General features: G+C 51.1%; 2 protein-coding genes across 9 annotated transcripts; one reads left to right on the forward strand and one right to left on the reverse strand.

Moving 5' to 3' along the window:
• Positions 1-18,640: 18,640 nt before the first annotated feature.
• Positions 18,641-95,516, forward strand: SCMH1 (Scm polycomb group protein homolog 1). 7 transcript variants are annotated; one of them, XM_054086254.1, is made up of 16 exons: positions 18,641-18,716; positions 38,139-38,245; positions 42,027-42,111; positions 45,087-45,155; positions 49,630-49,700; positions 50,467-50,701; positions 53,090-53,178; positions 53,970-54,213; positions 75,352-75,584; positions 76,141-76,267; positions 77,250-77,450; positions 78,088-78,273; positions 84,408-84,539; positions 90,280-90,483; positions 91,617-91,759; positions 93,608-95,516. In XM_054086254.1, exons 3-16 carry the CDS (start codon positions 42,087-42,089, stop codon positions 93,731-93,733), a joined length of 2,085 nt encoding a protein of 694 aa, XP_053942229.1. In that variant the 5' UTR covers positions 18,641-18,716; positions 38,139-38,245; positions 42,027-42,086; the 3' UTR covers positions 93,734-95,516. The 7 variants fall into 7 exon arrangements, with proteins under 7 accessions (XP_053942229.1, XP_053942234.1, XP_053942233.1 ...); XM_054086255.1 differs by lacking the exon at positions 18,641-18,716 and adding an exon at positions 26,320-26,675; XM_054086256.1 differs by lacking the exon at positions 18,641-18,716 and adding an exon at positions 26,320-26,637.
• A 3,156-nt stretch (positions 95,517-98,672) lies between these two features.
• Positions 98,673-119,545, reverse strand: CTPS1 (CTP synthase 1). 2 transcript variants are annotated; one of them, XM_054086531.1, is made up of 19 exons: positions 119,388-119,545; positions 117,318-117,491; positions 116,762-116,932; positions 116,166-116,266; positions 114,602-114,718; positions 113,201-113,284; positions 112,877-112,957; positions 111,032-111,183; positions 109,372-109,504; positions 107,923-108,011; positions 106,921-107,015; positions 106,296-106,358; positions 105,415-105,458; positions 104,423-104,519; positions 104,104-104,159; positions 103,922-104,018; positions 103,504-103,648; positions 101,431-101,521; positions 98,673-100,322 (listed from the first exon to the last, which is right to left on the reverse strand). In XM_054086531.1, exons 1-18 carry the CDS (start codon positions 119,485-119,487, stop codon positions 101,437-101,439), a joined length of 1,884 nt encoding a protein of 627 aa, XP_053942506.1. In that variant the 5' UTR covers positions 119,488-119,545; the 3' UTR covers positions 98,673-100,322; positions 101,431-101,436. The 2 variants fall into 2 exon arrangements, with proteins under 2 accessions (XP_053942506.1, XP_053942508.1); XM_054086533.1 differs by having other exon boundaries at positions 117,318-117,487; positions 119,388-119,528.
• Between the last annotated feature and the right edge of the window lie 21,255 nt (positions 119,546-140,800).

Genomic DNA, 140,800 nt, shown 5'->3' on the forward strand with positions numbered 1-140,800 from the left:
TGAGCAGAGCTATTTGGCTTCCTAAGGGAGATTGCTGGATGGCCATGGCCCCCTAAAGCTTCTCCTGGCTTCTGAGTGTCCACATGCAGCCTCATGCTTTTACCCAGGCACCATGGAAGTCCATCTGCACAGGGGTCCTGAGACTTGTGGGCGGCTGTGCCAAGCCTCATCCCTGAAGGTCGGATGCACCCACTGGATCCTACCTCTCTGCTTTGCAAAGCTGCTTTCCCTGTGCTGGACTTGCCCCAGGAGACCTGTGGCATGGTGCTACCTTCTTCTGCTCCCCAGCACAGCACCAAGCACAGCTCTTGTTCTTGCACCTACAGCAGATCATAGAATCATAGAATCATCTGGTCAGAAAAGATCTTTGAGTTCTAGCCCAACCATACCTGTCCACTGCTAAACATCCCTGAGCACCTCATCTGTCTGTCTTTTAAGCCCCTACAGGGGTGGGGACTCCACCACCTCCCTGCACAGCCTCTGCCAATGCCTGAGAGCCCTTTCAGTGAAGAAATCTCTCCTGATGCCCAATCTGAATCTGCCCTGGTGCAGCTTGAGGCCATCCCCTCACATCCTATATGAGAACACACTCACAGTGACCACCCAAGACCATGCACAGCCCCAACCTCTCCCACCTGTGGCATCCCCCAGCCCCTGCAAACACCCAGTCCTCCACCAACTCCAGCTCCAACCTTGGCCTGAGCTCCTCTGCAGTCTCCCAGTACCAGAAATCACATCCTGAACCAGAGGGAAGCTCCTAAAAATGGTTTAACCCCAACCAAAACCTTTCTGCAGGATGTCTAGGCTTCAGGAAATCACTGCTCAACTCTTGTCCTGATGTGACTTGGTGTTCCTGACTCGTCTCAAACAGACTCTAGTTCTTTCATCACTTCTGCCCTCATGGTGGAGAATAATATTTTCACTCACGCACTGAAATGAGATCCTGATGTTTCTGCCAGCAAGGCTTTTCAATAACTTCCTTATATTCCTGGATGGAATTGCCTGGCCGGCGTTTGGCCCCTGTGCATTCGGCAGCTATGGCGGTATGGAAGGAGCCCCATTAATCTCTTGCTGCAGACCCAAGCTCATTCTGGCAGCATTGTTGGAGCTCAGAAGAATGAAGGGCAGAGGAGATCAGGGGTGAGCATGGAAATGAGATGTCCTCCCAGTCTGGCCCCACAAGTATGGGTGAGCTCTGGAGGAGCCGTAACCCCCAGGCTGAGGTGAGTGGCGCATTAGTGGGTGGGTGCAGAGCCCGGACCCTCCTGAGAAGCTCACAGAGGACCTGAGATGAGTTCCAGCCTGGAGGGCTCTGACAGTGGCTGAGGGCACCAGCGAGGGGGGACAACAGTGTCCTTGCCTCAGGAGCACTGCTGGATGCAGCAGCAGAGTGAGAGCCCCAAAAGTGCTGCAGAGCTGGAGATGGCATTTAGTTGCTGGGGCTCCCCAGACTCACAGATTTCCTGCTCCACAGCATCTGGCCAGGCAGGCACCTGGAAGTCCTGATGGTCCCAGCTGCTGAGCATCCTTCCAAGTTGCCACAGCGTTGGGCCAACGTGCCACGGGGAGCGGGCCAGCTTGGGGATGCCGACAGCCTGCCAAGTGGGCAGCTGGGAGCAGACGATTCCTGCCAGCCTGGTGGTCCATCTGGCGAGCTGAGGAGCAGTTTGGCAATCCTCACTCCACAGCAACCCATGTGACGAGCTGCTGAGGACTCAGGGAGCTGGAAGCCATGGGTGCCCATCTGCCGGCCTTGGCAGCTCTGGGCAGCAGAGGAGCCCCGGCTCCCACCACCAGCGGGGTGGAGTGAGGAGGCAGGCAGAGCATCCCGCAGGTTGCTGCCAAGAGTTTCAGCAAGCTTGGCAAGGGCTGGAGAGCCCCAAACGCTGCCTGAGCCACTCTTCTCTTTCAGGAAATCAACCCAGGTGGAAGCTCCCTGGCCCATCAGGAAATCACAACTCTCCAGGTTGCAATTGCAAAGTTACCCTTGAAGCACATCTCCAGCCAAGCCATTGCAGCTCTGTACCAAATGGCTGGTGCACCTCTTGGGCTCATGGCCTTATATCATCTCCTGAGGCTCGGCTCCTGGCTTGGATCAGCCACGGGGTGTCTAGCAGCAGCAGGGCAGGGATCGTCCTCCTGGACTGAGGGCTGGTGAGATTTGTGTGCCCTGGGGAAAGTCAGGGCCCTGTCATCCGAATTCCCCCACAGCATCTAGCGAGGCTGTCAGTCTTTCATAGAATCATAGAATCATAGAATCATAGAATCATAGAATCATAGAATATTTAGAGTTGGAAGGGACCTTAAAGATCATCCAGTTCCAACCCCCTGCCATGGGCAGGGACATCCCACTGGATCAGGTGTCCAAGGCCCGTCCAACCTGGTCTTGAACACCTCCAGGGACCTGGTTTGAGTTGGAAGGGACCTTGACGATCACCTAATTCCACGCACCCCCTGCCATGGGCAGGAACACATCCCACTGGATCAGGCTGCTCCAAGCCTCATCCAACCTGGCCTTGAACACCTCCAGGGATGGAGCAGCCACAACTTCCCTGGGCAACCTGTTCCAGTGTCTCACCACTCTCATGGTGAAGAAATTCTTCCTAATGTCCAGTCTAAATCTGCCCCTCTCCCATTTATACCTGTTCCCCCCCATGCTATCCCCACAAGCCTTTATGAACAGCCCCTCTCCAGCTTTCTTGTAGGCCCCCTTCAGGTACTGGAAGGTCGCTATAAGATCTTCTCTGAGCCTTCTCTTTTTCCAGCCCTGTCCCCTCTGCTCGAGAGATGACACCGCTCAGCCTGGACACTGCAGCGGGACCGGGAGGTGAAGCTTCCTCAGACCTTGGGGTTGGATGGCCAAGGATATTCTTGGCCAAAAGAGAAGCTACGCTGTGCAGTGCGCAATAAAGGACAAAGCTGGCACGGCGCTCAGTGCTTCCTTCGTTTGGTTTCAAAAGAGCACACATCGCAAACTATTTTTTTTTTTTTAATCAGCTCTTGGAAACTGTGTCTCTTTCTGCCTCCAACATCCTGAATCCCTGCCCACGTTTCTTGTGGTTTCAGCTGGCTGTAAAAATGCCTGTACTGGGGAGAAGAAAGGCATCACTTCCTCTCGCCTGAACCACACTTTCCAAGAACACTGGCTAATAATTTGTGCCACGCTTTAGGTGTGTGATTTGGAGATGTTTCACTTTTTGGAGGCTCCAGGGCTGGCTGGACAGCAGGAGCTCATTTCTCCCCTTAACTCCGAGCATGAGCTGACTCGTAATAGGCTGCCCAGGGAGGTGGTTGAGTCCCCATCCTTGGAGGGGTTTAAAAGACGAGTAGATGTCGTACCTGGGGACATGGTCTGGTGGCAAACTTAGCAGTGCTGGATCGGTCATTGGACTCAATAATCTTAAAGGTCTTTTCCAACCAAAACCATCCTGCGATTCTGTGATTCCATGAAAAGCTCTGGCAGGATTTATTGCCTCCTATAAAGGGGCAGTACGTGGATGATTGCTATTATTATAGGCTGTATTTCTTTTCTGCCTATATGCAGGTTTACCCCCTCCACCAGGTTGCTGCTGCCATCCCTTTCTCGAGTCTAATGGGCAGGAAGAGCTCAGCTCAGGGTTGCACAGCTCCAGCCTCTGCTGGGGCACAAGAACTTTCACAGCAGAGCTGCGCAAGGGGAGCAGATGTCCACAGGACTGAGTCCTCCCTGGGGCATCAGTGTCTGCCTCCTCCTCCTGCTGCCAGCCTACCCACGCCCCTGGAGGGCAGAAGCACTGCAAAGAGAAAACATAGAAGCACTAAGGTCAGAAAAGACCTCTCAGCTCATCCAGTCCAACTGTCAGCTCAACCCCAACGTGTCTGCTAAGCCACGTCCTGAAGTGCCACGACCACAGAATTTTTGAACTCCTCCAGGGATGGAAACTCCATTCCTGCCCTGAGCAGCCTCTGCAAGGGCTTCACCACTCTGTCAGGGAAGCAATTATTCCTAATATCCTGTCTGAACCTTCCCTGGCATAACTTGAGGCCATTTCCTCTCATCCCATCACTTGTTATTTGGGAGTCCACACTGTTGTCCATGCGCTCAGGCATGGGGAGAGCTGCAGTAGCACAGTCCTGTCCTGGACCCGTTCTTTCACCTCCCAGCAAGGGATTATAATGAATGAACCATCCGTATTAAGAATGACACCATCTATGCCACATCTTTGGCTATTACAGGGTTAAAACCATCAACTCTTAGCCTTTCTGGAGTCAAAAAGTACCAACTGAAGGCTTTGCAATTGGATTTTACACACAGGAGAAGCAGGGGTGTCTGTTCTGGATGTTCCCAGCTGGCCTTTGTACAACTAAATGTACAAATCAAGAAGAAAATTATGGGATTGTGTAGAGGCTGGAGTGGATCCTAGGAATCTGGTTACTCGGTATGACTGATGAGAGGGGAGGACCCCAAATCCTCGAGCTGCCTCAGTTTCCCCCTTATGGGCATTGAAAAATATCAAGTACCAAAGACTCGAAAGCTACTATATTTCCTAAAATGTGTCTCCATCCCCACGTCAGAACGAGTGTTCCAAACCATCACCTTTTCTTTTCCATACAATCATAGAATTATAGACTCACAGAATGATTTGGGTTGGAAGAGACCTTAAAGCTCATCCAGTTCTGACCCCTGTCACAGGCAGGGACATCTCCCAGTGGATCAGGGGCTCCAAGCCCCAACCAACCTGGCCTTGAACCCCTCCAGGGATGGGGCAGCCACCACTGCTCTGGGCAACCTGGGCCAGGGCCTCCCCACCCTCACAGCAAAACATTTCTTGCTGAGATCTCATATCAATCTCCCCTCTTTCAGATGAAAATGATTTCCTCTCATGCTATCCCTGTACTCTTTGATCAAGAGCCCCTCCCCAGCTTTCCTGGAGTCCCTTTTCGTCCTGGAAGCTGCTCTAAGATCTCTCCACAGCCTTCTCTTCTCCAGGCTGAACAACTCCAACTCTCTCAGCCTGTTCTCGTACAGGAGGTGCTCCAGCCCTCGGATCATCTCTGTGACCTCCTCTGGACTCGCTCTAACAGCTCCATGTTCTTCCTAGGCTCCCTCCCCCTTAACCACCATCTCTTATTTTAGGGGTAAAGGAGTGTGGAGCTCAGTTTGTGGCTGCTCATGGCATCATTGAGCACTGCTGGTGGTGATTTCCTCCTGTGGATCTTGAAGAGCATGACATGTCCGAGTGGCAAGGGCAGTGCGAGGTCGTGCCAGGAGAGGCTCTGAGGAGACCAAACATTTTTGGAGAAACCATGTCTGCAAGCAACCACAGGAATTTAAGCATAGGAAGAGATAGAAGAGTGTGGATGAGCACCGAGGAGGAACAAACCTGAGGGTATTTTAGCAAGGGAGAAGCAACAAGTCCATAAAAACTCCTAGAAGAAGGGAGCTGCAGCTGTGTAAGTTCATACCAGGATACTGGTAACAGGAAAAGTGTCTGAAGTGGAACAGCCGAAGTACAGCAATGCATGGGATGACTCCAGTGGGACTTCTGAGTCTGAAAGATGAAAGAAATACACGATACTCTTGAGAAAGAGAGAGAAAACCAGACAGGAACTGAAAGCCTCCCAGATACCATAGTTCTCCATCTGCTTTCATAGGTAGGAGACACGCCAGTAGTCCCGAGCAGCCTGGAAGCACAGCTGCTCCCAGTTCTGTTTCCCTTGCAAAGGTGCCTTTTGTTAAAGAAGAAGAAAAAGCCTGGTGAAGCTTATTTTTCACATTTCCATTTTGAAAAAACTAGAAATGAAGAAAAGAATTTTGGGGTCTTGCTTTCATCCTTCTCAGTGTGCAGCGATTCAGTGGCAAGGCACAGGGGGGAGAAAATGCTTAGAAGAGGAAAGGAAAACAACACAGGGCAGGAAAAGGCAGATGTTTTGAAACCGATGGAATTTGTGATATCAAGGTTTTGTAAGAATTGCTATTTCCCTTCCAGCTAAAATAATCTTGGAAGGCCTGAAGAAGGAATTAAGTAGGTGAAGCTGTGAAAAACAGACTGGAAGAACTGAAGGGGATGCGAGAAAGATGGGGGTAAAGTGAGAAAGCCAGTGCTGCTCCTGCCTGCCCTTCTGGTTGGCCATGACCCAGCTTGTGCCCAGCTCCCCAGGGGCTTGTCAGATGGTCCAAGGCAGCTCTTGATGCTCAAAGCCATTTCATGCCCATCCAGACCCAATGCAGCAGTGTTGGAGTTATGTTGCCTTCTGTGACATGGCACAAGGCAGTTTGGGAAAGGAGAGGATGCTGCAGGATCTGAGCACGTAAAATCTTGGCCTGAAACCTGGTGAGTTGAACAGCTTTTAGCAAGTTCAGTTCTGCACTTCCAGAAAATGAAGTGCACTGCTGGGATATCACTCTCTGCTCCTCAGCAGCACCCAGTCAGGTCCCCAGAGCCCACCCTGATGCCTCTCCCAGGAACTGCACAGAACTGTTTAGGTACCAGCATTAAAACCAGCTGCTTAATTACCACAATGGCTCCCAACTCAGCCCAGGAGCTTTGTGATACTTATTCCATCACAGAGTACCCTAGTGGTGTCCAAGGCCAGGTTGGATGGGCCTTGGGCAGTCTGGTCTGGTGGGATGTCCCTGCCCATGGCAGGGGGCGGAAATGGATGATCTTTAAGGTCCCTTCCAACCCAAACTATTCTATGATTCTGTGATTCTATGATTCTATAATGAGGGAAGGCTGCTATCAAATGTTTGCAGGGCGCAGGGCACCCTGAAGCTCAGGGCTCCTGTCACAGCATAGTGACAGCCTGGCCATGCGTTGAGTGCCTGTGGATGGTCAAACTCCTTAATGCAAGCTCATCGCCAAACACACTCTTGCTCCTTCTTCCAGACTTGCATGAGGCTCCCATCCTCCTGGGCATCACTGCTCATCCCTGGGCATCACTGCTGCACCTCCCTGCGCTCTGCTATACTACCAGCTGCTCCTCTGCAGCTCCTCTGCAGCCAGGGCGCATGGCCCAGACTCCAGATGCTGCAGGTACTGCACTGGAGGAGACAGTGCTTTGTGGCATTGCAAAGTGCGCAGAGCACAGGCTGTCGCTGCAGGCAATGCACGGTGCAAGCAGCACACAATGCAAAGTGCTGCATCCGTGGTGCAGGCAGTGCATCGTGCAGGCAGTGCCTGATACGGGATGCAAAGGGCATCCAGTGTGGGTGGTGCAGGAAATGCATCATGCAGGCAGTGCCTGATAAGGGATGTAGGTGTCCAACATGGAGCATTGCATGTTGTAGACAGTGCACGGTGCAGGCAGTGCTTGATAAGGGCTGCAGAAGGAACCCAAGGCGGAGTGTTGCATGGTGCAGGCAGTGTCCAATAAAGGATACAGAGGGCGTCCAATGCAATGCAGGCAGTGCATGGTGCTGCAGGACGATAGTGAGAAGGGCACAAGGTGCAGTGCAGTACAGCACCGTGGTGCCAGGTGATGCAGGTGCTGCAGAGCGCAAGGCGGGCACAGCGCGACAGGCAGTGCATGGCACAGGCAGCCCTGGCACTGCAGTGCAAGGGGTACATGGTGCTGCCAGCTACATGCAGAGGAGGCCGTACAGAGTGCTGCAGGCAGCACAGAGTGCGTGGGGCGCTGGCACAGTGGCAGTGTGGCAGTGTGAGAGGCTGCAAGCAGCATGGAGTGCAGACGGTGTAGGATCTTGCAGGCAGCGCGTGGCACAGATGCACACGGTGCTGCAGGCCGAGCACAGCACGAGCAGCACAAGGCACAGGCATGGGCTGCAGAGCTCCATGGTGCTGCAGGCAGCGCCTCAGGGCATGCACAGCGCTGCAGGCAGGGCTCAGCACGGTCACTGCAGGGTGCAGGCACCGCTCGGAGCTGCAGGCAGTGCCCAGGGCTGGCAGCGAGTGGCGCTGCAGGCAGGGAAGAGCGCTCAGAGCAGGGAGCTGCCAGCAGCACCGGCAGAGCAAGGGGGCGGGCAGGGCTGCGGGCACCGGGTGGGGCGGGAGGAGCGGGCAGGTGGGGCAGGAGCAGGCAGTGGCCAGGGGTGCAGGCGGTGCTCAGGGGTGCAGGCAGTGGCCAGGGGTGCAGGCAGTGCTCAGGGGTGCAGGCAGTGCCCAGGGGTGCAGGCAGTGCTTAGGGGTGCCGGCAGTGCCCAGGGGTGCAGGCAGTGCTCAGGGCTGCAGGCAGTGCCCAGGGTTGCAGGCAGTGCTCAGGGGTGCCGGCAGTGCTCAGGGGTGCAGGCAGTGCCCAGGGGTGCAGGCAGTGCTCAGGGGTGCAGGCAGTGCCCAGGGGTGCAGGCAGTGCTCAGGGGTGCCGGCAGTGCTCAGGGGTGCAGGCAGTGCCCAGGGGTGCAGGCAGTGCTCAGGGGTGCCGGCAGTGCTCAGGGGTGCAGGCAGTGCCCAGGGGTGCAGGCAGTGCTTAGGGGTGCAGGCAGGGCAGAAGCAGGCATCCTTTGTGCTGCAGGCACTGTCGGTGCTGCAGGCAGGGAAGGTGCAGGCAGCACCCAGGGCTGCAGGCAGGGCAGAAGTAGCAGTGCTGGTGCTGCAGGCAGTGCCCAGGGCTGCAGGCAGGGCAGAAGCAGGCAGTGCTCAGGGCTTCATGCAGTGCCAGTGCTGCAGGCAGCACCCAGTGCAGGCAGTGCCAGCATTGCAGGCAGATGCAGGCAGTGCCCATCCATGCACAGCACTGCAAACACTGCAGCTGGTGGATATAGGGGTGCAGCAAGCAGGACCCACCTGTCAGTTTGAGGCTGGTGGTGCAGAGAAGGCTGCGTCTCCCCTTCCCTGCGGCTCGCTGCCCATCTCAGGCTCGTTCCTCCCTTTCCACTGCCCTCAATTCCCCAAACCACAGGATTTTGCCCCATTTTGAGCACCGGGGACTAAAAAACCTGAAGCCAGAGTGCAGGTGACAGTAAACAGCCCTCTCTTTGACATCCAGGCACAGGGCAACAGTTGGTGGGCAGGCTTGGATCGAGGCAGGTGTTGAGAGCGATGCCCCAAGGAGAGTTAAGACATAACATAGCAAAGATTCTTTTGAATTATAGAATCATGAAATGGTTTGGGTTGGAAGAGACCTCAAAGCCCATCCAGTTCCACCCCCTGCCAAGGGCAGGGACACCTCCCACTGGATCAGGGGCTCTTGGAGGCCCATCCAACCTGGCATGGAACCCCTCCAGGGATGGGGCAGCCACCACTGCTCTGGGCAACCTGGGCCAGGGCCTCCCCTCCTGAACAGCAAAACATTTCTTCCTAAGATCTCATCTCCATCTCCCCTCTTTCAGCTCAAAATCATTCCCCCTCATCCTATCCCTTCAATCCCTGATCAAGAACCTCTCCCCAGCTTTCCTGGAGCCCCTTTCAGTCCTGGAAGCTGCTCTAAGGTCTCCCCAGAGCCTTCTCTTCTCCAGGCTGAACCCTCTCAGCCTGTCCTCATATGGGAGGTTCTCCAGCCCTCATATCATCTCCGTGGCCTCCTCTTGACTCGCTTCAACAGCTTCATGTCCTTCCTGTGCTGAGGACTCCAGAGCTGGACACAGAGCTGCAGGTGGGATCTCAGCAAAGTGGAGCAGTGGGGCAGAATCCCTTCCCTCGTCCTGCTGGTCCCATGGTTTGGATGCTGATCAGGACATGATTGGCTTGAAAGCAAAGGATACATTTGGTTGAAAGCAGAGACAGCTCCATTTCCATGTTGAACAGCCTGATTTCCAGGTCCCTGTCCAGAAATATTCCTATAAGTCATTTACCAGCAGGATTGCTCAGGAACACCTCCCCCTTTCTTTAGCATAATCCCTGCTTTTATACATATAGACAGGCAATAAATAAGCAACATTGCTGTAGGAAAACAAACTGATGCCCTGTGAAATGCCCTTACAAGCCCAGCCCAAGGAGCTCCCCGCACCCCGGCACACATCTCTGCTGGGAGACACTTTCCCGCGGAGCCCGGCCACCCGGCAATAATGTGAACCAACAACTCGCACAAATTAATTCGTCAACATGATTTTTCCAACCGACTTTGAGCAAAGCATACACTCAACAAGCGGTGACAAGAGAAAGGCGAATGCAGGCCAGTAGTGGTTGCCAGCTATTGATCCAGCAAGCAGGAGAGCTCGGCCGGAGCATCGCCTGCGGCAGCGCGGTGGCAGCTCTGTGGCGCCATGGTCAATGCTGCTGGAGCACAAAGCTTGCAGCGAGGGCTTCCCCAAAGCAGGGGAATTCAGAGCACTGTCAGCCCAGCGGGAAGGACGAAGGGCTGCCCTCTGCTTTCATTGATTAACAGAATCACAGAATGGTTTAGGTTGGAAGGGACCTCAAAGCCTGGAGGTGAGATGCCTGCTCAGTCCAGCCCTGCTCAGGCCACCCCAGCCACTGGCAGCTCCTCTCGCTCTGCATGCCCCCAGTTTCCATTCCCATCTCCTCTATCCCGTTGCCCATCCAGCCCTGCCCTGTGAGAGGGGCACACCCTGGCGAGGTTCTTTCATCTTTCTGTGTCACGTGTAAAGAACCCCTTGCCCTCACATCAGAGAATGTTTTCCAGCCCTTCGAAGACTTCTTTAGCTTTTCTTCCAACCCTCTTTTGTGCTCATACAGGCTCCACTGCGGGCTGACAGCAGAGCTGCCACAGTGCTCCTGTAATAGCTTTTCCAATGCCGTGTGAAGGATCTAGGTCACTCGCGACTTCTCGCTATTCCCCTTTTATACACCCAACATCAAGCAGAGGCACGGAATGACTCTGAAGTCACCCTGAATGATGTGTTGTGAGACAGTCTCTCACCCTGGGAACATGTTTTCCTGGCTCTCAGGTGCAGTTTTGGGGATGGCTTTTCAAACCCAGTGCCTGGACTGGGACTATTTAATGATCATGCTGGCTTTGCAACACTAACCTGATCTGCTCAGTCTTTCTGTCATCTGCACACATTATCATAGATTTTGTAATCATCATTTACATCATTAGTAAAATGACCCCACAGCTCCCTGTTTCTAATTTCCAGTCCCAGTAGGAAGACCATCTCTCCTTCATCTCGAGGTGCTGGTGTTGACAGGGAGCTCTGTCATGAAGCCAGAGACAGATGATGCAGCCTATTAATCCTTATTTACATTGCTAATTTAGAGCATTTATTGATTTCCTTGGAGGTGCTGTTTCCACACTGACCATATTCAGCCTTCCCATAACACGATGATGCCATGGTACCTGCTTAAAACCACTCTGGCATTGCCTGGTCCGACGTGGATGTTCTCACCAGTTTGCCCAGCAAGACCAACTTCCCATGCTAAAAAGCCATTAATTACATTATTTAGCCAATAATTAGCTGTAGAAACTCAATTATCCTTCTCACCATTTGATCTGGGTTCATGGCTTCCTTTCTCAAACCATCACGACAATGCAATCTCCCAGTCCCTTGGGATTTTCCAAATTTTTCAAGACTCTATCATCTCCCCAATCCCAACACAAACAGCTTCTCAGCGGATTCCTCTGGGAGTCTCACGTCTCGGCTTTCCAGAGCGTCAACTTTACAATATTCACTGTCATTGAACTTTCACCCTCTTGGGTGCAAAATGATGGATTCTCCAAGGACAACCAACCAAGCTGGAGCAGCACTTGGATGAACTTGAGCACTGCGGGCAGTTCTGGGCGCCACAGGATAAAAAAGATCTAAAGATACTGGAGAGTGTCCAGAGGAGGACACAATGTTGGTGAAGGGTTTAGAGGGGAAGCCATAGGAGGAGCTGCTGAAGCCCCTTGGTCTGTTCAGCCTGGAGAAGAGGAGGCTGAGGGGAGACCTCATCTTGGTCTGCAGCTTCCTCACAAGGGGAGGAGGAGGAGCAGGGCTCCTCCTCTCCATTAAAAAAAACACAGAGATTTCCTGGAGCACCTTTCTTTCTGGTCTTCCAAATGCTCACAACATTGGGAGGAGACTGACAGCTGGAATCCTCTTTCACTGGAAAATCAGGGGAAAAAATAATAGATTTCGGATCTCAAATGGACCTATAGGTATGGAAGTACAACAAGGGTAAACAAACAGTGAAATATATAAATAATAACATTCTATATTGATCGAAGTTCAATGAGTCCAGGATGACCCTGAGCCTAAGCCATCCCAGAAATGCAATGGGCAGTGTAAGAAAAGATGAACCAAACCATATCGATAACTTGAGCTGTTTCCTCATTCTGATGGGTCATTAAGATTGCACAAAAAACAAAAAAACCTTTGCTTGAAAAATTCTACCATAATTTGAAAAGCATAGCAAGCACTGAGGTGGGGGAAACAGCGAAAAGGAAATCACAGAATCATGGAACGGTTTGGGTCAGAAGGGACATCAAAGCCCATCCAGTTCCAATGCCTGCCATGGGCAGGGACACCTCCCCCTGGATCAGGGGCTCCAAGCCCCATCCAACCTGGCCTGGAACCCCTCCAGGGATGGAGCAGCCACCACTGCTCTGGGCAACCTGGGCCAGGGCCTCCCCACCCTCACAGCAAAACATTTCTTCCTAAGATCTCATCTCCATCTCCCCTCTTTCAGCTCAAAATCATTCCCCCTCATCCTATCCCTGCACTCCCTGATCAAGAGCCCCTCCCCAGCTTTCCTGGAGCCCCTTTCAGGACTGGAAGCTGCTCTAAGGTCTCCCTGGAGCCTTCACTTCTCCAGGCTGAACCCCAACTCGCTGAGCCCATTCTTGTATGGGGTAGCCCCCTGATAATCTTGGTGGTCTCTTCTGGACTCACTCTAACAGATCCTTGTCCTTCCTGTGCTGAGGACTCCAAAACTGAATGCAGGGTTCCAGGTAAGAGATGGAACATGAGATCTTTGCCTACTAAATTAAATACCTCAAACAATCAGTTTTAAAGTTCCGATCAGGGAGAAACCCTCTTTTTTTTTCTCCAAGAGAAAACTGGGCTTAGAGATGTGATTTATAATGTCCCGCATCCAGCCACATCAGGCAGCGTCCCTCTGCTCTCATGGCAGGAGTGAAAGCTGCTCACAAGCCAGTGAGCAGCAAGCAGCCGTGCCTCGGCTCTTCCCTGTCCCTGCTGTTCGCTCCCAAGTGGCACAAGGCCACTCATCCCCGACCCAGCCATCGCCTCGTTGCAGGCTGCCTGGCTGGGAGCCCAGGAGCAGCAGCAGCAGTGCTCCTGACCCATCCACGGCAGCTTGTCGTGGCCCGCAGAGAGTTTTCCTTCCCAAGCTGGATCAAAGGGGACTCTTGAGTAGTGAATCCCTCTGGGAGGGCAAGAGGTCAGCTTGGATTAAGACACATGAACAGAAGAAACAAGCTATTAGGGAAAGTATTTGTGCCTGGTGGGATTAAAGAGCAACGGTGGGAAATGTTTAAAACAAGCTCGGAACAAAGGAAATCCAAACCCGTATGAGTCTATTAATAGGCACAGGGAATTCATTAACAGCGGGAACAAATCAGGTGTTCGCTAACTTCCTAAGTTCTGTTTTGCAGAGAAACTGGGTCAGTTATCATAGAATCACAGAATGGTTTGTGTTGGAAGGGACCTTAAAGCCTATCTAGTTCCAACCCCTGCCATGGGCAGGGACACCTTCCACTGGATCAGGGTGATCAAAGCCCCATCCAACCTGTCCTTGAACACGTCCAGGGATGGGGCAGCCACCACTGCTCTGTGAAACCTGAGGCTTGGAGCCTCATCCAGCCTGGGATCCAATAATCCAATTTCTTCTAATGAGGCACCTGCAAGATTGCTGTGAGCCAAGACATTTAAAACATACACACACACAAAAAATAAGCTTATTGTTTTCATCTGGATAACCCAAACAAAATCATCCTTACAAATGCTGATGGAGATACATAGCAGCCTTTTGAAACACCCGCTGAGATGGGAAGGGTGCTGGTATTGAGCTGTCATGAAGGCAGGATGTCAGACAACTATGAGATGGCTTGACTGATATCAGAACAGCGGGATTATGGTATTTATGTAACTTAAAGTCCCTTCCAACACAAACTATTCTATGTTTCTATCCTGATCCAGTGGGAGGTGTCCCTGCCCATGGCAGGGGGTTGGAACTGGATGGGCTTTAAAGCCCCTTCCAACCCAAAACATTCTATCATTGTTCTATGATTCTGTGTAGCCAAACTTTGGGGGGTGTAAGCGGTGAAGATGGAATGATGGGATGGGCAACTGGGCTCAAGAAAGCAGTAACTCCAGGTAGAAGTTAGGGGTGAGCAAAGCACACTTGAACTGCAGGAGTGACTCCATAAGACAAGGGGGTTTTGTTTAAATTTAGGTGCAAGTACTGGAGAGGAGGGCGTAAGAACCGGGGGGACAGCCCTGAATGTGGCATGGTGACACAGATCATGGGACTTCGCATCCAGGCTTGGTGTCCACAGTGAGTGTGTAAAAGATGGAAACAGTTGGAAAGAGCCATCAGAAACAGGAGAATAAGGAATGTCTTAGTATGAGAAAATTTGTTCTTTTGCCTCACTAGGGCGAGGGGGGTAGGGAGGTGGGGTGGTTGCATGGGTTTGCAGTGTGCAGCCTCCTTGGAGAACATCAGTCTGTAACCTGGCAGGGAAAGGCAGAGCTGCTTGCAAACATCTGGGACATGAAGTCAGATCATGTCCCACTACCAAAAAAAGTTCACTTACAGTCACAGAGGGGATTTTCCAGCCCATGAAGTCTTTAGAAGAAAACCAGATACTTTTAGGAAGACAGACCTTGGGTAAATTCAACAGCTGGTCCAAATATGAGACTGCTCCAGGAAAAGGAACGTACGGGAGGCACTGCAAGGTGACCCGCTGCTCATTAGGGCTTTCAATTCTGTAAATAACCTTTCCTCTTGCCTTTCCAAGGCATGAGAAGGAGCTTCCCACCTCCCCTCTCCCAGGGAGATGTCAGGTCAAACAGCGTATTGATGTGAGAGCCAGGGTTACCATGCACACATGTTCCTTCAGATCCTCCTCCTCCACATGCATCCATGTGCCCTATCATTCACCTTTTCATTAGATATCAGATTCAGGACAAGGAGGTCATGGACCATGAGATGTTAGGCTTTTCTTCTAGCAGAATATGGTCATATTCGAACCATCCATGCCAGATTCAGGATCAGTTTCTGGCAGAAAACGTAGTTAAGAATATAATGGAAACATTGCAGACAGCCTAGAGGGAAGTTTGGTCATAGGATCATAGAATCGTTAGGGTTGGAAAAGACCTCAAAGATCATCTAGGTCAACCATCAACACAATAACAACATACCCGCTAAACCATGTCCTGAAGCACCACATCTACATGTTTTTTTAACCCCTCCAGGGATGGAGACTCCACCACTGCCCTGGGCAGCCTCTGCCAGTCCTTCAGCACTCCTTCAGTAAAGAAATGTTTCCTAATGTCCAATTTAAACATTCCCCGGTGAAACTTGAGGCCATTTCGTCTCATCCTGTCACTTGTTACTTGGGAGAACAGACCAGCACCCACTTCACTACAACTTCTTTTTAGGTAGTTGTAGAGACTGATAAGGTTGCTCCTCAGCCTGCTCTTGTCCCAGATGGTTGAGAGGTGCTGACAAGGGAGGAAGAGGGAGGGAAGAAGTGCAGACAGCAGATTTCCTTCCCAGACACATCGCCTTATGTTCATCCACATTCCCTCCTCCAAGGGTCCTGCCCCGGTGTGTCTCACATCTCATGCATCAGGGGATCGGTGCCCTCTCAAAGCCGTTAGCTCCCAGGCGTTTGCTGTGCTGGCACTCGCTGAGTGCTGGCCCAAACCATACTGCGAATGAGCTGGAGCTTTATTGGCAAGGCTTCATAATAAATAACGAACCATTTCTGCGGCTCATTCCCATTGTCATATTAATCAAACTGAATCCCCGCAGGGCTCATATGGATGGCATATGTAAATTCTTCTGAACTCAGCCACTGCTAACTCCAAAACAAAGTCAATAGAGAAATTTCTCTCCTACCCCCTTCCTGCAGCTCTTGCACATTTATTCCATTCATGAATTCCTGATTATTGAGGAAATGAGGAAATACCAGGGGTAACGGAACCTATTGATGATATTCCTGAGTTTCCTGGGAAGATGCTTAGATGCCGTGTTGATAGGCAGCACCAGGAAGCCCTGATGCCACAGCAAGCACACGTCTGTGTCCTACCATCATGACCGAGTACTCCACATCTGAAAACAAAAGCCCTCACCAGTATTTCCAGCCCCTCAATGTGAATATTTTAAGAACGAGAACTGAACCGGGTTCAGTTTAGGGCCCCTCACTATAAGGACATTGAGGGGCTGGAGCGCGTCCAGAGAAGAGGAACAGAGCTGGTGAAGGGGCTGGAGAACCAGGATGAGGAGCATCTGAGGGATCTGGGGCTGTTTAGCGTGGAGAAGGGGAGGCTGAGGGGAGACCTCATTGCTTTCTGCAGCTCCTGAAAGGAGGTTGTGGTGAGGTGTGTGCTGGTCTCTTCACCCAAGCAATAGGTGATGGAATGAAAGGAAATGGCCTCAAGCTGTATTAGAGGAAGTTTAGATTGGATATTAGGAAAAATTCCTTCACAGAAAGCGTTCTCAGGCAGTGGCAGAGGCTGCCCAGGGAGGTGGTTAAGTCGCCATCCCTGGAGGGGTTTAAAAGACGGGCACATGAGGTGCTCAGGGGTCTGGTTTAGTAGCGAGCAGGGATGGTTGGGATTCAATGATCTCAAATGTCTTTTCCTGGCCATGCTGCATGGAGGCCACCCTGGTCCCGTGCATCTCCAGTGGGGCCTGGGGCAGGCATGGGGCTGTCCCCACTGGGGACCCAGAGGTGAATGGACAGCACGCTCCAATACCCAGAGGGACCCTGGTGGGCAATGGAGGGTCCATCTCCTGGCTGAGGATCACAGCGGGGGGCTGCTCTGTGGTCAGTCTGTCCCAAGGTGACTCAGGGAGGCCACGATGAGCAACTGCCCCATGCCCAGAGGGTTTGTGGTGAGCACAGGGGTTCCATCTCCATGCTGGGGTTCACAGTGGGAACCTGTCTCATGCACAGAGGATCCCAGTGGGGACATAGGGTTCCCTCCCCAGGCTGCAGACCATGATGAGGATCTATCCCTTTCCCACTGGGTCCTGGGAGGCACAGGGGATCAAGATGAGGACGTGTACCAACCCCAGAGGGTCCAGGGTGGGCATGGGGGCTCTGTCTCCACTCTGGGGCTCACAGTGGAGACCTGTCCCATGCACAGAGGATCCTGGGTGGGCATGGGCTGGGGGGAAGGGGGTCCATCTCCAGTCAGGGGGTCACGGTGCGGGTCTGCCTTTTCCCCAGAGGGACCTGGGATAGCACAGGGTGGTCTGTCCCCAGGCTGGGGCTCATGATGGGGACCTGTCCCATCCCCAGAGGGTCCTGGGTGGGCATGAGGAGTTCCCCAGTCAGGAGACCATGATGAGGGTCTGCCTTTTCCACAGAGGGTCCTGCATGGGCACAAGCGAACTAGCCTGGAGATCACGATGAGGACCTGTCCCTTTCCCAGAGGGTCTGGGGTGAGCACAGGGGGTCCATCCCCACGCTGGGGCTCACAGTGGGGATCTGTCCTGTCCTCACTGTGGCCTGACTGAGCATGGGTGTGTCTATTCCCACGCTGGAAACCATGATGAGGACCTGTCCCTTTTCCAGGGGGTTTCTGTGGGCACAGGGGGGTCAGTAAGAGGATTTGTCCCTTTCCCAGAGGGTCCTGGTGGGCACAGGGCCTCACAGTGCAGTTCTGTCTTGTGCCCGGTGTGTTCTGGGTGGGCACGGGGCATTCTTGCCCAGTCTGCAGACCACGATGAAGACCTGCCCCATCCCCAGAGGGTCCTGGGTGGGCATGGGGGGGTTCCTCCCCAGACCATGATGAGGCTCTGTCTTTTCCCCAGAGGGTCCTGCGTGGGTGCAAGGGACTCAGGCTGGAGATCATGATGAGGACCTGTCTCACTCACAGAGGGTCGCAGTGGACACGAGGGCCTCACGGTGGGGATCTGCTTTGTGCCCTGTGCGTCCTGTGTGGGCACAGGGGGTCCATCCCCAGTTTGGGGCTTACAGTGAGGGTTTGCCTTTTCACCAGAGGGACCTGGGATGGCACAGGGGGTGTCTGTCCCCTGGCTGGGGCTCCCAGTGGAGACCTGTCCCACTCCCAGAGGGTCTCAGGTGAGAACAGGGGTCCATCACCACACTGGGGCTCACAGTGGGGACCTGTCCCATTCCCAGAGGGTCTCAGGTGAACACAGGGGGTCCATCCCCACACTGGGGCTCACAGTGGAGATCTGTTCCATGTCCAGTATCCCTAGGTGGGCACGGGAAGGTCTGTTCCTAGGCTGGAGACCATGATGACGACTTGTCCCTTTCCCAGGAGGTCCCTGTGTGCACAGGGGTTCACCATGAGAACCTGTCCCATCCTCAGGATGGGCACGGGGGTGTCTGTCCCCAGTCTGGGGATCGCAGCGGGGACCTGTCCCAGACTAAAGACCACGATGAGGTTCTGGTCCTTTCCCCAGGGGGTCCCTGTATCCCCCCTTCCCCCCCCCATCACTCGGGGCGAGCTGGTGCCTCAGCCCCTGCCTTCACACCGATGCTCGGGGGGCACTTGGGGAGGGACGGGACGGGACGAGGCCAGCAGAGACGAGCACAGCATCGGCCTCGTCCCGTCCCGTCCCTCCCCAAGCGCCCCCCATGTGCGCTCGGGCCGCCCCTGCGCTCCCCGCCCCTGCGCAGCGAACATGGCGGCGGCGCGGGGCTGAGCAGCGCGGGGCTGGGCGGCTGCAAAGGTGAGCGGAGCGGCTCGGGGAGGCTCGGGATGAGGATGCCACGGGTGGGGATGGGTTGTTTGGACTCTCTGCATTCTAATTCTCAGCTCTGGGGGCGAGGGGACGCGCCGTGGAAGCGTTTGGGACCGGTAACTACCCCCCCCCCCCCCCCCCCGGCCCCGAGCTGAATCTCGCCGCTGGTGAATCCCCTTTGGAAGGGCTTTGTTGTACTTCCAGGGGGTGGGATGTGGTGCTGGCAGCTCAGGCAGCGACACAAGGCATGGGGACATCGCTTCTCAAGGCCTCAGAGACAGACCTGCGCTCCGCGATGCCATTGCCCGCTGAGCATCCTTAGGGGGAAAGGGAACAACAACACGGACATCCCGGGGGAATTTGTCCCCATCCCTCCCCACCAGGCGCTTGGGAAGGCAGGGATGCTCTCTTGGAACCAAGGTGGGCTCTGGAGGCAGAGGATCTGGCCCCAGCCTGGCAGAGGTTGTCCCCTTCCCTCCCCACCAGCCCCTTGGGATGACAGGGAGGCTCTCCTGGAAGCAGGGTGGGCTCTAGAGAGGGAGGATCTAGCCCCAGCCTGGCAGGGTTTATCCCTTTCTGTCCCCACGACCCTCTTGGAACAGCAGGGATACCCCCCTTCCCTCCCCACCAGCCTCTTGGCATGACAGGGATACCTGGTTGGAAAGCAGCAGGCTCTGGAGACAGAAGATCTGGGCCCAGCCTGGCAGAGATTGTCCCCTTCATTCCCCATGTCCCCCTTGGAAAAGCAGGGATGTCCTGGAACCAGGGTGGGCTCTGGCGACAGAGGATCTGGTCCCAGCCTGGCAAGGGTTGTCCCCTTCCCTCCCCACCAGCCCCTTGGGAAGGCAGGGATGCCCTCTTGTAACCACGGTGGGCTCTCGAAATGGAGGATTTGGCCCCAGCCCAGCAGGGTTTGTTCCCGTCCCACCCCACCAACCCACTGGGAAGGCAGGGATGTGCTCCTGGAATCACGATGGGCTCTGGAGACAGTAAACAGTGCCCCCGCCACTGCAGGAGGTGTCAAGGGTGATGCCAGGGACCAGAGATATCCCGTAACCACCATCCCTGGGGGAATATCTGCACCTCAAAGAATCAAGAATTGTTTGTTTGGAAAAGACCTTTAAGGTCATTGAGTCCAACCGTACCTGTCCGCTACTAATCCACATCCCTGACCACCTCATCTGCTCATCTTCTAAAAACCTCCAGCCTCCTTTTGCCCAGAGCAGTGGTGGAGGGATTCAAACCATCTGGATGTGGCACTCTGGGACATGGTTTAGTAGCCACAGTGAGGTTGAGCTGATGCTTGGACTGGATGGTCTTGGCGGTCTTTTCCAACCTTACTGATTCCATGAGAGCAGGATTGCACAAGCCCTGGTCCGGGCAAAGCTGGAGTGAGCAGGTGAGGAAGGCTATGCCCACAGCACCTGTTTTTTTTTTATGAACAACCCCCTAAATCCCAGACCCCAGCCTCCTCCCCGCACATCCTACCCCTCCCAGCAGCAGCACGGCCCAGTCTTGCTCACAAGACTCCGCACGCTTCTGGCAAGCCCCAGCCCGATGTAGGGTCTGTCCAGGTTCCTGGTCTATCCGGCTAATGACCCTGTTGGATTGGATGAGCATAGAGGTCTTTTCCAACATTGATGATTCTATGAAGCCTTCTCAGCCCCCTGGTTGAGCAGAGAAGGAGACACCGGAGTGTGTTTAAAAATAAACACCGTGTCAGGCTGGCTCTTGCTGCACGTTGTTGAGGTTTCATCCGCAGGCGCTTTGAAGCTTCCGTGTAAAACCATGGGAGCGGTTTGAAGTCGTGATGCCTAAAGGTAGAGACAACGCAAACAGGCAGCCTGAATTTCAGTATCACTGAGCAACTTGGCTCCCTTTGGCTTGGGATGTTTGTGGTTCAGCCACTGAATGCCAAATGAATCCTTCCCGTGGGTAAAGTGAGGACGTGGAAACCCAGCTCCGGGGTACCCAGCTTTGGTGTTTGGCTCTGGTTTTGTTTACTGTTGTTGTTTATTGTCAACAGCGTGCAGTGAGTGGCTGAGAGCAACCATGTGGTCCCTTCTCTTTGGCAGCCAGTAGCGTTGAGGAAAAATATTCTCCCACCGCGTTTCAATCGCCTGAGCGACAGCGGTTGTACCGGGGCTGCGATGGTGGCTTCTCCTCCTCTTCTCTGCCTTCCCCTGCTCTTACCCTACACAGGCTTTGGTGTCCCCATGCTCTTGCTGGAAATATCTGGAGGATGGAATGGTGGTTTTGTACCCTTTGGAGCAAGCACCGGCTTGTGCCTTGGCTCTGCTGCCGGGAATGGGCAGGGGCTCAGCCTGGGACAAACGGCCAGGGATGCAGCCGTGGGGCTGGGTAGTTCAGGATCTGCCCAGCAGATGGTATGAAAATGCAGACAGAAATAAAGGAGTCCCTTGCAGTGGGCAATATGGAAATACAGGTATTTCTGTGCTGTTTATAGTATTTATTTTATTAAAAGTTAAAGTGTGTTTTATTCAAGAGAGATGCACTGACCGTTGGTTTTCCTGTTTCAGTATTTACATCTTAGGAATAGAAAAATCTACATCTTGATTATCTGCTTTTTAGTCAAATACTTGTTATTAAACAAATTAAGTGATTAGCTAATTAAAAATAAGCAAATGCAGAATTGAGCAGAGGAGCACAAGTGGCACCCAAGCAAGCTGTGAGCTTGCACCCCCCGTTTGCCTGGGTCTGAATTTCTAATCATGGTTAACTCTTGAGTCGCTTTTCTGGAAACTGGATGGATTTCGCAGCACAGTTTGGTGTCTTTGAATGAAAGATGCTGTTAGGGTATGAAATGGTGATGATAGGCTGGAAGAGTTGGGGTTGTTCAGCCTGGAGAAGAGAAGGCTCCAGGGAGACCTTAGTGCAGCTTCCAGGAATGAAAGGGGCTCCAGGAAAGCTGGGGAGGGGCTCTTTGATCAGGAAGTGCAGGGACAGGATAAGGGGGAACATTTTTCAACTGAGAGAGGGGAGATTGAGATGAGGTTTTAGGGAGAAATATTTTGCTGTGAGGGTGGGGAGGCGCTGGCAGAGGTTGCCCAGAGCAGTGGTGGCTGCCCACCCTTGAACCTGGAGGGGTTCAAGGCCAGGTTGGATGGGGCTTGGAGCCCCTGATCCAGTGGGAGGTGTCCCTGCCCATGGCAGGGGGTCGGAACTGGATGGGCTTTGAGGTCCCTTGGAGCCCAAACCATTCTATCATTCTGTGGTTTCATGATATTCCTCAAGTAGCTGTGTTTCAGATGAGGGTGTGAGTGGTCAGAGGGTTGTTGACCCTGTCCTACACCCGATTGTAAGGATGCTGTGGAACTTCCGTAGCCTCAGCCACAGTGGGTCTGGAGAGGAACCCCAGAGGTGTCTGCATGGTTTCCCAACCCCAGCGTGAGGTCAGGTACACATAAGAATGGTCCTCGAGTGATGTCTCTTCTTCTAAGGCTCTTCCTGCTGGCAATTTCACGTTCTTTGCAGGTGATCTGTGCTGGCACTCAGGCCTTCTTGCCATTAGAGGCATTCCTGGTGGTTCATCCAAGTCTTTGTCTTGCACTGGTTTCCAGGACACAAGGAGACCACCCTACTCCCTACATCTCTGCGGATGAATTTGAAGTATTTTAAGACTTTTTCTTCTCTTCCTGATCTGAAAAAGGTCTTGTTCCTCTGCTACTTCCACTTGGGCTCATTGTCTGCCCGGCCAATCTCTGCCCTTCTCTGCTGCCAACCCACTGTTGCTGAAAGCACTGGGCTCAGGCTGGGCTGAGTCGGACGCTGTTAGCTGAGCTGCTGTGAGGCGGTTATAAAAGCGGGCACAAATGACCCCATTTGGGGTATGTCTGAATGCTGCTGCGTGAGAAAGAATGTGGATCAGACCTTTGCGTATTTGTATGTTGAACTGTGCACTTGTGGCAAAGGACTGATTGCAAAACCTAGAGCAGGGTGCTGGCAGAGCTGGGGCAAGTTAAAGCTTGGCATGTTACGGCTCTTAAAGCCATCATATTTGCATCTTCCTCCCTGCCTTTTGTCCTTTTCTTTTTCTTGGCTGCAACTGGAATCCAGTTTGTGATGAGACAAGCAGATTTTGAATCGTTTACTTGTGTGTGTATGTTTGAAAAGTTTCCCAATGAGATGGCTGGGGGGGCATCCAGGAGTGATGAAGCATTGAGGACAGAGAAGCTCCAGCTGCCAGCTTCTTTCGCAGAGTGGTTAATCTCCTGCATGTGTGTGTATTTTAGATAATTCAGAAACATGCCAAGGTGAAACCCATCCCCACCATTAAATTCTCAGGGCAGTGGAACTATAACACTGAAGCCTCCTTCACCCTGGTGGGATGTGCACTCCAAGGTCTGTAATGTGGACAAGTTTTCATCCTCCTTTATTTGCAGGGTTGTGGGATCCAGTCCTAAAGGGAAATGCTTTACATAGATATATATTTGTAAGGGACTGCTTTCTTAAAGTGGAGACTTTTATCAAGTGCTTGCTCAGTGTTTAAAGTGATGATCATAGAATCGTAGTACCGTAGAATAGTTAGGTTTGGAAGAGACCTTAAAGATAATTCAATTCCAACCCCCCTGCCGTGGGCAGGGACATCCCACTGGCTCAGGCTGCCCAAGGCCCCATCCAACCTGGCCTTGAACACCTCCAGGGATGGGGCAGCCACAGTCTCCTTGGGCAACCTGGGCCAGTGTCTCACCACTCTCATAGTGAAGAAGTTCTTCCTAATGTCCAGTCTAAATCTGCCCCTCTCCATTTTATACCCGTTGCCCCTTGTACTATCAGTACAAGCCTTGATGAATAGCCCCTTCCCAGCTTACCCCTTCAGGTACTGGAAGTTCACTATAAGATCTCCTCTGAGCCTTCTCTTCTCCAGGCTGAACAACTCCCAACTCTCTCAGCCTGTCCTTGTAGGGAGCACGCTCCAGCCCTCTGATCATCTTTGTAGCCCTCCTGTGGACCCATTCCAACAGCTCCATCTCCTTCTTACGTTGAGGATTCCAGAACTGGACACAGTATTCCAGATGAGGTCTCACAAGAGAGGGACAGAGGGGCAGAATCCCCTCCCTCGCCCTGCTAGCCACACTTCTTTTGATGCAGCCCAGGATATGGTTTGCCTTCTGGACTGTGAGCGCATGTTGCCAGCTCATGTCAAGCTTCTCATCAACCAGCACCCCCAAGTCCTTCTCTATAGGGCTGCTCTCAATCACGTCATCCCCCATCGTGTACTGAAGACAGGGATTGCCCCAACCCAGGTGCAGGACCTTACCTTTGGCCTTGTTGAACCTCATGAGGTTCTCAGAGGCCCACGTCTCCAGTCTGTCAAGGTCCCTCTGGTTGTTGCAAGTCTGAAAGTAGCAGGAAGCACATGAAATCTTCCATCGGAATCACCAGGCCTCGCTGGGCTTGGAGCAAACAAGGTTCATCCCTGTCTGGTGAGCTGGCGATGTCAAACCATTATTGGTGAGGACACACTGGAGGTCACCACTGTCTCTTGTGTGTGGAGCTGTGCCCTTTGCTGGTTGACCTGCACAGCAGTCCCCATCAATAGGAAATGTCAGAGGTAGCTGTAAGTGTGAGCTCTCACCAAGCAGGAGAGTTCAGCACAGTTCGGTGCAGCCTGGCTGGGGCTGAAAACTTTAATTCCCAGAGATCTCCATCTGCATTAAATTTCCTTAAAAAAAAAACCAACAAAACCAAAAGGACAGAATAATACTTAGCTTTTTCAAAGAGGTTTCTGACAGACAGCCTGCAGCAGATTTAGATGCTGTGATAGGCGGTGTTGCAGCCGGCAGGGTTTGCTCAGCCCCCTGCCAAATGTTTCTGCCACAGCAGCGGGGATTTAAGCAGAGTTTGTGTCTGGGGTTCCGCTCTCGCTGTGCGTGGCCTCGTGGTTTTATGCAGACTCATCCTGAGCAGAGGTTGGAGAACTTGGCTGTGAGCTGAAAGAAAAGATAAGCTTATGTCCGTTTTGCTGCCTCCGCAGTTTGCACGGCAGCCTCGTCCAGCAGGGCAGATGGACGGGGTGGTGTCTCGAGCTGCTGGCTACCAGCAGTCGTCTTCCCGAGGTCTGGCTTTACCGGCAGTGATCAGTCACCCATGCAGCTCCGCTGTCTGATAGGTCAGCGGTGATTGGACACGCAGAGAGGAGAGCAGTTATGAGTGCATGTGGCCATTCCCAACACAAGGGAGCTGATGCCAGTGTTCAGTGCAGGACTGTTTGTTTCCCCTGGGACAGCCTTCTGCTTCTGGAATACATCCAAAGGCCCATCACTATGAGACAGATGTTGAGGGACTAGAGTGCATCTGGAGAAGGGCAACAAAGCTAGTGAAGGGTCTGGAGAGCAAGGGTTATGAGGAGCGGTTGAGAGACCCGGGGTTGTTTAGCCTGAAGAAAAGGAGGCTGACAGGAGACCTCATCACTGTCTACAACTGCCCGAAAGGAGGTTGTGGTGAGGTGTGTGCAGGTCTGTTTTCCCAAGTGACAGGTGATGGGACAAGAAGAAGTGGCCTCAAGTTGGGGCAGGTTCAAATTGGACCCCAGGAAAGATTTCTTCCCTGAAAGGGTTCTCAGGCACTGGCAGAGGCTGCCCAGGGAGGTGGTGGACTCCTCAGGTGTTTAAAAGACAGGTAGATGAAGTGCTCAGGGATGATTTAGTAGCAGACAGGTATGGTTGGGCTTGTTGATCTCAAAGGTCTTTTCTAACCTAGCAATTCTATTATTCTATGAAACCTCTGCAGTCCTTGCTCAGAAGGTTTTTTCTGTGTTGTAAAGCAAATGATGTTAGCACCAGTCAGTAGCCTCCCTCCTGTTGGAGGTTCCTCCTCCCAGCCAACATGCTCTGCGTTACCCAGCTTCCATGAGTCCTGTTTTCCAGACTGACACTGCAAACAGCCCCAAAACTTCGCTATGGCTCGGTTTGTTTTTAACAATGGAAACCATGGGGTTAGATGCCAGTGGAAATCTGTGAAGCTCCGTCCTTGCACATTGAGAAACATGCGATTCCTTGCCCCATCTGGCCCTTCCAGCCTTGCATCGGACACTGTGGCAGGACCTCGCTCCTGGATAGTGTGGTGAGGAAGCAAGTTTGGTTCACACATTGCTGGAGTTGCAGCTGCTGCGGTTTGCTTGATGTGTGGTGGACAGACGCACCCTCCCGAGCTCCCCCAGGGTACTGCTGGTGTGTGGCTCCAGAGGAAGGTCCTGCTGGGAAAAGCGGTTGCTTTCCAGCAAGGAATTTATGTCTGTGAGAGAGCTGGAGGACGCTTGTGCAGTTTCTTTCAGCTCGGCGTTGGCAGAGCTGGGTGGAAAGCCCAGCATTGCTTTGGCCTGCGAGCCAGGGTCTCTTCGGATGCACTGTGCGATTGCTGTGCCCGCTTGGAAATGGCAGAGCTGCAATGCCTGCCGTGAGCCAGAGCTGGTTTCTGTCCTCCCTGACCTCCCCTTGCTTGGCGGCCGCACCTCATTCCCTACTCCTGGGCCTCTCTTCTCTTCCCTTTTCCAAGTAAGCCCCTGCCTCCTCCCACTGCGCTAAGCCCTCTCCGCCTACGTTTGAAGCGGTGGGACGCGTGTCCAGCTGCGTCTCCGGCAAGCAGGGGGGTGGCCTCTGTTCCCTCTCCGCTCCCTCCTGGCTGTTGAGCTCCGAGAGCCTCCCTGGGCTGCTTGCCAGAGGCTGCCTGCCCTCCTCTTGTTCCCTGCAGCCACCGGAGAGGCCAGCGGAGCCCTTAGGAAGCCGTGCCGGGCTGCACACGCGTCGTGGGGAGACGGGGACAAGCGGCACTTCTCCGCAGCAAGAACCCAGGCTTGGGTTTGGCTCCCGGTGGCATAAAACGCCGTCCACACCATGCTGCTTTTTGTCCTTTAAACCAGCCGGTCTGCAGAGGTGACAGCAAGAGGGTGAGGTTAGCTCTTCGAACCGGGATCGAACGCACCAGGTGGGCTCTGCAGTGGGTTAGACGTTGCCTGGTTGCTGCTTCCCTCCCGCGCCTCCCTGCTCCCCTCTTTTGCGAGAACGTGGCCTTTTCCTGCAAAGCAGCACATGTAAGGTAGGAGCAATTTCTGCCCGAGGCGCACAGGGTGTTACTTCAATGACGGCAGAAGAGCTGACGGAGTCTGCTCTGGACCGAGGAGGAAGTTGCACCAATTCCACTTTCTAAAAATAAGCCGAGCAAACGTCCCCGCAGCCCAGCGGCTGCCGCGCTCTGTACACTGAGCTCCTTTGCTTTTTATATTTGTCTTTTTCTGGTGATTTTACAAAAAAAAAAGGTGCTACATTCTGTCAAAATCTTGCAGCAGGGGTGCAGTCAGAGAGGAGCGTATGGAGGAAGGCTGGATTGTTTCAGTGTTTCTGAAGTGACCTTGAAGCATTACAGAGACACAGGGTTTCCTAGATGTTTCTCTAAGCTGTTCTTTAAGATTTCCGATGATGGTGACTCAGCCTCCCCTCTGCATTCTGGTGTCTGACTGCTTGGATGATTTCAGGAGCTTTGCTTGATTTTGGGCTGGTGTTGCTGTACTCTAACATCATTTTGCAGTTTCACCCTCTCTCTGTCTGGCTTCCAAAGAGAAGAAATGTTCCATCAATGTCAAAGCTATCATTTGTGTAAGGTTTGATCTTCCTCTCTACCTTCCCTTCGGTGCTCAGAGCGTGTCTGCAGGCTCTTGTGTGCTGCTGTGTATTTAATTACACATGTGTGTGGCCGCCGGGAAGCCCAGTCCTGACTCCTTGTGTTGTCTTGGTTGTAAGGAACAGTCCCTGATCTGTGCTGATGTCAGTGGAAATACAGTGCTTGAGGTGACATGTGTGTTATCAAAATGGTATATCATGAATTCCCCAGTTGTCTCAGACTTGTACAGCAAAATGCGCATCTGAACAGCTCTGGAGTTTGCGGTTAGTGATGGATTCTATAAAAACCAACACGTTGATGTTAAAAGTTACTTTAAAACATGATCTAGAGACACTGCTGACTGAACTGTTGCTCAGTAGGAAGGAGCAGAATTTTGTTCTCTGTCATAGGGTGGGGTTTTTTCTCCTTTGCTTGGAGTTGAACGTTATACGAAACGTGTATTTGCTGTGGAAGTTCACATTTGCTGTGATTTCCCACCCCTGCCCATGGGTCTTCTGAAGAACTTCAAGGCGTTAATCGTAACGTTTCTTCATTTCAGTCATTGATGCGAATGTTGCAATGCATTTCAGGGAGAGATCAACAGTTGCAATAGGCTGTGATAGATTTATTTATTTATCTATATTATTATTATAATTAATAGTGGTGGGGGGAAAAGTGCTGCAGTGCTCTCCAGTTCTTGCCTGCAGTGGGAGCTGCTGCCTCCTAAGCCCGGGTGGGCTGGGGTGGGCTGCTGGCTGTAAAACGGTAACGATGCTGTAGCGCTCTGCGTTGTGTGAAGATCGCTGTAACACAGTTCTCCCACTTCCACACTGTATTTCATAGCCACAGGTATCTGCTAATTGTTATCTCTGGGGTTCATGTTTTCCTGGGTTGGTTTTACACTGGCAGTGTGCAACTGTTCCTGCACCCCAGGGAGAGAAACTGCACCCACAACTGTGCACGCTGCCTTCAGTGCCTGAAAGCCATTGCCACTGCAGTTTTTAGTCTCATCTTGTATTAAACCTCATCATTTTATTTCCAGCTTGCTTCTGCAGATGAGACTTTTCACTATCACGTTTACCTCAAGCACATTCGTGTGTCAGGCAGTTGTTTGAACACTTCTGGTGCCTGGAAGGCTCTGCAGTCTGATCGGAAACGCTCCTGCACACGTGCGTACGCTGGCTCTCCGGATCTGCCAGCTTGGGGAAGGGTATGGTGGAAAGCCACCCTCCCTGCACTCTGCTGGTGGCAGCCCAGCATGGGGCAGCCTCCTAGCTGGTGTTTGGCCGGCAGCAGAGTACTGTCCTAGAGTTTCTGGTGTCTGGCGAGCTTGTGCGTGTGTGCAGAAAGTCCATGAGACATCCTTGTCATCAGCTCCCATCCCAAGTTGTATGTCAGACTCGTAAAGAAACAAACTGTTGAGGTAGTGCAACATCATTAAGAGATAATTTCAGGTGGAGTCTAACGGAGTGTGGGCTGTGGATGGAGGACTGAAAGCTCTGCTGCAAGTGATGTGCTGTCAGCCCCCAGAGGCAAGGGTTTGTGTCAATCTGCAGCCGAGTTAGTAGTTCTTACTAGTTCAGCAAATGGGATACATGGCTCTCATGTTGTTCCCTGGGTGGTAGAAGTTCACATCTTTCAGATTCTGGTGCTGTCCGTATTTCTGTCCCTGTGTGCAGATTGCCCAGTAAAGCACCTTTTGTTTCTGTAGCAGAACATCCACTGTAATTCCTGCCAAGTACAGTTGACAGGAGATATCCAGAAGACATTGGTGACTGATTGCAAGAAGTATCAGCTCAAATCAGTAAGGCCACCACCTCGCTGCATGCCTGGAGCTCTTAACTCTTACCACAGCGCAGTAAACCCTGGCAGACACCAATCTTCCTGGTTTGTCACTTGTCTCCAGAAGTGAGTTCATGGAATCATAGGACGGTTTGGGTCGGAAGGGAGCTTAAAGCCCATCCAGTTCCAGCAGGAACACCTCCCACAGGATCAGGGGCTCCAAGCCCCATCCAACCTAGCCTTGAACCTCTCCAGGGATGGAGCAGCCACCACTGCTCTGGGCAACCTGGGCCAGGGCCTCCCCACCCTCACAGCAAAACATTTCTTCCTAAGATCTCATCTCCATCTCCCCTCTTTCAGCTCCAAATCGTTCTCTCTGCATCCTCTCCCTGCATTCCCTCATGCAGAGTCCCTCCCCAGCTTTCCTGGAGCCCCTTTCAGTCCTGGAAGCTGCTCTAAGGTCTCCCTGGAGCCTTCTCTTCTCCAGGCTGAACAACCCCAACTCTCTCAGCCTGTCCTCATACAGGACATTCTCCAGCCCTCACATCATCTCCGTGCCTCCTCCGAATGGGTTTTGGGTGGCTGTACAGTGCCACACGATCTGCAGGGTGGCAGGAGGTGACTCACTGTGACTCGCCTGTGCCCCAGACAGGGCAGGAAGAGCTGATTCCACTTGGGCATTATCCCTGCACTGTAAATCTGGGCAGTCTTGCTGTTGTTCCAGCCTAATGGGGAGGCTGAGGGATGGTTTAGTTATCTTGGCTTATTTTTCATCACCACAGTCTTTGCTTTTGTCTAGTACATTGCTGGCACAACCTCCAGTTGTGCATGTGGTGGTCACACCACCGTCCCTGAGCAGAGCACTCGGTCTGTCCTGGGCCTGTCCGGTTACTTATTGTCAGCTAGAAACTCAGTAAATACCCTGTGATATTTTCTGGCTTTACAAGCTGTACGGAATGTCCAGCAGGTACTTTACATCAGCTCTGTAAGAGAGGCGGTGGTTTCCTTCCCTCTTGGCAGGCCCTGAGCAGACATTCCCAGCTGCAGGGTGGACTTGTGGTCCCGGAGTTGCTTTTTCCACATTGGCATCTACCGCATGTACGAGTTGTTGCCAAAGTAAGAGATTTCATCGTGTCTTGTACTGACAGCAGTGGGGAGGCTTCACAATATATTTCTTCATTTTCCAAACTCTCGGCCCTTCAGGAATGCAGAGCAGCTCAATGACTGTATCTGCATAACTAACGGCAATCTGTCCAGGGCTTCTTGCAGGAACTGCCTGGCAATTTTTCCTCTCTGAGAGCAATTCTCTTGTGATAATATTTCTGTGTCTGACTGGATTACTCTTTCTTTTCGTATTAAAATTTACGGAAGTTTTGATAGGCACTTGCTAGGATTTCTTTGTATCCAGACTTTGCAGCCTGTAGAGGATATTTCACCTGTTTGAATAGATCCACAGTTTCGGCTCTGGGGATTTTAGCTCCTTAAGTCACAAGCAAGACCAGAGTCTCTTTTATCCAGAGACATGGATAAAAATAGAAAGCAGTAATTAATACCCGTCCTCCCTGAGCCTGGCTCTCCCAGTGTCTCTTGACATGTAGCACTGCTGCAATTTCCTTTCCTTCTCCTAAGAAACAAATGAATTAATATATCTCAACAGGAACAAGAAAATAAACCTAGATGCTTGCTGCCTGCCCCAGCCGTTCCTCTCGGTGTGCCCTGAGTCTCTGTGAGCTCTCTCCTCCCGGGCAGGCGGCTGGGCTGTTGGAGGCTGAGCAGCATCAGGAGTGGCACAGCCTCTTCCTTTGCCCTCGGACATCGCTCCTGCCCTCTTGGAAGGTTTTATTTCATAGTCTCCAAGCAGCAGAGACCGATTCCTCTTAAACTTTAGCAGGGTTGACTCCAGGTTTGTGTGGCTCCCCTCCGTAGCGGAGTGGTTCAAGTGTATATTTTCATTCCTCTTGCAGATGGGGCTGATTTGTAAGAACTTCTTCTATTCTGTCCCCTGTTTGCACAAGAAGAATCAGCTGCTGGGAGTGTGGGGATGGAAGAGCTTGGCTCTGAATCGGCTGTAGTGCTTGGCAGGGGAGAGCGGGAGTTTTGTCACTATTGCGATAAATATACTGAGGGGATCGTCTCACCTTGTCTGCCCTGAGAAAACAGATTCAAGAGGGCGCGGAGAGTTGTGTTTGGGAGATCTAGGAAGGTTTGCTGTGTAGATACTGTTAGGGACAGGGTTTTGTGTACGATATGTGAAGAACTCACCCCTGACTGTGGGTCACAGCCGCTCCAATACTGCTTGCCGGGAGGGATGGGACTGTGCTGGTGCTGGATCCCAGGAGGTGAGGAAATACTGAACTCCAGGGGAGGTGCTGGATGGGGGAGCAGAGCACCTTAAGCACTCTGATTGCTTAGGAATTGCTTTGATACCATGTGGGGTTAGGAATGGAAGTTTATCCTGTGTTTTTTTGCAAGGGCTATTTCTGAGCATTCTATTGAAGTGTTAGGATCGGTTACAGAAGGAAAGCAAAAGGCAGGAAAATGCAATTCTAGATGTGTGGAAGTGTCATTGTCTCCTTAGCTCGTTAGGGAATGGTGGTTTTGTCCCTTGCCTTTCCCTCAGGGATGGGTTGCTCTCTGCTCCCTGAGCAATCATCTACCTGTATGCTGTTCCAGTGAGAACAGCCTTGCCCTATGTGTCCATCCCTGGGGAGCAGCCTCCTCCTTGTGCTGGAGGGCTCACAAGATGCAGGGAAGCGAAAGGGACTGGGTCATCTCCTTCCCCTCTCTTTCCAGGGCTTTCCTCATTTACATTTCTGTTGTGTCTCCTGATTACCATCCCTTTGGTTTTTCATTCGCCCTCAAGCTGCCTTTCCCTGCTCTTGGTCTCCTGAGGATGTTATGCTGAAATGTTATCAAACTTACATTCCTAGAAATAGTTAACGTGGAGTCTTCTTCCAGGAGCTCTCAGATCCAGCTGGCAGCAGCAAAGTACAGTCTGGTGTGACATTTCCAACAGAGACACAACTGGAAGTCAGACCTTTCTTTCTGGATTCCCTTCTGTTTCCCCTCACTAGGGACGTGGGTGTATATGATCTTCCTGGAGTTAATGCTCATTCATTTCGTTAAATAATATTACAAATCATGTATCTATTTACCCATCAGATTCTTCTTTCCTGTATCTCCCGTCCCATAAAAGGCTTAGTTTTTAATGAGAACCAGTCCAGCAGAGAGTAAGCGTGAGGTTGAAGAAACAGGTTTTTTTTGTGGAATATTTGTACTGGGAATATGTGTACTGAAGAGTTTACACGCTGGGGCACATTTTGAGGCCATGGACATCATGTGTGTAATTGTCAGCTGGAAAAGCACACATGAGGGGTGTTGGATTAGCACGTCGAGTGTCTGGATGAGAAGGTTGCTCCTCTGTTACAGCCTGGTGATGATACAGAAACCACGTGCTGATTTTTTTTTTTATCTACTTCTGTTTAAATTCTTATTTAAAGGCTTTGAAGCATCCTATTGTGCGGTTTTGTATGGAGTGACTTTGTAACCATCATGAGCAGAATCCCATTTCAAGATCTTCTGTGAGCCATCTGCTTTCAACAATAGTTTCTGGATCTGGCACGTGGCTCCCTGTGGGTTAGAACAGCCACATCACTGCAAAACTTTATACCGGTGTCCGTTTGGCCTCCTCCGCAGGCTGGGTGCACCCTCGTGGTGTGTTGGACCCTGCTTTCAGCATGTGCCTTCACACTTGGCCCCAGGTGATGGGCAATGTGTGACCCAGCACAGAGTGTGTTGGGGTGCACCGTGTCTCTGCGCCTTTCTGTGCTCCCAGGATTGCTTTGGAAGGAAACCCAGGGATGCGAGGAACTGGCATGTGGCCTGGGTCCCTGCACCAGTGTCAAAGCATGGTCAGGATACACTGAGGTCAGGACTCCAGCGCCATGCATGGGATAAATTTTCTCCTCTACTTCAAGGTGACCCCTTGTGTGCTGAATGTTGAGAGCACTGGCAGGGCACACCAGAAGGCTTCTGCTGCTGTAGCCCAAGCCTTTCCTCTTCTAAAGGCAGAAGACTTTAACTTTTGGCTATGTGAGTCCTGACAGTGAATAGTTCAGGAGCAAATATCACCCTACAGTGCACAGATTCAGTTCCTTGCTTTGGCACGTTCCTCCAGTATGACACTTGGTAAGTCCATATGTCCCTGTTTTTCTCTACGTGCAAGGTGTCTCACCTGTCCAAAAGTTGGTTATCTGTGTTGATTTCTGTTGGAGTGCATCTGGAAGAGCTGCTCTGGAGGTGGAGGGGTGGTGTGGGTCAAAAGTGTCTCTGCTTAACACTAAGAAACAGAGACCTGCTGCTGCTCCCAAAGCTCCAGCAGAACAGTTATAGTGAGCCATGCTCTTGGTGGCCTCATTCCCATTGGGCTGTGGGAGATGGACGTTGCTCACCCAAGGAGAAACAACAGCGACACAGAGTCTGAAATTTGGTTCGGAGCAGGACCAGTCATTATGGGATCTGCTGAAATACTTCTGGAGCATAATGAAGCTGCTGAGCCCCAGCTGCACTGACAGGGGTTTGGTTTGGTATGGCTGATTCACTTCAGCCTGCGTCACATTAGCCAGTCTCCATGATGGGCCATTCCTTGTCTCCCTGGCAGTGGAAGGCAGTCCAGATCTCTCCAAGCGTTGAAGGCAGTGCTGCCTCCGGGAGGAGCAACACAGGATCCTCTGCTTGACTTTTATTCCTGCCCAGCGCAGGGGTTTGGAATCTTTAAGGTCCCTTCCACCCTGAACCATTCCGCGATTCTGTGTTGTCTGGCATAGGGAGGGCTTACGTTTGCAAGGTCTTCTTTCTATTTGTGAGTGTGGGTTTTGGTCTGAAAACAAAAGCAGTCCTGAGGTTCCAGCAGCGTGTGGGTTTCTTACAGCAGTCAACCCCCATCTCTCTAACAAGGATGTCCAGCTCGTCGGTAAAAAAGTCTGTACTGAGGAGATTGAACGTGTTAAGGCACTTCCTTTCAGCAGGCTCAAGCCAGACTATCTCACCTAACTTTCTTTTGAAGCCCCTTCCTCTCTCTTGGTTATCCTGTTCCTGAGCCAAATGTAGTTTTTATTGCAACCCCTCTGTCTTCGTAGAGAGCAAGGTCTGCTTGTGGTGAGACACAGCAAGATGATTCTATTTTGAGCCAAAGCCCATGCTGGGATTTTTTCTGAGAGAGAAGGAAACCTTTATTGGAATCCTGCAAGGTTTTATTTCATTTCCTCTGCAGTATGAGAGGTTGTGACTCCTACAGTTCCCTCGCGGTGGTGAGTGATTCTTTCTAGTGATCCCTGTTTTCACCCTTTTCCTGAGCCCTTGACTTTCTCTTGGGCTCAACTCAGCGGTGTCTGATGATCCGACTGTCATTTGCTGGGAGGTTGGCCCGGCTTCTTTTCCCTTCAGCCCAACGGTGTTTCAAAGGAAGTTATAAAGCTGATATTTTCATTGTAGAGACATGGTCTATCCAAGTGTTTTGCATGTTTTTGTTTCTCTTAAAACTTGTTCTCCCCCAAGATTTGGCTCAGGGGCTAAGGCAGTGAGTGTGTTGCTCATGATCACATCTTGCAGACACCTCAGTGCCTTCACATCTTTAACAAGAATGTGTTTCTGAAGAGCCCGTTGTGATGTCTGGAGTTTATCAGCCCGCTTCATTCATGGTAAGAAGATAAAATTAGTTCCAGAGAGAGAGAGATGTTGGAAAGACGCAAAATCCTTCTGGTAAGAGAGGAGTAATGGTTTGCAGCCATCAGATACTTCAAATCACACAAGGGGATCAGCACTCCAGATGGAAATACCAGTGCTCATTGTTAGTGTTTCTTTGAAAGATTTCCTGGTATGAAGGTATGGACCTTCGAGAGCTGACAGGGAGAGAGGTTTCAGAGGTGCTGTGGCTCTCTGTCAGCCTTTGTCCAGAGCTGCCAAAACACAGCTTTGCACAGAGAAGAAATAAAGGTCAGGTCTTGTCCAGGAGGACGGTAACAGGAAGGGGGAAGGAAATAAGTAAACCGCTCGGTGAGGATCAATTCTGAGTTGGCTCTTCAAAACTTGTGGCTTCTCACTCGTGAAAGAGTTGCCTTCAGGCCCTGAGTAAGCGTTTGTCATTGCATTTTTGTGCTCCGTGTCAGTGTGGCTGGCTCGGAGGAGGCTGGGGTTCAGGCGTTGCTCAGAGCTGTCTGCTGGTCATGGCTCCTGCCCTGTCAGCTGGTCCTCCAGATCCTGCTTTAAGGAGGGGAAACCATTATTTTAGACCAGCAGAAGTGATGGTGTCTGCGGGTCAGATGGGAATCTGAGGAGCCGAGTACAGTGTGAAAACCAGAGGAGATGGGAAGTGTTTCACATCATGGCTCGGTGCCTAGTTTTCTGACCAAGTCAGGATGTAACTGGCTGCTCCTCTGTAACCCATGGTGCACGTGTAGGCTTCCAGAGAAGCATGGAAATAGGACCTGGCACAGCCAGAGCCTCCAGCTGGGAAGCTGGAATGACAGCGTTGCCGTCAACCTTGACGGGCAGGAACTAGTAATACTGCCATCATTTTTATCGTCTGGAGTATTGTGTCCGGTTCTGGTATCAACATAACAAGGATATGAAACTGTTGGAACAGGTCCAGATGAGACCACGGTGATGATCTGAGGGCTGGAGAACCTCTGCTATGAGAACAGGCTGAAAGAGTTCAGCCTGGAGAAGAGAAGGCTTTGGAGAGACCTTAGAGCAGCTTCCAGTACTGAAAAGGGGCTCCAGAAAAGCTGGAGAGGGGGGGTTTACAAGGGCCCAGTGTGATAGGATGAGGGGGAGTGATTTTAAATTGGAAGGGGGAAGATTTAGGTGAGACATTAGGAAGAAATTCTTCACGATGAGGATGGGGAGGCCCTGGCCCAGGTTGCCCAGAGCAGTGGTGGCTGCCCCAGCCCTGGAGGTGCTCAAGGTCAGGTTGGATGGGGCTTTGATCACCCTGATCCAGTGGGAGGTGTCCCTGCCCATGGTAGGAGGGTGGAACTGGATGGGCTTTGAGGTCCCTTCCAACCGAAACCTTTCTATGATTCCCAGGGGAATTTGTCAGGGATAGCTCTATTATTGGAAATGGTGGTAGTGTTTAATGGAAAGATGCCCTTGAAGGAAAGCTCAGTGGAAGCAGAGGTTCTATGGAAGGGATTTTCTTCAGCCGGACTGGTCAGGGTGCTGAAGACCCAAGCTTTTGTGGGCAAAAAATCAATGACTGCAGGCATTCTGTGTTATGGGAAACCATCAGGATTCCCTTGTTGCTGTCCCATGGGATTTCCTAGAAGCGTCATTCTCACACTTCTCTGTCGATGTGCATATGCAGCGTTTTCTTTTTTTCCACCATCCCAATCTGCAGGGAGTGCATCCGACCTAATAAAACTATTTTTCAGCTTCGCTGCTGGTAGTTTTCTTCCTCTTCTTTCTGAAAACATCTTGCCTGCTGGCAACAGCATTGTCCAAAGAGGTTTGACACTTGGGACGCTGCCAACACCGCTTCAGTTCCTCTTTCAATCGGACCTGGCAGTGCTGGGAGCCGACCTGGCCTCCATCCCGAGGCTCCCCATAATCTTCCTTGGATAATAGGAAGTCCAAACAACCCCAGGAAATAATTCAGATGTGAGTGGTGCCTTTCGTGGAATAAAGAAGTGCTTAGAGGAGACATTAAGAACCCCAGCTTTCACTCTTTTCATAATTATGCACACTGAGGGAGTGGAGGCTTTGTAGATAAAGCGATTACACGCATCTTATGGGGTCTGGGTTGCTGTGACGGTGTCTTCCAGCAGCATTTTCCCACTTTTTGTTTTACTGACGTTGCAGTAGCAACATTGAGTGGAAGAGCATTGCAGAACAGGCTGCCCGATAGCCTGGAAGGTCCCTTCCAGTCTGGCACAGGTAAATTGAATCGTTCTCCCCTTAGGGATGCTAAGGATGAACTTTTGGAAGGGCCTGTTGGTAAGAGCAGGGGGCAGAATTTAATTAGATTGAGATGCGGTTCAACAACCTTTGTGGCTGACAGAGAGTGGCAGTCTGAGTTTGGGACACCCTGGGATGCTCTTCCCAGCCGCAGCTGCCTCTGAGCTGCTTTGGTTTTGAACGAGAAAATGGAAAATACATCTGAGGTGTAAATCTTAGTGTAAACCAGTGCAGGAGGCACCAGGGTGCAAACAAAACCACCTGTCAAGCTGGTGTCCTGCCTTTGGCTGTGTCTCAGTGCCAGCAGCCTGGCAGGAGGGCGACAGCTCGGCTTTTCCTTGCCAAACTGCAGCATAACATGTTGTGGAGGGCAGGATTTGGCTGCATATCCTGTCGCCCAATCGGCTTTCCCTTGCGGCGTGAGTACCCCTGTCCTGTGCCTGTCAGACTTCGGCACAGTTAGAAACACGGGGTTGCTGTTGAATATCATTATCTTTTTCTACTGTTACAAGTTTACTTGTCTGGATAATTTCCTCCGTGAGGAAGCTGCGTGGTCTTAGTTTACAATAAACAAAATTTCCTTCCTCCTAGTGTATTATGGGTTTTATTCAGTGTTACAGTTTAGCCCTGCTACACTGTGGACGGGATAATTTGGAGTCTCCAATCTGCTCCCTTGATGCTATTCCGTATCTTAGATGCCTCTCCTGTGGCGCCTCTCCTTTTTATTAATAATCAGGTCTCATCTTTTAAATCCTTTATGCGCTAGTTTCATGTTACAAGAGCTGCACTAGTTTTTATCGACTCAGTTGATGTGATCTTGCTCCAATCAAAGGTGTTTAACGGTTGCCATCCCGCGTACTTAGTGTGAGTTGAACTTCAGTTCTGTCAAGTTCTGCGCTGCTTTGCTATGGCAAGTGGGAATGTTTGTTGCAGCTGCCTTTAAACTTAAATTTGGATGTTTTAAATGAATTAAATATGAACATGAATAATGCAACTGGTAACCCAGCCTTTCTGCAATTAAATGCAAACTTTTTCGTTTTGTCTCTGTGCTCTCAGGTTTCGAGATGCCGCAGTGTCTGTGCTGACTTTGCTGGCTTGTAGGAATGATGGGGAACTAAAGCCCACGACAGTGCTGTGGAGCCGCTGGCACTTCTGACACCTCAGTGAGTTGAAGTTGTCTGAAATTGTGGGAAAGGCACTTCATCTACTACAAAAGGCAGCAGCCTGTTGCCCTTTTTAGAATTTAAGGTTGCATCCTGCTGAGATGAATTTGCACATTGATCTGTCTTTTCCATCCCTGGAGGTGTTCAAGGCCAGATTGGATGGAGCTTTGATCACCCTGATCCAGTGGGAGGTGTCCCTGCCCATGGCAGGGGGTGGAACTTCATGGGCTTTGAGGATCCTTCCAACCCAAACCATTCCATGATTCTATGATTCTTTCAGAGTATGGATTCTGGAAACCAACACCACATAAAACTGTGGTCTGTGTTTGCGAGGTTATCTTGATATCCACAAGCATGAGTGATATGGCTTCAGAAAAAGAGGGGAGGTCTGTATCTGGTGTGCAGTTTTGTGCAAGAGTCGGGTTCTGGAGATGGAGCATTGCAGTATGGGCTGGATTCTGTAAATCACAAGTGATATATTTGATGCAAAAATAACGTTGTGTCCTCCATGTCATTGACCCAGCCAACAGGTTCTCATCAGGGACATGTTTGTGTAGAAGGCTGGTCAGGAAGATCAGTCTGGGAGGACAGTCCATTCTTTCCCCTTGGATACCAAACCGTAGCTTCCGCTATTTATTACTTTAAGACTTTTTTTTTTTTAACTTCTCAGCCCCTGAACAGTGTGAAGCCCGTGTAGATACGTAATATGTTTCTCCTGGTCCTGCTTGCCTGTGCTGCCCTTCCCTTCCTTCTCTTTAGACTGAAGTTTGTCTTCATCACTGGGGCGTTTCAGGCTTGACTAAGCCAATAGCGTGATTCCACTTGCCCTCCAGTAGTTATCACTGAAATAAAACTGCAGAGTGTTTCAGGTTGGAAGGAGCTTTTGGAAGTTGTGTGTTCCAGCCTTGCATGTGGAGCTGGGTAGGCTCTGGAGTCAGAATCAGCCTCGCGGTTGGATTGGGCTGCTTGAGGTGGTGACTGGTGACGCTTGGAGTATCTCCAGGGATGGGGATTTTACAGCTTCTCTAGGCAAATATAGAATGAAATCACATCCAGGAGGAATTGCCAGTTCCCAAGCCCTGTGTTAGTAACGCCCACCTTGTACCAGTTCCAGGGGGGCTGGAGTGCATGGTCTGCATCTCCAGGGCTAAAGAAGAGAGGGCAAGTCCTATCCCTGGGATGTGGTGGGGCTCGTGGCTTGTGTCTGCACTGTGCAGGGCTGTCTGACACTGCACACTGTGGAGTTTGGCTCCTGCTGTTCTCTGGGTGTTCTGTGGCCCTGGAACACACTGGTTATTTTGCATGGTTTTTTTCATTTTTGAGTTATGGCTTTGCAGGATGAAAGCACATGTTGTGGTCCTGCGGTGTGCGAGCGTCCCGGGGTGCTGAGTGCTGCAAAGCCGTGGTGCAGGACTGTGAAGGGTGACAGGAGTCATGCCAGGGCTGTCTCTTTTGGACAGTTTCTTGGAAGTGTGTTTTGGAGCGAGCTGTCCCAGGCTCATGCCCATGTGGCTCTCGGCAGGATAGGAGTCATAGAATCATGGAATCATTGAGGTTCATAAAGCCCTCCAAACTCATCCAGTCCAACTGTCAGCCCAGTCCCACTCTCCCCCTTAAACCATGTACCAAAGTGCCACATCTACAGATCTTTTGAACCCCTCCAGGGATAGAGACTCCACCACGGCCCTGGGCAGCCTCTGCCAGTGCTTCACCATTCTTTTGTTAAAGAAATTGTTCCTAATATCCAATCCAAACCTCCCCTGGCACAACTTGAGGCCATTTCCTCTCATCCCGTCATTTGTTACTTAGGAGAAGAGACCAACACCCACCTCTCAGAGCTGCAGAGAGCAATGAGGTCTCCCCTCAGCCTCCTCCAGACTAAACAGCCCCAGCTCCCTCAGCTGCTCCTCATGAGACGCGTTCTCCAGACCCTTCCCCAGCTCCGTTGCGCTGTGCAGCCTACGTCTATTTCTCCTCCTTTGGGGAAGAGTCACTTCTTCTTCTTTCTAACAGGAGCACCATTTGCAATGTCTCATTCTCTTCCATGCTGAGACATCTTGGATGAGGAACCCCAGCAGCGGGCTGTGAGCTTTACAAGCAGTGAGAGTTCCTTCCCTTGCCATCTGCATGGGGATGAAGGGTGCTGTAGTTCCCCTTCCTCCTGACCCACAGCTTTCTACAAACTATATCTGAGAGGCTCCTACATGGACATGAATTTTCCCTCCAGGTGTTTCTGCAGGGAAGGCTCACACATCCCTGCTGGGTCGGGCTCCAAAGTGCTTGGGCTGAAGTGACTTTTCTCAAGCTGCATGAGTGGCCCAGGGTCCCCGTCCCGTGCCAAGCACGGAGGATTTATGGTTGGCACTTTGGAAAGTCCCACGTCTGGGAGAGTGTGTGGACAGCAGAGGTGTGGAGGTTGCAGTGAACGCTTGTCTGGTGCCTGTTTAACACCTTCCACCCTGGGATTTATGGGTGGGAGGCTTTTCCTGCTGTGACTGTGAGCTTTTAATAAAAATGACCAAAGAAAATTATGAAAAACCGCGTTAAAAGCTGTATATTAGCTTTCAGATCTAGATTACCTTCTGCTATTGCAAGGAAAAGAAACTTTACTCCTTTCACAAGTGTGCACAAACACACACACTGTTTACGAGAGAGGCAATAAGAGGCTACTGTGTACCTGGTGAGCAGGATTAAAAAATACCTATTTTTTTTCCTTTAATATTTAATATTCCTTTAGTTTTTTCCTTCCCAGAGCCTTGCTCAGTGGTGCAAGTGCTGCACATAAAGGCTGTAGTTGGAAGCACTTTTTTCTATAACTTTAAACTCTTCATTTCTCTTGAGTTTGGAAAAAGCCTGGGTTTCAGAATACAAACTCCTTGCCGAGTGGGATCTGTAAATACCCTTCGGCAACTCCGCGTTGCGTCCTGGGACAGCTTCTTCCTCTTGCGTCCTCCAGCCTGACTGCCCCACTGTGAACAAAATGGAGTTATGTTGACACAATTAATCTTTCATTCGTTAGCGTGGTGTCAAAACATGCCTTTACCAGCGTTCCTACGGGCTCAGCCTTTCATGTAGGTATTTTCTGTCAGGGCTTGGCACAGCTCAGTGCGCGCAGGAGGCACTGGGCTCCTTGTACATGTCCGGCACGCGGCTCCCAGGAGCTCCAGTTTTCCCTAACGTTCACTTTTAACAAGAATGCAAATGCTTTTTCTTTTTGGGGACAATCCAGCCAGTTTTCCTCCAAGCAGGAAACAAAAAAATGCAGCGCAACTTGGACACTCACTGCAGCACTAATAGGAAAAATATTCCCTGGGTCATTGTCCAACTCCTCATCCCTCTTCCCCAGAGCTGCTGTGGGCGGTTTGAATCACAAGTGGAGAGCTGGGGATTGCGGTGCTGCTTTGCTGGAGTTAATGTTATGTTTCCATGTGTTTTCTTTCATAAATGTCAGCTCTGCCTCCCTTTGTTGGTGAGCGGGAGCGAACCCCCCTCCCCGCACCCGCGGGACCCACGGCAGAGTTCGCGCCGAGGCTGGCATGTGCTCCTTGCGCACAGTCCTGCCGCTCCCGCTGCCATAAATTTGGACTTGTCCGCATATTGGAGAAAGTCTTGTGGTGTCAGGGGGGTGGAGTGAATTGTCTGTGTGCTGTAGGTGCTCTTCTGTGCAGCCCAAGGTGAAACCCATCTCTCTTTCCCCCCTGCTGTGTGATCAGTTAATGCTGTAGGTGATTCTGTGCTCCAGAATGGGTGAGTTTTCTCATGCTTGTTTCTTTTCTCCTAGACTTCTTCAGTCACCTAAAAGCAAGCCAGTCCCAGGATAAGGACAGCAGCAAGTGATATAATGCGGAAACCAGGCCCTCAGAAAGGTGAGCGGTGCTGCTTGGTGAAGCCAAAGGCCCCGTGGCGAGCTGGTGCGGGCTGAAGGACCGAGTGTAGCACACTGGGAGTGTGGGGGATGCGCTGTTCGCACACTAAAAACGGAGTCGTTCGTGTCTCTGGCTGCATACAGAGAAGTCTTCATCAGTTCAACCCTGAGATGGGCAGAGGAAGAGCCCTCCGTCAGGGGTGAGGGTGCTCTGCGGGGCCTGCGGCACAAACCATCTGCTCGTGCTCCCAGTGGGAGGCAAACTGCTTCTCCACTGGCACAAGCTTCCCCCTTCTAATGAGGCGTGAAACCAAGAACCAGCCTACCTCGTGGAGATGAAATCTGTTACGGATGTTTACCTCTTGCTGCCTGAGTCCCGACTTGCAGCACACACAGCAGCAGCCGCGGTGCTCCAGGCGGCCGTGGGCTGCCCGTGTCCTGCTTACCCCAACAAAACGGATGCAGTCAGGCAAGCTGCCCGCAGCTGAGCTGCTCAGACTCCTTGTGCTTAACAAAAATATTGATTTCCTTTAGTGTTGTGCCATGCGTGTGCGTTCAGTTGGAGTGATCTCATCACACACTCTTTGGAAGATGGGGGCAGGGAGAAGCAGAGAGGATGGAGCATCCTCTGCAGCTCTTTGTTCACATCTGCTACACACTCACAAGGTTTATGGCAGGAGATTTCTATGCTCGATTTCTCTCCTCCCTTTATTTTTTTCAAACGTCTCCTTTTCTTCTCTGGTGGTTCAGCACACAGCAGCATTATCCCCTTCCTAGCACTGCTTGTCCTTTAATGAAGTGAAAATAAATGAAGAAAAGCAGGGAATGGGGGGAGCCTGCTGCGAGGCAGCTGGAGGGCTTGCTAATAAAAGAGGCAGGTTGATTACTCAGCAGCGTGGCCACAGACCGGGCTGGCTGCATTTACCCTCGCACACAGCTTCTCCTCTTGCCTGGTGGAGTGGGGCACCTCCAGCCAGTGTGGCTGTGTGACCTGTGCTGGGAACGCCATCCCATAGGTAGCAGGCGCATCACCTGCATCGTGCACACGTGGGTTTCTGTCCTACTTATGTGCTTTGTTAATAATGCATTGAACTTTTTCTTTATTTGCCTGCAGAAATTCTTGCATTTTCTTTTCCTCTCTGCTGCTTTTTTGGCCTGCTTAATGAGGATTTTTGCATGTTAAAGGTAAAAAGTATAATGTAACTTCACCTGCAGAGTGGGGCGAGAATCTGCTTACAGAGCATGGATGCAATTAGAGTGCTGTCCTGCAGCCTTACCCAGCCCAGGAGGATTTCTTGCTTCTGACTTGAAATACTTTCATAGAATAATAGAATAGTTTGGGTTGGAAGGAACCTCAAAGCCCACCCAGTTCCACCCTGCCATGGGCAGGGACACCACCCACTGGATCAGGGGCTCCAAGCCCCATCCAACCTGGCCTGGAACCCTTCCAGGGATGGGGCAGCCCCCACTGCTCTGGGCAGCCTGGGCCAGGGCCTCCCCACCCTCACAGCAAAACATTTCTTCCTAAGATCTCATCTCCATCTCTCCTCTTTCAGCGCAAAACCGTTCCCCACATCCTGTCCCTGTCCTCCCAGACCAAGAGCCCCTCCCCAGCTTCCCTGGAGCCCCTTTCAGTCCTGGAAGCTGCTCTAAGGTCTCCCCAGAGCCTTCTCTTCTTCAGGCTGAACAAGCCAACTTTGTGTCCTTTATTCTTGCTTTCGTAAGGAGGTGACACAACACCGTACTTCATGGGAATACATTTATAGGAAAGGTGCCCTTCCAGCGTTTTTATTGGCTTGTGTCTCTCCAAGGAGGCTCTTTGGTCAGTGCCTGGTGGTGCTGTGGGCACACTCCATGTGTCTCTTGTGTTCATTTAAGGGATAAATCCTACACACAGTCCTCCTGTCCATTGTATTGAGGAGAACATGTCAGGAAGAGCAGATTGCTTTTGGACCATTAATCTTTTGCAATTTCAGGCATCCTAGGCCCCACCAGGACACTCCAGCAGAGCTCATGGCATCCTCTTTCAGCTACTTGGCTAGAGATTTCAAAACTTTTCCTTTCTTTCTTTTTGTTCCTTTCACGAGGAACTGCTTTTCATGGGGGCAAGGCGCGTTTCGTAGAGCACTACCAAGCTGTTGTTTATAAAAGCCCTAAAAATGCTTTGTGAAATAAAGGAGCAGCATTCCCTGGGTCAGGTTGTTGGGACAGCAGCGGGTGAGGAGCTGGCTCGGGCGAGCTCTGCTGCGCACGTTGCTCTGGCATCCCTCCTACCCCACCATAAGGCAGGAGGCAGATAGAAGCAGAAGGGCATCTCTCTCTTCTCCCTGTATCCGTTCCCAGGGCTGTCTTGGGAACTTCATCTTTTGCAAGTCTGAGGCCAAAAGACAACTCTGATGAGATGTTCCTCAAAGCCGGTGCTGCACGGCAGTGCTCACCTACGAGCTGCGCAGGACATGCGGCAGTAACATCAAAAGGGCAGTTGTGGAGGCCTTGGAGAAGTCCTATCCCCATCACCAGAGAGGATTGGGGCTGTTTGTGTGAGTACAGCCAGCTGCGGTAAGCTGGAGTGGATAAACAAGGAGCAATCCAGGTTCCACTTCTCAGCGTACAAGATCCACGCATGCTCGTTTTAGTGGCTTTTGTGTTTGCGCCTCTCAAGCCTTGCCACCTCTTCACACAGCTAAGATGATGAAGCTCTAGCAGTTTGCTGCTTTTTATGATACTGCACGCCGTTGTGGGAGAACACGAGATGGTGAGGCCTGGGCAAAGACTGAGATGTGAATGCAGGTACCTCGTGACAGATCTTGAGCTGTGTGGAGGCATGGAGCACGCCCATCGATTCAGACATCCATGGGGTCAGGACAGGGAGATCAGTTCAGGACTCAGAGGTGCCTGTAAATTAGGTGACTGAACAGATAATGTTGAAGAGTGTGTCTTCCTGCACTGACACAAACACTTTATTTCTTCTTTCAGCCATAGACTGGAAAGATGGTAAAAAGCACAAGCACAGCCGCCCATCAGAGTCTCCCTCCCAGTACCAAGGTAAAAGAGACTCCTTCTCTCTCCTTCTTTCTCCCACTTCTTTCTCTGTCCTTCTCCACCCTTCTTTCTTTGCCCTGCTCCACATGCTGATGCATACGTGTCTGCTTGGCCAGCCCACAGTGGGGATTGGGCAGTGTTGCCTTGCAAGACACTGAGCAGCTCCTCACTGCCCAGAGCTCGTGTGTGCAGTGAGGGGGGTGAAATTCAGCAGCTTTCTGGCACGGAATGTAGTGCAGGCTGAAAGGGTTTCTGCTAAAAGCCAGTACTGTGCTGGGACACCTCTGAGACGCAGCAAAGCAGACAGCGTTGTGTTTTGAAACCTATTAATTTTCCCTCACACATTCTCATGTTTCTTCTGAGCAAGACAGTGAGTGAGCGAGATCGTGTTATCGGCTGTAGCTGTTACCGATGGAGAACGTGCAGCCGGATTGATGGGTGAGCAAAGGGTCTGGAATTTGTAACAGGCAGGAGCTCTGGTGTCGCGGTGGGAGAGCTCACCCCTTGGGAGGCTGCGCTCAGATGCTGGGGCAGGCCACTGTCGCCTTTGGTTCTGTGAGCAAAGATGATGCTCTGCTAATTTTCATACTGAGCTGGCTTGAGCTGTGCTGCTTTCATGTGCTGCCTTGATGCTCGTTAGCAGACACACATATGGGCTGCAGACTTTAATGGGATGCCTTGATCTGGGTAGGGCACGTTCTCCTTCACAGATGTGACCTGAAACGCACATGTATCATTTTGGTTGGATTGGTGACCCTCGGGAGCTGAAATGCTAATGGGACCCAAACCAGGCTTCAATTAAACATATAAACAGAAACTCCATCTTCATTTCAATTCTGGGCAAAAAATCAACATTAAATGCAACACGAGGCAAATCCAAATGCAGGGGTGTAGAGTTGCACTGTTCTCAGCTACTGCCATGGGACCCTTTGTGGGGCAGAGTGCTTGCTTTGTAGTAAATGTTTTTGAAGGTTAAGACATCAGAGCCTGACTCTGACACTGCCTGCAACTAATCACTCCGCTTGGCACAAGCGCATGGGAAGAAGCTTTCCAAAGGCGAAAGTGACAGACTGTCACCCTTGGTAGGCATTTTCACAGCTGAGTTACAAGAAGCTGTAGAGATTTACAACCCTTGGCTTTTGTTTAGCTCACAGATGTAATCACAAAAACGCGGGGTTCCCATGCAGTGTCCGGCTCTCATTTCCTCCTGCAAAGACCTGGTGTTTGTTATACAAAGGATCTCATCGAACTAATGGTCCTTCCGTGGTAGTACGGTGTGATCTGCAAGGAGGGAAGGGAGGAAAGAAAAGGCAGAGAGCAGGCAAAAAAGAGGGTAATTTCAGGGCTGGCAGGACATTTTACATTTGTACTGGATGCTGGGGCAGTAGCGGATCAAGGGTTCTCGTTCACTTTTTGGGATGAGAGAGGATTTTGGTCCCTGCAGTCAGCACTGTCCTGGATATTCCTGCTCCATCACCAGTAAAAGACACGTTTTAGGACCCTGTTTTTTCATGAAGCAAAGTGATGGCCTGGGAATTGGAGAAAAGCCCCAGGGTTTTGGACCAACACGCAGAAAACATTTGTCAGTGTTACCTGCGCAGGCCAGGTTAGAAACAAGCATCCTGCAGACTAAATCCTCCTGTTCCTCCACAGTAAGGCATCCAATTGATTAATCTGAATAAGAATATTGAGAGAATATACAGTACGAGACAGTCGATCTTGGCTCTTGGAAATTCCTGCTTGAAAGGCGTTGTATCTCAAGCTAAACGCTGTTACTGAGTCTAGGGAAAAGCATTCCCCACCTTCTGCGCAGGGCTTCCTCTCGCACTCAGGCAGCGGTGGCAGCTTTCACCTTCAGTTTGCAGTTTCTCGGAGTAATCCTGAAAAGGTGCAGTCTTTACTTGTCCTTGTGCCATCTTTACTTAAAGAAATGGCAGATAGCAAGCTCTGTCTCTTCTTAGAGCTTAGAGAAGTCAGTCTGCTGCTCCTGCTTTTCTTCGCAGAAGAAGCCACCAGAGCTGAGAGTCGTGAGGGGCTGCAGTTCTAGCAGGGCGAGTGTGTGTCTTCATGCGGTGGTTAAGTCCCAACAGGCTCTAGAATTAATCTCTAACAACTTCCATGCCCAATCTCTATATTTAGAGGCACGCAGCTGCTTCAGAAATTTACTGCTCCTGCTGGGATTGTGCAGCGCCAATCTTGACTGCGGTGTGAGCCGCTGCGGGGAGCAGAATGGCTGCGCTGCGTTCGGAGGGGGTGAAAAGTGGAAGGATTAAAACCATGGCTGCTTTTAATAGCGAGGGATTGAAACCAGCTGAGGGGAGGGTGGGTTTCTGTGTAAAATAAAACTGTCAGGCACAGCTGATCCTTTTCAAGACGCTGGCTCAGGCCCTGGGGCTTGCACTCTTCACCCTGGTGCTGTCACGGCATCCTCTGCTCCAGGGACGAGGGCTCTGCGGGGCCACCCAGTCTGAGCTCAGAGGTGCAAGCAGAGTCACTGGGGGATGCAACGAGGCATTTCCATGCCAGGAGAGCCTGGATTTGCTTTGGCTGGGTATTTATTACACATTGTTCATACAAAGAGTTTCAGTGACATAACCGAGGGTAAAATCACATTGTCAGTTTAATGCAGAATTTTGTTGTTGTGAGAGCATCAATGCAGTGAGTCACTGGGTTTCTTCATGCAGCCCCGTGTGATGGCGTGGCTGAAGAGGAAACACATGCCAAGGGATGGAGACGCAAACTCGGAGGAGTGAAGCACTGCTGTCAGAGTCTGTAAATAGAAATATATTCAGCCAGGGTGGCAGCAAAAGTACTTTTTTCTGTTCATTCCCTGTATTTATCAGCGTGCCAGTCGTCGGCAGGGGAGAAGGCAGTGTTTCTTTTATTTAGTCGAAGCCTGTAGATTATCAAGCCCTTAGGGCTTCTCTGTGCACGCGACACAGAGCTCAAGCGTGCTGACCTCAATGCCTGAGTTTTAGAGGCGTGGTATGCGCTGCAGCAGCTAAAATGGCTCTTAATTTAGCTTTTGTTTTGGAAATAGACTGATTAAAAACTTCACGTGAGCAGGGGAAGCAGTAGCTGACTAGTTAAAGGGAAGCAGTAGCTGGGTCTTTAATCTGCTGCCACCAATGCTCTTGAAATGACTTGGAAACAGGAGTCTCCAGGGAGCCGTTCAGATAAATGCAAGCTAATGTCATGCTGGAAGGATCCTTTCCCAGCTGCTCTGTTTAAATGGCAGAAGCTATGATTTGCTCAGAAAAGACCTTTGAGATCATTGAGTCCAACTGTACCTGTCCACTACTTAATCATATCCCTGAGCACCACATCTACCCATCTTTTGAACCCCTCCAGGGATGGGGACTCCACCACCGCCCTGGGCAGCCTCTACCAGTGTCTAATAACCCTTTTGGTGAAGAAATTTTTCCTGATGTCCAATCTGAGCTTGCCCTGGCACAGTTTGAGTCCATTCCCCCTCATCCTATCGCCTCTCACTGGTTATAGTGTATTGCTTTTACCCTTTTACATGGGGAAGGGGTAGGCAAGGATGAAATGTGATTCCCTCAGCAGCAGTGCTCAAGGGAAGGGGCTTTGGTGTTGGATGTGAGTTGCTCTGGTCAGTAGTTCCTGATTTGGAGGATCCCTGCTTCCATCCTGACTTTTCTGCTACAGGAGTTGCTGCCCTGGCCTTGGTCACTGCCGAGGGGCTGATGCTGGCCCTGAGCTGTGAGCGTGCTGGACCGGGGGGCTGCAAAGTCAGCACAGTGCGAGATTTCCTGTGGATCTGGACTGCTTGTAGCCCTTGGTGATGGTTCTTCATCCCCAGCCTGAGCAATGTGTTAAAGGAATGACTTTTAAGGGGCAGTTGCCTGTGGGACCCCATGGATTCCCATCTGTGCTGAGTATTTTATATGAAGTGGTAGGTCATCACCCTCACTCTTTGCAAGCTCCTCAGCGGTACACAGACAGAAGGATGCTGTAGGCAGCACTGTGCTTTGTTCTGCCTGTCAGCTGCAGTTGTAAATCTTCTGTGGTCACAAACATCAGAGGATCTTGCTGAAAATGTGTTGCCTGTGAGAACCTCCTCTGTGAGGAGTGGACAACTGCTGGCGTTAGGAGCCCAGCCATCTCTGTGTACAAGTTTATGCAGTGATGGGATGAGGGGGAAAGGCTTTAAATTGGAAGGGGAAAGATGTAGATTAGACATTAGGAAGAAATTCTTCACAATAAGGGTGGGGAGGCCCTGGCCCAGGTTGCCCAGAGCAGTGGTGGCTGCCCCATCCCTGGAGGGGTTCAAGGCCAGGTTGGATGGGGCTTGGAGCCCCTGATCCAGTGGGAGGTGTCCCTGCCCGTGGCAGAGAGTAGAACTGGATGGGCTTTAAAGTCCCTTCCAACTCAAGCTATTCCATGATTCTGTGATTCTTTTTACAATATTTTTGCTCATCGGTTCCTGTTTGAATCCTTCATTTTCTCTTCTCAGGTCACTTCACCTGGGATAAATACCTGAAGGAAACATGTGCCATCCCAGCTCCTGCGCATTGCTTCAAGCAGGTAAGAGGGTGAATGAAAACAAGAGGCCAAGGGCAGTGGTCCACTGGTGACCTGGGGGCTCTGTGTCTGGAATAGCCTTCCTTTTCTGTTGAGGAAGATGCTTAAGGAATCAGAGACTTACTAAAAATTGAAATTTGTGAAGCAAAGATGAAAAAGATATATTCAGGCACTGCAAATGCAATGTAAATGTAACTCTCAGGTGTGCGTGGATGGGAACACAAGAATGTTTTTTGTCTCTGCTGAACACAGTCTTGCAGAAAATGTTTTAAGCAGGCTGTGAGTCTGGGTTCGGTGGATCCTGCCCATGAGGAGATTTTAACTAGAATTCACTACGTCTTTGTGAATGGAAGAGCCCCAGCCCCCCACGCTCTGTGTACCTGAGCACAGAGGTGATGGTATTGAGAACTGGGGATACAGAGTGAATCAGCGTGGCACGCACTGATCCAGAGAGGAGGGCGCAGCACCCAGGAGTATCTATCGGGGCCTTGGGGATTGGGTTGGTGGGTGATTCTCCTAAGAAGAGGGCTGAGAGTCAAGAGTAGATTTAGTTGTGGAGGTGATGCAGTACTGAAAGACAATGCTGTGGGTCACAGACCAGCCAGGGCTCGATGACCTTTCTGGTGTCTGCTGCTGTGCTGTGCTCAGCAGATGCTGTCAGTCTTCAGTAGAATGAGGTGGGATGCTGTTAGGGCATAAGCTTACTGGCTGAGGTGGAACGTATATTGGAAATCCTGTCTCTGACTGGTCCCTGTTCTTCTCTTTGCAGTCATACACTCCACCTGCAAATGAATTCAAGATCAACATGAAACTGGAAGCCCAGGACCCCAGGAACACCACCTCCACTTGCATTGCTACAGTGGTGGGTCTGACAGGCGCACGCCTCCGCCTGCGCCTGGATGGCAGCGACAACAAGAATGATTTCTGGCGGCTGGTGGACTCTGCTGAAATCCAGCCCATAGGGAACTGTGAGAAGAACGGAGGGATGCTGCAGCCTCCGCTGGGTGAGTTGAGCTCCAACTGCCCAGCAAGCGCCTGCATCATCTGTGGGGAAAACCCTAGCAGTTTATATTTCAGTGCATGGGACAGAGACTCATGGACAGCCCCTGCAGTGATGTAGGTCATCCCTGTGAGCTTGGGCTGTTAAACAGATGTGTCCCACACCAGCTCTGTGTTTCCATGTGAATGTCCTGGCATGGATAGGAAGGTGATTTAGAGTGTAGATGAAAGAGCACCAAGGGAAGCTGCTTGCTTCTGAGGTTGGAAGGGACCTTAAAGCCTATCCAGTTCCAGCCCCCTGCCATGGACAACGACACCTCCCACTGGATCAGGTTGCTCCAAGCCCTGTCCAACCTGGCCTTCAACACCCTCAGGGATGGAGCAGCCACCAGTGCTCTGGGCAACCTGAGCCAGGGCCTCCCCACCCTCACAGGAAAATGTTTCTTCCTAAGATCTCATCTCAATCTCCCCTCTTTTAGATCAAAACCATTCCCCTCATCCTGTCCCTTCAATCCCTGATGCAGAGCCCCTCCCCAGCTTTCCTGCAGCCCCTTTCAGTCCTGGAAGCTGCTCTAAGGTCTCCACAGAGCTTTCTCTTCTTCAGGCTGAACAACCCCAACTCTCTCAGCTTGTCCTTGTACAAGAGGTGCTCCAGCCCTTGGATCATCTCCGTGGCCCCTTCTGGACCTGCTCCAACAGCTCTATGTCCTTCCTGTGCTGAGGACTCCCTGCCCATCCCCATTAGCACATCCTCAAATAACATCAAGTTGATCTACAGTGATACCAGAACCCTTCAGTAGGGCACTTTGAGTTAGGAATATTTTTATTCATGTGTTTTCCTGGAGCACTGTTTGTGAGCTCTGATGGAAGTAGAGGCTGAATTGCAATGGGACATTTGGGACTGTTCTGAAGAAGGACAGGACATTTCATCTTTTGGCACATGCCACCACTTGAAGCTGTGTGCATGCAAGTCTGATTTCCTTTCAAAATTGCTACAGACAAAACCTCCTGCAGCTCGTGACGTTAGAGCTGCCGTGGTTGATGTTACTCTCGTCTGTGCTGCTGTTCATTTGCAGACATCACTTTGAAACCCTGGTTGGGGACGGCTCACAGCTCTGGCGCAGGAGGTGCTGGTTCCTGTCCTGTCCTGGCTGGCAGGATGGGTTCCTCCTGTGCCCTCCCTGGGGTTTGCCAGCAGATGGCAATAATTGTAATCGAGTTTCAGGGCAAAACTTCACTTCTGACAGTGCCAGGGGAGAGGGTTTGCAGTCTGGAAGGAGTCTGCGTGCCCAGCTCTGATCTGTATCGCCTGCTTAACCTTGGGCCAGACAGGCCAGCATAACAACAGGTAACACAAAGCCCTGCCTGCAGCTGTCCTGCACGATGCAAGGGCCCAGACACACAGCAAGGATTTTCTGTGCTCCTCTTGGCATTTTCCATTTGTACGCATCTGCCGCTGCTCCCCTTCTTTCCGTAGATAATCCCCAGGAAAGGTTCTCGCTGCCCCTCTGGGAGCTTTGCTCTCCCATCCTTTGAGGTCTGGGGCTTGTTTGGTTGCCAGGTGGCTCTGACAAAGTTGCAGGGCTGTGCTGAGCTGGTGGAGTTCTGGCATTGCAGCCCTGGCAAAGCTTTGCCATGTTAATCATTATTGGGATGCTCTCTCCAGGTCCAGTCTCAGGGATACCCTCCAAACACCATAGTTACAGAAAGTACAGTTCTGTATTCAGCTGAGCAGCGGTGATTGCCTGTATGACAAGATGCACATTTAGCAAAGCTGGTGTTTGTGATATCTGGCTGTGCAGTCACACTCAGTGCCACAGGCTCAGAGCATGCGAACTTGCTTTGTTCTCCCCATAAGCCCCTTCCTGTTATTTCTCTACTTTTACTCACAGATGTCAAGCCAAAAACCTGCCAGTCTTTCCTGTAATGGTTAAATCTGTTTCCCAGCCACATCCCAGCCTCTTAATTCCTTCAGGTTAGCTTGCATGCAGCTCTAAAAGGTGGAGGAGGCCACCCAGAAGCTGGGATTTCCTATAGACAAAACAATTTGATAGCCTGAGCGTGCACTTGCTGACTTGTGTCTCCCCTGTAGCAGGATCGGTGCAGCTGGCAATGCTGGCGCTGCAGAAAGTGCTCTGCCCGTGTGGTCAGCATGCAGACTTGGATTACGAGAAATGAGTATTGCAGTCAAACATCCAAATCCAGATGTTTCTTTTCATCAGCGTAATATTTTGCATTCAAAGTATCTGGAAAAAGTCAAACCTGCCTCCAGTGTGAGGAGGGGGCTGGGGTGTGTGATTGCAATGTGTGCCTGCTGCGAAGTTCCCATGAGCGCAGGCATCTGCTGCTGGATCCAGTGGCCTTAAAGTCTCCCTCTGCTTCCTTCTCTGCAGGCTTCCGGCTGAATGCCTCCTCTTGGCCCATGTTTCTTCTGAAGACTCTGAATGGAGCAGAGATGGCTCCTGTCCGGATTTTTCACAAGGTATTTGACTGTACTGTTTGTAGACATCCTCCTAGCGTGTTCCCTGTCCTGCAGAGCGCCACAATCTCAGCTGGGATCTCCTGTGAGGTCGCAGAGGAGATGAACATTGCCCAGTTTTACCATGCTGCTGCTTCTCCAGGGCATATCCGTACCCTCTGTGGCTGCCACAGCAGCGCTGAGGTGCAGACAGGGGTCTGCAAGTGTGATTTCGTAGTTTGTATTCTCCCACCGTTGGTGAAGTCAGAACAGAAGCCAATGTAGAGGTGAATGCTGTGATATGGGGTGGTTGGTGGGGCTTTAGTTGATCTCAAACGTAAATGACAAGGAAGAGCAAGCCCCAGAGGAGGGAGGATGGTGGATCTCTCACGTGCCTAGCAAAGCTGAAGGTGGGAGAAGAATGCTGGAGAGGCTGCGATATCGCAGATTTTCCTGCTCTAAGACAGCAAGGTGAGAGTGTCCTGCAGAGGCTCTTTTCTTTGGAGCTTTATTTGCTGCCTGTGTTGCACGACAGACTTGACAGGGTGCAGCATTAACGTAGCGCTGTCTGGGCCTGGTCCAGCAGCCAAGTGGTGGCAGGGCAGTCAGCAATGGGCTTGGTTGCCTCTCGACTAAAGAGCAGGCAGTTGCATAGCCAGGCCAGTGTGTGCACCCCTCATTGGGGTTCAACCACAGCCCCACGAGCTCCCTTCTCCACCTGCCTGTGGAGGTGAGGCTGCTGAGAGAGGGCACAGCCCGGGTCTGGGGGACACTGACAGATCCTCTTTGAGTACATTTTCAACTTCTCCTTCTAGGAACCACCATCTCCATCCCAAAACTTCTTCAAGACAGGTATGAAGCTGGAGGCAGTGGACAGGAAGAACCCTCACTTCATCTGCCCGGCCACCATTGGGGAGGTGAGAGGTTCTGAGGTCCTCATAACATTTGATGGCTGGAGAGGTGCCTTCGATTACTGGTGCCGATATGATTCCCGGGACATCTTTCCCGTAGGCTGGTGCTCGCTGACTGGAGATAATCTGCAGCCCCCTGGAACAAAAGGTAAGGCCCACGTTGTTGCTTAGCTGTCTTCCTCCTCCACTCAGCTCTCACAGAGAGCAGTGAAACAGGCAGAGGCGAGCAGCAAGGACATCTGATTGCCCTGTCTGACTTCCTCACTGCTGTTTACTGCGTGGTGAAGGTACAGATGGTCGTACCTGTTAGTGGCCTGGCATCCGGGTGCCAAGGAACAGCCATCCCTGAACAGGGGCGCGGTGATGTGTCTGGAGAGATGGAGGTGCTGTACAACAGTGCTGAGGTCTGATCCTCACCAGGACCTTCCTTGGAGTCTTTCCTGTGCCTCTGGAATGCACATTCCTAGCACTTTTTAACAGGAGGACTGGGCTATTTGTGAATGATAAGGAAATAATGAGAGCTGTTAAGTTGCAGGACCGTGCCTCTTTGTCCTTCTGACTGTTGCCTTGTGCTGTGATCACTGCTGTGAACATGGAAAAAGCAGGCCTGAATCAGGTTGTGCCTTGTTCCTTGAGCTGTGATTGTTGGTTAGGAGCAATATTGGGAACCTGCAGCCTTGCAAAGGTGCAAGTGTTGGTTGTGAAGGTTTTCAGATGTGTCTGACTTGCCGGTAGTGCAGTTGTGTTCAGGACCAGGGAAGCAGTTGTTATCCTTACGCACGTGCCTTGAGCATTTGCGGGCTGGCAGATCCAGCACAGCCCCATGTGGTGTGATGATGAGATGTGATGATTGCTAGCGCATTATGAGCCAGCTCTGTGCACTTGTAGCCCAGAAACCAACCATGTCCCGGGCTGCATCCAAAGAAGCATGGCCAGCAGGGATTCTGCCCCTCTTGTGAGATCCTACCTGGAGTCCTGTGTCCATTTCTGGAATCCCCAACATAAGAAGGATATGGAACCATGGGAACAGATCCAGAGGACGCCATGGAGATGATCCAAGGGCTGGAGCACCTCCTGTGTGAGGGCAGGCTGAGAGAGTTGGGATTGTTCAGCCTGGAGAAGAGAAAGCTCTGGGGAGACCTTAGAGCAGCTTCCATTATTGAAAGCGATCTGGGAAAGCTGGGGAGGGACTTTTTACAATGGCCTGGAGTGATAGGACAAGGGGGAATGGCCTTAAATTGGAACGGGGAAGATTTAGGTTAGACATTAGGAAGAAATTCTTCATTATGAGGGTGGGGAGGCCCTGGCCCAGGTTGGCCAGGGAACTCGTGGCTGCCCGACCCCTGGAGGTGTTCAAGGCCAGTCTGGATGGGGCTTTGAGCACCCTGATCTGAGCACCTGATCTCCGGGAGGTGTCCCGGGGTGTTGAACTGCGTGAGCTTTAATGGTCCTTCCAACCCAAACCATTCTGTGATTCTGTGTGATGTGATGATGTGAATGAGATGCAGGAGAGCAGCCTCTGGAGCTGAAGGATTACTCAGGGGAAGCATTTCTATGATGAGACTCTTCTCTTGAACATCTGAGGTCAGCTGGTGATCCCCATAAGCGTGATGCTTTCCTGCCATCCTTCGATGTCAGCCGTTTCCGTCCCCCATGCCACAGGGCTGCTCTTGGAGTTGGTTGCTGGAGGTTGTCTCCCATGACCTGTGTACACGCTGAGCTGTGCGCTCCCCTCGGGTGGAGCTGATTTTTGTTGTGACTGGGAACTGAAAGGCACTCTCACTGTTTACCTTGGATTTCTGTGTTCAGTCTTGACGTTCCCAGCCTCTCCCTGGCTTCCTGTTGATTCTCTGCTCCTGGCCGCTGCAGCCCTGCAGGCTCCACAGAGCTGCTGGGGACCTCATGGAATCAGGAGCACTTGCCCAGCATCTCTCAGGTGCTTCTCAGATGCTACATGAATGGCTGAAGACAGGATTGTGGTGGGTGGGAGCTTCCCTGTCAGTAACCTGGTGGTGGAAGATTTCAGGAGCAGGGTGGAAGCCACTTTTCCAGAAGTGGGAACGTCCATCCAGCCCGTGGCACCTGGTGCAGGCAATTTTATTCCTTTCCAGCCTCCCTGTGTTAGGGGTTGGAGCTGTGAGCGAGCAGAGCATTCAGAAATAACCCCCATCATGGGAGAGGAACCGTGGTAATTTGGAGCCATCATGTACAGTGTTTGCTTCCTACCTGGGCAGGCAGCAGCGACAGGTTCTTCCTCTCGCATTGGCTCCCTTGGCAGCAACTCCGTAGTTCCCACTTACATACAAAAATAGTGAACCCTGAAAGTCCCATCTCCCCATTCCCGGGCAGACGCAGCCCTTGCTCTCAGGCAGATTCCTGCTACTTTTGCTGTGTTTTTAAGTACTGGAGCAAGAGCAGGGCTTGGCAGGGGTTGCCTGAGCCATGCAAAAATGCTGTGGAGTCAGGATCAGCCTTGTCTTTGTGGTATTTGACTTTCCTCTCTGTGGCTGCCCCCTCCCTTTCCTGCCCCACTTTCCACTTTGTGGGATTAAACCAAAGGAAGGGAGCGCTGGGAACTTTCCTGATCTGTAATTAAATTCCTGCCTTGTTCCTTTACTCCTCAGCCCTGCTTTGGAGGAGGGTGAGCACAGCCCCCCAGGACCTACGAGTGCTGCTCTTGGCAGGGTTGGAGGATGCTTCACTGCAGAGAGATCCCCCTTTCCTTCGGCTCCAATAAGGCTTCCCTGTGGGCCAGCCTGGAGCCTGCGGGACCATGTGGTGGGAAGTTCAGTTCTCTTTCCCGCTGGGAATTCCCCTTAGTTCAAGGAGACCTGGGGAGATGTGCAGGAGGTTGGTGTTCTGCCCACATACCAGACTGACCATCTTACCCAGAGCCCATGAGTCCCATCAGGATGATGTGCCTGGTGGGGCCAAGAAGACCTGTGAAGAGTTAACTCCGTCGAGACTGACGGCTTCCTGAGGCTGATCGAAAAGAGGCCTTGGGAATGAGCTCATGTTCAAGGGAAGCAGAACTTCAAAGAGGCCAGGCATGTTTATTTAATGCTGGTAACTTAATTCAGCTCTAATCTGCCCCTTCTGCTGGTTGCCAGCAGAGGTGGAGGAGTGCAGGGCTTCTCCCAGGGGCGTCCCCTCTCTGGCTCTGGGGCTTCCCACTCCCACCAGTATTTGCAAGGCTGGGCAGGATGCTGAGCTGGGGCCCGTCCAGCCATGCTGAGAGGAGCTTTCGAGAGGGCACGTGTGTGTATGAAGGAGGAAAGGGAGGTCAAGCGTCGAGGAGGAACAGCTCTGCATGCCAGGTTGGTAACTGCAATACTGTCAGGATGTGTGGTCTGTGCAGTGGCTGCTGGGAGGGCTCCGGCCAGATTGCTGCAGGTTCCTAGCGTCTCCTGGAGCTCAACTCTCCACGTAGCACACCTTGGAACGGTCAAATAAACACACATAAAGTAGCTCTAGGGGTGCCTGCACCTGCAGTCGGTCCTTATCCTCTCTGTTTGGTGTCAGCCTGCTGGCTGGGGTTGGAGTTTGATTCTGCTGGACTTACAGAGCGAGGCGAAATGTGGCAGAGCTGGTCCTGTGCATCCCCAGCTTCTCCATGCCTGCTTGTCTCTGTGACAGGCGAGTCTCTATGACCATCCCAAAGGCAGCAGGGTTTCGGGGGAGTGCAGCAAGCTTCCTCCAGCTTCCCACCTGTGCCAGCAGGGCTCTCCTTCGGACATCTCTTGGGCAGGAACCCCCCACTCCACTGCTCACAGGTAGTGTACAGCATCTTCTGTGTCTTTTCAGGCCTCTCACACATGTGCCCTCTTACCCTCAAGCACGTACCCTGGGCTTTTAGGAACGTGAGGTGAGACGGGCTTCCTATTCGACAAGCTGAGAGAGTTGGGCTTCTTCAGCCTGGAGAAGAGAAGGATCCAGGGAAATCTTATAGGAGCTTCCAGTACAGAAAGGGGCTCCAGGAAAGCTGAGGAGAGGCTCTTGATCAGGGAGTGCAGGGGTAGGGTGAGAGGGAGTGGTTCTGAGCTACAAGAGGAGAGATTGAGATGACATCTTAGGAAGAAATGTTTTGCTGTGAGGGTGGGGAGGCCCTGGCCCAGGTTGCCCAGAGCAGTGGTGGCTGCCCCATCCCAGGCGGTGTTCAAGGCCAGGTTGGATGGGGCTTGGAGCCCCATCCAGTGGGGGAGCCACATCCAGTGGGAGGTGTCCTTGCCCATGGCATGGGGTTGGAACTGGATGGGCTTTGCAGTCCTTTCCGACTCGAACTGCTCTATGATTCTGATGAACAAAGTGCTGGATGGCAGCTTTGAGCCCTGCTCAAAAGGCAGACTGTGTTAGCAGTGGTTCCTGCAGTCACCTTGCACAGGAGGTGCTTGTGGCTTGTGGATTTGCTTCCGGATTTGAGAAATTACCTTTTTTTGACTGCTTCTGGGAGAGCTGTTTGCGTATCCATTCTTACTGAATCAAGCACACATCCTGGAGAAATACTGACTGGGAAATACCAGTTTATCACAGCGTGTACATAAACCGGCTGAGTTAAGGTTGCATGGGGCAGCGAGCCCAAACTTTCTGGAAAGGTTTTGGTCTCTCCTGTTGCCTGGTGGGGTCAGAGATTCAGAATCATGGCAAACTAGAGGAGAAGGGTGTTTCCTCATCTTAAGGCATTGCAGCACATTGAAGCAAGGCCAAAATACACTGCATGCACATCACTAACAATGTAGGGTTTTTCAGTGGAAGACCCTGTAGGTGTGTTGGGTGGGGAGGGAATGATCTGTGTCTGCCAGGCCTGCGTGCTTTTCCGTTTGAGTCATGTAGTGACTCAACTAACGTGGTAGACACAGTGCAGGAGGGAGCTGATATTTCTAGAGCTGAGAGCTTGAAGATTTAGATTGGTTGTGACCAGGTAAGTGGTGTACAGGTCTGTGCGCTGCAGCAGTGTCAGGGAGAAAGGTAAACTGGGAGGAGAGCAGAGGTGGAAGGGGTAAAATCCATATAGGTTGGCTGTTGTGAGTCTCCCGCCAGCCACTCACTCGCCCTCCAGCAGAATGAGGGAGAGCATCGGAAGGGTAAAGGTGGGAAAACTGGTGGATTGAGATATGAATGGTTTCACAGGCAAAGCATGAGCTGTGTGCACAAGGCAAAGCCAGGCATTTGATCACCACTTCCCATCGGCAGGCGGGGGCTCAAGTGTTCCCAGGAAAGCTCCGTCACGCATAACGGTGACTTGGGAAGGCAAATGCCATAATTCCAATCATCCCCTCTTCCTCCTTCTTTTCCCCAGCTTTTCCTGCTGAGCACGACACCCTACAGTGCAGAACATTCAGGCCATTGGGGTTGCATATCCTGGCTGCGCTCCCCCCAGCTGCCAGGGCGGCGTGAGAAACGGAGACCTTGACACCACGCAGGGCTGAAACCCGAGGGTGTTACCAACACTGATTTGGTCACAGATCCAAAACACAGCACCATCCGGGCTGTTACTGAAGTTAACTCTATCCCAACCAAATGAGTACAGCACTTTTGAAAGGGTGTTTTTTAGTTTTCTGGACACCACAATCCCTGGGCAGCCTGCAGGGAGCTCATGGCTTTCATGGCTCTAAACAGGATAAAAACAATCCTGCTCTCAGGTAACTGACCTAAAAGTGGAGCACGGATTTGGAAAGCTGCTTTGCAGAGTCCCTCTCCATTTTAAGGAGTACGGAAAATCAATATTTAGGATCAACCTCAAGATTGAGGGTTGCTGCTTTGTTACTGGGGAGAAGGAGCAAAAGGTAGGCACACAGACGGGTTGGAGAGGGAAATAGAGACTGTGATGAAAACCACTGAGAAGAAAGAAGGAAGAGATAAGAGGCTGGTTAATGATTATGGTTTCCGAGGCCACCTGCCCTCTGCAGGGGCCACCTGCCCCTGTTTTGTGGAGAGAAGTGTCTGTTATCCATGGGAAATGTGGGTTTCACAACTAATCACAGAGTGGAGGAAAGCTCAGTTCTTTGTAGTCAGGGAAACACACTCTGGAAGAGGATCCAGAAGTTATTTTCCTTTCTGAAGTGGTTTGTGGGATGGAGAGCAGTGAGCCCCTGGGGAAGGAGAAACAAGAGCAGGGTCTTCTCAGCTACCTCTGCGAGGCAGCTTCCAGCTCTGAGCTCATCATGGAGGAGGTGATGCTCAGGAGAGACTGTCAGCAGCAGACAGAGGGACACAGGCTGAGAGAAAGGGACTGAGCCAGCAGGATCAGGGCTTTCTGCCTACACGTGCTGCTTGCGAGGGCAGGGATCTGAGATTTTCTGCAAGATCTGTGTCTTTACACACCAAATCATGTAGAGCTCTTTTATTTAAACAGGACAGGGGACAGGACAAGAGGGAATGGCCTGAAGCTCCGTCAGGGGAGGTTCAGGTTGGATATCAGAAAAAAATTCTTCACAGTAAGAGTCATCGGGCACTGGAACAGCTGCCCAGGGAGGGGGTCGAGTCACCTTCCCTGGAGGTGTTTAAGGAACGGGTGGATGAAGTGCTGAGGGACATGGTTTAGGGAGTGCTAGGAATGGTTGGACTCGATGATCCAATGGGTCCTTTCCAACCTTGTGATTCTGTGATTCTGTGATTAGCTTTAATATCAAAGAAATGAGTCCGTCTTTCTGGCACTTGTGCTGCAGCTCAGCTGTGATTTGCCTCAAAACATGCGAGATGCTTACAGGAGCCCAGGAGCCCTCGTTCCAGCTGAGAGATGGGTCTGTGCATGATCCCAACAGTGTTCCTGCTAGAAGGTGCTGTGGCTGGAACAGTCTCCCCTGGCCTGTTTTAAAGCAGCTCGTTTTCCAGGTCCTGAGGAACCCAGATTGAATCCATACCTGCACAGGGACCTTCCTCATGCACACACCACTGTAACAGCATCCAGTCTACTCAACCATGCATCACTACTGGAGGGCAGGGAAGTACCGAAACCCCAAAAACAAGGATGCAGGGACATACAGCCCACAGCAACCTGCCCACAGTCAGGGTCTGTAACGGAGAAGGTCCTTGCACCGTTCCTCCATTTGGGCTGTGCCTGCAGCTGATGCTGAGTTCCTGTGGCATTCCATGATGGGCTTTTTACATCATAGAATCATAGAATAGTTTGGGTTGGAGGGGGCCTTAAAGATCATCCAATTCCAGCCTGCTGCCATGGGCAGGGACACCTCCCACTGGATCAGAGTGCTCAGGGCCCCATCCAGCCTGGCCTTGAACACCTCCAGGGATGGGGCAGCTACAGCTTCCCTGAGCAACCCATTCCGGTGCCTCACCACTCATGGTGAAGAAATTCCTCCTTATGTCCAGTCTAAATCTGCCGCTCTCCAGTTTATACCAATTGCCCCTCGTCCTATTGCTACAAGCCTTTGTAAACAGTCCCTGCCCATCCTTTTCCACCCACCTGGATGCTCCATAACAAAGACACGGGTGATACTGGGTGTAGGAGAGGGACAGCAGTGAAAGCGTTAAGGCTGGGCGGGCAGAACTGGAAGCAGCTCCAGCGCTGGAATTTGGAGGAGTGGAGTTGCTGCCTTGGCACCAGCCCAGCTGGCAGAGAGGCCCTGCGCCCAGCCGGGTCGGGAGAGCTAATTTGGTGTACGTCCTCTCGGCCACAGTGCCACAGCCGTCAGGGAGCAGCGTGGGCACTAGAGACCCTGTTGCTCAACGCTGTTGAACGGCAAGCACTGGCCTTGAGTGCCTTCGCCCAGCTCTGCTGGAGCTGTCGCACGCTGCTCCCTCTCCTGGGGCTGCCTTGAGAGCGTTTCCCTCGGCGTGTGAAGCAAGCAGAAGTTAATATCTTTAGATAGTTACCATAGGGATGTGCTGAAGTGGAGCTCACATCCACTCCTGGACTGTGTGCAATGTACAACCCGCCTGGATAGGCAAAGGGACCGGAGTGTGCCAGCAGGGCCTGCCCTCATGTGGGTGCTGTGACGGGAGCTGTGACTCCAGGAGGGAACAGAGGCACAAAACGCTGATCTTGGATAGAAATTTGATGGAGTTCTTCATCTCTCCCCACCACTGCTGCCATGTGATTTATTGGTGAACTGCTTGGTTCAAATGAAGATGGGGGTCAGCTGCTAGGTTTTCTGCCCATGGGCAAAGGTAATGTCTGTTTTATTACTTTATTTGTGGTGTTGCTTGGTTTCTCTTCCTCCTTTGGGGTGAGAACACAGTGGTGGGTGGAGGAGTCTCATCAGGAGTAGCTGGTGGTGGAACACTCAGGTGAGCTCCTGCACTTTACTGCTCGTGGGAGATGGAAGAATCATAGAATCATGGAATGGTTTGGGTTGGAAGGGACCTCAAAGCCCATCCAGTTCCAACTCCTGCCACAGGCAAGGACACCTCCCACTGGATCAGGGGGCTCAAGTAGTGATTACTGTCACTTCAGGACTGAGCAGGATTTGGAGCTTGTACATCAAGCTGGGTGATGTTTGTGTCGGGGTGGCTGGATTTGGGACCACACTGGTAGAGCTGCGGTACTGACAGTGGGAGGTTACCCAAAGCAGTCCAGCGTTTTCTCTTTCAGTCATGGTCAAATGCGCATGCAGCTATGGTACTGGGTGTCACTGCCTTTCCGAGCGTGATTGGAGGATCCCAGGAAAAGGCTCTGGAGCTGTTTGGAGCACAGAGCCAAGGTGCTTAGCATTGATCTTGGCTCGCTGTGGATTTTATGTCCTAGAGTATGCATTGGCTTTGGAAGTCTGGGGGCTGGAGAAGAGCAGCCCAGCACGGCAGGAGGGCGTGCTGCCCCCTGACCCTCTGTGGATGCTGACAGTGCCTGCAGCTCAGCAAAGAGCAAAGCTGTGGCTCTGCAGGAGCAGTGAATCTGGCGTGTCCATCACCTGATGTTACTGTGTGATGTCTCGGGGCCAGCAAGAGCCCCTGAGAAGAGGAGCTGACCTGGGAAAGGCAGAGTTTCCACCATCCCTCAGCCTGTCCTTAACATCCGCGTCTCAGCCTTCCTCCTTTGTTGAATTTTCCTTGTGCTTTATTAAATATAATATATGTGTATATTCTAAAATACATAAAATATCATAACCCAGAGAGGCTGGGTTAGATTCAGGATGGTTCCTTCCCTTTTCCATCCTGTTTCTTGATCTAAAACAAAGTTTCGGAATCTCGGGGTGTTACTGACTCTTGGCAGGATGTTTCTACAAGACCCACGCTGTTGAGTCCTTCCCATCTTTGGATGAAGAGCGTTGGGGTTGCTGCTCCATTCTCGCCAGATTTCTGCCCAGTAACAGTGCTCCCACTGATGGGACGTGGTTGTGTTCATGCAAGCTGAAGGTCTGAGTAATTTCAGGGTGGGACTAGACAACCTCAAAGAAGAACAGCAGTGCAAGGCTTTTGTTTTGGGGATCTAGAAGTGTCTGACCCCTGAGCTGCTGGTTACAAGCAGGGCTGGTGTCTCTCCCTCACCACCCCCTGGTGGCAGGTGTGGAACCAGAGTTAAATTAGCTTAAAGTGTGCCCGGTGTAACAGTTCGTGTGTCTTTAGGAAAGCCTCAGGGAGGTCAGGGAGTGCAGGCATAGGATGAGTGGAACTGTTTCAGCTGAAAGAAGGGAGGTTGAGATGACATCATAGGCAGAAATGTTTTTCCAGTGAGGCCCTGGCCCAGGTTGCCCAAGGCAGTGGTGGCTGCCCCATCCCTGGGGGTGTTCAAGGGCAGCTTGGATGGGGCTTGGTGCAACCCAATCCAGTGGAAGGTGTCCCTGGCAGGAGGTTGGAACTGGGTGGGCTTTGAGTCCTTTCCAACTCAAACCATTACACTATTAAGGAGCCTCATATCTATCTCAAGGGGCTCCACACCTTGTTTCTGCCTCCCACCAGCACGCCCATGCCAGCCATTGGCGACAGGAGCTCAGTCTCTTGTAGGAGTGCGGGCAAGCGCCAGAGGAACCAGAATCCTCAACCAGACTTTCCTCACAAAGATTCGTAGGAGGCTGCACACAGTCACTTGGATGGCTGAGATCAGAGCAGTGTATGGGAGAAATTGGCCCATTTTGGTGGGATTTTTCACAGTCACTGTACAGGAACAAGAACATCACTTCATCTTCTCATGGCCTGATGGGGACTTTACTTTTTTTGTTTTCTCCCTGTTTTTTGGAGCAAAGAATCAATGCTTTTGAGCCCAGCTCTGACCCTGGCTTTGGCGAACAGGTACCTGTGGCCACAGCGTGCATTTTTATTGAACCTAGAAACTTCGTGCTGAACACCCAGCCCCACTTGTTATAAAGCTTGGACCTTTTGTGCCTTGTCACAGTCCTCCTCTTGATCTTTGGTATTTTTATGACTTCTGAACAGCTTTAAAAAAGAACAAAAGTGGAATAAATTACACCCACCTACCGGTCTCCTTGGTTTTGTGCACTGATATGTTGAAGGTGTTCCACTAATATTTAACCAGGAAGCAAAAGCTAAAAAAAGAGCTTCAGAGAAGATCAGAACAAGCAGAAACCCCAGGAATGGTTCTGAATAGCCTAAATGTGGCAAGAGTACAGAAGCATTTTGATTCTCCACATGGGGCTTCAGAAACCCACTGATGCTTAACTCCCAGGGGCAGAAGATGTGATCAGTCAGTAGATTGACTGCGGTGGCCTCTCATGCCGTGTCTTTTAGCTGAATGGATGTCCTGGAGCAAGCTGGATATAAATAGCAGGACCGCCGTGCTGGTGCAAACTCCCTGCGGGCTGTAAACCTGTGCAGAAACTCGTGAGCTCTCTCTTACTGCTGCTGCGGCTCAGGCTGACTTGGCCAAGCTTGCACAAGCTGAAGTCTCACCTAGTCTGCAGGTTATTGCTTCCTAAGACCATGGATCTGGGAATTTTTGGTCCACTGCCCTGTGGACCATGTGTGTTGGTCATCCCTGGTGCCTTGGCAACCTCTGTGAGTGTGTGCTCTGCTAATGGTTTCTGCTGGAGCAATGAGCCTGGAAGAGCTGCAGAATGATGGCTTTCCTGAGGTGTAGGGATGAGTTTGTTTATGTTGTTGGTGTCTGTGTCAGGACCAAAGGTGCCAGTTCTGCCCACGTGCCATCTACCGAGCAGCTCTTGCTGTTACTGCAGGAGCGCTCGCCGTGTGCCTGCAGGAACAGTCACACAACGAGACAGCCTCAGGCTGACCTCAGGGTTGAGTATTGGAGTTCAGATTCTGACTTGATGTTGTTCTGACTTTGGCAATAAATACCAACATTGCTGTTTCTCCTGGAGCTCCCTGATTGCCCCCATGGGTCTCCTTTCACCCACTCATGCATCCCCCAGTCAGGACCTTGAGGTTCAGCTCTGCTGATTAATTCTTCGCGCTTGCGCTGCCCAGATCTGTTCTCACCTCCTTTTTGTAATTAAGAATTTCTCTCTTTTAGTTCCATAACTGCTTCACAGCTGATTAAAACAGCATACCGTGACAACAGCTTAGTTTTGCCATGGGCTGGAGATGATGAGACTAATGGGGATCACAGCCCGCGAGAACCCAGGTTGTGCTGCAGCCAGTTTGTTTGGAACAAGAGGGGACAGAAGGAAAACTGCTGATTTGGGGTGTGAAGAGGGTGATGGTAGACAAATTTGCCGTTTGCTTCTCCTCCACATTTGAACCATGTGCTCCAACAGTCTCATTGCAGCTCTGTGTTGTCCACCCTGATGGCTGGGCTATGAGAAGGAGCTGTGCTCCGGACAGAAGGGGGAGCTGGCAGCGTCTTTCCTCTTGGCTACACCTGCAACGGAGCATCTGACTGGCCATGCAAAATTAATGCAGAATTAAGCTGTCTGAGCACTGGAAAATAAAATACAGTGCTGGCAAAAAGGATGCAAGCCAAGGTCACTGGCTTCGTAAAAATGGGCTACAAAGGTTGTGGGGCAGTGGCTCCTAGACATGAGTGTTTCTGTAAGGGTGATGAGGATGCTCTGTGTGGAATAAATAAGAGTGTTCTATTTCTATTGAGGGCTTCTTGTGCAATCGAGATCCGCACGCTAAATCCTTGGAACCAGCCCCAGTGCCCAAACCTGCCATTTTTCTCTGTGGCCTGTGCCATGTCTGTTCCCAGTGTGGTCATTCTGCTCCTCTGCTTTACTGGCAGTGAGAGGAGCTGTGGTGGGGAGAAACTTGCTGGGCTGCTCCCACAGTGGCAGGTGCAATGCCCGTTTCCCTCAGCCAGATGCACTGCAGTGTTCAGTAACAAAGATCATAGAATCCCTAGGTTGGAAAAGACCTTTGAGATCATCAAGTCCAACCGTACCTGTCCACTACTAAAGCAGATCCCAGAGCACCTCATCTGCCCAACTTTTAAACCCCTCCAGGGATGGGCACTCAACCATCTCCCTGCACAGCCTCTGCAGGTGCCTGAGAACCCTTTCAGGGAAGAAATTTCTCCTGGTGTCCAGTCTGAACCTGCACTGGCGCAACTTGAGGGCATTTCTTCTTATACCATCACCTGTCACTTGGGAGAAGAGACCAACACCCACCTCACTGCAACCTCCTTTCAGGAGCTGCAAAGAGCGATGAGGTCTCCTCTCAGCCTCCTCTTCTCCAGGCTAAACAACTCCAGGTCCCTTAGCTGCTCCTCATAACCCTTATTCTCCAGACCCTTCACCAGCTTCATTGCTCTTCTCAAAGATACATGACTCAGTTTACCTGTCCTTTTGATGCTCCCCAGTGGATACAAAGCAGTTAATTTCTTTCCCCTATGGGGGAGAAATTCAGACCTGGGTTTTGGAACTGAGTAAATGTATCTGCTCAGCACTAAACTGAGAATGCCTTTTGCTGAGGACACTGATTTGGGCATCCTTGCTGTCATGGTCTTTGTCTCTGATCATGTCCCTTGTCTCTGTTTGTTTTACTGTCAGCAGAGGGGACAATGCTGACCCCCGGGTTGTGTTGGTGAATGTGTCTGTTGTGTTCACACTCCTCATGCTCATTGTGCCCGGTCTCAAAGCACTTTTCCCTGCACTGAGGAATATCTGCACATGGATGGTTCAACTCTTACATAATCAGAGTTGTTGTCTCTGAAATGATGCTGGAACCTTAAGAAATTTTATATTGCCTGCTAAGCCAGAGCGGTGTGAAGGAACTTCTCAGAATGCTCAATGTGGTCAGAGTTTCCTTAACAGGGTCAGAGAAGGGCAGACTCGAGGTGGCTCTCGGCAAGGCAGAGCTTAGCCCTGGCCAAAGTTATCCCTGGAAAGGCTGGAACTCTGTGGAAATGAGAATCCAGGGATCAGCTGCAGAGGTTTTTGCTTGAATTTTAACCGGTTCAATGAAGATTTCAATTCTGTTGGTTTTTACCATGACATCCAACATCCTGATCTCTCACTTTTCCAAAGTGGAATCTTTTTCCCTGGCTCTGTCTGGCCGCTGGGCCTTGAGCTGGTGTTCTCATGCAGTGAACATTAAAGCCCAAGTTCTCCTTCATGAAGGAGCAACAGAGAGCTCAGAGCCCATCATTTTGAAGGTAGGAGTGGTTTTCTCCACGCTCATTGCTTTATAAATATCAGTGTGAGGGTCACCTTCTGTCTCCTTGCTCTGAAACCCCCGTCTCCTAGCTTCTCTCAGGACCTGCTCTCAGGCTGCCACCATCCTGTCTGCCCTGGGAAGTGTGAATCTTTAGAAAACATTCTCACCTCACTCATCCCCTCAACAGGTCATTCATGAGCAGTGCAGATCCCACTGTTGATCCCTGTGCACTCCATGGAGACCTCCTTCCTCCACAAGAGTGACTGCTTTCTTTGCTAACCCTTCATTTATCCCTATAGAAACCTTTCTTCTTATCTCATGGCCCTTTAGTTTCTATAAAAGTCTTTGGTGAAGATCCAGGAGGCTTTGTGGGAAGGCAGGGCTGTGTCTCCTCCATCCACATGTCCGACCAGTCCAGACCCTTCTGGGTTCACAAGTTTCTGTTACAGGAGCGGTGTTGGCAGTGCTGACTAGGTTTGATTCCTCGTGGGGGCTGTGTTTTTGAGTAAAGCCTTAGTTTTGGTTCAGAAGATGTTTTAGCCAGAAGCACTTTGTGTTTGGGTACCGTCAGGTACTTGGGTTGAGCAATTGGGTGGGTTGGAGGATGATACGCCAGTGGCAGCTTTGGTGATGGAGACCTTTGGGTTGTGAATTTTGGGGTTTGATTCATATAAGCAGATCCTGGAGGTCCATAATAGGGATTTTCTGGTCTTCAACTCCAGCAGCACTGACTGCAACCTTCATTTGTTCTCTTTCCTGTGTCCATGTGTGGTTATAATCAGAGGTAGGGTGTTTGGGGCGCTTTACAAGGCTGATATTGGTCGCTAAATCTCAGCTGTCAGTGTGCGGCTCAGCATCTCCAAGATGTATTGCAAGGTGTCGTGAACACCTGGGGAGTTTTTCAAGGCTGCTCTGCCTTCAGAACATGTAATTACCTGTAAATGGGGAACTGTAAATGTACGGTTTGTGCAAAAGGCAAATCGCAGTGCCTGGTGTCACTGTGACTCTTGAGACCCTTCTTTTTTTTCAGTTGTTTTATTTTTGCAAATAAAATAACCGTAGAAATGCCACAGCTCGCGCCCGTGGATGGTACAGTGGCCTCTGCAGGGCACAGAGCTCATCCAAGCGCATGCAGGCAATTAAAATAGGAAAATTGTTGCCCTATGCCGTGCGGGTTTCTAAGCCACGAGGAATGGTACCCTTGTGATGAAAGTTCAGAGCATTTCTCGTGCTGAATGCATAAGACATTGCTCTAAGCTCTTCTTCATGTGCTTCTGAACGTCCTGCCCAAAGCCGGACACTGAATTGCAGCCTGGTCACCAGGACACCCAGGATGGAAACACTTTGAGGGGCATTGGTGTTGCGTTTTTGTGCATGCTGCCATTTAGCCACTGGGCAGTGAGGTCTGAATAAAGCCCCTTGTGGCTTCAGCAAAGGCAGCTGTGAGTTTTGGTAATCGAAAGCTGAAACTGGGTAAATCTTGTGTAAAAGGAACATGTAGCTTTAGGAGATAAAATAACCAATCATGAGAATGTCTCGGACATGCTGAATCACACAGCGCTTGGATCCCCTTGCTGTGTTATTGTGGTAGATGTGTCTCTGATCTCACCCTCAGCTCAAGCAGATGTTCCAGGCTGGAGAGTAGGAATCCCTGCAGGAAATAATGAATTATCAGAATAATCACACTCTGATTTGTCAGTTCCAGGATTTGGAGGATCGTTCTTAATCCCTGTCCTTGCAAGGAACCCATGTGTCCCACCCATGCTCTGACTTTTCCTCCCATGTTACCACCTGCCGAGAGCTCAGGATGAACCAAATACTGAGCCTTCCTGGAGCCCGTATTTACCCCCACTCTGCTCATGGTGGCCAGTGGTGACAGTCTCTCCTCTGGAAACAATTGCAGAGGTTTGAAGCTTTTACCTCTTACTCTCGGACTGGCCCCAAGTTCCTGTCCAACTCCAGCCTCCAGGTTGTCTGGGTCTGAACTGCTGCATCCAGGGAAGAATTCAACCAGTTCTCCACAGGATGAAAAGAAGTGTAACCTGCATCAGAAGGAACGTGACCAAGTCAAGGGTGGGGATTCCGACCCTCTGCTCTGCTCTGCTCTGCTCTGCTCTGCTCTGGTGAGACCTCACCTGGAGCCCTGCATTCAACTCTGGAGTCCTCAGCACAGGAAGGACAACAGGAGCTGTTGGAGAGAGACCAGAGGAGGCCATGGAGGTGATCCAAATGCCCCATCCTTGGAGGTGTTCAATGCCATGTTGGATGGGGCTTTGAGCACTCTGATCCAGTGGAAGGTGTCCCTACCCATGGCAGGAGCTGGAACTGGATGGGCTTTGAGGTCCCTTCCAACCCAAACCATTCTGTGATTCTATGAAACCATTCCCCATCTTCAATTCTTCTGCCCTATATTTTCCTATATATTGTCTTTGTTATTCTCATCTCAAGGACATAATTAGGTCTTCAAGCTGTGCCAAGCCTGAGAGAAGCTGAGGAGGGATGAACGCTGCTTTCTAGTGTTGGCTCAACCTCAGAGTAGATGGGAACTTTGCAGAGTCGTCAGTAAATAACAGTTTGAGTCCCAGCACTGTGTGTGCTGTGTGTGAATGGACAGGATATTTTGGCATTAGGAAATGGAGCCAAAAGTCCAGAGTTCCCTGTCAAGTCTCTGTTTCTGCAGGAAGCTCAGGACTGTTTAAACTAATCCATCAATGACTGCCAGCCCAGTCAGCGGTGCTCGTCTTTCCTTTGGCTCCGAGATCAGCAGTGTTTGATCCAACATCTTCAGGGTGGTGTTCCTCACTGCAGCCAGACTGATCAATGCCTGCTGGCCCCTCAAGGAGCCACCCAGCCCATTACTCCACATCCACCCTTCTGCTGGTTTGATTTGGGTCGCACAGGCACCCAGTGCAAGGGTAGACATGGAGGAACGGGCCAGCTTCCATTGATTGGTCTTCTCTTCCACTAAAGAGCTGAAATTATGTCCCACACAACATCCTTCTCTCTAGATTGGAGAGATATGGATTTGATGGGTGGACTGTTTGGTGGATAAGAAACTGGTTGGATGGTCATATTCAGAGAGTAGTGGTCAATGGCTTGAAGTCCAGATGGAGATCTGTGACAGGTGGTGTCCCTCAGGGATCCATACTGGGACCCTCAGCAAGTTTGTAGATGACACCAAGCTGAGTGGTGCAGTTGTCACGCCGGAAGGACGGCATGTCATCCAGAGGGACCTGTACAGGCTGGAGAAGTGAAGCTGTGAGAACCTCATGAGGTTCGACAAGGCCAAGTGCAAGGTCCTACACCTGGTTAGAGGCAATCCCCAATTTCAATACAGGGTGGAAGATAATGTGATTGAGAGCAGCCCTGCAGAGAAGGACTTAGGGGTGTTGGTCAATGAGAAGGTCAACATGAGCCAGCGATGTGCGCTTGCAGCCCAGAAGGCCAACTGTGTCCTGGGCTGCATCAAAATAAGCATGGGCAGTAGGGCGAGGGAGGGGATTCTGCCCCTCTGTTCCTCTCTTGTGAGACCTCTTCTGGAATACTGTGTCCAGTTCTGGAATACTCAACATAAGAAGGAGATGAAGCTGTTCGAATGGGTCTAGAGGAGGCTGCAAAGATGATCAAAGGGCTGGAGCACCTTCCATCTGAGGACAGGCTGAGAGACTTGGGCTTGTTCAGCCTGGAGAGGAGAAGGTTCCGAGGAGATCTTATGGCTACCATCCACTACTTGAAGGAGGCTACAAGGAAGCTGGGGAGAGACTGTTTACAAAGGCTTGTGATAGGACGAGGGGCAATTAGTATAAACTTGAGAGGGGCAGATTTAGACTGGACATAAGGAGGAATTTCTTGACTATGAGAGTGGTGAGACCCTGGCACAGGTTTCCCAGAGCAGTGGTGGCTGCCCCATCCCCGGAGGTGTTCAAGGCCTGGTTGGATGGGGCCTTGGGCAGCCTGATCTAGTGGGACATGTCCCTGCCCATGGCAGGGGGTGGAACTGGATGATCTTTAAGTTCCCTTCCGACCCTATGATTCTGTGAGGTGGGGATGTCCCTGGTGGATGCTCACTGTTGGGCTGGTACCGTCGCCAGCTGAATGAAATGCAGTAAACTGAAGCTTTTGGCAGATAAAGGATATGTGGACAGTGGTTTCACATGTGAGATAAGTCGTTACCACTGCTGGAGCCCGTCAGGCGTCGGGTAGGTGCGAGCAGGGCTGAGCGCTCCACACTGCTCCTTCTTGCAGCAATCCTGGGCTTCCTGACCATATCCTGGTAACAGCAGAGACTGGAATCCTGAAGGAAAGTAATAGGCACCCAACAAAAACTTGAGGCTTCACTAGGAAGCCTCCAGCGACTGGTTACCAGTGCCTCGGTGAGGAGGCAGCAGCTGTAACTCTGGGTTTGGGGCTGTGCCGTTGCTGCACTGTGCAGCTGGTGGCATGACTCTGCTCTGAAGTGGTTGGCATCTCCTCATCACGCTGGTTGCCTGCAGGTCAGCACTGGTAGGGCAAGAGAAATGTATTCATGGGCTGATGTTTTCTCAGGTTCTACTTAAAATCAACAAAAAAGCTAGGCAAATCTGCTGAATGGGATGAGAAGAGTTCGTTTCATTAAATCACTCCAGGTCAGGAAAATATCCATCTCGTTGAAGCACCCATAGGGAAAAATATGAGCGCACGTTCAGCAATGCATTCACCGCTGCGTTCAGCAATGCTGTCAGGCACACAGAACCGATCTAGGTCATTCGTTGTGTGTTTATGCCCTGCGCTGGCTGCTCAATTTGCTGTGGTTTAACAGCCTGCTGAGCTGGAGCAGCTCCTCCATCCCCGCAGAGCTGGGGCTGTGGCAGGGAGATGCTGCCAGGGGCAGCAGGCGCAGGGAGAAGAGCTCTGGTGTGGCTGAATGACATGAGGTTTGCTGTTGTGTGATCTGCCCGCACCGAGATACGGGCTTTTATTGCCCTAAATGCAGAACTGATTCTTCAAGGCTGGCAAATTCACTTTACCTGTAATATCTTTACAGCTGAAATGGCCAACAGATCTTTCTGCGTTTATTGGATCAAAAGATGACATCATTTTTTATTGTAAATCAACACAGTGAAAGCTTGCACACCAGGAGTTGGCTGACTTTGCTCTCCTACTCTGGCACTGGGATTTCTCTGCGATGTGGTTCCAGCCTGGGAGCCCAGGGGGCAGTTCAGCGGCTTTGCCTGCTGCATCCCAGCTTGCTGTGGAGTTTTCACTGGTGAAACTGAGAGCGTGTGTTTGCTTCCCAGCTTTCTGCAGCCTTCTCAGTTCCTCCCCCAGACTAGAGAAGCCTCATCGCAGCACAGCCTGGTTCAGACACTTGGCATTGGTACAGATTGCAAGCGAACTGCCCCCCGCATGGTTTCACGTGTGTGTTTGACGTTTCATTGTTTCTTTGAAGTACAGAGCATTTTACTGGTGTTTGTCATTGTCCCATCAACTTGTGGGATTCCAGTAACTCCTTTAATACAAATGTTTCTCTGCTGGGATCAGCTGTGCAGACTGGAGGCACAGCGACTCAGCCGTCGCTGCCTTTCCTGTCCATGCTGTCCCTCTCCACTGGCGCAGCTCAGGGCTGGATGTCACCTGCCCCAGGTGACACTGTCCTGGAAACCCGTGAGCTGTAAGAATTCATTTTCCTGCCAGCAAAGTAGTCTTGCTGTTAATATTAACAAAGAAGGGGTAGTAAAACCCTCTTTTTTTACCACATTTGCCTGTACCTGACACACAAAAAGACCTGACTTGGGAAGTCAGATCCCCGACTGACTGTGTGCTCCCCAGCCTCTGGCACAGAACCCTAATACACAAAACCAACTAAAAATTAAACTTGAGGGCACTAGGAATCTTTCGCTGCCCTTGTAACGAGCAGAAAGGGGCAAATCCCTGGATCCACCATGCACTGTGTTGTTTACACAGGTACAAAGCGAGGTTAGGGTTGGTGTAAACCACCCAAAGACAATGCAGAGCATTGCACTTTGCTTTTTGAGTAGGTTACTCATAGAAACACGCAGGAGCTCAGTGCGGTGGGGCAGGGGCAGCAGAGTCCCTCCTCCCACGGCAGCGAGCGGCACTGTACACAAGGTTTGCCAGTGGCAGCGGAAGGAACGTACCCGCTGTTCCTGGCCGCTCTCTGCGGTGACTGCTGAGCTCGGCATCCTAAACACAGCCTGGCCAGGCGGTCTCAAGCTCCAGCTGCCCTCTGCGCGGCCGTCGCTGGCACTGCCAGTGAGACACAAATGCCTGCGTGGCTGAAGGCCGAGCGTCCCAGCGGCAGCTTGGACCTGGAGGAGTGCCTGGCCAGCACATCTGCCCGCATCAAGTCATCTAGACCTGCTGTGAGATGACACCAGGCCTGGTGTCCAGCTGTCTGAATGAACCCTTCACTTGGGTTTTCTTGGCCCTGGCAGCCAGGTTCGTGCCCAGCTCCCCGGGGAGAGCACAGGGGACCCGAAGCTGAAGGCGGTGGACAGAGTCAGACGAGGATAGCAAAGCCGAATCCTGCAGCTCACATCAGGCCGTACTAAGCTGCCACTGGTGGGACCATATAGGATCTCCTCTACCACCCATGCTGGTTGCTTGGTCTGCGCGTTGGCCAGCAGTGGAGTGGCTGACAGAGCCATCAGCTCACTGCACCGTGCCTGGATTATCTTCTGAACCAGGTCTCGCTGCTGTCATCCCTCACAGCTCACTGAACTTCTCCAGACCACCAGAAAGTTGAACCCAGCTCAGTTTGCTGCTTCTGAGCAGTCAGTGGGGAACAGGATCTTTGTGCCAAGGGAATGAGTCCTTGCTCACAGTAGCCGCTCATAAAACTGTCATCAGAAAACTCTTTAAAATCTCTTCATTTACCCCCAGTTTTGCCATCCTGGTACGAGTCTTTTAGCGCGTGGTTTCCATTGCCAAGATTTTCTTCTTGACTAAAATGCTCCTTGATTCAAGCGTGCTTGATTTTGTCTGATTCAAAGCCCTCTTGTTGAAGTCACAGTGAGGGTTGCAGGTCTGAGAAACAAGACATCCCGAAGGTCACCATGCATTTTTTTAATCTAAGAGGGTTTGGTTTTGTTTCTTTTTAGCAGAACTTTAAATCTAAAGGACACAGTGGTCTGCTGAGCTGGGCCAGCTCGTCTCTAGCAGCACTTGGGAACAGTGAGTTGCCAAATTCAGGGGATTTGTGGGCAAATAGACCAGAAACCTGGTTTCATCATGGAAGTGTGAGGAGATAAAAAGGAACAGACCATCTGCTGGCACATCGCTTGCCTCTGGTAGTGGGTGAAAGGAGCAGGTTGGCTGATTCAAGATGAAGTGTAAGAGGCCAGGAGTGATTGTCCCTGTGGGTGTCAAGAATGGACCTTACACCACAACTCACTGATAATTTAGGGACAGGACCAATTTGACTTTTGCCTCCAGAGAGGGGATTTCCAGCCTGGCCCTGGTTCCGTGACTGTCAGGCAGGTCTTGACTGGTCCTTCCCCTAGGAACGCTGGCAGGGCATCGCGCGTGATCACTGGCAGGTCACCACTCGCAGAAGCAAGAGATGTAGGTGCCAGTTACTCTCGGGAAGGAAAGTATGGCTGAAAGCATGATCCTTCTGGAGTTCAGCCATCCAGTGTCCCACAGTTCAAGTGCCAAGCCAAATATCAGTACGTTTGGTTTTTATTCTGACCTGGAGAGAAGCCGCCTCCATTCAGGGGGCTGTGAACACTCCTGGTTCTTCCATGTGTTTAAAGATGGAGGCTGCTCTTGTTTTGATTCTCGCCTGATTTAATTATATTTGCTTTTTCTCTTTTTATTTCAGTTGTGATTCCAAAGAGCCCTTTGCCTGCCTCCGAAGTAAACTCGGAGAAACCTAGCATGCACAGTAGCACAAAGAGTGATTTGGGGCATCAACAAGGGCAAAGGCGTCGCAAAACAGGGAAGAAGTGTGGTCGAACGACCAAAACGCTAATCCATCACCCCATGCCTACACCCTCCAAGTCAGTGGAGCCTTTGAAATTCCCCAGAAAGAGAGGCCCCAAGCCTGGCAGTAAGGTAAAAGCTGATGCTGACGCAGGCGGGTGAAAAGCAGGTGCTGCAGGTCTGCCATGGGATGGTGCATGCGTGTGTTTGGGCACGTTTGTCTCAGCCTCTGGCTGTGTGACTGCAGCAAGTAGGAGACCACAGGGGTGTGTGGGCTGGGAGCATCTCCGAGTCCAGCCCCAGAGCTGTAGAGAATGTCTGTGTCCTAAAGATCATTTCCATCGAGAACCTGCGTCTTCGGAGCTGCATTAGCTGTGGAGTAGCATGGCAGACGGTGTGATCATGACAGGATGGCCAAACGGTGGAATAAGCTCTTCCGTCCATTGTGTGTAGCTGGTCTGAGTCAAGCGTAGGTGGCAGAGCTCAGGCTTATTATGTTTTCAGGGTTGTGGTTTATAAAATATACAAGTATTGATTGGTAGGTTCTTGAGACTCCCCGCCATCACCATCAGAAGTGTGTCATGTTCCACAGTGCCGTGTCTGTTGGATGCAGAGGAGAGAGTGTAGTGATCATGGGTGGTAAAGGAGAGCAGGGGTAAAAGGAGAAATATCTCCTCTTTTTCTACAGAGGAAACCTAGGACATTGCTGAACCCAGCACCCACCTCTCCAACAACCAGTACCCCAGAGCCAGACACAAGCACTGTGCCCCAGGACGCTGCTACAATCCCCAGCTCTGCCATGCAGGCTCCCACAGGTAAGGGTCTCAAACCACATTCTTGACAAGATTGCACAGATAGGAGCTGCATCAGCCAGAAAGCAACTAACCAGGACACTCCCAGAGCTTCCTAAACCCGTAGAGCAGCAAACATTACGATTTCCAAAGGCTGGCCTGACAGAGAGTGCTTTGGGAGGAAAAGGCAGGCACACGAGTCCAGATCGGCTGTTCATTTCCGTCTGGTTAGGAAATAATGGAGCTGAAGAAAGGATGCGAATCCTCTGGTCAGTGCAGGGACCCCTTTCCCTGAGTTACCCCATGCGTGCAGGGACTCCAGGACTCCCAAAGGGCACTTCTCGTGCCAGGCACAATGCTGAAACCACAGCAAGGTTCAGAGCTGCTGAACGGCAGCGGCAATGATTCAGCCACTGCTGAATGATACAGTTCACCTTCAGCCGGGATATTGAGGCAAAGAGGGAAGAGAGGAAGCAGGGGAGGAGTAGGACTGGCAGTGCAGAGTGTGTGCAGTGCTCCAGCTGTGAGGTGTAGCTGAAGATGAATCTGGGCAGGGAAGTCTAATGCAAAGCTGCTTTTTATATGTTCGGTCAGGCACTGCGTATGGGCCGAGCCCTCTGTTTCCCCCGAACACTGTTGGTCAGTTTTCAGAGGAACCTAAAGAACCCAGTTTCCCTAAACAATTGAGGTTGCATTCCTTCATCTCCTTTGAACACCACTGCCACTTTAGCTGGCTGACGTGGGAATCCCTTTGCAGCCTGCATGTGGGAGCCTGAGTGCTGGGGAAAGCATAGGGGGAACGGCAGCAGCCTGGAAGGTGAGTGCGAGGCAGGAAGATTTTGGAGGCGAATCTCCTCTAGAAGCGACTCCGCTGCTAGGATGCAGGCAGGCAGTTGTGGTGGATTTGACAGTCTTAAAATCTCAGCATCTCCCAGGCTGGATTTTAGGCATCTGTTTCTTGCTTTCCTGAGTAGGTTAATGGCAATCACATTTCTCATCTTGGCAGTTTGCATTTACTTGAACAAGAACGGCAGCACTGGGCCCCACCTAGACAAGAAGAAAGTTCAGCAGCTGCCGGACCATTTTGGACCAGCTCGAGCTTCTGTTGTCCTGCAGCAAGCAGTACAGGCCTGCATTGATTGCGCTTATCATCAGAAAACAGTCTTCTCCTTCTTAAAACAAGGCCACGGGGGAGAGGTCATTTCAGGTGAGAATTGGCCTGCAGCACTTTGCCTTCAGAGATGTCGTTGCAAGGACTCGCTAGTTGGAAGATGTCCCTCCTAAAGCTCAGTGCAATCAGTGCCAGGGCAGACAGATTTCTGTCTTCTCTTTCTTGCCAAACATTTGTGTCAGTGAAGGAGCTGGCTCGGGACAGAGCAGTTAGTGTGGCACAGCTCCTGCGTGGAATGGGATGCAGCGCTGGAATCAGCCTGGGCAGCGTTAGGCTTCACCGATTGTCCCCCAGCAGGAGGTGAAACAGGTGGGGTATCCACAACTCCTGATGGAAAGACAAGAAATACCCCGTTTTTTAAATCTTGCTGTTAAGCCCATGTTTACCCGGATGCAGGCGGTGCAGGCCCTTCCTTGAACGCCTTTCCATTCCCTCCAATGCAGCTTCCCGGGCGCTGCAGCCCCGTATGCGATGCTGGGTGCAGCAGGCTGGTTTTAGCCTGTCCCGGGGAAGTGAGCTCGCCAGCGCTCAGCCAGCGGAAGGCAGTGGCTTTTGTTCGCTCTAGTCTAGACCAGTGATGCTGCGATACAGAAGCTGGCTGTGCAGCCCTGGGCGTAGGCTCCTGCCTTTGCTGGGGGTTTACGTGTTGGGCTCTGTTTGTTTCTGTCTCCAGCTGTGTTTGATCGAGAACAGCACACGCTGAACCTGCCAGCAGTAAACAGTATCACCTACGTCCTCCGCTTCCTGGAGAAGCTCTGCCACAATCTCCGCAGTGACAACCTCTTTGGGAACCAGCCTTTCAGTCAGAACAGCCACATGCAGCGCTCACACGAGTACGACCACGACAGGTATCTACCAGGTAGGAGCTGGGGGGGGAGGCGCTGTAGGGACCCCAGGTGCTGCGTGCCTTAACCCAGATTTTATCTCTGTCTCAGGAGGCAGGCGTGTGGTTCTGAGCCCTCTCTGCCAGCGTCATTGCATCACACCCAGTGGCATGCACATGCCTGCAGGGCTCTTTTTGCACAGGATTCAAGTTGCTGTGTTTTCTGCCCATCAGTCTGATTTCCATCTCTGCCTGTAGGTTTCCACTCATCCATGCTGTCTCCTTGTCTTCCCTCCTCTCCTTGTCTCCCAGTCCTTCCCGCTTGCTGTAATCTGATCGTAGTGACTTCATACAGTTAGGAATTGTGGTGAAAGACTCCGCATGAGAAGAGAAGAGCGATAACATGCAGCACGTAAACTGTAATTAGAGTCACAGAATCATGGAATGGTTTGTGTTGGAAGGGACCTCAAAGCCCATCCAGTTCCAGCCCCTGCCATGGGCAGGGACACCTCCCACCGGATAGGTTGCTCAAAGCCCCATCCAACCTGGCCTGGAACACCTCCAGGGATGGAATGAAATGAAATTAATTAGAAATTAGAAATGGAAATTAGAAATGGAATTCAGACCTAGCAGAGCAGTTCCACCATGGCTGTGAGTGCTGCCAGCTGCCAGCACCTCTGGCCCTCCATGAACGGGGAGCCCATTCTGGGATGATGCCTGCTGCGGCGATCAGAGGCGTAGGTGCCTTTATTTTCCTTGACATGACTAACACTCCCCTGCGTTGAAGCAACACAGCCCCGGCAAGATAGTTCATGCTGCAAAATTGCTCTTAAGCAAAAGCGGTGGAAAACAAGAAGACCAATATTTTTCGTTCAGCACTGTGCAGTGGCAGCAGCCCCGGGGGTTGTAGCTGCCTCCTGGGCTGGCTGAGGGGCTCCAGGGGAGCTGCTGCTGTGGGAATGCTGCTTGTGGAGAGGATAGAAGCTGCCTGCTCCCTCTTTAGGTAGTTGACAAGTGTATTGCACTGATCTGCTCTCCTGACTCACTTCCTCCACTGCCTTTCTGCCCCCTGAGCTAGCAACTCACTGTCATACTGTTTGAGGGCTTCCTAAAGTTCATCCTTTGGATGATTACAGCTCTGGCAAGAAAAGCAAGAGTTTCTATTATAAAAGGACAAGCATTTAAGAAGAACTGTTTGAGGGGAGGTTGCTAAATGTAAAGCTTAGGGGCAGCAGCCTAATGCCCTCGTGCTTTGTTACATCTCACAAAGTGCCCATGCACAGAGGAAGGGATTGGCAACAGTGCAAGTAGCGTGAGGATCTCGAAGGGGCTGTTCCTCTGCTTCCTGCTTGGTTGGTCCGCTGCCTGCAGGCTGAGGCTCTGCTGGAGCCAGCAGTGCCAGGAGCAAGGAGCTGGGCTGGGCAGGAAGAGGGGGAGCTGTAGAGGGTGGGTTGGCTGCTGTGCAGGTACAGGAACAGCACATCTGGTCACTGGGTCTAGAGATGACCCTTTTAGGAAACCCCTAGTTGGAAGGAATCCCCATGTTTCAGTGTGCAAGCACCCTGTGTCGTGAGACAGAGCAAAACTGGAGTGGGAAGAAGAGGATCCAGGGACTGGGCATGGCAGCAGGCTGGGTGGAGAGGATCCTGTAACTCTCATGCATGATTTCTGGCCACCATGAGATGTCAGTGGTGTCTGCACCAAGAGCTGGGCTCCCCAGCCGGGGGGACAAGTAGAAAGAGCCAAGTCAGAATTTAGGGAAACTCGGGCAGAGCAGCAGGTATGACACGATGCTGAAACCTGCCCATTCTGAACTCCTAGAGCATTAAACAAAGATTAAGCAAATCAAGAGAAGTGAGAACCCCCAGTCCTGCTTTCATACTGATGTCTTGGGGACTGTTGGACATCTGCTCATCTAACACCTTTCTCAAGCACGTGTTAAAAGAGGATAAATATTGTTATCTACACAGTACAGTGGCTTCTGGTCAAGGTGGAGAAACAGTATCAGCGATTTTGAGAGGTTAGAGCTGATTGTGGAAGAATGAAGCTGCAGTTGTACATCAGCTTAAATCACCTAAAATGTTGAAGGCTGCCGTGGTCTCACCTGCAGCTCTGTGTGTACTGCCTTGTTTCTGCTACTAGTGCAAGTGCTCACGTGTCTGAATGGGCTGGTTCTTCCAGAAAATGATAGCTCATTAGGACTGGAAGCCAGTCTCAATTCCCAAAACAAACTCGCTTTACGGGAGCATCACTGTGGAGTCCGTGGAGAATTTGTGTGCGCGTGGGGAAGAAGGAGAAAGGTCTGCAGCAGCCTCGGCCGGATGCTGCTGCTGTGGAGCTGTGTCCTGGCGTTCTGTCTTGCTGAGGCAGAACCTTGGAACTAAGGGGAAAGAGATCCACTTGTACCTCAGGAAACAGTCGGTTTGCAAGAAAGCATGAAGTTGATTGCTTGCTGTTAATGGGAACAGGGACGGGCTGTGAAATGTTGTGAACAGGTAGATCTGACCTGGAGCCACCTGAAAACAGGGGACTGGGGGGACCCTCTGGACCACCAAGCTGTGGGTCCTGTTGTTAAAGGCACCACAGCATACAGTGTTGCTTTAATCAGCTCTGGAGTTCTGTGTTCAATCAGCTGAGGGTTTGCTTTTCCACAGGAGACTGTTGAGATTTTTCCTGAAATTTATAACCTATTTTGTAGTTTCTGGCCCAAATTCATTCTCAAACAACTTCGTATCTGTGTCTCCTTGGCTTAACGTGGTCTTTTAGCTTAACTTAGTTCTCCTCCTTCTGGAAGTAGAGAGAGACATGTCCTTCCGGGGAGCTCGACTTATGGCTGCTCGGGTAAAAAAGGCTCCGTACTCTTCTCATCCAATGTTGGTTTGAATTTAACTTCACAAGGCGGTCAGGGTGCCACCCTGCAAGCCAGGGAGAGGCTCAGGAGGACCTGATGCCGCAGCACTGGTACCATCGTCTCAAGAAATGTCTCTGGAAGGTGCTTTTTAGTTTTGTATTCTTGTAGCAGATGATGATCAACCCATCCTGGTCACATACCCTGTTCCTCTCATCCATTATTGTCAACCACAAGTTCCCAGCTCATGGGACACATGCATATCTTTGTTCTGCTGCTAGATTACCCTCCTTTCTGGTGCTCTGTTCTATCTGTATTTTATCTGCCCAGTTTCAAATGACGCTTTATCTGGCCTAACGTGGGAAGACCTCAGCAGATTCCATCAGTGAATCTCTTAACATTTGTGCTGAAAGTTATTAATAAAAATATTAAATGGCACTGGTCTCAATAATGATCATGAAAATGAGGCAGCAATGGCTCTGCAGCCTCATGTTCTGGCTCAGTGCTCTGCTGTCTTCTTTTCCCCTCAGATCAAGTGTTTGTGTATATAACAAGTCTTCACGTTCTCCGTATCAAAAGCCTTGCTGAGTTCCAGGTAAATGGGATCGCCCACTCCTCCTTTGTCTGATCAATCCATTATTTTCCTGTGCGAAGGAAGCTGTTGGGTCAGATTCCCCCGATGCCCGCTGGCCGCAGTACGTGCCATGGGGAACCACAGCATTGCACTTACCCTTTCCTGCAGAAGCTCTTACAAACCTTCTCGTACTGCCAAGGCCAGAGATGAGTATTTCATTGCCAAATAATTTCTGCCCTTCTTTTTCCGATGTCAGCACTGTGTGTCCGGTCACTTTGAGTAGTGCGTCATCGAGTTGTGTTCGGATTTGCCGCAGCATGGTTTGACGTGCGCCTTCTTTCTTAAGCTACATTTTGGGTCCCTCTGCACTCCCAGGTCCCCACTTTGAATACGTTCAGTTATGTGACTCCCACCTCTTAGCCAATGGTGAACATTTCCGTTTCTATTATCCTCTGAGCCTTGCCCTGGTGTTCAGCACGGGTGCGACTGGATGTGAAGGTTGGGATTTGTTTGGATGGATGCAGTGGATGTCACAGAGGCATCGACACCTGAGCTGGTTGTAGTTGTGTAGGCACGTTCTGCAGTCGGGGAGTTGTTGCCAGTGCAGGTGGTGCAAGGTTCATTGTCCTCAAGCAAGAGCCTTGGCTTTGGCTTTGACTTGATGTGATGAGATAAGCAGACTTTGACTGGAAAGGAATCCATCCTGACTGCCTCAGCCTGGACAAAAGCACAAACCCAGGCACAAGTACTTGTGCTCTTCTACCTCCCCACCAGCCTTCCAAGTTAGGTGAGATGAAATCTCCCTCAAAGCTGTCCATCATTCGCATACAACAACAGACTTTTCTCCCTTTTTGCTCAGTCTTCACCTTCCTGCCCACCATCCTCTCACTGTTCCCGCGCACTTGATGCTTCTGTAGCTGGAAGCGCAGTGTTGTCCCTTTCTTCGCACTGTGCCAAAAGACAAAATGAGTTAAAAAGTACACCTTGTCCCTGTACTTGGCATCCTCTGTAGTATATGGCTCCATGCTGAGACAATCCTTCTCATCTCCAGTAAATGATCTGTTTGTTCTCAGCATCCTTCTCTGAGTGAACATTTACCCGCTTAGATTTGGGTCCTTTCCTCCCAGCTTGTTTCTCACTGATCTCACACATTTCTGATGTTCATGACATCTTATGAACTGAAGATATTTTCCATTTTTTCTTGATGATCTGCTTCTTGGCTGCTGAGGGCAGCTCTGTGTAATTAATCCACTTCTTTCTTTTCTTAAAATACGTCCTTGAAGATCACATCCCTCACTCCAGACTTGCAGTGGGTTTATCCTTCCATTAATTCACAGTGACGTAGCTGCAGATGCCCTGGGTTACCCTCTACCTCCTGACCATGTGTATTTGTGTTACTTCTAAAATCAACCAATTAAAAAAATAACCCAACGCAAAACCCGATAAAACCTTTAAGAAGTCTCACCTTTTGTTGTTGTTCTCTAAGTGTTTGGTGAGGAAGGTCCTGCAATTTCACATTTAGAGAAATCCAGCGTTGTTACTAAGAGTGTTTGTTCCCGATCTCTGCCTGGGCAGTAAAGGTTTCTTACAGGGACTTGTCCTGAGGGTGGTATTTGTCTTTCTAATAAAGTCACAGTGATTTTTGTTCACGGAGTCCCTGGGCCTCAGTATGAGCAGCTTATCTTTGCTTTCCCTGAAGGATTTTGATAGAACAGATACTTTACCTTTGTATTTCTCTTTAGTCAACTAAATTGTGGCCGTCTGATGCTTCCCACCCAGCTGTACCTTCGTGTCTTTGTTCGCTGTGATGCATCTCCCCTGGTGTCTGCTCCCAGTCACTCCCCGCCGTATTTATCCCCCTCCCAGCACCCATCCCGCCCTGCGCCGGCAGCTGGGGCTGCTCCGTGCTTTTGTCCAGCTCCTGGCGTTTGTCTAAAAGCGTTTCACCCTGCTTAACCCGAACACTGCAGGTTCACATGTGCCAGTTGTGCTCGAGGGAGCTGCAAGGGGCCGGCCAGCAGCGCTGGTGGCCAATGTGGGCCCAGTGGCAGCTCGTGGGCAACCTCTACATTGCTTCTTAAGTCACCGTGATGGGGTCTGCTCTGCTACCCACCGTATCGCTTGCCTGTCTGCTGTTCCCATCCGTGTTAGCGCTTCCATTCTCTGTGTCCATCCACCCACTGATGTGTGCCGCCTTTAGCTGTCTGCAACGAGACGTCTCGCAGCCCAGCCTGGTGCCTCGTCCGCTGCGTGCCATACGGAGAGCCCCGTCTTGGGAAGCACTTGGAGAAGAGCAGCAGCCACAGCTGGGGATGCTGAAGGATCCATTTGGGAAAGACTGAAAGCTGGAGTAGGGTTTCATCAAGCGCTGTGGGTAGCACAGAGTGTTTGTAGATCATCCAAGGGTCACATGCTTCCGAAAGGCGGAAAGTGGGGAGGAGCAGGAATTGTGTGGGATGAGCCAAAGGGTAGAACGAGGAGAAAGGGGATTAAGTCGATCAGAGACGATATTTGGGGTGAAATACGGCAAAAACGTGACAATTCTTCATTAGGTTTCTTGCCACCCTTTTTCTCTGATGGAATGTGCCAAGCAGACTGTAAGATGTTAAGCACTGACGGATGTGCTGGGTTGTGGTTCCTATGGGCTGTTTTCGCGCTGGCAGTGCACGCGAGTCTCGAGTGACTCTGGCAAGACTGAATTTCCCAGAAGGTCTCCACTCCTAAATAGGGCTTGTTCTCTTTTCCTAGACAGAAGCAGTTCGTTAGACGGCACTCTGCAGGGACCAGGCCGGGGTACAAAGCGATATTCCCAAGATTCCCCTCCATACAGTGCTCCTCTCTCCCCCAAGTTACCAAAGAATGACCGTCACCCTTTGGAAGGTGAGCACAGCGTCTGTTCCCAAAGCTGGCTGTTTGTAGCGACATGTAACGGATAAAGCAGGGTTCCATTTGCAAAATGGAGCTGTGGGTTTAGGAAATCCGCTTATCCGCTTTGCTTTGTCTCCCGCATGGGTCAGTGCTTAGGGTTTCAGAGAGAAGTGGAGAAACCACTTTATGTCAAGGTCAGATCCCCAAGCAGTTGTGCGAGGCATGTGGAATACAGGAGAATTCCCTACGACCCTGAAAGTCATCATCTAATACCATGTAAACCGGGATTTAATTACCCGTATTTTCACTTCCATGGTATTAGCAGTAATAAACTGCCCAGTTGTTCCAGTCAATCTCTCCCAAGTTTTTCCAGGATGGTTTGCCGCAGCACATTGTGCCGATGCTGACATGCAGCTACGCAGCCAGGAACCTGCAGCCCTTTCCCAGGATTCCATCTCGTTCCTCACAATCCTTCTTAAAGAGCAGGGAAGCTCTTGCTAGCGTGTGCTCCACCAGCTAAAACAAATACAATCCCACCCCACAGCACTGCCGCTTCCTGCAGTGTCCGTCAAGAAATGCTGGTGCAAGTGTGCTGTGCCGCCTTCCCAGAAGCACTTGCAGAGGTATCTGCTTTGCTGTGTGCTCCGGAGGTATCTCCTTGGTCGGAGATTTCCAGAGATTCCAGGTAGCTGGAGGGGCCTGAGTGGCAGCATTCTATAACTATGCTTCCACCTTCCCTTTCGTTTTGAACTGCAGGAGATCCAACCTTACTAATTAAGTCTTTTAATTAGTTGGTGGTGGAATCTGCCAGAGTGTTCATCTCAATTCTTTGTAATATGTCCCTGAAAACTTACTGGAGACTCTTGGTTGGGCTCTGTTCAGTGCTTTGGGTTCTGTTGTTGTCCCTTTAGAATCCCGGTTTCTCTGATTCTTGCTGAGTTCACTGCACTTGGGTTGTAGGCTCGGATCTGTGAGTGCGCAGCCTCCCATGCTCCGAGGCATAATTCCAGTCTCCATCCGTCACTGTGCTCTGCGCACTTCAGGGTCACTGATCCTACCTGAGCTCAGCGGGTCTGAACCTGCACCCTGGTGTCTACTTTGATTAATGCTGTAGGTTTATCACAGATTATGAGATGAACAAGGTGTAGTATGGGACTCTCTCATCTGTCCCAGCATATTGACAAGTTAAAAGCTGTTCCCTCTGGCCCAGCTTGTCTCTCAGCCCAAGGTACACATTCTTGCTGTCTTCTTGATGTTCTCCTCTAACACATCGGCCGCTGCGCTCCACATCCGTTAGCAAAGCCTGTCCTCTCCTGCTCTGCTGCAGGCGGAACACGTGGTTTCACCTGCTGGAGCGTGGTGGTGCTCTCAGGTTGAGGTGCTTTGGTTGGGTGCTGAGCGTTGTGTGCTCTGTTGTCAGTGAAGAAAGAAGGCTTTGGTAATTCCAAAGAGGAACCCGTGGTGAAGTGTCTGCAAGATTTGTTCTTAGTCTGCTTGAAAGCCTCTTCAGTTCTTTACTGGCCTTTGTGTGTGCCATGCCCAGCGCACTTCAGCCTCTGCTGTAGTTCAGACACGTGGGCAGAATGTGTGCCTTTCCACAGCAGTGGTGGTCCTGTTGGTGTGCAAACCTACAGCAGCTCCATCTTATTCTGCTCTTGGTCCGAGCAGGGGTCTACAAGGGAGAGAGAAACGAGGTGCAGTTCCAAACTCCATCCAGAAATTCATTTTTATCCCACAGGTACAAAGCCCACTCATCCTCCTCCATGAAATCTAAGTACAAGGAGTACTTCTAAGCAGGACTAGTTGCATTTTAAGAATATGAGCCTGCATTCTCAAATATTGAGTGTTACTCAAGCGAGGAGGTACGTCTTCCCTCAGCGAAGAACTCCCCAGCAGAGCATGTTCTGCCTTCCACAGCGGGACCGGTAGCGATGCCCGAGTGGTTTTCAGTCTGCCAGACTGAAGGCAGGCAGTGGGAAGTCTTCATTCATCGCCTTTGGCACAGAGTCAGAAAGATGCGGAGGGGATCTCCCTCCTTACGTTGTTTTCCGTTTTGCATCCAGTGGCATTTATGTGGCTTTTTGCTAAAAGCAGCTTTTCCAGCACAGTGGGGACCTGCTTTTCAGAGCCTGTCATTTGTTGGAAGCAGTGGGTGTTCAGTAGTTGTGCAAATCAGGTTTGTGCTTGTGGCCAAACTCCATGTTTTAGCAGTAAAACACTCTTGGATCTATAGCACAATTTGTTTAATTAAACTGTAATTATCTGCTCCCTGCCTCTCCACTGTTAATCACGGCATGTTTCCCTGCAAAGCTCTAAACATGAGCCTTTATTTAAAACAAGCAGTTTGTGTGAGAAAATCTGCCCGGAATTAACCACCTCGCTCCGAAGCTCCTTATCAAGGGCGAAAGGGTTCTGGATGGTGTCTGTGAACGCAGCCTGTGCCCTGCCGCTTGCAGAAGCGTGTTGTCTTCTGCTGCAGATGATCCACAGGGCTGGTCATTGTTCTCCTCTTGCCTTGTTTCCCTCTAGAAAGGTATCATTCTGGAGGGATCATTCATCTGAGCAGTTCTCCATGTGTTGTTTCTAAGAAAGGCCTCAATCTCTCTAGCGTTGCCCTTACGCAGGAGCCTCCAGCTCTGCTGTAATATTTACAGCACAGCCAAGCACTCGCAGTCCTTTAGTAACGTGGGATGAACACGCGGCTTCAGTTCTGCCCCTTGGGCAAACCAAGACGTGCTTCTCGGCTGCACGGCCCCATCTTCTTCAGATGCGTCATCCTGAGCCCGTGTGAGAACATGACCATGGATTTGAAGAACGCATCACAGTGCATTCACATCAGAATAACGACAGTGTGTTAATTGTTGAGTTAAATGAGGGTGAGGTTCAGATGCTCAGCGTTGCGCCAGCAGGAACTTGAGTGCGTGGTCTCCCAGCCTCCCAAGCACAGGCTTCGCTGGCTGAGCCCAGGAATTCTTTCTGCTGATGCCAATCCCCTCTGTGTGAGCTGTGGGGTTCCACGAGCACTTACACGTTTCCTCACCCAGTACATCTACGGCTGCCTGGCAAGTTGAAGATGTTCTTCACTTGGCAGAGAGTGCTGGGTTTCCTTGGAGGATGGAGATGTGCAGCACAGCCCCGTTTCCATGCCTGCAGCCACTTTCCTGTTCCACACAGCCAGTGTGATGTGCTGTGCCCACGGGTCCCTCTCCTGACTCTGCGCTTTCCCATGAGTTCGACACCATTCTTTTCCACAGATTTTAATGGGAAGTGGTTGATTTTAAGCAAAACCATCCTACTGGGAGAAAAGCCCCTGAAGAACTGCTATAAAGAAGCTCTTCTGCCGAATGATAAGTGATAGGACAAGAGGAAATGTCCTCAAGTTGCACCAAGGCAGGTTCAGAATGGACATTAGAAGAAATTTCCTTACCGAAAAGGTTCTCAGGCACTGGCAGAGGCTGCCCAGAGAGGTGGTGGAGTCCCCATCCCTGGAGGTATTTAAAAGATGGGCAGGTGAGGTGCTTAGGGATATGGTTTAGCAGTGAACAGGGGTGGTTGGACTCGATGATCTCAAAGGTCTTTCCCACCCAAGCGATTCTCTAATCCTGTGCTGTGCCCCAGTGGTGTCGCATCCCCTGCTTGGGTCTGTTTGGACCCAGACCAGGGAATCTCTGCCCACCCCAGGGCCAGGGCAGCCAGCTGAGTGGTGGGTTGGCATCCAGTCTTTTGCTGAACTGGGCTGGTGGGAAAGCAGTGTGGGAGTGAAGAAATGGTCCAAAGTTGTTCAGGAGTCAAAAAGCTGCTTTGTATGCATAGAGCAGGTGAAAACTTCTCTAGCCACCCAGGAATTTCGTGTCATGGGCCAGCACACAGCGCAGGTCACCAGGGAAGACCAATCTTCACAGGAGCTCTGTCTCTACGGGGGACTTTAAGAAAGTGCTACTGGTTTCTAAGAGTGTCCCAGAGATTTAAACCAAAGAAGGGCAGAAATGCCTCAAGTGCAGAGTAACAAAGCCCAGGAGATGGAGGATTGCAGTTACGCAGGTGATAACCTCACGTCTGCTCCACCGAATCTCCAGACAGCTGGACAGGAGGGATGCTTCCCTTCTGCAGCCTTAGGAGATGAAGCCAGGGAAGGTGTGGACTGGGTGCCTCGAGCTGAACTCGCCTCTGGGATCTCTGCTCAAACAGAGACAGCAGAAGCACTAAAACCAGAGCATCCCGGTTCATGGAATAGTCCTCCAGTTCACAGAAACCAGAGAAAACACATCCAGGAGAGCTTGCTCCACTTGATGGGGCCCAACCCAACCTCTGCAGCACTCGGGTACCACTTCAGGCTCTGGCAGGCTCCATCTCCTGTCAGTGAGGCACAGAAGCATTAGCTTTGTAGGCAAGTTTGGGAAGATCTCAACAGCTTCTGGGTCTCCTAGGATGCAGTATCAACTCTGCACCCTCACCATCATCCTGGTTCAGCACAGCCTCACTGTGCTGGCTTCTCACCTCCTGCTCCTGCGGTTTGGGAAGTCCCAGGGATGAAGTCCAGAGGCTTGCTGGGGCAGTAGCTCAGGTTTCTTTGGTTTTGTCACATCCCATGGTGTCTGAGCAGCTCAGGACTCTAAGTTGATCTCACCATCCATGAAGACACTTGTAGAGGAGCTCCAGCTCCCAGCCAGGGGTGGTGGCCCGGCCTGGAGTACACAGGCCATACCCCTCGTTGTAGGAGCCACTTTCTTCTTGGGCTGTATGAACTTTCTGGGTGTTCCGTGATGAAGAACGCAGGTATTTAAGGATGACTCATGAGGCATCAGGTCCACCTGGACTGCGACTGGGTTGCATGTGCCACAGTAACGTGTAAAGACACGTACGTGGTCCTGTGATGAAGCTGTCGCTGTGTAACAGCAAAAGGAGATCTCGCTGGCTCAGCCGGTACAATACCTCACCCCAGACAGTTTCCTCAGCCCCTGCATCCTAGCACTGCCACTGCCAGCTGAAAATTGAATGGAAGAGAAGGTGAGGAAGCCAGTTTCCCACTGGGACCCCTGCCCTAGAGAGCCCTGTCCCTGCTCTGTGTGTCCCAACAAGGGGTGTTGGTCACCAGTGTGGTTAGGCAGTGAAACAGGAGCTCAGGAGGGGTCACCAGCACCTTGCTTTGAGGCTGAAGGATCGACACGGTGCAAGAGCGTTGCCTGGCCATGATGCTGCAGCTGAGCTGCTCCCAGGAGCCTGCTGCTCCCTCCTGCTCTGCTGTCCGGGCTGCAGCAGGAATCTGACTCAATACCCCCACAGTCCCAGCCACCTGGTCCATTACCTCCACACACTGATGCCGATGACGTGTGGCACTTGACTCCTCTGGGAGGCTCCTCTCCTCGCTCAGGGCTGTTGTGCAAGTCCTGTGTCCCTTGGCTTCCCCAACGGGCAGCCCTCCACCTCCCGACACTGCAGTGGAAGGGAAGCAGTAAGGACATAGGACTGCAAAGCACAGCTGGGGGTGGCATTAGAGAGCAGCCACCGCTCCAGTCTGGGTACCAACCATTATCACTAGTTGGACTCGCATTTGCTGCAGCGCTTCGGCCGTGCCTGTTTGACTCTCGGTGCTCTCGAGGAGCCCACCAGCGCAGTGGTTGGACCCTGCCCTCGCCGCGGTTCTGTATTTGCTGCCGTTCTGTGTTTTCTGCCGTTCTGCTTTGTGCCGCCAAGCGGTAATTTCAGGCTGTGCGGCGTTCGGGTGCACTGACTGCAGCTTGGTGCATTCCAGGTGAAACCTTTGTTCTGGGAGATGGGCTCCTAGGGCCCTTGGAGCCTCGCCTGGACCCCATGGACTCTGCCTTGAACTCTGTCAATCCCTCCAGCCACAGCAGGAGCTCCAGAGACTATCGCCTGCCGGGATACAGGCACCTGCACCAGCCCTCTAGCCTCAGCCCGGGCAGCACCTCTGCCCTGCGCAGGCTTAGCTCTGGGGGTAAGAGAGTTAAGAAGCCAGGCCGGTTATAAATTTGGCAAGAAAGGGCTTTTTTAACTCCTGTTACACCTTACTAATGTCATCCCGTAGTAGAAACCGGCCTCTAGCCGGTTACACAGGTAGTCCGTGAGGTTTAACGGTGGCTGTATGGACACAGCAGCCGAATGGGTGGGAATACGGAGAGGTGATGCATGTGTGCTCAGTCCTTTGGTGTGGTAGCAAGCAGACCTGGAAAGGATGGAGCAGGCAGGAGCTGCACTTGCAAGCACGGTCAAGGGGCTGTCAGAGTGATAAATGGGTGTCTGAGTCTGTGAGGATGGATCGGGAATGGTCAGGGAGTGAAGAACCGCCTGATGAGGCTGGGAGCCAGAGTGGGTGGCCAGGAGGGCAGGCGGGTGTGCCAGCAGCACTTGGATGCATGGAGGAACAGAGGCAGGAGAGCTGCTCATTGCCCTAAAGCAGCGCATCACATCCAGGTGTGCACAGGAAAAGTTGGAATTCTAGGTGCACGGCATCGACAAAAGCCTTAAAAAGCTCAGGCTGCTTATGACTTGATCTGTCTGCCTCCCCCACATCTGTGCATGCAGGCAGAGAGCTGGAACACCGCACTGTGCCGATGCCGGCACGGTGGGAGCAGGAATGCTGAAGCGGTGCTTCAGGACAACAGAATTCCTTATACGGGCTCAGTCCATCTGAAAACGGAGCCGATGAAAACATAGAACAGCTTTGCTGTCTTAAAGTTCCTAAAGGCAGTGCTGGGAGCAGGGGAGTGAGAGGAGAACCAGCATGAGGGGAGAGGATGGGAGTGGAGTTTGTTCTCTGCAAGGGTGGGAACTGTCAGCAGGTGGAAGGAAGGTGGGAATGGAGGAGCAAACTCAGCTGGAGGGGGAAATTGGGGTTAAGAGTGAGCAAAAGTGCTCAGTGTAGAAGGCTGCCCTGAAAAAGAAGGCGTAAGGAGAGAGAACAAGGCTGCGGGGCTGGCCCTGTGCTGCAGGAATTCCTGGGGCATGGCTGGGACCTGCCCTCTGTATGGTCTCTACCATGGCTTTGAGAGGGTCCCATGGGGTGGGTGACGGCTGGAGCCGTGCTGTGGGAATGCTCGGGGTAACGGCTGCTGTATCGCTATCCCCCAGGTTCAGACAGATACCTCGGCTCGCGAGACGTCTCCCGGCTCAGCAGCCGCGACCCTTCGTCCTGGACAGTGGAGGAGGTGATGCAGTTCATACGGGAAGCGGATCCACAGCTGGGACCACACGCTGACCTCTTCCGAAAACACGTAAGGATATCGGGATACGTCGAGATGTGTGTGGTTATATGAGAGGGGGCAGATCATCATACGTGGGAAATCCAGGAGAGCCAGGAGAACTCAGAGCTTTGGACCAGGTGGAGTGCTCATGAAGCCAGAAGAGCAGTAGGAGAAACACAGGAGAGCAGCCGGGCTGTTGCTACCTCTGGGCTGGACTGAGACAACACCTTTTTTTTTCTGATTAGTTCTATTTTAGAACCACTGGTAATTGAAAAATGTCTTGGTTTAATTATGCAAGAGAGCACTGAGCTCCGCTGAGGGATGGAAGTTCCTGAGAAAGAAATTTGGTGTCAGCTGAAGAAGGGAAAAGAAAAGCAGACCTGGTACTGGAGATCTTACCCAGTGTGAGACCTAACCAAGCACAACATGGGGCAGGAATTTCTGTTATCATAGAACCACAGAATCATTGAGGTTGGAAAAACCCTCTTAAGCTCATCCCGTCCAACCCAACCCCACCGTGCCTGCTAAACCGTGTCCCGAAATGTCAAATCTACACGTTCTCTGAAACTCTCAGGGATGGAGACTCCACCACTGCCCTGGGAAGCCTCTCACAGGGCTTCAGCACTCTCAGTAAATAAATTTTTCCTAATGTACAGTCTAAACTTCTCCTAGCAAAATTTGATTTCCTCTGATCTTGTTACTTGGGAGAAGAGCCCAGCACCCGCCTCACCACAACCTCCTTTGCAGAAGCTGCAGAGCGTGATGAGGTCTCCACTCAGCCTCCTCTTCTCCAGACTGTTGTTAGAGATTGTGTGCTTTGTTTTTCATGTATAAGTCCCTTAACCTGTCCACTGCCAAGCTCAGGGTGAAGCCGGGACCGGGTTAAGGAAAGGAATACTGCAAGGGACTGGAAAACATCCACCCACAGATGAGAAGTGCAGAGCTGTTCTGTGATTGTTTCGAGCGTTGTGATCCCTCCTGTCCTGAGCCTCAGCGTGGGCACTGGAAAACACTGCACTTAGTCTGCACTAAGCTGGAAAACATTGGGTGGTGTTGGGAGCTGTGATATTCACCAGCCCTGCTGGAGCTGAGATGCTCCATCGACGCTCTGCTGGCTGCTGGGACTGTGCTGAGGAACTCCAGGAATTCCCTTTGGATGCAGGGGCAGCCTCTGTGGGCTTACAGAGTCTGGTCCCTGGCCACCTTCAGCCTTGACTTCAGGGCTGTCTGTGTTGTGGCAGGGCCTGCACATCCTCTCCCAGGACATTTCCCCGGGATGATGGCTTTAAATTGGAGAGGGGCAGATTTAGACTAGACGTAAAGAGGAAATTCTTCACAATGAGGGTGGGGAGGCCCTGGCCCAGGTTGCCCAGAGCAGTGGTGGCTGCCCCATCCCTGGAGGGGTTCCAGGCCAGGTTGGATGGGGCTTGGAGCCCCTGATCCGGTGGGAAGTGTCCCTGCCCATGGCAGGGGGTGGAATCAGATGATCTTTATGGTCCCTTCCAACCCAAACCATTCTATGATTCGATGATTCTATGATGATGATGCTCTTGAGTAAGAGATGGCTCCCCGGCACTGCAACCGCCTCAGTCGTTCCCCTGCCTCCCTTCAGGATTTGCTGACCAGCAGGGGACATGGCTCCTGGGTGCTTCCCACCCAGATTTCCCACCACCACGTGGGGATGTGGGGTTGAACCCCAGCACTGCGGGCAGGGTGGGATGCAGGGATGCCCGTGCAGGGATGCTGCGGTTCCGTGCAACCCACTTTGCACCAGTTTCCTGCAGCGTCAGCCATCGGCGTTGGGGCATGGCCTGTCCGGGCGGGCAGGACGGGGCTCATGGATGTGGTCACCAGCAGTGCTGTTTCTCTTCCTTCCAGGAGATCGACGGGAAGGCGCTGCTCCTGCTGCGGAGTGACATGATGATGAAGTACATGGGGCTGAAGCTGGGGCCAGCCCTGAAGCTCACTTACCACATCGACAAGCTAAAGCAAGGCAAGTTCTGAGAGGGCACTCGGCAGGACGGATCCTGGAAGCTCCGCTCCTGGCCATCCATACCCGCGCTTGCCTGCCAACAAGTACACATGCACACACCCCATTTACGCCGGAGACGGACACCTCGCCGACAGCCTGGCCCCACTGCCGGGCTCCGGCTGCCCCTCGCCCCTGCGCCAGCGGGCAAGCGGGAAGAGGCCAGCACACGTTTGGCCCAAAGGCTTCACATGGGACTCAAGTCATGGGCAACTGCTGGAAGCAGAGGGATTCCTCCCTGTGGCCCAACTGGCGCTTTTCCACAGGCTCCCGGCTTTGCTTCCCCGGGATGGAGCCATGGCTCTGGGCAGAGCTCATGGGCTCTGGGCGCTCGTGCTGGCTCCTCTCCTTGCGCTGTGGCTCAGGCACTCCTGGAGCGGAGGCCACACAGCCCTCCCGGGCTCAGGGCTGCCTGTGGGACAGGGGCTGCACTCGGCTCCCCTCCCCTCGCAGGGACTGGGGGTTGTAGGCTTTGCACTTCGCTGGGCAGCCGGGCTGCGAGGGGTCAGCGCCCCGACCCGCACTCAGTCCCCTTCACACCACGGTGAGCTCTGAGCAGCAACCGCTCCATCCCCGTCTTCCACCCCGAGCCCGGGGCGCCCCCGAGCTCTGCCTGCCCTCGGCTCCCAGCGCTCCTCCGGCTGCGGACGATGGAGCCTTCATATTTATTTTGGACTGTGGGGGCTGCGCGGCCACGTACGGCGCTGCCTGGAGCATGGAGTGAACAGTGGGAGAGCTGAGAAGCGTGGCTGGGTCTGGCGAACCCAGGGCAAGGCTGGGCCTGGGTCTGATCCTTCTCTCGGGTTTCTTTTGAGGATTTAGGGCTTTTTGATTATTTTTTTTATAAGGAGTTGTCTGTTCAAATGCTGAAATGATTTTTCTACCAGTTGTGGAACTCGCAGCTCTTGGAGGTTTTTAGCCAGAGGTGCAGGGTTCATCTTCCCAGGGCCCCACTGGGTCCTCTGGTGGTTGCTCCGTCCAGCTCCGCCGGTGCCGGAGATGCTGGGAGGATCCCGGTGAGGTGCCTGTCCTTGCGCTGCTCTTCCCGCAAGGGCTTTGCCTGGTGTGGGGGCACCTGGTTCTTACGGATAGTCCTGTGTATTTATTTTTGATGGCACTTGAGTGGTGACCCAATGACCGAGATGCGTCCCCGCTGCAGCGAGAGGAGCAGAAGGTGCCCAGCGCTGCCAGGGGGGACGGGGGCTGTGTGACCCCAAAGCATCCGTACCCCGGGCTGGGGAAGGGCCATCGGGAGCAACACAGGCTGCCCCCACGCATGCGCCCACCACACGCTCCCCCACTCCCACTGCAGCGAGCAAAGGGCTGGGCAGGGATCTCCCCTGCGAGCACTTCTTCCTTCTCCTGCCTTCCCCTCACCCTCCGCACATCCAGAGCCACATCCAGAGCCACCTCCAGCGCCCTCATCCCTGCCAGCCCCGAGGGCCCCGCCTGGGCCCACGCTGAGCAGCTCCCAGTCTCTGCACTGGGTCAGGTTTTACCCCTAAGGGGAAAAGATGAAAAACTTAAAAATACCCCAAAGCCCCAAAGGAACAGAGAGGCTTTTGTTGTACAGAGACGCCTGCGCTGAGGGAGGGGGGCTCTGGCCGCTCGCAGCTCCCAGCCTCAGCTCCGGGACGCCCCTTGGTTTCACCCGGCGCTGATCCCGCTGCAGACGGGTCCCCGCGCGCGGTCAGCCCGTGCTTTCCTCTGCACTTATTTTACGTTGATTTGTTTATAAATAAAAGGATAACTACGTTCCTCTGTGCTGGCTGCGTGTGCTCTGAGGGGAGCCTGAGGAGCTCAGGGACAGGACTGGGGTGTTGGGTCAGGACAAACGCCCTGTTCCTCCTGCCCTGCTCCTCCTGCGCTGCTCATGGGAGACCCGGGCTGAGAAAACCACACCTGCAACCTGGTGCTGCCATGAGCAAAGGCTTGCCCAGGTGGCCAAGAAGGCCAACGGCATCTTGGCTTGTATCAGAAATGGGGTCACCAGCAGGTCCAGGGAGGTTATTCTCCCTCTGTACTCAGCACTGGTGAGACCGCACCTCGAGTACTGTGTTCAGTTCTGGGCCCCTCACCACAAGAAGGATGTTGAGGCTCTGGAGTGTGTCCAGAGAAGAGCAACAAAGCTGGTGAGGGGCTGGAGAACAAGTCTTATGAGGAGCGGCTGAGAGAGCTGGGGTTGTTTAGCCTGGAGAAGAGGAGGCTGAGGGGAGACCTTATTGCTCTCTACAACTACCTGAAAGGAGGTTGTGGAGAGGAGGGAGCTGGGCTCTTCTCCCAAGTGACAGGGGACAGGACGAGGGGGAATGGCCTGAAGCTCCGTCAGGGGAGGTTCAGGTTGGATATCAGAAAAAAATTCTTCACAGTAAGAGTCATTGGGCACTGGAACAGCTGCCCAGGGAGGTGGTCGAGTCGCCTTCCCTGGAGGTGTTTAAGGAACGGGTGGATGAAGTGCTGAGGGACATGGTTTAGGGAGTGTTAGGAATGGTTGGACTCGATGATCCAATGGGTCCTTTCCAACCTTGTGATTCTGTGTGATTCTGTGTGATTCTGTGTGTGATTCTGTGTTAGCGCTGACAGCGCTGATCTGCTCAGTCTCTGCTCAGCCCCTCTGACCCCCATGGCTCCAGCTCTTGGCCTCTGCCCCTCAAACACCACCCGTGTTTCCTGCTCCTGTCCAAAGCTCCTCGGTGCTCTCCAGGCTGTTTTCCACACGAGCATCCGTGTCAGAGCAGCGCCCCAGCGCCCACGTGCTGGAGGGGCTCTGTCACCTTCCAGGACTGGCTCGGAGCCCCTTGCAGCTCCATAACCATGGGATGGGAATGGATGGGATGTGGGATGGGATGGGCAGCAGAAGGGCCAGGGACCAAGGGGTCTGCATGTGCCCTGAGCCACCAGTGGCACCACCAGGAGGTGGTGAGGAAGTCAAGGGTCCAACCTTCACATGCGGAAAGCCTGATCGTTGGAAACTCACCTGGAGCATCTGGAGACGAATCCGCAAGGGCTGGTGGGGAAGGGAGAAGCCCAGCGAGTAGCCACCAGCCCCAGGGAGGGCGGTGGGGTGGGTACTGCGGGGAGAGGGCTTGCTTGTCCTGAAGGTCCAGGCCAGGGAGCAGGAGGAGCAGCCAGGTCTTTGCAGCTCAGCTTTGCTGCCAGCCCAGGGACAGCTCGCGTTCCCCCCCCCAGCAGCAGCAGATCCTGGTGGCAGCTGCGTCAATCCAGCCTTTGGGCTGGCAGGGGCTCAGCTGCAGGGGTGCGGTGCAGCCTGGGCCAGGCCCCACAGTGCCCACGCTTCCACCCTCCTGTTATGATAAAGCCCTGGTTTATTTGTACAATCTCACAGCCTCCTCCTTTCTGGGGTACAGACGCCAGCGCTGGCCCAGCCCAGGAGCACAGGGCAGACGCAGAGCAGAACCCCTGCCCCACCCCAGCTGTGTGCTGCCTCTGTCCCCAAACCAGGAGCCCAGCTCAGGAGATTCAGCCAAAGTAGAATCATGGAATGATTTGGATTTTAAGGGACCTTAAAGCCATGGGCAGGGACACCTCCCACTGGATCAGGGGCTCCAAGTCCCATCCAAGCTGGCCTGGAAGCCCTCCAGGGATGGGGCAGCCACCACTGCTCTGGGCAGCCTGGGCCAGGGCCTCCCCACCCTCACAGCAAAACATTTCGTCCTGAGATCTCATCTCAATCTCCCCTCTTTCAGATGAAAAACGTTCCCCTTGTCCCATCCCTGCACTCCCTGATCAAGAACCCCTCCTCAGCTTTCCTGGAGCCCCTTTCAGGGCTGGAAGCTGCTCTAAGAGTCTCCACACAGCCTTCTCTTCTCCAGGCTAAACAACCCCAACTCTCTCAGCCTGTCCTCGTATGGGAGGTGCTACAGCCCTCAGATCATCTCCATGACCTGCTCTGGACACGCTCCAACACATCCATGTCCTTCCTGTGCTGAGGACTCCAGAACTGGACACAGGGCTCCAGGTGGGGTCTCACCAGAGTGGAGCAGTGGGGCAGAATCCCCTCCCTCCCGGCCAGTCCCATGGTTTGGATGCAGCCCAGGACACGGTTGGAGCTTCTCATCCCCCAGCATCCCAAGTCCTTCTCCTCAGCACTGCCGCAGTCCATTCTCCACCGAGCCTGTAATCGTGTTTGGGATTGCCTGAACTACAGAGGCCCAGTCCTCCCTTAGGACAAGAGGAGGGAGCTGGGCTGGCACCAGGGCACGTAAAGCGCTGCGTGGCTTTTCCCAGGAGAGCTGAGCTGATCCCCAGTTGCTACCACTCATCTCCCAGGGATGTGGCCACAGCTCAGAGCCATCAGCTCCCTCCAGATGACCACGTCACGCACAGCCCCTGGTGCGAGTGGAGCACCCAGGCCCCCGTGAGCCACAGCCGGACACAGCGGGGGAGCCTCGCCACAGCACTCTGCAGGTGAGGAATGAAGGGAGGAAGGACTTCCCGGCTCCTTGCCAGAGCTGGGGCAGCTGCCAAAGGGTACCCTGGGGCTTCAGCCCGGGCGAGGGTGGCCTTGGGCTGCTCCTCTCCAGAGCAGGGGGATCTGTGCTCCCTGCCCGTGGCAAGGCTGGGGCACAGCCCTCGCCACCCAGGACGGGGCTGTGGAGAGCAGCATCTCCCACTGCCTGTGCCAGGCACCAAGCAAGCAGCTCCCAGTGCAGAGGGAGCGAACGGCGCAGCTGCAGCCCGCAGCATCCTTCCCCTGCCACTCCCGCAGAGGCTGCGGGCTCAGCACAGCCTCCCCAGGCCTCTCTGCTGCTGGAGGGAAACCCCACAATTTCCGCCAGACTTTGGAAACAAATGCCCGAAACCCATTGCAAACACGGGATAATTTTAAATAGGAGAGCATTCCGCTTTGGTCGTTTTCCACCCTCTGAGCTACAGAAGCAAAACAGCCTGGCTCCTTATTCCTTTTATTACAAATAAGCATTTAATGACCCAGTCAGTTGCACAATTTTAGCCAAAACAAAAACATTTCAGGAGACAGAAAAGGCAGTTGTGCAGCTCAGGAACGATCCCCCACTGCAGAGGAGCAGCAGATCCTGGCCAGGGTTTGTTCAACACTGAGCACCATGCCTGGCTGAGCATTCCTGCAGCTTTCCCTGCTCAGCGCAGCTTTGCAGCGCATTTAAAACAGCCAGGAGGAAAGGGAGCGGGATCGATCACAGGCGGGATTCGGCAGCACTTAACCTGGTTTGGCACTGGACAACACGGAGTTGTACCCAACCAGGTGCGAGAGGCACAGCTTTCTCCAAACTTACTAGAGTTTTGAACATAGAACACTTCAGACAACTGAGAGACCTTCCCCTCTTCCTAATTCCCAAATTCCCAAAGACATTGCAGCAGAAGTCAGGAAAATCAAAAAGCAATTGCATTTCCCATCCTGGAACTGCAAAGCTGCACTTGTCATTGCCAGACAACACATGCCTACAGACTGCGCCGAGTAACACTGTGGGCAAAGCAGAAAGCCCTCCCTTGGGGACAGCGCAGCCGTTCCGCACCGAGGGCCAGGAGCTGCAAAGAGGGAAGCCCTCCCTCGGGAACAGCACGGCCGTACTGCACCGAGGGCCGTGAGCAGCTCCGCCGTGGAAAAAAGGAAACAGAAGGCTCCACTTCCAATCAAAGAAAAAAAGCACCATGAATGGCTCAGCCCAAGGCAGACCCACCGGAGCTGTTGAAGGCAGCACCTGACATCCATCCCACTCCTGCTCCTCCCCCTTGATGCAAGGAGTCGAAGTTTCCCAGCCCAGAGGCAGTACTGACAAAACTAGTAGAGAAAGGGCCAAAGGCTCCTTGGCTCCTTTTGGCAGCCAAGGCCTTTCCCAAAAGTTCTGCTCCCCCCTCAACATGATCCGGGTTAACTGCACCCCTGCAGAGCGGCATCACAGTTAGAGCTGATCCTGTTCCAGGTTAATTCCTCCACTGCAGGAAGTTTCCCCGTTACAGGCTCATTGCCAGCACCAAGACCCGGTGCCGAACATTTTAAATACAATTGAAAAAAAAAACCAAAACAAAAATGGAACAGAATGTGTACCCAAAAAAACAGCCTGCACACAGCTGAACAGACCCATCCTCTGCAGCACAGAGTGGCTCAGCAACACGCAAGCCCCCAAAATCTAGCCTCACCCACATAATTCCACCAGGAATAAAGACTGATGAGGGAGCAGAAAGACTGGAAAAAGCAACACAGCTGTCAGTGTCCAAGATACAAACTCATACCAGCGTTCCCAGGCACTGGGAAGGAAGCATGCAGCTGAATTTTTCTCCCCAGCACATCAAGTCCCACAGCCCCATGTGCTTCTGATGGCCCTGCTTTCTATCTGACTGAAGGTCTGGAGGGGCCGCACTGTGCTGAGCTCTCCTCCAGGAATAAACAGAACCCACATAGAAAATAAACAAAGGACAGAAGAGGTGAGGAAATACAGGGACAGGATTTCATAATAAAAATGATAAACCCCAAAGTTAAGGAAGCCCAGAGCTGACAGTGTTCAAGCTATTGCTGTAAGAATGCCTGGAGAATCTAATGAAGGTTCCTCTCTTCAACGAAGACACCTACAGAAAGAGGGAGAAAAGGCACAGGAATTACTGATGGGGAAGGGCAACGGGCTGGAGCTGCCCAACACATGGAGGTCCACATCTTATACATATCACCTGAGACAAACACAGCCCGTGGGGCCTGACAGTGCTCCTCTTCCAGGATAAAAGATGCTCGGCAGTTTTACAGGGCACAATGGCAACAGTGAGCCCCGTGACCCCAAGAGAGCATTGTGCAGTCAAGGAGTCGATGTTTAAATATAAAGTGTTGGCAGTGAGCACCTCAAGTTCTTCAAAGCACTGCTCATTCTCTTGCTGAAGGAAAACTTCACCCTGATGTCGCTATCAAGAGCTGAGCCAGGGTGTGTTCCGGCAGGCAAGGCTGGTCAGCAGAGAAGGGCCAAGACACGAATGCCAGCATTGCTTTCCTTACAGCATCCTCATCCAGGAACAACCCGCAAGCTGTTGGGTACCAATCCAGCACCCAGACCGGGCATGCTGCAAGTGCACACGATACGGTCTGCCAGCCCAAGGTTCAGGATAGCCTCAGCGTGACAAAAATGTACAGAGAGGGTTCCTCAGCTTTTAATTTGCTACTGCACCACAGCTGGAACAAGCAGACATCCAGCAACCCCAGCAGTCTGCACTGCCACAAGGCCTAGCCCCGTCACCAGGGCAGGGATGGGGAGCACAAGGCTGGGGCCAACCCCCGTTTTCATTCTGCTGTCCCAAGAGATGGGGAAAACGGCTGTTCCAAGAATGTTCTTTGGCAAAGGTGAGACATTGCTCCCCAAACACTGAAATTCATGAATGCAAGACCCCCTTGCTCAGATTTGCCTCCATTTTCAGGACCACGTGTTTTGTTTCTTTATTTGTGTTTAATCTCAGATTCCCTCATGTATTTTTATACTTTACCCTGTGTCACTTTGCTCAGTGAACACCCACCCCCTCCACGACCCTGAGCGCTTACACATCCCTCAGAGCTGAAAATGTGTGTGAGCACCAACACTTCTCACGGTAAGCCAGTTTGCTACCATCTGATGTGAAATGTTCAGATCCCAGGAGGAAAGACTGGGCAAGGTATATTTTTTTCATAACGAAAGAGGCTGAAGTCACTAAAACTTACCGTGAATCAGTCATGATTTACTGATGGGAACTTCAGCTCCGTTATCTCCAAGTCTGGTGAGCTGCTGCCACTCCTGTCACTGTAGGTGTCCCTGTAGGATTCAGAGAGATTTTGGTTTACAGACCAGGTTTTGCAGCAGGAATTCATGGGATTTGGTTAGCACCAAAATTCCCAGTGTAGCTGATCCTGTGGGATAAGGGCTGAGTCATCACCAATTTTAATGTTTGTGATCACAAAGAACAATCACATGTACAACAGGCTTTTTATGAGGTGAAGTTATTGTAAAGGAAATACAATAAACAGGGAATAGAACAGCTTATGGGTGGTGAACTACGCTCCTTTTCCAGCTTCCCAGTAACAGCCAATTGCTTTAATCCACTAAACAGCTTGTCCAGAATTAGAAAAGCGTTCAGATCGGAAGGGCCCTTGGGACACCATGTGGCAGGGACAGTGATCCGGCCAGACACGGCTGCTCGGGGCTTTATCCACTCACATTGCAAAATTCTCCAAGGGCAGAAACTGTGCAGCCTTTCTGGGCAACTCGCACCAATGTGTGACTGATCCGGTGGAGAAAGATTTTCTTTATATCCAGTCAGAACCTCTCTTATTTCAAATTATGTCCATTCTGTCTGATCATTCCACCACACACTTCCATAGAGACCCTGTTCTCACCCTCCTGTCAATGTTCTGTGGGTGCTGCCAGATTGCTCATAGGTCTCCCATAAAGTCTTCTCTTCACCAGAATGAATGAGCCCAGCTCCTTTGGCCTCTCTTCACTGGGAAAGGACTCCAACCTCCTGACCTCTGTAGTGGCCCTCCACTAAATCCTCTCCAGTTTATCCATGTTTCACTTGTACCGGGTGGCCCCAAACTGCACAGAATGTTTTAGACATCGTCTAACAAATGCCAAGTAAAATGATACAATCATATCTCTCCCATTGACTGGCTGTGCTTGCACCCACACAGCTGGATGCTGTTCCTCCTTCCTTTGCTGCAAGCGCCCACTGCGGGGCCACATTCCCTTTGCTGTTCCCCAAGACCTCACAGCAGAGGCCAGGCTACCACCACCAGTTTTAGACTGTAACTTATCCATGAGACTCTCTGTGACCACATTCACGTTACTCCAAAGCAGATCACATTGACTTAGGATGCTGCAGTACAGAGGGAACTTCAGCTCCTCTGCTCTGAAGGCCATTTCAAACAAAATGTGCAAAAGCAGGATATTAAAATATTCCTCAACCCTCAGAAGCATAGAAATGAGGCATCTTCACAGAAACTCAGAGCAGATCAGGCATTGTCCAGACACTGACACGGGAATTCTTGTGGTGCAGCTGCAGCACAGCTCAGCCCAGAAAGGCCAATCCTTCCCTTTTTGCAGCACTTTAGTTTCATACATTCAGTACTGCTTCTCTTGTACTTAGTCTGGGGTTTTTGTTTAGTGTGTGCTAGTGCTCCAGCTACACAAGGAACTCCTTAGTGTTCTCCTCTATGAGGAGCAAAATGAGTCACTACCAAAGTGATGTTTCTTGTTGCAGATGCCCACATCTGTCGAGTAGAACTGCATGGCTTTAGGGAGCAGCAGAAGGAAGCGGATGCACCATTGAGTCTACCCAAAACATGAATTGCTTTGCAAGCTGAGACGGAAAAAGCTTAAGTCAGCAGGAAAAAAGTTGCAATAATGAGGACCCATCTTTAAACCAGTAACAGGAATGAACTTCTTCATGACCACCCTCTACCTGGGGCTTATACAGGGAACACTGGAAAACCCCTTGAGGTCTCTATAATCTAAAGGAGAAGCTCCAGCTGCAGCATCCCTAACGTCTCTGACTGCCAACAGGAGACTGCAGTTATCGTCCCTCAAGCTGGGACCTCACCACAGGAGAGCTCTGTGGCACTAAATTCAATCGTAAAACTCACAACAAGAGGCGTCAACAAAATAGTGGAAAGAAGAGGTGCTGCAAATACTTCCTTGTCACCCCACAGTAACTCTGTGCTGAGAGGATTCTCTGGCTTATCCTGCAGGAGGAAGCACTGCCCTGTGAAATGTCTGGCTGGTGTCTGCTTCCGGCCTACCTGGGCGAGAGCCTGCAGCCCTTCTGTAGATAATGTGTGAGTCTTCCCGCAGATGCCAAGAGGAGGCCGAAGTATGGGGGAGATGGCTTAATCGGCCTGGAGAGGAATTCAGGGTGATACTGGACACCAACGAAGAAAGGATGCTCTACAAGAAAGAGACAGGAAATATTAATGTAAGGCCTCAAACTGTGGCTGAACTGATGATCAGTGTCGACACCCCAATGATGGGGAAGTGTCACTGCTACCCTGCCTCTTGTCGTGAAATGGACAGGTGCATGTGATTGGTTTTTTAGTGTAATTTTATGAATGGAATTGTTCTGAGGAAGTCTGGACTAAGCCCACATGAAAACCTGCTCCATTACCCTCTGAGAGCTTTCCCTCGTGAACACCCACACCCACATATCACTGAAGTACTCACCTTCCAACTCAACCACCTCCATTCGCTCTCCCTCCTCATCCTGGCCTACAAACTTCAAACCTTGCTCTTCAAAACACTTTTTCAGTTCTGGGTTGACCTGGAAGACCAGAAGCAAGAAAACTCATGATCTCCTGTGTTTGGATTACACAGAAACACTCGATAACTATGATAAGTTTTTTTACCTCAAACCTGTGTCTGTGTCTCTCCTCCAGGAAATCGTGATCTCCGTACAGCTTCCCTACACCAGAAGGAAGATGTTTTAGAGCAAATGCCAAACAGTTCTCAAAGTGTTTTAACAAGCTCGCATGAATAACAGCCATCAAAACTGGCCCTTCTGGATGGGACCAATTCACTGATTCTCTGTTCCACTACCAGTAGAAACTCTGCAAACACCGACCATTCACGGATGCTTTAACATCCCCAGGTCTCACTTCTCCATACAAACAACATATCCACATCATTCCCAGGAAATAGTTCCAAAAGAGGTAAGAAATGACTCACTCATGATTGAATTCTTGGTTTGGAAGAGTGTCCTCCTCTTGCCAAGCCTCATGGTCCCACCCATTTGCCCAGGATTGTGCTCTGGCATGTCTATGACCTGGGGAAAGCATTGAGAGAGGGAGGTGAGACTGAGGGAGGGATCAGTCCCAGGCACACATTAACAAGGGGAAAACCCCATATCCACACCAAAATCAGGCAAACTGACCCAAGGAACAGCCTTGACAAGGCCATCCCAGAGTTAGACGAGTTAGTCGAGATATTCCAGTGAAGGGTGTACAGAACACATGGAAGGTCTGCAGGAACTTGGGAAAGATTAGGAAAGTCTTAGTCAAAGCCTGCAGAGATCACACGCATTCACACTGTGCTATCATCAAGCTAAACATTAAACAAACAAGCACATTCACAGAAACAAATCCCCAAGGCAGGATCACTCATACTTTGATAAAATGACTGCATAAAGTTCTCTTATGAGAACTTTTTTCTTTGCATTTTAAGTTATAGCAGAAGCCAGTCATTATGGGGGATCCTGGACGAGGCACGCAGAGCCTGCAGGCTAAGAAATGCAGCTTCAGAAATCTGGCCACAAACGTTTCAAGGAACTCACATCTGCCTGTGTTAATTTCTGAGATCATAATTAAACAGTTATGCAGCGGAGCCTGGCTATTGCCAAGTCTTTACCATTTACTCCAAGAAACCAGTCAGCTTTCAAAATGCCCTTTAAGAACACTTTACCTCTTTGAAAATACCTTGCTTTATGAGAAAGTGTAATTAAAAATAAAATAACTATTAGTGTTTCACCTATAATCATCACTGCAATCTTCTACAAAGCAGCACCTGCCATGCAGTTAATGAGGCAAAGACATTTTCTCTTCAGATTAGTAAATGATGAAGACAGAATTAAAAGCCACAAGCATAATATCCAAGCTTCCAACTGTACCACAGATACATGCAGAAACCTGGCACAGTAAGGGTTCAAGTCTCCATGAACTCACCACGGGATGGGCAGTTTTGGGGTCGAATTCCGTCGAGTTGGCATCTGCAACGTCACAGTCAGTGATTAGAAACACGCAGTCCCCCACAGCACAACACACACCTCCAGGACCTCCCCCAGGTACATCCTCATCTCATCTCCGCTCCCAGCAAGGGCAGCCTGAGCTGTGCTGAGCCTTTTGCCAGCATGGAGCTGTCAGCTCTGCCCTGACAGCAGAAACAGGACTCAGGCAGCATGGTTTGAGCAGAATTCCCAAGACTGCCTAGAGGCTGCGATCTCAGGGCTCCCTATCCAGAGCAATCAGCGATAGAAATGAGGGTCATTCGGGAAGAGCACAGCTTCAGCAGTTCACAAAATTGTAAACAAAGCCAGGCAGGGGAAGGTGCCAGAATCCTTGGAGGAACAATTTTCCCCTGCCTTCACTACTGGCAAGACTCACAGTCAGGCTGAGAAACGAAACTCAGCGCTCTGTAAAGCGAGTTTTGACAACAGGGATCTGGTCAGTTCAATCAGTGGCACTCAGAAATCAATTCAACTCACTGAAGATGGTGCCACTGCCTGGCCAGCTGAATTGCTTTTTGGTCTTCATTCCCACAGTCTCTATCAGGAATCTTGGGTGTCTGGCACGGAAGGCACAGCTCCACTTAGCGGTTTTATTTAGGAGCTGAGCCTCACTCTAAGCAACAGAGTCATAAGCCTTACTGCATTGATTTGTATTTGAATAGGATAAGGGAAGTGCTCTTTTTCCTTTATTACTAGCCTAGAAAAAAATTAAATCTATCTAACAATAAAAAATTACAAGTTCCAGGTGTTTAAGAAGTCACAGGTATTACTCAAGCAATCAGAAAGGACCAGAACCCTAGCAGGGGTTTGTGCAATTACCTTGCCAGCCAAGAACACTGCGCGCAAACTCCACGACTGCTAACTGCATTCCCAGACAAACTCCTGCAGAAGGAAAGGTGGAACACAGATCAGTCAAGACCATGAGTGCTAAGCTGAAGCAAAGCACACAACCTCCACAGAGCAGTCCCAACTCAGGAAAACTGGGACAAGACAGACCTCTGACTTGGAATTAGGGGTCTGTTCACTCTGCACCAAGTAGTTTAGACAAGTCTTCCTCCACACTTCCCTTCCCCATCCACATTGCTCACACATTTCCAGTCTCCACCACATTCACTCTGTTTAAACACAGTCACATATTTCTTGGTGATCTTGGTGCCAAGATCACCACAGTCTCCTCCGGAACGTACTCTGAGACTCCTCCCCCTCATTACAGAGATTCCTCACCATCACATCCCAGCCAACCCCAGACACTTCAGAGCCAACTGCAAATGGCAGACGGCAGCTCTTTTCCCCAGTCTGGCTGAGGACAGATTGCTGCCCTCCTCAGCCAATTATTTTCACAACTACATTCCAGTTCCTGATGAAAATCAGTAACGCTCTGGCTGCAGACAAGGTTAGGCTGTTATTCAGCTCCTCCTCCCTATGGATGAAACAAGTTTCTCACCTAAGAAAGGTTTTTTCTGTTTTCTTGCCCAAGAAATAGCTTGAATTTTGCCTTCTGTCCCTCGAACACCAAATCCACCAGGAACCAGAACTCCGCTGCATGAAGATGAGAAGACTCCATTCACATGGGCTCACCAGCATGGTTCCCCCCAGCCATGCACCACCTCTTTCCCATAAATTCTTGGAATCACAAGACCTGACTCCTGAAAAGGGTTTTAAGGTGTCCTATATGGTAAGGCCATACTGCAGCACAGTTTCCATGTGACTTCACATAAGCAGTCACACAAAAATGTGACAGGATTTTCAGGGAAAAGTGTTATAAACGCACACATGACCTTCCCAAGAAACCAAATGCCGGTTACAATACTGGAATGGTTCTTGCTGCATGATCCCCACGCTCTGAGCCAAGCATACACACAAACACATTGCCCAGCCAGGCCCGTGCTGAGGGAGCCACGTGCAGCAGTGTCGAGCTGTCCTAACGGCAGGGACAAGAACACGGAACTCTGCAGGTTCTTCCCTCTCGTGCCACCCAGAGCCGGCTCCCCTGAGCGCTAACAAGGCCCACTCATTCTTGTTGTCAGAGCTAAGTCCTGGCACTCCTCTGCATCCTTAATGCTTGTTCCCTTCTCACGCTTTCCTCCTACAGAACTTCATACCACATTTACTTCTTCCCTTCTCTCTTTGGTTTTAAAAGCCTTTGCCAGTACCTATTGTTTCCTCGTATTTCCTCTCACTCTGTCTCCCCACTCAGTCTGTGCACATCCTCATCTGCATCACCCCCTCTACAGCTGCCTTTCACAAACTCCCCCACTTATTGAACTCTTCTCCATTTTACATCTTATCCCAGCTTTCCCTGCGAGGTGTTTGGGGCAAGGTCAGAGTGTGCTGGCACAGCGCCTAAGAAAAGAGTCTCCAACAAAGCTCTGCATTCCAGAGCTGCCAGCAGCTAAAAGTTTATCCAACATGCTCCAAAGAAGTGGCCAGAGTATAAGAGTCTTACTCAGCACCACACAGCTTCTGCCATGCTTCATGGTATCGGACAGGTTCCTCCTGCAGAGTATCTGGCTCCAAGTCAGCCGAGTCAATATACTGCGAAGAAATCCAAACAAGGATGATGAGATACTGCTGCAAGAGTGTACACGGTCTCCTTAATTCTCATTAAATTAAGATATTGTCACTCCTACCAGATAGCTCTGGACTTGTTTTCTATTGCATACTTGCTTCCGTTTTCTGGCCTGATTTCCTGTCCGCTATCTGACAAAACTGCTGTCCCCTGCCACCCAACCACCGATGTACAAACAGAAGCCCTGGGTTCTCCTACCTCCCGGCTCCACAGCTCAGCTGTGACACACACAAAATCCATGAGACCCAGACTCATTAAATGTGAAGCCTTAGTAGAGCTCAGTGTGATGGGAACACACACAGACAGAAACACACAGTTACACAGACAGGAACAACCACACAGCCAGAAAAACCTGAGTCACTTTCTCATCAAATGCACACTGATTTATCTTCAAGACGGAACAGGCAGGATATGGTGAAACACAGGTTGTTTTAAGGAAAGGATGTTATGACCAACACTAGATATAGAAAAAACCTGCAGATTTTCCAGTTTCTCCAGTTTTCAACATTCCAGTATCTCTGAATTCCATGTGTTCTGTAGTCTGCTGGCCCTTTCAAACAGCCAGGTTTGTGCAATCCCCTCGCCCCTTTTTAATGTTGTTTTTAAGCTGGAACACTGCTAACGGTTCTTGAACCCAACTCAGACCTTCGTGCACAGGGCTCGCAGAACCTTCTGAGCCACACAGAGACAGTGGTGTCAGGAACACCCCACGGATGCATCCACAGGGTTTTCCTTTCACCAGTCTGTTATAAAGCAAGCACCTATTTCTGTGACTCATTGGCATCATGAAACCACTGGATATTTTAAAAGTATATTTAAATGAGAGTATAACTGCTGGCAACAGATAAGTATTTCACCTCTTCAGGGCATCTAGCTACAACCAAGACCCTTTAAACAACTCTTAAAGGAGAGCCAAACCAGCAAACCTTAATAAAGCCTGAGGCAGAAGCATCATAAAACCTGCGAGTACCACAAGGTTAACAGCAACAACTCTAAATAAGGATAACTTTCAACAACTGTCAGAGAAATTAAAGCAAACAGTCCCCTCCTCAAACACATCTGCCTCATCACAGTTCAGCACACAACACTGAGCAGCGGAGTTCCCAGCAACCTCACACGTGTATCTTGTGTAGCTCACGAGATAAAAGGCTGGTTTGCTTTGAAGCTGTTTTACACCTGATAACAGATGTTTTGATGCTGCAACCCACAGACAAGTTCGGTGGCTGAACCAACTGTTGATGGGTTTGTGAAAAGCTCAGTTAAGATGGGTCACACAGGAGGTGGGAGGAGAAAGGGGGATTTCTACACCCAAGCACCCAGCCCTACCTTGATGTCCAGTTTGTGGTTGATGGCCAGGGCAGAATGCTCTAGCGCCTTAATAACAGACGCGTAGGAATCCGAAAACTTGGTGTATTTGCCAACCAGTGCAATGGAACACGTTTCGAGGAGACGGTCATACCTAAAGGCAAGGGTTATTTAGTCAGTGATAGGAAATGGGTGCAAGAATCACTTACATTCTATTGAGTTTTTCAAGTAATACAGTTCGGCTCTCGAGAGTCTGCCCAACCAGAGATGATGACTTTGGAAGTGATGACGTTTTATAATAATTACGGCTCTAAAATGTCAAAGCAAGATTAAAAGAAAAAAAGAGACAAGAGAAAAACAGTCACAGAAACTCATGAATAAATCAACTCATCCCTCCTCTTGCTAAAAAGCCGTTTTGATCCAAAATGTCTTTTCAGGAAGCTGATTTAGATTCAAAATCTGCAGTAAACTATTAGGAGAGAGAAGCAAAGCACAACTTTGCCTGTTTACACTGTACAGCATCCTCCCACGCTCATTGACTGTGTTCATTTCAGCAGCAAGAAATGCAGCAAGGAATTCCAGAGCCCCAAAGTTGTCCTGCCATCACTTCCAACTCCCAGCACCCATCAAGATGGGTTTTATGCAGCATTCTCAGCTCCAGCTAAGAGATTATTTCAAGTTTCTTTCAGAATTGCCAAGTACCTTCAGACAAGTTGATTTCCAAGAGCTTTCCCCACCAAATGGCAGTGTTATTGACAGTGGTGGCTCGTGTCGGGCACGTAACAGGGAACAGCTAGATCTTCAAAATCAGTTTCTTATAAGGGCTATTTCCCATAAGAAGAAATAGGGAATTGTGTCCAAGGAGTCTCGGACAGAACAGTTAGGAAAGAGTTGCTCTGTTCACTTGCTTTAAAGCATACTCAAAAGGGACACTTTCACTGACACCCTGATGGCTTCTACACATCACTAAAAGAGGTTGTCAGTGTTTTGTAATGTCACTGGGGTTTTCTGCATAGAAGGGAAGGCAGAGCTGTCCACCTTTTAACTACTTCAAACCAGTTTTGACACAGACAGGGAACTACCAGTACAAGATAAGGAACTCCATAACATTTACGTCACAGGATTTTATGAGGAAATGCTGAGAGAGTTGGGGTTGTTCACTCTAGAGAGGAGAATGGTCTGAGGAGAGGCCTTCTGGTAGTGAGAGGGGCTACAAGAAAGCTGAGGACAGATTTTTGAGCAGGACCTGTAGCAACAGGACAAAGGATAATCGTTATAACCTAAAAAACCAGAGATTTGGACTAGATAAGGAAGAAATTCTTTTACACTAAGGGTGGCAAAACACTGGCCCAGGTTGCCTAGAGAGGGGGTAGAGGCCTCATCCCTGGAAACATTTGAGGCCAGGTTGGACTGGGCTTTGATCTGTTTAAAGATGTCCCTGCTCACTGCAGGAGAGCTGGCCCAGATGACCTTTAAAGGTCTCCTCCAACCCAAACCATCCTGTGATTCTATGACTCTCACATTGAAGAACTGTTTTATTTCAAATAATTGACCATCTGGGAAGAAAATCCAAATTCTGTACAGCAAAAAACACTTGAGGAACACGAAGTAACACTCAGCATGTAAGAAGAGAAACTAATCCAGAGCCTTGGCACAAACCAGGCCCAGCAGCACAGCTCACCTGTCTGCCATCTCCTTCCACTTCATCAGCATCCTCCTGGGCTGCCGCTCAATGGGGAGGTCCAGCCTGTGGCTGAGGTAGTCAACAACCCCCTGCTCCTCTAACAGCAGAGGAACCCGGTAGATGGAAGAGACATCATGCACACAGATGACCTGTCCGTACAACATGAATGCCATTAGAACAGATATAAGTGCTGTGCAATCGTTTTCAGACAGATATTCAGAGAGCTTCTGTCTCTGACAGATGACCACACGACCACTTGAACTTCCAGGAAATAACATCTGCCAAGTAATGTACCTACACAGGAATAGCTGAACGCTACCTTCCGCACAACGGAAAAGGTCACCACGCTTCAGTACTTCCCAGGCATTGCTGCTGGCTGAGGCTGCTTGGGAAGGGCTATAATGCAATAACCTAGCAGCAGTCAGCTGCTCTCCAAGTTATGTGAGCACACAGCAAAGTTCAAAGAACACTGCCAAGAGACTTCTGTGATACTCTCCTCAGTGTTCCTAACCTACAGGTTATCTGTCCAAAAGCCCAACTTCCCTCTTTCCCAGCAATGTCATTCTCACTAAGGGCTCCCAGTTTGATTAAAGCCCAAGGGAAATCTGTGATCTTGATACAGCAATATGCTTTGCAGGGCATCCTTCATCCAACTTAGGACTGAACAGCTACAAGCAAAGAATTCTTAGGCCAATGAAGAATATCTGCATCAACGGTTCTAGTTCCCTGAACTGGGCTTTCTCAGAAAAGGGAAGGCGCTCTGGACATCTGCCCATCAAGGAAGAGGCTGCACTTCAAGGATCAAAAATACACTTGCACAACTAATTTTAAATTGTCATTTCTCTTGATTCAAAAATGCAAGCAGCGTTCAACATCATGCAGTAAAACCTTATAGGCTGCACATTTTCCTCCTTACAGTAAATAGCATTTACTTCTCAATTCAAGCACAACTGCAGGCAGAGAAATAACAATGTAAAATTGAATTAAACTTCCTGGAAAGTGACCAACAACAGCCAACTCACACTCAGCTCCTGGACAACAAGAGGTACATGTTGTACTGCTGACACATCAGCATTGTTGCCAGCTAATTATGAAGGTAATACTTGAAACTGCAAGACTTGGTTTGAGCTCGTTGCAGAGGAAATTAATAAAAATGACTTGACAGAGCCTGGACTTGTGAAGTGAGATTTAGTCTTTCACAAAACCCCAAAATATTTCAAGCTCCAGCTAGGTTGGAAAATGCTCACATCTAGCCTACAGATGGTCTGATTGCTTTCCTCAGACCAGTGCTGTGCAGGGTAGTCTCGGTATAAAAAGAACCATGCTAAGATGGAATTTTTGTACATCGCTACATTCACATGCTTCTCCCAAATCCCATTTCAACTTTCCTGTGCGATCTCTCCCTGTGGAATCTTTGTCTGAAGAATAATAACATGAAGAGGGCAGTATACAAAATACATTCCTGGATCTTTTAACCTAATTTGGAAATTACTCTTTGGCCTCTAAATATTGAAAAATCTCATTCCTCTGTATTCCCAGGAGGAACGTGGAGGGAAACCTAATGTCAAACCCAGCTACTCAGAAAATACCTTGGATTCCATGGAATTCTCTAAGCCCATGCTAAATGCCTTAATAAAAACCAGGGCGTTGGCATAAAAAGAACACTTTTTGCAATGCTTACATATGGAAGGAATGCAGGTAAGACAAAGCAGCAAATGAATTATGCAGCTTACAAAAGATACAGCTAGAACACAAACCTGCTACGCTCAGATGAAACTGCACTCACCATTTGACAAACAGCTAGAATATTTATTGCAAGGAAGCGCAGACAGCAATCCTCACCTGTTCTGGTTCAACATGACAGAACATGGAAATCTTTTCTTTTACTGAGGTATCCAGTGGAGTGGAGCACCTGCAAACAATCTAAAAGAACAGCAACATCAAGGCTGTGAAGCAAACACAAGTACTCAGACATTCATATCACAAACCTGGGAAAAAAGCTGTCTTTTCAGTCTCTGTGACTAGGGAAACAACCCAACTCAATTCCCTTTACTTTTTCGCTACCAACACACAAGAGCTCTCAACCTAAGCATTAGTTAGGCTAGAATGTCGTTACAATATGCCAGTACTGCATTTTTAGATGCAAAGCCATGCAGCAAACCTTACCAGATCTGGGGAGAGACCAAGACCTCTGAGTTCACGAACACTGTTTTGGGTGGGTTTAGTCTTCTGCTCTCCCGTAGAGCTTGGCTGGTCAGAGAAGAGCAGACGTTGGTGTATCAAATTACAATGGTATGTAGCAATGATTCATCAAGCTAATGAGGACTCTGCACCTCATTCATCTTGTAAAAATTTTGACTCAGTTCTTAGATAATTCACATGAACTTTAAACACTTCCGCACACCATCACTTTAATCTCCAAGACTGAAAGCAAGGAGCAGAAATCAGAGTCCAAGCCTGTTCAGTAAGTACATGTGCATTATAGTGAGGGAAGCAGAGATCCAGGTTTTTATCCACTGCTCTCTCCACATACACAACACTTTATATTTCTGATTCTTTTCTCTGTGAATCACCTGGTCTGGACAGGAGGGAAAGAACGAAACAGAAGAGAACAAAGACTGATGTGCACTCCAGTAACTCTATCAAACCGCTCAATCAAACCCCTCTCCAAGACAGGGAATATTCACGCTCTCTACTACTGTTAACATAACCAGGGAAGAATTTTCTTTAGCAGTGTAGAGGTTTTTGTTTGCTGAAGACTGTAAAGTGTCTTCAAAACCAGAGCAGATAACATAGATGAGGTTCTATCAGGCATTACATAGCATAAAACACCTCCATATGCTTTTGGTATTAACCAGAGTTCATCCCACCTACTTGGGCACAGAAGGATATTTTATTTCTTTGCGATTCCTAATTAACTGATCCTTATCACAGCAGTGCTTCGTATGTGAGAACCTATGAAACTGCTGTTAAAGATCAAAACACACATTAAAAATATTGTCTAGGGGAAAAAAACCCAAACAGATTGTGTTTCAAAACACAGTACTCTGTTTTGAAATTACAAAGTAACCCAACCTATGTAAATCTGGGAGGTAGGAGGGCACACAGCAACAGGAATAATAAAGTAGTCCAGAAAAGCTTGGAATATGATGTTATTGATAAGTCCAAGCAGCTGTGGACTCTGGCTGTATCACTGAATTTTACAGTAACTTTGCAGAAATGAAAGGCTATGCAAATGAGGGGGAAACTGGAAGTTTTAAGCCCTAGAATGCAAGTTGACCTGCAAAACCTAGGAGAGAATTCCAGAGAGAAAATGAGCAAAACTGCATTTCCTGCAGCTCCCAACGGGTTATTACACATTTACACACTTTGAGAAGTCTTTGTTCACTTCTTAAACCTTTTTAAATACCTAACCATTCTAACCAACTATTCTCTGTATTTCTCCAGAAGTTTCTATACCTAGAACTATAAATGTAACACTGCCTATTTAGCATTTCAGAAACATATTTAGAAAGCGAGTTTTGGATTGTGGAAGCCTTTGACTCCCAAAACATCTTGGGTCCTTACCTGGGGAACTAGACTGACGTGAATGTTACAGAAATTCTCCCTTTTGACTTTGAACTGGAACTGGCGGAAAGCTTCAATGAAAGGCATACTTTCAATGTCACCTACTGTCCCTCCAAGCTAAAAAAGACAGGCATTTAGAATTAAAGTCAGTACCAAAACACCGTCTACTTTATACACCAATATGTACCAAAACATACATAAAAGGATACTAAAACATCTCCCCAGCACTTCTCTTAAATCCCATAAATGAATATCAACACAAATATGGAAAGCATCAGGATTTGTCAGTTGTGCATACCACTTCCACAGCCTCCAATCTACCCCAACTATTATTTTATCTTCACATTTTCCCAAAAAAGAAAAAGGCACAAGAAAAACACTTTCTCATATGGGCAGCGCCTCTTCAGAGACATTAGCTTTACCTCTACTCTTTCTTCAGTGAAAGGATTGAGATGTTAAAGTAATCGTTTCATTTGCAAACATTAGGTGGCACTGAGAAGCAATATTTCTGTTACATTTTAGCGAATACACAAAGTAGGTTTGGACACACACATTCTTTGGAGTACTGACAGCCTCCCACGTGTTGTCAGTGCCTGCTGGGGACTTCAGCATCCAGGCTCCCGGATCCTGGACAGAAATCAGCCCTGCAGCTGCAGGACAAGTCCCAGGTCACCACGACCCTGGAACTCTGACATGCTCCCTCTCTCCTGGCAGCAGGATGGCCCATACAGTGCACAGGACACTACTCGGGCCATTCCCTTGTCCAGATCTGTGCTTGAACCAGTTACTCCAAGGCTCCAAGCACTGCTGAGGGAAGAGAACTCTTTCCGGAGGGTGATTTACCTCCCTCTATCTACTAAGGAAGAGGGCACATCCTAATTAACTTCAAGTTTAACTCAGAATAGAAAGTTATGAGAGCTAAAATAATTCACCTAATACAGACAGCAAAGCATCCCAAAATCATAACAGTCCAAGACTTAAGCCTTCCTTCGTGCAGATTCAAATGCAAAGTGTTCAAAAGATTACACTGAATAAATGCTAACAAGGGGGATTTTTAACCAACTCAAAGTTGAACGTTACTGTAAGCAATTTCATTATGCAAAATATGGACACACAGAATCATAGCAATCACGGAATGGTTTGGGTTGGAAAGGACCTCAAAGCCCATCCAGTTCCACCCTCCTTGCCATGGGCAGGGACACCTCCCACTGGATCAGGTTGCCCACCCAACCTGGCCTTAAACACCTCCAGGGATGGGGCAGCCACCACTGCTCTGGGCCAGGCCTCCCCACTCTCATCATGAAGAATTTTTTCCTAATGTCTAATTAAATCTTCCCCCTTCCAATTTAAAACCATTCCCCCTCATCCTATCATTACAGGTCCTTATAAAAAGCCCCAGCCCAGCTTTCCTAGAGCCCCTTTCCATACTGGAAACTGCTCTAAGGTTTCCCGAGAGCTTTGTCTTCTCCAGGCTGAACAATCCCAACTCTCTCAGCCAGTCACACGGGTCAGTTGCCTCCATACAAGAAGAAAACTTTTTTTTTTTTTTTTAAGAGCTACAAACCTCAATGACACAAACTTGGGGTTCAATGCCATCTTCATCCACAGGAATCCGTGCCTGCCTCATTACCCATTCCTGTATTGCATCTGTGATGTGGGGAACAACTGAAAACGAAACCCAGGCAAGGGTTAAAGCCTCAGCCCATGCACATTTCTCCTTCTAACCCATTACAGAGCAAATTACTGAAAATAACAAGCCAGTGCTTCCCAGATTACTTGAGCACTGACTTGTCTCTTTAAAGCATGCATTTTTTAAGTCATTATTCTTGGCCACAATTTTCAGGAGAAGTGCCTTGGCAGGAAATGCAATCTTGCCTCAATTTAAACTCATGTAAGCAATGCTTCCTTTATGCTGGGAGATTCAAGTACAAACAGTTCTTTGCTCTAAGCACTGAGTGTTACTCTGTTTTAAACTGTCTGTAAAAGCCCTTATCCAAACCAGCTGTGGAGGATGCTTAAAAAGGGGAGGGACTGATCTTTTTAACATCACGAGGACAGCATTTAACAAAGAGCTTAAGTCTGGACGGAATAAAAAAGCATCCAACCAGGACAGCAATACAAAATATATTTTGAAGGATCAGAAAAGAAGCTCCTTGTTACCTTGAACAGTTTTGCCGAGGTAGTCTCCCTTCCTCTCCTTGTTGATGACATACTGGTAGATCTTCCCAGTAGTCAGATTGTTGTCCTTGGTGAGCCGGATATCAAGGAAGCGCTCATAGTTACCAAGGTCCAGGTCCACTTCTCCTCCATCATCCAGCACAAACACCTCCCCTGTGACACACAGAAAAAGGCAACATCAAGGGGAAATGGTCCACTACAGCAATTTTGCCTGTGACGAGCTGGAAGAATTCAACACAAGGAAACATTCTTTGACTGCCACAGCAAGTTTAGGAGTGGCTAATAAAACCAAAAGCCTTACATAAGAAACAGGACTCCCATACTGAGGACTGAATCCCTTGAGCAACAATAAAAGACCAGACAGCTCATCTCTGCTGTTTGCTGTTGGCATGCTCAGCCCCATGTCAGCCTGGAGCCACTCACAGGCTCAGCTTGCAGGTCCCCCACACAGGACCAGACACAAACCCTTCTGCCATACAAAGGAGCTGGTTCCTTCCAGGCAAAGGCAGCCCTGGAATGTAGCTCAGGGGCCACTAACCGTGCTCATATGGGGAGAAAGTGCCCGCGTCGATGTTGATGTAGGGGTCGATCTTGATGGAGGTGACATGCAGCCCACAGGACTTGAGGATGGTGCCGATGCTGCTGGCGATGATCCCCTTGCCGATGCCCGAGATCACCCCGCCCGTGACCAGGATGTACTTCATCTGCCTTGCTGCCGGGAAGGACACCCCTCAGCCAGGGCTCTGCCCCCTGCTATTCCTCTCTGTGACCACGCCTCACACTGACCCCCCACCTCATTCCCCTCTCTGAGACCCCCTGTCAATGACCCCGCTGTTCCTGTCAGTGATCCTCTGCCCTGTGACCCCCTCATTGCCCTCTCCGAGACTCCTCTGTCAGTGAGCCCACCGTACCTGTCAGTAATCCCCTTGCTCTCAGTGAACCCCTTCATTGCCTTCTCTGTCAGCACCCCCTCCCAGCGACTTCCCCAACTGTCCAGTCAGTGAGCCCCACTCAGTGATCCCCACCCCACCATCCCCCGGCTCTGTCAGCAGCCCCTACTCTCTCAGCAACCCCTCTCAGTGACCCCCCACTCCCTGTGACTTCTCTCATTCCCCTCTCTGTCAGTGAGAGGGGCCCCCCTTCAGTGACACCCACCACCATTCCCTTCACTATCAGCAACCCCCCGCCCCATTCCCCCTCTCTGTCAGTGACTCCCTCTAAGCGACCCCCACTCTCTCAGTGACTCCTCACAATTCCCATCAGCAACCCTCCCTTAGTGACCCCCACTCTCTGAGAGCCCCCACCATTCCTCTGTGACCCCTGAGTGGCTCCCAATTCTGTCACTGACCCCTTCCCTCAGCGACCCCCAGCACCACCATTCCTTTCTCTATCAGCCCCCCACAATTATCCCTCTCTGTCAGCGACCCCTGCATCCTCAGAGACACCCCACTCTGAGACCCCCTCTCCCTCACAGAACCCCCTCCTCCCAGAGAGCAGCCCCCCCTCCTCTCAGACATCCCCCTTCTCTATCAGAGACCCCCCTCTATCAGAGACCTTTCTCTGAGACTCCCCTTCCTCTCCTAGAGACCCCCTCCTCCTCTCAGAGCCCCCCTTCTCTCAGGCATCCACCACCTCTAACAGAAACTCTTCTCTGAGACTCCCCCTCCTCTTTCACAGACTGCTCCTCTCTGACCCCTCATTCTCTCAGACCCACCCTCTCTGAGGCCACCCCCTCTTTCAGATCCCTCCTCTCAGAGACCCCCCCTTCTCTCAGAGACATCCTTCCTCTTCTTTGAGACCCCCCCCCACAGAACCTCCTCCTCCCAGAGAGCAGCCCCCCTCCTCTCAGACATCCCCCCTCCTCTCTCAGAGACCTCCCCTCTATCAGAGACCTTTCTCTGAGACTCCCCCTCCTCTCTCACAGACCCCTCCTCTCTCAGAGACCCCCTCCTCCTCCCAGAGCCCCCATTCTCTGACATCCACCACCTCTATCAGAGACCCTTCTCTGAGACACCCCCCCTCCTCTTTCACAGACCGCTCTTCTCTCAGACCGCCCCTCCTTTCTCTCAGACCCCTCATTCTCTCAGAGACTCCCCCTTCTCTAAGGGCACCCTCTCTTTCAGACCCCTCGTCTCAGAGACCCCCCCTTCTCTCAGAGACATCCTTCCCCTCTCAGAGACCCCCCCCTTCTCTGAGACCCGCATCTCTCTCAGAGACATCCCTCCTCTCTCAGAGACATCCCCCTTCTCTGAGGAACCCACCTCTCTCAGGGACCCCTTCTCTAAGACCCCCCTCCTCTCTCAGACTCCCTCCCCTCAGAGACACTTCCTCCTCTCTCGGACACCTCCTCTCTCAGAGACCCCCCAGAGATCCCCCTTCCTCTAACAGAGACCCGCCGCCTCAGAGAACCCTCCTCCTCTCAGAGAACCATCCTCTCTGAGAGACCCTTCCCCTCTCAGATTTCCCCACTCCCAGACCCCATCTTCAGGAGACTCCCCCTCTGTGCCCCGTCCATTCCCGCCAACCACTAAGCACCGCCCCCCGCGATTCCCGCCCGCTAACGCATGGCACCCCCGTTCCTTCCCGCATGGTCTCGCCCTCCCCTCACCTGTGCCCGCCGGGCGGGAGGGGGCGGCGCGCGGAGGGTGCGGGGCGAGGGCCGGGGCGCGCGCCTGGCCGCTGCCAGCCGGCTCGGCAGGGAAGCGCATGGGGCCGGCGCGCGGCGGGGCGCAGGCGCGGAGCGAGGAATGCGCCTGCGCGGAGCGGGCCGGGGGGCGGGCACCACGCCGGAACGCGGGATGGGCGCGTGGGCGGAGCCTGGAAGGACCAGAAGCAGTGGGCGGGGCAATGGATAGCGAGTGGGCGGAGCCAGGAGGAGTGGGTGTGATCAGGACAGTGGGCTGGGCCATGAGCGACTGGCTGGGCGGGGCGGGTGGGGCCATGTTTGGGCGGGGTCAGGACCTGTGGGCGGGGCCAGATGGGCCGTGCGTGTTGGGCGCGAACGGGCGGTGCTAGGAGGGTTGCACGGGGCGGAGTAAGAGTACCCATAGGTGGGCGGGGCCAGGAAAGGGCGGTGCCGGGCAGGGTGGGGCAGGGCCAGGTGCGTGGGTGGGGCGGGGCCGATAGGGTGGGTGGGGCTGCACTCATGAGGAGGGGTGCAGGTTGGGTGGGCGGGGCTAGGAGAGGTGGGCGGGGCAAGGGCAGTGGGCGCGGCCATGGGGTGAGCAGGGGCAAGGGCAGTGGCTGGGGCCATGGGCGGGGGGGTGGGCACCATGAGCGGTGGGAGGGACCAAGGGACCATGGGCGGTGCTGGGGATGGACGATGGGGCAGCGGTGGGCGTGGCCAGTGACGATGGGCGGGGCCAGTTGCGCTGGGCGGGGCCGGGATTGGTGGGCGGGGCCAGTGGCAGTGGGCGGAGTGTGGGTGGTAGCCGGTGCCAGAGGCAGTGGGCGGGGTCAGGGACGATGGGCGGGTCCGGGAGCAATGGGCGGGGCTATGGGAGATGGGCGGGGCCGGGGCGGTACTGGTCCTCCCCTCCCTTGCCCAGTGCATCGACTGCAGGATCAATGAATGGTCTGGTTTGGAAGGGACCTCAAAGCCCACCCAGTTCCCCGCTCTGCCATGGGCAGAGATACACCGCACACTGGGAGCTGCGAAGGGCAACCAGAGGCGGCTGAGGGACCCGCGTCTGTTTAGCCTGGGGAAAAGGAGGCATGGTCTGTGCATGTCTCAAAGCAGTGCTCCCATGTTGGTGACAAACACCTCCAAGAGGAAGGGCCTGCAAAGCAGCTGCCACCCGGGGGTGTCGATGACTCCTGAAATGGGGAAAGCTGGGACGTTCGGAGCAGCCCTGGAGCATCTCGGCCTCTCCATGAGCCACCCGGCACCTGCGGCCACAGCACGCACACGGCCCTTGGCAGCATTGGTGGGCTCTGTAAGCCCTCATCAGATCCATCGCCTTCCTTACAAAAGGTGTTGGAAGTTGGGGAAGGGGCTGGAGAACCAGCTTTGTGAGGGGCGGCTGAGGGACTGTTCAGTCAGGGGAAATGGAGGCTGAGGGGAGACCCCATCATTGTCTACAACTGCCTGAAAGGAGCTGTAGGTCTCTTTACCCAAGTGACAGGTGATAGGGTGAGAAGAAATGGCCTCAAGTTGCACTGAACTCAGGGGTCGGTGCTGGGTCCAGCCCTGTTCAATGTCTCTATCAATGACCTGGATGAAGGCATCGAGTGCACCCTCAGCAAGTTTGCAGATGACACTAAGCTGGGTGGAAGTGTGGATCTGCTGGAGGGTAGGGAGGCTCTGCAGAGGGATCTGAACAAGCTGGACCGCTGGGCCGAGACCAATGGCATGAGGTCCAACAAGGCCAAATGCCGGGTCCTGCACTTGGGGCACAACAACCCTGTGCAGTGCTACAGACTGGGGGAAGAGTGGCTGGAGAGCTGCACGGAGGAGAAGGACCTGGGGGTAATGGTTGACAGCGACTGAACATCAGCCAGCAGTGTGCCCAGGTGGCCAAGAAGGCCAACGGCATCTTGGCTTGGATCAGAAACGGCGTGACCAGCAGGTCCAGGGAGGGGATTCTCCCTCTGTACTCGGCACTGGTGAGACCGCACCTTGAGTACTGTGTTGAGTTGTGGGCCCCTCACCACAAGAAGGATGTTGAGGCTCTGGAGTGTGTCCAGAGAAGAGCAATGAAGCTGGTGAGGGGCTGGAGAACAAGTCTTACGAGGAGCGGCTGAGAGAGCTGGGGTTGTTTAGCCTGGAGAAGAGGAGGCTGAGGGGAGACCTTATTGCTCTCTACAACTGCCTGAAAGGAGGTTGTGGAGAGGAGGGAGCTGGGCTCTTCTCCCAAGTGACAGGGACAGGACAAGGGGGAATGGCCTGAAGCTCCACCAGGGGAGGTTCAGGCTGGATATCAGAAAAAAATTCGTCACAGAAAGAGTCATGGGGCACTGGAACAGCTGCCCAGGGAGGGGGTGGAGTCACCTTCCCTGGAGGTGTTTAAGGAACGGGTGGATGAAGTGCTTAGGGACGTGGTTTAAGGGAGTGTTGGGAATGGTTGGACTCGATGATGCCGTGGGTCCTTTCCAACCTGGTGATTCTATGATTCTATGAACCCAGGATTCGAGGTGCAGCTGCACCAGCACCGAGTGCAGGGGATGATCCCTACCCTGCTCCTGCTGGACATCCCATGGCTTATCCCAGCTAGGATGCTCTTGGCCTTCTTGGCCACCTGGGCCACTGTTGGCTCATGTTCTCAGGTCTTGCCCCGCGGTGGCTGCGCTGTGTCTTCTCCAGGCTCATCCACTAGATGGTGAGATTGGGCAGCAAAAGGAGAGTTTCTGCGGAACAAAGGGCCAGACAGTGGGGACAGGCTGGGGACCTCGGAGCTGACCCCGGCACCACATGTGCCCTGTGGGCTGCTGGGGTTCGGCAGCGCCCTTCTGGGTCTGTAGTTTGTCCCACTGGAACTGAGGAATTGTGATCCTTCCTGGTAGGTCTCGATTCTTTCAGGCAGGGTTGCTTCACCTTCAGACCTCTTCCCATCTATATTTTTCTCCATGAAGAAGAATCTCTTTCCTAGGGAGCAAGGAGTGAACCCACTGAGGTGCCATGGAGCTCAGCTGTACTTAGAAGGAACCGTTTTGTCAATGGGCTGTGACCCAGTGAGAAGATACCACCAGACCCTGGGCCAGGATCTCTCCACTCTCACAGCTGAAAACATTCCCCCTCACCATCTCCCTGCACTCCCTGATCAAGAGCCCCTCCCCAGCTTTCCTGGAGCCCCTTTCAGGGATGGAAGCTGCTCTAAGGTTTCCCCTCAGCCTCCTCTTCTCCAGGCTGAACAACCCCAACTCTCACAGCCTGTCATTGTATGCTCCAGCCCTTGGATCATCTCCATGACCTCCTCTGGACTAGCTCCAAAAGCTCCGTGTCCTTCCTGTGCTGAGGACTCCAGAGCTGGACACAGGGCTCCAGATGGGGTCTCACCAGAGCGGAGCAGAGGGGCAGAATCCCCTCCCTTGCCCTGCTGGTCCCATGGTTTGGATGCAGCCCAGGACATGGTTGGTTTTTGGGCTGCAAGCACATGTTGCTGGCTCTTGTGGAGCTTCTCATCCCCCAGCACTCCAAGTCCTTCTCTTCAGGCCTGCTCTCAGTCCATTGAGGTGATGATGAGCTGAGGCTTCAGCCCCACTCGGGAGAGTGGCCTGCCAGGAGTGAACCCGCACCGCCTTCTTTCCCTCCTTGCCATTAGAGTTGCATTTCCTACAGAAAGCAAACTGAGATCCACGAAAGCCAGCTGCTATTCAAGGGGTGACGGATGCTGATGGAGCTGCTGGGTGGTCAGCCTGGAGACGGCGCGGTCTGCAGGCTCCTATGTTTGCAGCAGGGCTTATGCAGATTTAATGCATAGAGGAGTTGCAAACCCAGAATGAGATTTTTTTTTCCTCCTCTGAGGAGTGCTGTGCCACTGAGAGCCATACTGGGCACTCTTTCTGAGGAGAGAAACCAGGAAGACCGTGTAAAGCCTGAAGGTGGACTCAGGTCCTCCAGCATTCCGGCTTTCCAGCTCGTGCATTCTAGAGAGGCTGCCCAGCTGCCGTGCAGTCTTCTTCAGAGGCTAGCGTGGACAAGAGGCAGGAGGGTCAAAAGCTGCTTCTCTGTCGGCATGATTGAGCAAAATTTAGTTACTCCTGCTCCCAGGAGAGCTGTTTCTTGTGAGTGAACCACACGATTCAGATCTCCTGACAATCGGCCATGCTGCGAGCGAGTTGCCTCCAGTAGTGACCAGGACAAGCTAGAATGAGGACTTTGTAGTGAGTCATTCAAGAAAAAGAGTGGTATAGGGAAAAGAGACTTGCTTCCCCGGGGCAATGTGCTGGTTGGATTCTGCCCTGAGTCATCTGCCTTTCATGTTTTTAGCCTCTCATATTTCCAATCACTCATTTCCATCTGCCTCTTTAATGCTTGACCATCAAGGAGATTTCTCTGGTGCCTCTCAGCCCAGCATCCAAATCCTCTTGCACCGACTGTTTGGTTTGTATTTCCAAGACTTAAATTTTATCTGCTGTCAGGGAACACCTTCTGTTCTCATTGAAAAGGGAGGCAGATTATTCCCTGTCCTCATAGTACCAACAGGTAGATGTTGTAAAATTATCTCACAACGCTGCTCGTTGGACATGATCTTGGTAATGAATGAAGTTTTGAAGAAGAAGCTTTGTACAGAGAGGTGACGGGGCTGGGCGAGAGATCCTGCAGAGGCTGCCCAGGGCAGTGGTGGAGTCACCGTCCCTGGAGGTGATAATGGCCTTGCCATTGTGATAAAGGACAGGAATGCCTGTCTGTCCAGGCATTCAATAAATGGGCAGAATTTTCTGTGATGGAACCTTCTGCGTTGGGTCAAGAAGGCCATTTCCAGCCAGGGAACAACGGGGCTCAGTTCTGTGCAAGATAGTGCAGTTGGTCAGTGAAGGGACAGATTTAGAGAACATGAAGTGTGACCTCAGCAGAGCAGGGCAGGAACATCCAGCAAAGCAGGGAGGCACCAAGAGGCAGAACAGGACTTGGTCTCATCATTTGCAAAGTACAATAGATCACCAGTGTGAACAAAGTTTATTTTAGTGTCTGCTGTTTGTGCTATCCAGGTGTGCCAAGGCCCAGAGAGTGATGTGAGGCACTGCGTGGGCACACGTTGGGAGGTCACCTCTCTCCCAGACAATTCTTAACCTCAACAGAGAGGAATTCAAGGAAAAAAATAAGTGTGATTCCCTGTAACATTTTTCATCGAATCACAGAATGGTTTGGGTTGGAAGCCCATCCAGTTCCACCTACCTGCCATGGGCAGGGACACCTCCGACTGGAACTTTGGAGAAGGTGATCTAGGGATGAAGGCACTTGGTGTTTGGCTGAAGGTCACATAAGGTTTTTGGCAGAGCTCAGGGTGAAATTAGATCTCCATGTTTCATTCCATGACGTAAATTTGACAAGATCGCTCTCCTTTGCAGAAAGCAGGTGACACAGACTTTCACCCAGGTGTCACTTCCCTCAGGTTCCTTTGTCTGTGAAAAGAGATAACAACCTTCTTCCCATATAGGAACAGAGAATTTGGGCTCATCAGCAGCGAGGAGCAGGCAATCAGCACAGTGATGGGCATAAGCCATGGGGACCTGGCTGTGGCTGGAGGACAGCGACGTGCAGCTCAGTGCATGTAGAAGGAGCTCCATGATGAAGTGGTGTGAGAGGACACCAGCATGAGCAGCAGATATGAGGAATCAGATGAGCAAGGAGAGTTTTCAGGCCAGGAGGGCTGGCTGAGAAAGCCCAGGTCACACAGTGATGTCCTTGTGAGTCTCTTCCTGCCAAGCTGGGTGAGGAGAGGTGAGGCGTGAAGGCTCTCAAGAGAGAACGAAGGAAATTCAGGTTGACACACACTGAACTCTAAGCAGGGAAGGCTGCCCTGGGGGTTCTTGGATGGAATTCTGTAGAGGTGAAACTGAGCTAGCAAGGAAACCTCATGGAGGCAGCAGAGCTGATGTTCTGCCCAAACCATCTGCCGGTCTGCTGTCCCACAGAGAAAGACGGCAGCTCTGTAGGCACATCCACGGGGTCAGCATCAGGGGAAGTTTTGTTCAGTGCCCAAAGTCAAGGAAATCCCACAAAAGGCTTTGCCTCTGACAAGGAACTCCTGTGCTGCAGCAGGAATAGAATGTCAGGAAAACTGGTATGGTTGTTTCAGGAGCTGCATGGGCTTTGGGCCACCAGATATAACACCTCCTGATAAAATCCTGAGTCCTTGCAAAACATTTGGCTGTGTGAATAAGTATAGTACAACCCCTCACGTTCTGACTGAGCAGAAGTCCCCACGAAGATCCCGATGAGAAACTGAGGGAGCTGGGGTTGTTCAGCCTGGGGAAGAGAAGGGTCTGGGGAGACCTTCGAGCAGCTTCCAGTCCTGCAAGGGGCTCCAGGAAAGCTGGGGAGGGGCTTTAGATCAGAGAGTGCAGGGACAGAATGAGGGGAAATGGTTTTAAGCTGAAAGAGGGGAGAGATTAGAAAGAAATGTTTGGCTGTGAGGGTGGGGAGGCCCTGGCCCAGGTTACCCAGAGGTGGTTGCTCCATCCCTCCTTGTGTTCAAGTCCAGGTTGGATGGGGCTTGGAGGAACCTGATCCAGTGGGACGTGTCCCTGCCTATGGCAGGGGTTGGAACTAGGCAGGGTTTAAGGTCCCTTTCTACAACCCAAACCGTTCCACGATTCTAAGAGCTTGTCACCATCAGGGACATCCTTGCGTCCACCCTGAAAGGTGACAGCAGCTGTGCAATGCAGTCATTTACAGGAAAACCATGAGTTTCAAATGTCTTTCACTCTCTTACACTGATTTTTTTGGACTCTACACGTTGAACCGGACTCTGCAAGTGACCTGTTCCTCCTTTCCTGGCCTTTAGCTTCTAATTTTGAAAAGGCGAAAAAGTTGAGGGATTTCAATGGCTTTCTTAAGGCAGACGTGCTGGCTTCATTGGGACATAATGGGTGCATCATATAAAGAGTGTGGGATCTCTCCGAATGGGCTGTATGGAAAAGGACAAATCATTCATAGTTCATACGCTCTTAAAGGCAGCGAAACCCTGCTGTAAGTTCTCTTTAAATCTGATGGGAATGGATTATTCATTTTATGAAATGTGTAAGAAGTACAGTGACTTTCAGTTAATTTAATTGCAGGATAATTTGAACTTCTCTTTAATTCAATCAAAGCTGCTGAAATAAAACCGTTTGCATTCCTGAGGAAAAAAAAAACCAAAACATTTCCACTTTTACTTCTCCCGGGCTGATGTAGCTGTAATGGGTTTTTCATTTAAAGGCCACTTCAGAGCTAATTTTTATACTGTTTTTACTTAACTGCCAATGAGGAAATAGTCACACACTCGTGCTGCTAATTTCTGCCTAAATTTATAACACTTCCCTGCACAAAGTGAGTCACTAGAAAAGAAACCCTTGAGCTCAGGCGAAGGATTTTGGTGCGCTTTCCTGCTGAGCTGTGGTTGAGCAAACCCTTCCAGCTCATTTTGTTCAACATTCAGGCAAGCTCCTCTCCGTGCCTGCAGGCAAGGCAAGCGGTTAAACACGAGCAGGTTAGAAACACACATCCTCACTGAAGACAGACCAGCATCACCAACACACTGCGTTCAATTTTGGGTCCTTCATTACAAAAAGGACATTGAGGGGCTGGAGAGTGTCTGGAGAAGGGGAACAGAGGTTGGGAAGGGTCTGGAGAGCATGGGTTATGAGGAGCCGCTGAGGGACCTGGGGTTGTTTAGCATGGAGAAAAGGAGGCTGGTGGAGACCTCATCGCTTTCTGTAGCTCCCTGAAAGGAGTTGGAGCAAAATGGGTGTTGGTCTCTTCTCACAAGTAACCAGTGATGGGACAAGGACAAATGGCCTCAAGTTGCAGTAGGGGAAGTTTAAACTGGATATTAGGAAACATTTCTTCGCTGAAAGGGCTTTCAGGCGCTGGCAGAGGCTGCCCAGGGCAGTGGTGGAGTCCCCATCCCTGGAGGGGTTTAAAAGATGGGTGGATGAGGTTCTCAAGGATCTGCTTTAATAGTGGACAGGGATGGTTGGACTCAGTCTCAAAGGTCTTTTCCAAGCAAATGGTTCTACGATTCTATGATTATGAAAAACACGAAAGAATAAAGAGCTCTGAGGGAATGAAGGTGTGAAAAGGCAGGAAACACCTGCATGTTGAGCTGCCCAAGATGCTGCTGGAGCAGCTCCAAGCTGGGCAACCTGTGACACACCAGCTGGGGATGGGGGGATCATGATTTATGTGCTTCAATCAGGAGGTGTAGAAGAAACTGGGGCAGGAAAGCTGTGCACAAGCACACCTGGGTTGTGTTCAGATGGAACTGAAGGCCACTCATCACCTTTGTTTCGGGAGAACTGGAACAGCGAGTAGTCCCTCAAATGGCCCAACCAGGTGGTGGGAGCATCAGGAGTGTGAACTCAGCAATATTCCCCCTCAGTGAAACAGCTGGCGTTTTTATTTGATCTCTTCATCTCTGTAGCATAACGCTAAGTGTGCTCTTAGGAGTCCAGCAGTGAGAAGGAGAGGCACGAGAGCAAAGGAGAGAGCTGGCTTTTGTCTCTGCTGTTACCCAGAGCGGCAGCCCCACCGTGTTTGCAGAGGGGTGATGTGGATGGGCCAGAGGAATTTTAATGCTGAATCATTTCCACATTCCTTCCAGCCTGGCAAAGGATTCTGCTGAGGCATCAACTGCCTTGTCCAGCTCAGCCTGTCCTCCATCTGATAAGTTAATTGAGGTTTTCATTGAGGAATTAATTGAGGTATTCTGCTGGTTACCACAACATCGCCAGTCGGCTTCCCAGAGTCAGAGCTTTCCAGTCCATTTGGACTCACTCCTGTAAACAACCAAATATCATCCACCTCCTGGGAAGTCCCTGGAGTGGTAGGGGCTGGAAACTTCAGGGCTTCGTGTCCTTTCTGCAGGCCTTGGAGTGCTCTTCTACTCACACAGTGCTGAACCGTGCGGCACCATGGAAAAAGTTTGCTTTGGAAGCAGAACTGCTGAGAAGTCTTTTTTTTCTCATCATGTACCATCTCTACAGCTGCAGCCAATTGTGCTGTTTATTAGAGCTGATTCTGGCATTTGTCTTAGCATCCCTGCAAGGTGTGTAGCTTTTGTTCTCATGATACAATACTTGGAGATTTCAATCTTCATTCAGTGCATTTGTGCAAATCGTAGCTGTGATGTGCAATGCAGCTGCAAGGTAATAAATGCACTTTGATTCAGTTGGAGTTCCTGAACTATAATGTGTAAAACCAAAACTTGAATGGGTTATCTCTAAACTTTAAGGGTTCATTCTAGTCTTACTTAAATTGTAACATAAATGCCCCATCCCTGGAGGGGTTCCAGGCCAGGTTGGATGGGCCTTGAGCAACCTGATCCAGTGGAAGATGTCCCTGCCCATGGCAGCAAGTGGGACTGGATGGACTTTGATGTCCCTTCCTGACAACTCGAACCATTCCATGATTCTATGAAACTGGTTTGAATAGAAATAAGGTAATGGGACAATCATGGGAAATGGTGGCAGGAGCAGGTCTGCACTTTCTTCCCCTTATTGCACTTTTGTAGCCAACTGCAGAGATGTATTCAAAACAATTTTTAAATCTCTGTTTTCCTTTTCTTTCCTCATCCCTAAATTATAAATAGAATCATAGAATCGTAGAATCATGGAATGTTTGAATTGAAAGGGACCTCAAAGCCCATCCAGTTCCACCCCCTGCCATGGGCTCCAAGCCCCATCCAACCTGGCCTGGAACCCCTCCAGGGATGGGGCAGCCACCACTGCTCTGGGCAGCCTGGGCCAGGGCCTCCCCACCCTCATTAGGAAGAATTTCTTCCTAATGTGTGATATAAATCTTCCCCTTCCAATTTAAAGCCTTTCCCCCTTTTCCTGTCACTCCAGACCCTTGTAAGAAACCCCTCCCCAGCTTTCCTGGAGATGCTTCAGGTACTGGAAGCTGCTCTAAGGTCTGCCCAGAGCCTTTTCTTCTCCAGGCTGAAATAGTGAACTCCAGGGAACCTGAAAGAAGGAGCAGGCACTCAGAACTTATCAGGTCTCTGCCATGGTAACTTGCCCATCTGAGAAGAAGATTTTTACAAGCTGACACTGTGGGTGTCTCCTTTCTCCAGAAATACAGGCACTTTCTGGCTGAATGAGCTGTTTCTCCCCTCAGGGGGTAGCAGGTCAGTGGCAAACTGAGGTGGATCCACCAGGAGGTGTGCAGCCCATCTCCAGTGTGGGGGGAGTCTCTATAGTTCAGTGGAAGACGATTGGAACTGCACAAATGAGAGATGGAGCCTGGGTGGATGGACAGTGAGTCTGAATTGAGTTCCTGAAGGAGTTCAAGAAGGAAATTCTTCATAAGAGAATCACCCATCAGAAAGTTATCCTCAGCAAATACAGGATGAGCTGACAGATTTACAGAAAGACGGTGCCCCAGCCTTCTACACAGCTGAATTTCATTAGAGATGGACATTTCAGTTCAGTCTCGCTGTCAATATTTTCTTTCCTTTATTCACAAAGGGAAACAGTTTTCAGCTGCAAGAGGGGAGATTGAGATGAGATTTCAATGTTATCCTGTGAGGGTGGGGAGGCCCTGGCCCAGGTTGTCCAGAGCAGTGGTGGCTGCCCCATCCCTGGAGGTGTCCAAGGCCAGGTTGGATGGGGCTTTGAGTAACCTGATCCATTGGGAGGTGCCCCTGCCCATGGCAGGGGTTGGAACAGGATGGGCTCCCTTCAAGAGTGGATGCAACTGTGTGGGCTTTGAGGTTCCTTCCAACCCAAACTGTTCTATGATTCTTTGATTCTATGATTCTATGATTCTGTAATTCTAAGTAACACCACCCCAACCACTACAGGTGGAGTATGGCCTTAAGTTTGCAAAGTTCTTCTGGGCTGGAAGTTCTTTTGAAACAGTCCGGTTGTTCTTGTCTCTTTTTCTTCAGCCGAGCAGCTGCTTCAGCTGTCCTTGTTCCAAACTGCATCATGGTGCTAATTTTCTAAGATCTGCCTATCGAGGAGGATTTCGTTTCAATTGGTGAAAGACAATGCACTTCAACAGCTACAGCTGAGACAAAGACAAGAATTAACATTTGTAAAGGGAGAAAGGGACAAAAGAAATGTTGGTGACGAGGAAGAAAGTGAAACAAAAATAGAATAGTTGCCATTATCTGAGTACAAAGGAGAAGGATGCTGTTCCAGGGAGGAAGACTCCTGCCGTGCCAGCCTGCTGTCTGGGATGATCTCCAGCAGGGGAAGCAGTTTGTCCACATCCATCCAGGAATGATGAAGGCAAAGGGTTCAGTTGCCTACCGTCAGCCCTGGAGAAGCGATTGCTTAAATGGTCCATTGCCATGGGATTCACCACCAGGGCATGTTGTTTTAAAATGTTCCTTCAAGGAGGGGTCAACCCCCCCAATTGACTGTCCAAGTTGGGTTGCAAACTCCTGACTGATCCTTAATCATCACTTGTTGCTGGGAGGCAGAGAAGTAGTCAGGAGCAGTCCTAACCCAACAACTGAGCAAAGATCAATCCTACCTTGAAAAGCTGTGAAAACACACGTTTCCCTTCCTTTTCTTTCCAGGAGCTCTCCAAGAGTTCTGTGGTCCCTGGTGATGTCCCTGTGGTCATATCCATGGCAGCCAGATGTGATGGCACACACATGGGGTGCTCTGCTGACATCCTGGAATGATGGATGCTCTCTTGCAGGTTGGCAGTCGTGGCCTTTGTATCGGTGCAGCTGACAGCCTCTGTCTGGGGTCAGAAAACCGTCAGGTTGGATGAGTTCCAACTAAAATGCAGGTACCAAGTCTGGGAACATGTAGGGCTGCACACGCACAGCGTTAGCGTGACTGCTGGCTGTGGGCTCATGGGTGGCCCAACTCCCCGAGTCCTGACTCTGAAGACTGTAGATACTTGCTGAACATCTGCCCCACAACAGCAAATGCTTTTCTACTCCTGGTGGGGTGTTAGAAGTGGATGGGCTTTAAGTTCCTTTCCACCCAAACCATTTTATGATTCTGTGATGCTATGACCTCTGGGGAGGTGGCACTGGTTGGTCGCACTCTCTGTCTATAGGTCTTATTCCCATGGTCCCTCTTTGAGCCGACCTGTGGCCTTGCCCTGGAGCTGTTGCACAGCAGGGAACTCACCTCACAATCCCAAAGTCCACAGAAACTTTGGGACCACCGAAAAATAAGTCTCTTTTCAAGAAGATGAGACAATTCTCCAAGTTGGAGCTGCTCCCTGTAACTCAGCGACAATTTCCCCAGTAGCAGGCGCTCGGTGGAAGCTCAGCCAAGGGACGGAGCTGAGGGGGTTGTGTAGCTGGGAATCAGCTTTGCTGAGGAACTGCAGTTACTCATTTACAAGTAATGAATCATGAAGCAGCAGGAAGCAAGCCAGCCAAGAAAAAGCGTGAGCTCTGCAATTAACTACAGAGTGCTTAGGTGAATAACGGGATGTGAGACCGAGGCAGAAAGCGGGTCTTGGAGCAGTCGGAGCTGGGAGCGTTGCAAGACTCATTTCTGTATGCCAGTTTTTCCAAACAACTTTTAGTCAAAGAAATCGCTTCTTTCTCTTGAACTGAAACAAATCCCGTGTGCACATAATTGCTAGGCAAACAGCTGACAGTTTTTAACTCATGTTTAAATGCATGAGTGACCCAGATCAGCACAAACTAGGAAACCATCTCCTTGCAGAGGTCCAGTCCTGAGCAATGGAATGGCAGTAGGTATCAGATAAGGCCCATGGGGAAGGCAGAAGATGGGTTTCCGCTGTGTAAGGGACCCTTGTTATCAGCTTACAATGCAGATGAGAGTGAGATGAAGGAAAGCAGATTGTATTAATTACCTCTTGGATGTGGGGCAAGGTTGGAGGTTCAGGGGGAAAGGCGAGAGGCCCCTAGCAGCCACCATGAGCACATCTACCAGGACCCAGAACAGAGGCACGGGATGGTAGGTGCTATTCCCATCCCATTCCCTGGGAGATGAAACCTCTCTTTGTATGGAGCAGAGAGATGGAGGCAAAACTGCTATTTCAAGACAAGTATCTATTATTAATGTTGCCCAAGTCCCAGTAAATCTACCCTCCTCTTTGGCTAAGGTGCTATGCCGGGAGCAGCTGTATGACAGCAGCTGGTTCTCCTACAATTCCAGATGCAGCCACGGGGAAGACTTCTTCAGAAAACCTCCATTTCAGCTGATAAGCCTTTGGTTTCCTTCTCTCCCATTTCAGATATCCCCAGAGACACTGATGTGTATAAACCACACTGGCACATCTCCTGGGCACAAGACACTGTGTTAAAGCTCCGTCTCTGGAAGGAGGCACCAGAAACCATCCATCTCTGGATAAAGGGAAGGAGACCAGCTGGGACCCCACAGCCTCACTGGATCTAATGGATCCTGAAGAGTGTACCCCTGACTGGAGTCCAGACACAGCCCAGGGCTTTAGCTGCCGCCCCTCTCCTGGTCTGTATCCATGAATGTTGGGTCACCCCGGCCCTTCAGGTGCCCTGCTCCCCCCTTTGCTGGCCACCATCAGAGGAGATGCTCTTCTTTCTCCTGTGCCTCTTGAGCAGAATAGCTGGAGCAGAAGCAGGAAGAGCAGAGACTGTTTCTTTTTGTGTGTCCCTGATCCACCACCACCTTCGACAGACATCAGGGCATACGTGCAGCTCCGTTATTTGCCTCTGCACTGCAGATAACAACAGATGCCAGTTTGCTGGAGTAATAACTTCCAAGCACGCAAAGGATGGGAGGTGCACAGCCAGAGCCACAGCTGAAAACTTGGCAGAGGTCAGCGTTCAAGAAACCTGAGCAGAAACCCTGAGTGGATTCAACGCTTGTGGGCTCTGCTGTCCGCAGAAGGCGGAGTTGTCACACCGAGTTCATCCCATCCGTTTGTGATGCTCTCTCACTGCTGCTCTGCCCTCAGTGATCCCACCACACTGCTCACTCCCAGACTGTACAAACCCTGGGGCTGGGAGATGCGTCTCTTCTCTCTTGTTTTGAGTCACTTCCGAGGTGGTCTTTATGGAAAGCAGTGATGTCCCTGCTCTGGCACAGGCAGACCCTCTTGTTCCTTTGCATTTGTTTTCTCACTCTATTTCTCCCCTGACTTCGTTTTGTTTTCTTTGCCCCTTTTGCTGGCTTCCCAGGCCCATGAAGACAGAGAGATGCTCCTATCTCCTGAGGGCTGGGAAAGCTGGGTGAAGCAGAGCAGGGAAGGTGGTGCCTGGGGGTGTAAGTCACCAAACCTCTGCAGATGCTGTCACTGAAAGGTAAAGCAGTCCTCACTCCCTGTAGCTTAATCCTCTGACCTCAGACCTGTATCATTCCAGCCAGAGGAGTAATTCTTAGTGTTTACATGGGTCAACAGCTAGACCAGGACTTGACTTAGCTTCTCCCAGTGCGACGGGCGAGGGAAGCAAGCAGACGACTCAATATGAGTGATAAAGCAAGCTTCGACTTTATTCAAAATCAGCCCGGATTATATACCCTAACATTCAAAAGATGCTTTGTGCTTTATGCTTTATGCTTTGTTACAACTTATACATGATTAGTTACTTAAAACTATTTGCTCTTTATTGATTCATTGTCTTTTGTTAATTCATTATTGATTCATTGTCCTTTGTTAATTTATTATTACTATATTGCTACTTCGAGTTTCGTTTATCTTCTTGCAGGTATATTACAGTTACAGTTGGGCTCAGTGCTCCATCCTGTTCCCTTGGGGAAGATTCACTTGTCCTTCAGAAGTTTCTTCTTAGAGATTCCTCTTTGCATGCCTTCTTGTTCTTTTAGTCCATATCCACACTCAGAGTTTAACAAAGTTTCCATTTATACAATACGTGTCTCACAAAGCTTTTCTATTGAATCATGTCCTTTTTCACTTAACCATTTCCCAGCATCCCAGTGGGTCACATGGCTGTTTGCTAACGAGTGGTAGCATAAACACGGCCAGGATCCTTATGGGTCACTTGCTAGGGACAGGCTAAACAAACCATCATCAGATGAAAAGCAGCAGGGGTGAGTGGATGAGGTTTGAAACAACGGTATTGGAGTCCTGAGTATGTGCCTGCAGGGATTTTAGGACCTGGGAAATGGAGAGGTTCTTGGAAGGCTTGGAGCTCAGCACAGGTAGAGATTAAGATGAGATCCAAGAGAGAGATGTTTTGATGTGAGGGTGGGGAGGCCCTGGCCCAGGTTGCCCAGAGCAGTGGTGGCTGCCCCATCCCTGGAGGGGTTCCAGGCCAGGTTGGATGGGGCTTGGAGCTCCTGATCCAGTGGGAGGTGTCCCTACTCATGGCAGGGGTTTGGAACTGAGTGTGGTCCCTTCAAGAGCCCCTCCTCAAATTTCCTGGAGCCCCTTTCAGTACTGGAAGCTGCTCAAAGATCTCCCTGGAGTCTTTTCTTCTCCTGCTGAACAACTCTAATTCCCTCAGCTTGTCATCGTACAGGAGGTGCTTCAACATTGGATCATCTCCGTTGCCTCCTCTGGACTCGCTCCAACAGCTTCACCTCCATCCTGTGCTGAGGACTCCAGAACTGGATGCAGGGCTCCAGGTGGGGTCTTAGGAGAGCAGAGCAGAGGGGCAGAATCCCCTTCCTTGCCCTGCTGGCCCCACTTCTGACACACCCCAGGACATGGCAGTCACCGTGCCCATGGGCTGAGCCAGCATAGCTGAGCAGGAGCCAAAAGGCTCCTGTCTTGACCCTTCACAAGCTTTGACAGCACCTGTGCTGCGTTTCTCACCAACAGCCAACACAAACAAGTTGCCTGGGAAGAAAACCAACTTCTGATTTCCAAAGCACCTTTGATCTAGTAAAGTCCTAGCGATGACTCCAACTTCCCAGGATGTCATTTGCATGGAGACGCTGTGACGGCACTCAGCAAGCCTGGTAATGGAGCACGTGTCTTGTAGGAATCACCTCCACTAGTCTCCAGGTCAAACGCCACAGAGCCTGACTTGATAGAGCAGGAGATAATGACAGCACAACCCAAACATAGCATGGGAGATGCTGAAGGGCTGACGAGTTGCTAAAGGCATAGCTGTCACACAGGAGGAGCTTTCTGGTGCCACAAGTTGACCCACTTACCAGTGTCTGCTGAAATGGGAGGAGAGGAAGGGCGTATGTCCACGTGTGTATGTGAGATGGGCACAGGGAGGAGGCAGACAATCAGGATTCAGTCCCTGTGATGATTTACCTGGGTCATATCAATATTTGGTTCCTTTTTCCTCCATGAAAGCCAGGTTGTGCTGCTTTTTCCAAAGCAGTTGTCAACTTTTGAGTCATACAGCCTCCTAAATGGGACTGCTGGGAACTGCCTGTCTGTCATGAACTTGTCCCTCACCAAAACTGATCAGCTGCTTCATACCTTGGTACTCAAGGATTTAGGGCTAATGTCCCTAATGACCTGGGCAGGGACACCTCCCACTGGATCAGGGGCTCCAAGCCCCATCCAACCTGGCCTGGAACCCCTCCAGGGATGGGGCAGCCACCACTGCTCTGGGCAACCTGGGCCAGGGCCTCCCCACCCTCACAGCAAAACGTTTTTTCCTGAGATCTCACCTCAGTGTCCCTTCTTTTATCACTTTCCCATCAAATAAAATTATGAACCATGATCAGGATCTGTTGCATTTTGATTTTATCTTTTTCTCCCTGCAGAAGCCCTGGGACCAGCGGTGGTGAGCGGCGAGGGATCTTTGTGCTCCCTCTTCCATGCTTACCCCTTTCTGCTCTGTCCTGGTTTTGCTGCATTTATTGGCACAAAAGGAGCTCCGTGTTTCAAAATGAGAGCAAACACAGAAGCGAAATACCCCACAAGCTCAGGATTTTGGAGATGATCTGTTTGAACTTTCCGAGAATATCTGTGCTCTGAAAGAAATACAGATCAATGAAAAAATCACAAGTGAAAGACGCTGTGGCTTAAAAAAGCCTTGTGAGCTTTTTTGCCACCGCTGGCAGCGAGGTGGCAAATGCAGTCCCACTTATGCGTGGTGTTATTTACACTTGTTAATGGTTGCAAAGTGAGGTTTTTAAAGTCATATCTGTTTTGTCTTCTGGTCATTTTGCCAATGTGGGGCTGAGGAAGTGGTGGAATTGTCCTGCCATGAGGTTGGGAGTGAAAAGCCATTTAAATATCAAGCAGGTTTCAAAGGGCAGAGAGTATTGGGCACCCAGCGCAAAGTCACAAACCGACATTCCCAGCCCTGTGGTCCAGCCTACTCCCTCCCTGTCTGCCAGGACCCTAGAGCACAGGCAGACCTCTGGTTTCCAGGCTGAAGCTACAAGGGCAACACTGACCTAATTAGTGTCTGAAACAAACGAGAAAGAAAGACTTGCCACCGTATGTTACAGCAAGAAATCCTCTCCTCTCTTTTTGCTCTCCTGGCCCCGGGGATTCATTCCAGGCAGGTGCTTCTTTGATTGCAGCAGGTTTTGAATCCTCTTCCCTCTCCTCGCGGGGATGCCACATGCTGTCTTCTGACCTCGTTAGCTTCTCCTCCTGTTCCACTTCCCCGCTCTGCACTCCCAGCCCGACCGATGTGCTAATTACTACAAAGCAATCTGCAGGAACGCACTCCTCCAAGCAGGGTGAGGGGAGCCGGGAGAGGAGAGGGAGATGCTGTCAGAGCATCGTGGGGGATCGAGCAAACTGGGTGAGCAGGGAGCTTGGTTTAAGTAATGTTGATGTTAGAGCTCATACCGGGTTCTTCTCTTGCGTGGGTTGATGCCAAGCGTGCCACGCGGGCGTGCAAGCAGTGAGGCGCTCCCATGAGGTGAGTCTGCAGAGCACACTGTGCTGCCTGCCCGCGAGGCCAGCTGGTGTGGGGTCCCCATGTCACCGTGGCCGTGGGACCTGGTGTGCCTCAGCTGAGCCCAGGGCATTGGCTTGCTGTGCAGAAAGAACGTGAATCTCCAAGGCTGATCTTCACCATTCAAAGAATCATAGAATCATAGAGTCATAGAATAGTTAGGGTTGGAAGGGACCTCAAAGATCATCTAGTTCCCACCCCCCTGCCATGGGCAGGGAGACGTCCCTCTGGATCAGGCTGCCCACAGCCGATCCAACCTGGCCTTGAACACCCCCAAGTTGTTCCCTGGGCAACTTGTTCCAGTGTCTCACCACTCTCATGGTGAAGAAATTCTTCCTAATGTCCAGTCTAAATCTGCCCCTCTCCAGTTTATACCCATTCCACCTGGTCCTATCCCCACAAGCCTTTATGAACAGCCCCTCTCCAGCTTTCCTGGAGCCCCTTCAGGTACTGGAAGGTCACTATAAGCTCTCCTCAGAGCCTTTTCTTGTCCAGGCTGAACAACCCCAACTCTCTCAGCCTGTTCTTGTACGGAAGGTGCTCCAGCCCTCTGATTGTCTTTGTAGCCCTCCTCTGGACCCATTCCAACAGCTCCATCTCCTTCCTATGTTGCGGATTCCAGAACTGGACATTCAATCGTCTCCACTCAGCTCTGGATTCATACAGGCAGACAAGGCAGGTCTGAGTGCTTGTCTACAGCCTGGCCTCGGGTGAGGTCCCTTTGCCCACCTCTGGCCAGGGCAGATAGGAGATGGGTCTCTAGGAGAGCTGGGGGGCCATGGTCAGTTCTCTGCTGCTCCTGCGGTCATACTGTGAGGGAAAGGCAAGGTGTTGTCTCCAAGAATGTGTTTCTTGTAAATACCGTAAATGGCCTTCCCGTCTGCAGTAGAGCTGGTGGGTTTTGGGAACACACAGAGGTCCTCTCCTCCAGCACTGGTTGAAAATAAGGAAACTGGAGGGGGCTGGAGTCTGCAGTCTTTTGATCCATCTGGAATGACACGATTTTCCTCTTCTTCCTTAATTAATGAGAGACTGTGGAAAATGGAGAGAGGAAAAACGATAATGAAGAAAAGAACCAGATACTGCTGCCCTTTGTCTTTCTATAAATCCAAAACCAAATCAAGGCTGGTGGGACCATATTTCTATTGAGCTGGAGTGAGTGAAATTTGTGTTGGCTTCACTAAACTGAAATCAAGACAAAGGAGAGAGAAACCTATTCCTCTAGCTCTGGCTGATGGGTGAATACAGGACAAGGGGCGGAAGAGTGGCTGTCAGGAAGGACCTCTTCATTGAGAAGTCTGTTTGAGAGTGAGGGAAGCAATAAGGTGACACCTCACCCAAGTGCACTAATGCTGTCCTTGAGGATTATGTCCTTGGGTCTGATCGTTCCTGCCCATTCCCTTGGCTTCTATGAACCCAGCTGATGCTCCTGTCTTCTTCCTAATTTGAGGTATCATCAGGATCCTGGTAATGAGCTAGAAGAGAAACTACAAGACTCAGTTGAGGGCTCATGTTCTCCTGGTTCTTGTTGTGTTTAATACTCGTGTCACGTTCCAACTGTAGAAGCTCTTGAATGAACCTAGCCTCCCCTGAAGGTCCCCTGAAGTTCCTCCCTGAACTCACCTGATGGTGCCTTAAGAAGCAGAAACTCCTCAGACCTGGAACCTGTGTTTGCCCTTCAGAAGGGAACCGCTTGCAGGTGGCGTTTGAAGGAAGTGCCCTTTCTCTCTGCTGCTATTTGGTGTCCTTGTCTTTCAAACCTTCCCATTGATCTTTTTCTTCCCTTTTTGCTTCTATTTCCATCACTCCTCCAACAGCCTCTACCATTCTTAGACTTTTTTGCCTATCACGCATTAAGTGAAAAGCAAAGGTTCCTCTCTCTGGTCACACATACTCATGTTCACTTCTCACCTCATTTATTTCAGATCTCGTTTTCTTCCTGTTTATTTATATTCTCCTCTGTAACTTTAGAGTTGTGGGCCACATCCAACGGTGAGAGAAACCGAGCATGACTCAGTGATGTAGAGTTGCTGGAAACCTGGTGCTTTGTACTCATTCTCAAACTTTGCTTTTTCTACATCATTTATATCCTGTCTGTCATTTGTGTCAGCCTGCCTGGAATCTCAGTCTGAGACTGCTGGCAGCAATCCACAGTGGAGACCGACAAGGGCTTAAGTGACTCTTACACCCTTGACTCTTTTGCTCCTCCCAAGAGCCATTCAAGCTGCATCTTCTCCCAGAGACCTTCTCAGAGCTCTCTGAGGTCATTGAGTCTCTACATCATGATGTTTCATGCCCATTATTAGCAACATCAGTGCACAAAGGCAACAAGGAAGATACTACAAGTTGTCGCACTGGAATGGTGCGGGAGGACACATCACACATCACGTCTCTCTAGTGACAGGTCATTGGAAAGAAAAGCCTGCATGAGTCAATAAAAAAAATCCTTGTGTTCTTCAAGGGTGGGGACGTTGTCGCTGTGTCTTTGGCTCCACCAGCATGCTGAGATGGAGTGTGCTCTCTGCTCTGGGCTGTGTAGGCTTCTTTCAGCCTGAGCCCTGGCTTATGGCACAGGCATTGCTGCCTTTTGCCCCAACCCAGATTGCTCTCCTGGCAGAGGTGTCCTGGTGGGGCTGCTACGTTCAGTGTGTTAGTATTTTCCTCTGTAAACCTATAGACCGCTTCCAGGTGTATTGTCCAGGATGCTTCCAATGACATGCCCGATGGTGGAGGCTTTTCTTGAACAAGAAGTTCAAGCCTTTCAACAAGCCTTGAAGAAGCTGTGTCCACAGAGCAGAGCCATTGGGAAGCTGGAATCACCGCTGCAGATGCAGCAGTGGGAATGCACAGGCTATTCAAACCTTGGAGAGCATCTCCATGTCCTTGCCAGACAGCATCTTCACCTCTGAGCTGCGTCCTTTTCATAGAATCATAGAATCACCAGGTTGGAAAGGACCCACGGGATCATCGAGTCCAACCATTCCTAACACTCCCTTGAACCATGTCCGTAAGCACTTCATCCACCCGTTCCTTAAACACCTCCAGGGAAGGTGACTCGACCCCCTCCCTGGGCAGCTGTTCCAGTGCCCGATGACTCTTTCTGTGAAGAATTTTTTTCTGATATCCAGCCTGAACCTCCCCTGGTGGAGCTTCAGGCCATTCCCTCTTGTCCTGTCCCCTGTCACTGGGGAGAAGAGCCCAGGTCCCGCCTCTCCACAACCTCCTTTCAGGTAGTTGTCATCTATGAGCTGTGTTCTCTTCATCTCAGGGCATTTTCTCTCCTCACAGTCACTGGGATTCCCCTCCCCTGCAGCAGGATATGGGTTTGCTCCTAACTGGAGGTGCCTCTGGCCGAGCATTTGGTGCTTCTGGCAGCCTTTGGTCCTTCCCTTAGAGGCAGAAACTGTCAAGAAGAGTGAGGAGGCAAGGCTGCTAGGCTGAACCAGCCCCAGTGTTCAGCTGGCCACTGCTTCACAGGTGAGCCAAGGCCTCCACTGGGCACATCAGGCACCCGAGGGAAGATTCCTGGCTTGGAGCTGGTCTCTGCAGCACTGACTCCACGCTAGTTTTAGTTCTGCTGCTTCCTCAATGCTTGGAAATACCCCTATTTACT

Source organism: Cuculus canorus, chromosome 22 (genome assembly GCF_017976375.1).
Source record: "Cuculus canorus isolate bCucCan1 chromosome 22, bCucCan1.pri, whole genome shotgun sequence".
NCBI lineage: Eukaryota > Metazoa > Chordata > Aves > Cuculiformes > Cuculidae > Cuculus > Cuculus canorus.

What these genes read in the sequence shown, in the direction of transcription:
- SCMH1 (XM_054086254.1), top strand. Translation starts at nt 42,087, where the DNA reads ATGCGGAAACCAGGCCCTCAGAAAG. An exon ending in GCCCCAAGCCTGGCAGTAAG is followed by an intron (nt 75,585 to 76,140) that starts GTAAAAGCTGAT and finishes CTTTTTCTACAG; the next exon opens with AGGAAACCTAGGACATTGCT. An exon ending in CGGGGGAGAGGTCATTTCAG is followed by an intron (nt 77,451 to 78,087) that starts GTGAGAATTGGC and finishes TTCTGTCTCCAG; the next exon opens with CTGTGTTTGATCGAGAACAG.
- CTPS1 (XM_054086531.1), bottom strand. Translation starts at nt 119,487, where the DNA reads ATGCGCTTCCCTGCCGAGCCGGCTGGCAGCGGCCAGGCGCGCGCCCCG. An exon ending in TTGGTCTCTCCCCAGATCTG is followed by an intron (nt 112,958 to 113,200) that starts GTAAGGTTTGCT and finishes CTGTTCTTTTAG; the next exon opens with ATTGTTTGCAGGTGCTCCAC. An exon ending in GTCATGTTGAACCAGAACAG is followed by an intron (nt 111,184 to 112,876) that starts GTGAGGATTGCT and finishes TTGTACGGACAG; the next exon opens with GTCATCTGTGTGCATGATGT.